The 122,184-nt window shown below is 50.9% G+C and overlaps 16 protein-coding genes across 16 annotated transcripts in view; 9 read left to right on the top strand and 7 right to left on the bottom strand.

Moving 5' to 3' along the window:
• Positions 1 to 6,628, top strand: part of TGME49_207480 (GCC2 and GCC3 domain-containing protein) — a gene marked incomplete at both ends in the record, with an annotated part of 47,531 nt that extends 40,903 nt beyond the window's left edge. The window contains 7 exons of the mRNA XM_018779393.1: positions 290 to 664; positions 1,379 to 1,831; positions 2,685 to 2,840; positions 3,434 to 3,734; positions 4,246 to 4,686; positions 5,167 to 5,398; positions 6,267 to 6,628. Coding sequence (XP_018638512.1) covers positions 290 to 664; positions 1,379 to 1,831; positions 2,685 to 2,840; positions 3,434 to 3,734; positions 4,246 to 4,686; positions 5,167 to 5,398; positions 6,267 to 6,628 — 2,320 coding nt within the window. The remainder of the gene's footprint in view (positions 1 to 289; positions 665 to 1,378; positions 1,832 to 2,684; positions 2,841 to 3,433; positions 3,735 to 4,245; positions 4,687 to 5,166; positions 5,399 to 6,266) is intronic.
• A 1,787-nt stretch (positions 6,629 to 8,415) lies between these two features.
• TGME49_207590 (protein phosphatase 2C domain-containing protein) lies at positions 8,416 to 12,357 on the top strand. Its single transcript, XM_002369522.2, has 3 exons — positions 8,416 to 9,098; positions 9,644 to 10,375; positions 10,839 to 12,357. The coding sequence occupies exons 1-3, from the start codon at positions 8,904 to 8,906 to the stop codon at positions 11,511 to 11,513; spliced, it is 1,602 nt and encodes a 533-aa protein (XP_002369563.1). The 5' UTR covers positions 8,416 to 8,903; the 3' UTR covers positions 11,514 to 12,357.
• Positions 12,358 to 12,558: 201 nt separating this feature from the next.
• Positions 12,559 to 16,732, bottom strand: TGME49_207600 (tubulin/FtsZ family, GTPase domain-containing protein). Its single transcript, XM_002369523.2, has 3 exons — positions 15,428 to 16,732; positions 14,994 to 15,156; positions 12,559 to 14,444 (listed from the first exon to the last, which is right to left on the bottom strand). The coding sequence occupies exons 1-3, from the start codon at positions 16,125 to 16,127 to the stop codon at positions 13,313 to 13,315; spliced, it is 1,995 nt and encodes a 664-aa protein (XP_002369564.1). The 5' UTR covers positions 16,128 to 16,732; the 3' UTR covers positions 12,559 to 13,312.
• Positions 16,733 to 18,484: 1,752 nt separating this feature from the next.
• ROP36 (rhoptry kinase family protein ROP36 (incomplete catalytic triad)) lies at positions 18,485 to 20,359 on the top strand (the record flags this gene model as incomplete). Its single annotated transcript, XM_002369524.1, has 1 exon — positions 18,485 to 20,359. The coding sequence occupies one exon, from the start codon at positions 18,485 to 18,487 to the stop codon at positions 20,357 to 20,359; it is 1,875 nt and encodes a 624-aa protein (XP_002369565.1).
• A 1,325-nt stretch (positions 20,360 to 21,684) lies between these two features.
• TGME49_207620 (pyridine nucleotide-disulfide oxidoreductase domain-containing protein) lies at positions 21,685 to 30,767 on the bottom strand. Its single transcript, XM_002369525.2, has 14 exons — positions 29,719 to 30,767; positions 29,335 to 29,427; positions 29,004 to 29,084; positions 28,568 to 28,774; positions 27,870 to 27,956; positions 27,494 to 27,630; positions 26,723 to 26,962; positions 26,253 to 26,365; positions 25,449 to 25,616; positions 24,880 to 24,944; positions 23,845 to 23,980; positions 23,384 to 23,480; positions 22,755 to 22,892; positions 21,685 to 22,530 (listed from the first exon to the last, which is right to left on the bottom strand). Exons 1-14 carry the CDS (start codon positions 30,110 to 30,112, stop codon positions 22,492 to 22,494), a joined length of 1,995 nt encoding a protein of 664 aa, XP_002369566.1. The 5' UTR covers positions 30,113 to 30,767; the 3' UTR covers positions 21,685 to 22,491.
• A 162-nt stretch (positions 30,768 to 30,929) lies between these two features.
• On the top strand, positions 30,930 to 37,172 carry TGME49_207630 (peptidyl-tRNA hydrolase domain-containing protein). The gene is made up of 9 exons (XM_002369526.2): positions 30,930 to 31,502; positions 32,253 to 32,700; positions 33,034 to 33,147; positions 34,049 to 34,354; positions 34,665 to 34,712; positions 35,176 to 35,262; positions 35,778 to 35,864; positions 36,085 to 36,171; positions 36,659 to 37,172. Exons 1-9 carry the CDS (start codon positions 31,447 to 31,449, stop codon positions 36,917 to 36,919), a joined length of 1,494 nt encoding a protein of 497 aa, XP_002369567.1. The 5' UTR covers positions 30,930 to 31,446; the 3' UTR covers positions 36,920 to 37,172.
• Positions 37,173 to 37,198: 26 nt separating this feature from the next.
• On the bottom strand, positions 37,199 to 53,563 carry TGME49_207640 (isoleucyl-tRNA synthetase family protein). The gene is made up of 24 exons (XM_002369527.2): positions 52,648 to 53,563; positions 51,914 to 52,095; positions 51,147 to 51,313; positions 50,574 to 50,617; positions 49,951 to 50,176; positions 49,225 to 49,362; positions 48,859 to 48,904; positions 48,102 to 48,165; positions 47,517 to 47,639; positions 47,056 to 47,122; positions 46,043 to 46,470; positions 45,289 to 45,416; positions 45,115 to 45,189; positions 44,102 to 44,231; positions 43,249 to 43,459; positions 42,597 to 42,732; positions 42,026 to 42,108; positions 41,712 to 41,820; positions 41,115 to 41,283; positions 40,680 to 40,810; positions 39,326 to 39,612; positions 38,939 to 39,005; positions 38,444 to 38,476; positions 37,199 to 38,060 (listed from the first exon to the last, which is right to left on the bottom strand). Exons 1-24 carry the CDS (start codon positions 53,096 to 53,098, stop codon positions 37,827 to 37,829), a joined length of 3,729 nt encoding a protein of 1,242 aa, XP_002369568.2. The 5' UTR covers positions 53,099 to 53,563; the 3' UTR covers positions 37,199 to 37,826.
• Positions 53,564 to 55,844: 2,281 nt separating this feature from the next.
• TGME49_207650 (OTU family cysteine protease) lies at positions 55,845 to 57,815 on the top strand. The gene has a single exon (XM_002369528.2). It carries the CDS (start codon positions 56,835 to 56,837, stop codon positions 57,492 to 57,494), a length of 660 nt encoding a protein of 219 aa, XP_002369569.1. The 5' UTR covers positions 55,845 to 56,834; the 3' UTR covers positions 57,495 to 57,815.
• A 2,723-nt stretch (positions 57,816 to 60,538) lies between these two features.
• Positions 60,539 to 72,391, top strand: TGME49_207665 (kinesin motor domain-containing protein; the record flags this gene model as incomplete). The annotated part of the gene is made up of 18 exons (XM_018779394.1): positions 60,539 to 60,729; positions 61,340 to 61,492; positions 61,998 to 62,068; positions 62,554 to 62,693; positions 62,926 to 62,970; positions 63,767 to 63,895; positions 64,408 to 64,466; positions 65,213 to 65,323; positions 66,148 to 66,301; positions 66,798 to 67,011; positions 67,492 to 67,712; positions 68,336 to 68,431; positions 68,812 to 68,950; positions 69,551 to 69,825; positions 70,352 to 70,431; positions 71,048 to 71,152; positions 71,811 to 71,909; positions 72,196 to 72,391. 18 exons carry the CDS (start codon positions 60,539 to 60,541, stop codon positions 72,389 to 72,391), a joined length of 2,478 nt encoding a protein of 825 aa, XP_018638511.1.
• A 1,786-nt stretch (positions 72,392 to 74,177) lies between these two features.
• Positions 74,178 to 77,701, bottom strand: TGME49_207680 (suppressor of kinetochore protein 1, putative). Its single transcript, XM_002369531.2, has 4 exons — positions 76,562 to 77,701; positions 75,980 to 76,119; positions 75,292 to 75,504; positions 74,178 to 74,859 (listed from the first exon to the last, which is right to left on the bottom strand). Exons 1-4 carry the CDS (start codon positions 76,683 to 76,685, stop codon positions 74,824 to 74,826), a joined length of 513 nt encoding a protein of 170 aa, XP_002369572.1. The 5' UTR covers positions 76,686 to 77,701; the 3' UTR covers positions 74,178 to 74,823.
• A 2,869-nt stretch (positions 77,702 to 80,570) lies between these two features.
• Positions 80,571 to 84,159, top strand: PDCD5 (programmed cell death 5 protein). The gene is made up of 7 exons (XM_018779395.1): positions 80,571 to 80,970; positions 81,399 to 81,556; positions 82,069 to 82,106; positions 82,597 to 82,657; positions 83,074 to 83,135; positions 83,370 to 83,477; positions 83,943 to 84,159. Exons 1-7 carry the CDS (start codon positions 80,665 to 80,667, stop codon positions 83,957 to 83,959), a joined length of 750 nt encoding a protein of 249 aa, XP_018638510.1. The 5' UTR covers positions 80,571 to 80,664; the 3' UTR covers positions 83,960 to 84,159.
• Positions 84,160 to 84,990: 831 nt separating this feature from the next.
• ROP22 (rhoptry kinase family protein ROP22 (incomplete catalytic triad)) lies at positions 84,991 to 86,826 on the bottom strand (the record flags this gene model as incomplete). The annotated part of the gene is made up of 1 exon (XM_002369533.1): positions 84,991 to 86,826. The coding sequence occupies one exon, from the start codon at positions 86,824 to 86,826 to the stop codon at positions 84,991 to 84,993; it is 1,836 nt and encodes a 611-aa protein (XP_002369574.1).
• A 3,366-nt stretch (positions 86,827 to 90,192) lies between these two features.
• TGME49_207710 (phosphatidylinositol synthase, putative) lies at positions 90,193 to 96,449 on the top strand. Its single transcript, XM_002369534.2, has 8 exons — positions 90,193 to 90,372; positions 90,737 to 91,072; positions 91,669 to 91,806; positions 92,544 to 92,642; positions 93,265 to 93,402; positions 94,160 to 94,264; positions 94,708 to 94,754; positions 95,543 to 96,449. Exons 2-8 carry the CDS (start codon positions 90,901 to 90,903, stop codon positions 95,618 to 95,620), a joined length of 777 nt encoding a protein of 258 aa, XP_002369575.1. The 5' UTR covers positions 90,193 to 90,372; positions 90,737 to 90,900; the 3' UTR covers positions 95,621 to 96,449.
• A 2,165-nt stretch (positions 96,450 to 98,614) lies between these two features.
• Positions 98,615 to 111,173, top strand: TGME49_207720 (hypothetical protein). The gene is made up of 12 exons (XM_018779396.1): positions 98,615 to 99,916; positions 100,693 to 101,363; positions 102,232 to 103,320; positions 103,908 to 104,046; positions 105,081 to 105,501; positions 106,133 to 106,286; positions 106,972 to 107,080; positions 107,433 to 107,968; positions 108,287 to 108,437; positions 109,012 to 109,128; positions 109,763 to 109,864; positions 110,323 to 111,173. Exons 1-12 carry the CDS (start codon positions 99,138 to 99,140, stop codon positions 110,939 to 110,941), a joined length of 4,887 nt encoding a protein of 1,628 aa, XP_018638509.1. The 5' UTR covers positions 98,615 to 99,137; the 3' UTR covers positions 110,942 to 111,173.
• A 273-nt stretch (positions 111,174 to 111,446) lies between these two features.
• On the bottom strand, positions 111,447 to 116,934 carry TGME49_207730 (hypothetical protein). Its single transcript, XM_018779397.1, has 2 exons — positions 116,153 to 116,934; positions 111,447 to 115,825 (listed from the first exon to the last, which is right to left on the bottom strand). The coding sequence occupies exons 1-2, from the start codon at positions 116,431 to 116,433 to the stop codon at positions 112,375 to 112,377; spliced, it is 3,732 nt and encodes a 1,243-aa protein (XP_018638508.1). The 5' UTR covers positions 116,434 to 116,934; the 3' UTR covers positions 111,447 to 112,374.
• A 1,061-nt stretch (positions 116,935 to 117,995) lies between these two features.
• On the bottom strand, positions 117,996 to 121,019 carry TGME49_207740 (hypothetical protein). Its single transcript, XM_002369537.2, has 2 exons — positions 120,825 to 121,019; positions 117,996 to 120,373 (listed from the first exon to the last, which is right to left on the bottom strand). Exons 1-2 carry the CDS (start codon positions 120,868 to 120,870, stop codon positions 118,161 to 118,163), a joined length of 2,259 nt encoding a protein of 752 aa, XP_002369578.1. The 5' UTR covers positions 120,871 to 121,019; the 3' UTR covers positions 117,996 to 118,160.
• Between the last annotated feature and the right edge of the window lie 1,165 nt (positions 121,020 to 122,184).

The following is a 122,184-nucleotide window of genomic DNA, read 5'->3' on the forward strand; positions in this document are numbered from 1 at the left end:
GTTGTGCCTCACACAAACTCTCTTGAGTGCATGAGGAGCCTCCAACAAACACAGCGTAACCGTCCTACTTTCGCACTCGCTCCTCAGTTCGCGTCTTGTCGCTGCCTGTTTTGTGCCTGATTGCCCTGCGGTTCGTGTCTTCGTGAACCATTTCTCGCCTTCTCTGTGTGCGTCCTTTCCGCCGAGCGTCTTCGAGTGACGATGCAGCACTCGACTTTCTGAGTCTCGAAGCACTGTACATCATTTTCGCATGCGTCTCGCATCCCCGTTTCTTTTCTGTGTCTCCTAGCTTCCCTGTGAGGGGAAGAAGAGCGAAGCTCGGACGTCTTGGTGCTTCTCTCGGAGTTTCAGAGAAAGAGGCTGTTCTCTGTTTTGCGTTTCAGGCTGAGTACGAGAACAACGTGAGGCAGCGCAGTCGCGCAGAGACCCGCGGGGTGTTGGCCGGTTCGTTGGCGGCTCGCGGCGCGGCGGTTGAAGCTGACGAAAACGTAAATCGACTCTTGCTCAAACTCCGAGAGAAACGCGGCGATGTCCACGCTTCGCTCTTCTTCCTCGACGACCTGGTTGGCACGATTTGCGATGCCAAGTTCTCCACGCGAGAAATGGTGCAGATCGACGCCCAATATGACCGAGCCACTCGAGAATTAGAGGAGGAATTCGAAAGGTAAAAACTCTCTGTTTTCTAAGGTTCGTAGGTGTCGCCGTTCTGAATCTATATCTCCACGATTATGTTGGCATTTATTCAAATCGCTTTGTGCATATATGAATGCGTGTATAGGGGCGTGTGCCTTTTAGCGTATCGGCACGAGACCGTATCCGGTCACATGTGTGTATTCATTTTAGGTGAACCTTTAGAGCTTCGCTCGAAGTTTCGCGGCGCTGTCCGCTTTTAGCCGCGTCGAAGTCGCCCCGAATAGATGCATCGTCTCCAAAGGCATCTGTGTCTATTTCGGCATTTCCTGAAAAAGCATCCAGCGCCTTTACTGCTTTTGCGCCGTTCCCCACCTGTGGATGCGAACCCGGTATTGTTGTGCTCGTCTGTCGTCGCTCCCCTGCGGTCGTTCTGTCTGTTATGAACACTGCGTCCTTGTTTCTTTGCTCCTTCTATTCTCCTCTTCTCTGTAGCTCCAGAGCCTTGAATGAGAACTACGCATTCTGTAGTTCTAGGTTTGAACCTCCCGCCAGCGGTGACCACTTGACCGCTCTGCGTCTTCTCGTATTTGCCTTTATTGCCGCTTTTGACAATCGCGCCACTGCAGTCCGGACGCGAATTGTTCCTCTCTTCTGTCTCCCCTTCCTGAAGGACTTGTGTCATCGCGACGCACCCGTTGTCTTATTGTTGTTATGTCTCTCCGCCGCCCTGTGCCTTCACGGTCAGAGAGCTGAGGGCGTTGCAAGAAGAGTTCGATTCCGACTCGCAGCGGCTGGAGGCAGAGCTCGCCGAGGTACGCTTGCGTCTTCGGAGGACGGAGGAGATGGAGAAGAGCCGCTTGGAAGTCGACCGTCGCTTGCGCGAAGCAACCGCTTCTTCTGAGGAAGAAATCGCGGCTGTGCGGAGAGACTTTGCTCAGAGAATCGACAGAGTCCAGAAGGAATTCGACAGCGAGAGAGAGGCTCAGGAGCAGGCTTTGCAGGCGAAGCTTGCGCAGCGCCGAGAGCTGTTCAATAAGCGGAGACAGAAGCTCGCCGGAAAGGCGCAAGCTGAAGAGGCGAGGACACAAGAGGATCTCCAGAGAAAGAAATCGGTCGCCCATTCACAAAGAAAAAAAGCTACGTTCGAGCTCCTCCTTGATGAGGCTCGTTCGCACCCAACTGACACCACGATTCGACAGTAGGCTTTCAACACTCGACAGAAGTGAAACAGAGGCTTGAGACGCACAAGGGTCAGGAAAAAACGCGACATGGCACTGCGCTTCGAGCACGAGAACCGACAGTCTTCATGCTCTCTGTGTACCACCGCGCCTGTAGATGGACTGTCCACTTGGATGCGCAGATGGACTTGATTCTTCTACAGTTTCTCCCTTCATCGCTCTTCAGTGCAACCTGAGGAATCCTTACAACGAAGTCCACAGAAGGGGGTAGAAGGGCAGAGACAAAGGCCTCTATATCACCAGCGAAGGTGACCATCCGTTGGCAGTGGTGTGTTTGTGTGTGCGATACCTGTTCGCTACTCATGCGGGCAGACGCGGGTCGCTCCACGGAGAGATGAGCACGAGATGCATGCTGGTTCCGTCGTTCCTCGTTCTTTTGTCTCTTTCGTCGCCGTCACCCACACAACGCAAACTGGCAGCGTTCCTCCTGTGAGGTTCGCCGCTCTGCGTTGCATTCACAGACAAGCTGGCCGAACAGTGAATCGCGTGTTTGAGTTCAACACCGTTCGACAGTGAGGGTACTACACAACAGTTATGGCCAACGCGTGATACATGGATTTCAGGTATCATAATCCTTATTATAATCCTTATTATCAGGGTGAGCAACATGCCATCGAGGCGCTCGTTTGCCCAGCATCCTCGTCCTGGGGGTATCGAGAAGCGTTTCGCTTTCCGCGAGGTCTCCTTTTTACACCTTCTGTGTTTTCAAAGGTTAATCCAATGAAGTAGGGTAAACAAAAGAGAAAGAACTCAAACGCGTTCTGCCGCCTCACTGCGTCGAGCTTTGCCGCTGCACACCTTCCTTTTTTCAAGGCTGCACAAGTTCATGTCGTCAGAACTCAGCGAGGTCGTCAACGCCACGGTGCTCGAGCAGCTCGCAGAAAAGTCTGCAAGGCTCACGGCCGTCTCCACCGAGATGCAGAAGAAACAGGCGGACGAACGCCGTGCAGCTGAGCACGAGTTGGACGGGTACGCAGGAACGCTAGAAACGACGGATCAGTAAAATGTTCAAAAGGATGGACGGAGGGGAAGGCTCCGGGGAACAGAGGTTCCGGTCAATGCAGTGTGTCTCACTCGCTGCAGCCTGCGTCTCTTGTTGACCACAATCGAACTGGCCGACGGGTGCCGAGTCCTCTCAGTGTCCTAAACTCGAAAGCCAGTCTGCCAACCGCCATGGTCTGCCCACATGAGACAGCACACGGACACTGTGTCCATGCGTTGTCCTCAACTACCTGCAATGGATCTCCGTTCTTTTGAAGAAAACAGAAGAACACAATCTAGGCCACACACACACAGAGATCTCCCGTTCTTGTGTAGGTCGTCTGCGTGTGTTGCAGTCTGAAATCCCGTTCACAGAGCAGCAACTCAGCGTACCCGCAGAAAAGCCACTGAAAAAACATGATGGCGTCGATCTCTAGACCCCACACAGTGCCCCCATGGAAGGGTCTCAAGTTAAAAAGAGAGACACACGAGAGTTGCTACTCCCGTTGGCCGTTGTTCACCTGCCGTCTCTCACAGGCGTTTAGCGTTTTGCTCCATTGCCTTGCTTTTCGTCTTCCCAGAAAAATCTCCGCCGCTGAGAAGAAACTTGCCTCTGCGTCCGAGGAGAATGCTGCGCAGATGATGGAGGACGTCGCAAACCTAAAACAGATGAAAGAAGCGAAGCTGCGAGAGCTGGAGGCGACGTTCAGTCTCAAACTGGAGTCGGCTTTGCAGGTGGAACGGCTGGCGATAGAGCCCGTGCAAGCTGAACGCGTGTTTCAGATTCAACAAGAAAGCCTGAAAAACATGGTTAAAGTTCTCGGCGAGTTCGTGGTCCTTAACGACCCGACTGCGATTGGTTTGACCGATCAGGTGAAACAGGTTAGCCTCCACTGGTGGTCGCGACAAAGAATCTCCACGAATAGGGAGGATCGGACATGCCGCGGGAGTTTCGTCAGTTTCTCCAGACGCGAGACGGAAGACGCAGCCACGAATGCAGGAAAGCCCAGGAATATGCGTGGTGGAAACCAAGCGGAGTCTCCACATGCAGCGACGCGTTTCGAACGAAAGAAACGGCAGGCGGGGGGGATCGAGGATTCGCTGGAAATCCTGGAAGGCGAGACACACGTCTCTATAGCAGGCACAATGCTTGTTTGCGTAGGCAGTTCCTTGCCATGTTGATCACCTAAGTACCAGCACACTATCGGCTTTGGATGGGAGCAGACGTTCGCGCCGGAGACGTTGTCTGTTTACCCTACGTTCGAGCTGTTGTTCGTCACTGCATTCCCCTATATTCTGGTGCCGTTGACATTCTCTTCTACTTTACCTCACAGCAGTCTATTTGTCTCGAATCTGAACACTGTGTTCGAGCATGTTATGAGGTGGATTCCAGGCTCAAGCGCGCATCGAGATGGAAAGGTCGCGAATGAAGGAGATCGCGGGCATGAAGGTTCTGGACCTGGACAAGATTCTGAAGGAGAAAGAAGCCGAGTTGAAGAAGCAGATGGAGGCGAGCATTGCGGCGTTGCGCGAGAAGCTGAAAGCGCAGCAAGAGCGAGAAGAGCAGCTGCAGAGAGAAAAGCACGAAGCAGAAATGAAAAAGCGAAAGGAGGAACAGCGAGCTCGACGACTCAAGCAGCTGCGACGCATGATCAACTCTGCCCAGCCAGACGACCCAGAAGCTGCAGACGACATCTTCAAAAAGTACCAAGATGATGCAGAACGCCTTGAGGCAGCACTCGCGAAAGAGCGAGCCCGGCAGCATATGCTTCTGCAGTCGCAGCTCTTCCAACGTGCCAACAGAAAAGAGCACCGTCTTCGACAAGAAGGAGAGGTCAGGCGAGGTCGCCATTTCGCCGTCTCTCCATACGCGAGTGGACGGATTTGAAGCGCTCGAATCACGCAGGGGCATACACAAGGGCATTCTATTTGTGCATGCATGAAGCCTTGTGCACTGCGTGGGTCTACAGAGACATGTAATTTTCCAGTCCAAGAGTGTCTGCGGCAACGCGGGCAGGAATGGTTCTTAGCTACGACGCAGCATTCTGTGTCCCTGGACAGAGCAGTGTCAAACGTAACTAAAACTCTCGCATTCGACGGCCTACGCAAGCCAGCGATCATTTCCGTGAAGGGGAGTACGCAGATGAGTGAACGTGTGCATACAGATGCACGTACTTTCTGTTGTGCCTATAACCATATATATATATATGTATATATATATGTGTATGCGTATAGGTACAGATAGAGATATGCCTGGTTGAAATAGCTGCATGTCGGTCAGATCACTTCTGAGGAGTTCTGTGTCGCTCTGCAGGGTGAGCTGTCAGAAGAATGGTCTCGCTTGAAGAAGACTCGGGAGTTGGCAGCCGTGCCACAGGAGACGGGCAACGGGACTAAAGATGCGGACGAACTCGACGAAGAAGAAATGTGGAAATATTTTTTCACAGTGCGGGTTGCGGAAGAAGTGGGAAAGAAAGCGAAAACGGTTCAGGAACTCCTGCGCGCCGCCCTCAAACAGCTCACGTCTGGTCCACCTAAAGACGACGGTACTTCACCACAGTCCTCAGAAGCTCACAGAATCTCATGCTCGGTTCTTCTGTTGAACACGAATGACAAATACAAGCAGCCGGCTGGTGATGTTGTATACATTTATATATATATATATATGTGCATATACCGCTCCAACTCTTTCTTGTAGAAATAGAGTCTACGAACGTAGGTTCTCCAACAACTAACGTGACCATTTATTTCGTAATATTAGTGAACTCTTGTAGTCTCACCCTAACTAGGACGCAGTGATCTGCGTAGATAAAGGGAACTCGCCAGACTTTACTGGCTGTATATTAGTCATCAAAAAGACATCACGGTTTCAGATCGGTTTACCTACGAAAGCGCTGAGGTCCAGTCTCCTCCGACATCAACGTTGGTCCACATCGGCTATGGCCTTGTTGGAATTTGTGGGTGTGGCTGAAGAAAAACACGAGTGAACAGCACGGATGAAAGCAACTCCATCCCCCAAACTTCGTCGGATTTAAGGTGATACAGGTGTGGACACAGAATTGCATGTATTCCCGTAAGTAGAGGGAAGAACTCGTATTTCCACGCTTTCCTTTGTATAGCTGCATGAGTGGTTCCTCATTCAAGTTCTACTTACACGAACCGCCTACGCCTTTGAAAAGCTCCAGCCCATATACAGACTCGGACAGAAAATAGACACACATCTGGGTGCCTGGCCGCATGTGGCGGTAACCCGTGGTGTAACTACCTCTCCTCCAAACAAAGAAGATTGCAGAATATGGATAACTCGACGTCCCCTTTCTCGAGTCTCAGTTCACGTGTAAGGTCGAATCTTCTTCCGGGTATCTTTTCCGTTTGGTGGGGTTGTGTTCCTCTTGCTCCCATTCCTTCGCTCAGTTGGAGGCGCCCTTGCAGCTGAAATGGCAGAGTTCGCCACGCCAGACAGTATCGAAAATCTCGTTGACAAGGTGAGTTGCCTCCACCCGCTGGGCTCTTTTCTCGCTCCAATCTCCCACTGTAGGTTGCTTGAATCCGATGAAGCGTGCAAAAACAGAGTGCTGTATAGAACCATATTACCGTCTGCCCAGGGAGGTGGAGTCCTAGTCCGTCTTTATGGTGTAGACGTACGCATTCAGACAGGCTCTGTCGCAATTCGGTGCTGCATCCTTCACCCTCCACGTGGATATTCGGAAGGGCAGGGACCTTCACAGAACAGTACGGACGCTGTTAGTCGTGGTTCATTTCGCTCTCCGAGCTGAGTCCTTGTCTCACAAAGTATTGTCCACTGATACACTGATTAAGTGAAGATTTCTAAGACGTACCCTGTTGGCGGAAGTGCCCTTCAGAGTGAGCTTGCACAAACGTCATCGTGGCACAGCATCGGGTGGATCTTTCTCGATGCCCAGTGGGGTTTATATGCCCACCTGGAAACTCCTTCAATGCACAAACAGAGAGGAAGCTACCTTCATGCACAGTGTCGCTGTTTCTGTAAACGTTTTTGATGTTGCCTGTACAGCTTTCGAGATTGACGGAAGCACTCGTGGTTTCAGAGGACGACGAGGACGAGGAGTGATATGTTGTGGCGTCCACTCTAAAACATAGGTGTTTCGTCACTACCCGAAATACCGCTAGTCTATGACGCTCGATTCATCAATGCATTGTTAAAAGTCCTCAGTTTCGACTAACATCCTGTTTTCGTCACAGTCAAGTTATTGACGGTACTCTGTTGCCAATAATAAGCATGGTTCTTGATACAAATGCATTTCCCCTGTCAAAATTGATCGGCATGCAGTTTGCGACCCCTGTTCAAGTAAACTGTCAATTACTCTTGGGAATCGATAAGTGGGCCGAGAGGGAAGTCAGGGCTATGATCATAGGAAAAACTTGAAATGAAGTAAGCTTATATGTGGTCAGTCAGGATAGTCTCATCACACAGTTTCTGAACAGTGTAATATTCGACTCGTAGGTATTTGTACCGTATATAATAATATTGTTATGAGATCACGCAAAAAAGTTTAGCAGCCTACACTTCTTGTAGCCGCGGCGGAAACGGCTTTTAAGTGGCCTGTCATACTGCGGACAACATCGAAACGAGCGAACTTATCATAGACCCTATCATCGGATAAGAATGTGAATCCGAAACCGGCGAAGTGCTGTATCTAAGATGAATGTTCCAGCTTTTCAACCAGCCAGCATGGTTCGCGTGTCCGGAGAAATCTCTGAAAGCCTCACAACGCTGAAGAACACCAGGATGATGCGCTGCTGAATACTTCAGTCGACTGTTAACAAGAAGTCCATACTGCTGGTGACAGATAGTTCTTCCGGGCAACGTACGCTTCGTATGTGACCGCAGTGGCCACGCGTGCCGGTGACTTAAACAAGAGACTTACTCACAAATTAGGGCATCACGGATGTCCCCTGGTTCAATGCCGCACGGAAAAAAGAATCCTCTGTCGATTCGATGGCACGTGCTCTATACTCCAGAATCCCTATGCAGTGGAGAAAAACGGATTCTTTTCTTGAGACACTCCCATACCCTGTCTCTTTGGAAGGAGTGGAACTGTGTCAATTTTGTATAAAGTGGAATTTGTCGGGTAGGGGGAGCCCACCGTCCTGAAAATTTGCCGGGAATCAAACGATGCAGGAAGCATTCTATAGCTTTGAACGCACATGCCTTGAGTGACAGAGCAAATCAAATTCCTTTCGTTGACAGAAGTGACTTTAAAGTTTTCTGCTAGCCGTAACTAGCTTCGTTTCTCATAGCATGCGGAGGGACCAGAGACAATGTCTTGAAGTCGCGAGCAAAAACAGAAGTGTCTACGAAACATCCAGCCTTTTCTCTGTCAAGAGAAATCGCATCGGAAAGCGAAATGATTTGAAAGTGCAGAGGAGTTGCTTGTGAGGAACCCTCGCGTGTCACGTTCTGCTCGCGCTCACAAGTGTCATGCAACTGTGCTTGGCCGCGGCCGGGGAGCGCGCGATAGGTAGTTCTGCGATTGCAGCGCCGGATGAGTGCTCTGTCATATCGGAGCTCTTCTTTGGTTGCGGAAGCTTCAGAAACGCGGGAAAAGTCCAGAGTCGTTCGAATGTTTTTTGTGCCAGTGCCGCGGATGCCACTTCGTGTGGTGAGAAAAGTTGCCGTCGAGTTATGTACGGTGAGATCGTCCGAGTGACTGCAGGTGACAGCTGGGCTGTCGATTCGTGGTCACAGCGAGTAGGAATGCAGTCAGAAACACACTTGGGATATAGTCGTCGATGCAGCTCTTTGTATCAGCCTTTAATCACTGAGGAAGGGACCGTGCGGAGGCAGCGCTGGAGCTGTACTGCGCAAAAGGAGTTATCACCTACGGCCGCTACCACGGCGGTGACCAAGAGCTCGTTTTTCTCCGCAGCCCTTAGGCAGGCGGGATCGGACTGCCCGTGTATGAGGTCCGGTCTAAATTTCACTGAAGTACATGGTGCTTGCGAATTGTCACTGACACGACGGATTGAAAGGTACCCTGCCAGGACTTCAACCAGTAAATCTCTTCCAGAATGCAGCGAGGCGAGAGGCTCTCTCCGTGCTGCTGCGGCTGCCCGCTTTCGAGAGAGATCGAATTTTACCACAACACGGATTCAAACACTCTTCCGCGCTTCTACTTTTACGCTTGCGGCAAGTCCAAACAGCATCCTCTCAAGGGTGGTCCACTGAAGACCACTAATGCAGACGCCTTCCTCATCGATCGTCAAGTAAGTGTCGCTTTGTTTCAACCGCAATGCTCAAAATAGGATTAACAGGAAAGCGCATTCAACACCTAGAGGCGAGATCGCGCATTTTATTCGGTCAACAGCATTCCTTAGTCCGTGCGTAGTCCTCTCCCGACTCGGCAGAGTTAAGGCGTGTTGAATACTTGGGACGTACACATACACTAAGACGTTTTCCTCAGCTGTTCAACATGGGTAGACATTTGCTTCCCCTGATCGAACACGGTCCAGTCGTTGAATTCTAGGTCGGTTTCGGGATCTGTGATTCGTTTTCACAGCGCACCCGCTGCGCATCAGGCGCATGCACATCGGACAAGCGTCACAGCCGGTTTTCAGGGTCCATTTTTGTGTCACGTCCTCCGCAGTGGAGTCATCTAACAAAAGAGGAGCGACTGTATCGGATTTAATCGGAAGACAGAGAGGCTCTTTCTCTATGATGCATTCTGGCCTTTCTCGTGCCCCGATAGTCCTTCCCTATATGACAACGTAAAGAATGTTCAACCGTCGACTGTGTTGTGCCTCTCTTTTAGGTCCTCGGTATTGCCGATGGGGTCAGCTCAGTCGAGGCCGAAGGCTTCGACCCTTCCCGCCTCCCTGTGGAACTGCTTACTGAGTGCTCCATAGAGTGTCGCGCCCGCCAGCAATGTTCCTCTGTCTACGATGCGGAATCCGAGAGTATCTGGACATCGTGGGACTTGAAAGAGTTCAGTCCTCACCAATATCCACTCCACATTCTTTCTCGAGCGCATGCGTCCTGTTCAAGCTGGGGCGCTACAACCTGTGTTCTCACGATACTGGACCAGAGCTACTTGTGGACAGTAAACATTGGTGATAGTCAGGCGCTCCTCTTGCGACGAACAAGTACCCCTCCTCGGACAGTTCCGGTGGATCAATACACTGAGCACGAAATGTGCCACAGCTCGAGAAGCAGAATAGGTGATCTGTCGCTCTGTGGAGGGTACCAAGTTGTTCACAGAGTCACACCGCAGCAGCACTTCTTTAACTGCCCTTTCCAACTGACGCGGATGCCAGATGTGGACTGCTCCTTCGGAGAAGTTCTGCGGCGGACTGCGGATTCGGCGGATGTCTCTGGACACGACGTGGAGGCCGGAGATATTATCATTGTGGGAAGTGACGGGCTCTTTGACAACCTCTTCGACGAGGATATTTTGCAAGTCGTCAACGAGCTCTGTTGGCGAACAAGTAAAGCAGGCGAACCGCCAACGACTGAGCCGCATGTCGTCGCGGAAAAGCTCCTGGAAGTAAGGCTCATGAACTGGGTGTGGGATCTTGTATGCAAATGTTGTTTGTTCAAATATACTCTGGATTCCACTGTAATTACTGCACTTAACTTGATGGTCATGAAAAGCACAATAGAACTTGGATCCGGTAAACGAAGACCTTCAAGAGTGGCGATGTTACCACCCGTGCGATATAGTGTCTGCGGCATTTCCCTATTGGGTTCGTTCCTCAAAACTGTAGAAAACGATGTGTCGTAAACCCGGCAGCGCTCACGCCCCACTTGCGCATGTAACGTCGTGAAAGAAGAATGAGTAATGTAAGAAAACTCGTGTTGTTGTGTTTCGCCTCCGAACAAGTTGCACCCCTCACTTCAGTTGAAAACTAGACAGGGCATCGATGTTCGTGTAGATAGTCGCGCGTGAAATTCCATTTTCCAGCCGGTGTTATGCCTCTTCTTGTGCGTTCCCTTGATGTGTACCACAGATGGCGATGATTGCAGCTGGTGGCTGTACGAATGCAGAAAAAGCGTATCTGACTCCGTACGCCGAAGGTGCTTTCATTGAATTGGGGAAGCGTGTGTACGGAGGAAAACCAGATGACATAACTGTCGTTGTTGGCTACATCATTGATCGAGCGGCGCCACGCAGAGGGTCTGCGGGAGATTCTAACTGTACTAGAGCTGCTGAAAGGCCAGCTCAACGGGATCAAGCTGGATCCCAGGATTCGTGTCCCTACGGGATCATGGATCCGATTGGAGAGTTGGTTGGCGAGGAAGCTACCAGCTGTATGCCAAATGGCCGTGCGCCAAATCTCTACGGGACCCCTGCTCACCAACGCGGCATAAGCGACACTGGCTCAAAATCCAGAGGAAACACCAGCGAAACCACTACCAGTAAAGCGACCATGCTGTCGTGCCAACGATTGCCTGGACAATCTTTGCTCCCGACACCCACAAAGCAAATAGACTGTCCGTCTTCAAATGAGACTCACACAACGTTGAAAAACAAAATGGGTATGCAATACGCATCCCTTGTTGCCGCTGTAGCTTTGTCAAGACGAAGCTTTCCACCCGGCGCAGGGAGGGGAGCCCTAACAGCGGCCCCTGCGTGGGTTGCTTCCGTCCATTCAGTGCCTGCTGACTTCAGCTCGAAGCCTTGACACTGCTACAAACACCGGAGCAGCATTGTCGATCCGAGCAACATGCGTCCGTTCTTCCACATCCGTCTCAATGGCTTCGCATGTCGATGGCTGTACCAGTAAGCTTTTTACGTGACAGGACACCGGATATGGCAAAATGACGTGAGGAACAATGGATCGGCCTCTTGCACATTCTCGCAGAAGTGCGAGGTGTGGAATTTGTTTTCAATTTTTTTGGGTCCCTCGAGCATTGAAATTCTGTTGAGAACTTCGCTACTGCTCAGTGCTTTCTACTAGGTCTAGCCCCTCTCATTCCGAGCTACGTACACGGGACAATAAAATTGATAATCCCACTGTCTGTAGCAAGGGGGCAAGCTTAGTTTGCCCGTCGTGTTGGGTGTCCAGAGTTTGTCAAAATCGCTTGCGGTTGAGGAAAGGTCACGCACCATCCTCCTAACGGAGTTGTTCACGAGGCGTGGCATCGCTTTACAGAATCATTGTGGTCCAGCACTGGTGTGGCGACTCACATCCGCTTGCTTATTCGCAGATGTAAAGGCAGGTTACGACACGTTGAGTTAACTACTTTCGTTAAGAAGATCATCTCATTTCTTAGAGCATGTCGTACGCCTCGATTATCTCTTCGAGCCCTCCAATGGAGTCTTGAATTTCGGACCGAGGAAGTCCGTGTCTCTCGTAGTGGTGAGTGTAGGCGTTGCACGCTATCAGCGCTCTTGCTTTCCGTAGTCCTCTGCATCACACGGGATACATAATGAAACAATTAATTTTAGTGAGGTTTGAGAATTTGATTTCGAACACTCTGGTGAGCGAGGGAAAACTACTACTCTGATGCTAGTCTGATCAGTCCCATCATATTGGATGTAGAATACAACAAAGCAAATACTGAAATAAGGTGAAGAACCTGCATTCACATGTAATAGGTTTAGCGTATTCCCGAAAATTCATTCCGACCAGCGAGTGCAATCCAAACAAGTTGTCCTAGATACAGAGAAGATTTATAAATGGTAAGCCTCCTCATTCAAGTGTAAATCTGTAACCATTCGGGCATCTCCCTTGCATAGCTTGTATGTTTTTAAGACGCTCACAGCAGTCCACTTACTCCCGCAGAGCTCCTAAAGGAGTCAGACAATTCGAAACCAGGCTCACACTTCTCTGCTTCATACCGCCATAGCCGCCAAGTTTCTCTCGGAAAACCTGCGCAGCAGGCACAGCCGTGCGACCGCCTCAGAGAATCCAGGCTGGAAATAAATCCCGGTGTTATAGCATTTCCGTATCAGTCCGTGTTCTTTCGACAAACGACGAAATAACTCAATGCTGTTCCAACTGGATGTTGGTTTTATTGCATCTGGCCATCGCACCTTGTTCCATCCATGCTACCTCGAGCCGGTAGAAAAGTCACCACGGCAGACGCCAGCTCCCATCAACTTTCCCTTTTTAGTCTGCAAGAATCCAGCTCCGGCTGGTCAAGTTGCCTTTCTGAATTCTCTCTATTTTTTCAGGGGAGATCACTTCGGAACGAGACTCCAGTGTGAGCATGACGCCAGCTACGGCTGTGCAGAAACGCGCTCGACAGAACACTTGATGTCGTCAGACAGTGGGCATGTACTGATTCACTATAGAAGCAAAGTCACGCGTTACAACATTAATTTTTCTTTCAAATACAGTCGATCTACCTCAAGGAAAACAACTGAAGCAAAACCTAGCGGGCCATCTTCAGCCAGTCGAGACGACACAGATCCTAATGCTGTGGAAGCTTCACGGTATCCAACCGCGGAGAATGATATCGCACGACTCTTCGTAACCTATAAACGCTCCTGCCTGTCACATGCTTCTGCAACTTTTTGCTCGAGAACGCCACAGGGGAACCTCCAAACAGCTGGTCTGTTCATCCTTACTCGTATCGGAACCGTATTCTCCTTGTAAATTCGCACAGCGGAATCAAGTTGTTCCTCAGGATAAAACCCCTCTTCTGCTTCCGCGGCCTCAATGTCAGTCCCTCGTATGAATGCCCACGCCCCCAGCGTCCCGCTAGTGCGCCGTTCTCCAGTCCTTCGGACTGTATCTGTAGTTGGAACGCCAGACTTCCCACAGTCACCGCACTCCGACGTCCTGGCGTGAGCAGATTGGTTAGCAAGGCGTCCACGGAATGTCCTCTTTTGCCCTCCCTCGGAGAAAGGTGTATGCTCTCCAACCGGCTCCCCAGTCGGCCCCATGGAGGACCAAAAACGTTTGCCACTGTCCACCTGCGGGGACGTACCTTTGTTGCAGTTGGAAAGCTGCTCAAAACCCCCCGGAATTCCTGCGTTTCGCTTGAGTCCGCCACTATCTGCTGGAGAGGAAGGGGTCCGGAGCGTACTTCGGGAAAACTGGCGGAGCATTTGCTTGAACAAACTACCGTAGGTGTCACAGCCAAAAGGACTATCGTGCCGACAGGAAGGGGAGGACAAGAATCCTTGTGGGCTCCCGAAGGTGTGAGGCTTTGACACCGGCGCGAAAGTGGGTATTGAGTTATGAAATACTGTTAGGAGTTTATAGGCGGGTTGGCTGCACAGCTCTCGCACGACAAAAGGTAGCGGACTCGCTCCTATAGGTAGAACAGAATTCTCGGGGGTCGGTGGGGGGCTCACTGCTTCAGGCGGGTTGGAATGACTGCATCTGGACAGGGTCTGCCTTCCGCCTGAAAAAGAAGCGACACCTGCTCCGTGATGTCGCAGCGTTTTCCGTCCGTGGTGGCTAGACTGGGTTTTCATCTGGCTTTGAAGGCGTCCGGGTGCTGTCGCAGTGACCCACCGATGGTGCGGGAACAGCGTGGCAGATGCAACTGCTGCTGAAATTGCACGGTTCATGTCACTGAACGAAGGCCCCCCGAAGCTAGTTCCAGTTCCTCCGCAAAGCTCCTCCAGACGCGTGTTTTCAGCGAGTATCATACCATCCCTGCAGACGGGAAAGCAATGACAGGCACTCCAACGTCTTACAGAATTCCACAAACAATAACAGCACGTTTCTGATTCTCTGCTCGCAGAAGTTCCTCTGAAGTGTCTAATGTCGTTGCTTCCTTCCACTCTGTCTACAAACGAGACAACTTCAGTCCATAAGACGAAACGGCATGCCCAAAGTACGTCACGAGCTATCTGGAACGCGGTGTCGCTGGTCACAATGCGACTTTATTTGCTTAGAAATGGATGCCTTGCCAAGTGGAAGGTTTTGTCTGATGAGGTCAAACTCACAATGTATCGGCTGTAAGCTGATCCGTGAGATGCAGCAGGTCAATGCCAGCTCACCGACTGATGGAGATTTAACGGTGGAGAAGCTAACAACGGGGTGAGGTAAAGATTCAACAAAGCACAGGCTGTTTTGTTTACCTCATCAAAAGACACCTATCCTACACGTCCAAGCGCATTATGAGTGTTCTTGAATCTGTCGTGTGCTGCTATATCATCGAAGGCTTTATGCCGGTTTTTTTAACCCTTCAGAACGACTGACATAAAAAAGTAGGCATGGGCTAGAGATAGTGCCGTATTGTAGCTTTGGACAGACAGCTCCCCAGACGCAAACGGCCAGACCGCGAGATTGACCGTCGCAGTAGAACCCAGAAGATCGTGGCAAACAGCGTTCATGAACGCCCCGATTCCCGACCCAGTGCCGCCTGTATGAAAAAAGAACACGTCAGTGCGGTATTCAAATTGAAGCTGCAAACGTTAAGCTTGTTCATTTCTAGCATACACAAGAAAACATCTAGCGCTACGCGGACGTTCTGAGAGTGCAGACACGAAACACCTACGCACAAGAGATGTCCCACAAACGAGAAGCAAAACATCGGGTATCTATCGCTCTGCGAGTGTGCCTCCAGTTCATGATTTCCTCCACGCTCACCCATCCTATGTTGTAGACAAGCCCAGTTGCAACATCTTACTCACCAGCAAGACTGTAGATGAGAAGAACAGAGGACAAACTATCGACTTTTTCTAGCTCGCACTGAAGAGCTCCGACAATGGCCTCTTCGCGACGCGGACCTTCACGCAGGTACCCGAGAGCCCAGTTGTTGCCGCACCCTGTGGCACGTGCCCCGTATATCGCGTTCCGTTTGCTGTACTGCCACTGGAAAGAAGTGGCGGAGTGTGACTCGTGAAGACTTCGTGAGAAAGTGAAGTCGCGGTTGGATGAGTAGATTACAGAGCTCCCCGTTTTGTCTCTCGAACCAGTTGAGGTGGAATACGGTGATCCAGACAAGCATGTGTCTAGAACACCTGGTTCGCTATCGACTAGGATAGAGCGGGCAATCGCAGGGGCATCCGCCATTGGCCACTGAGGAGAGAGGCCCTTCGGATTATCAGGAGTCCATGCCTCGCTGCTGACTGCATACGTATCCTCTCTTTTCCTGTCGAGTGCAGTGAACAGCGGCGCCACGCGTGCATCAGTCGCAACTGCGGCACACGACGAACTAGCGATCGAGCCCTTGTTGGCCTCAGAATCACGGAAATAAATGCTGGCCAGTCTCCTGGCACGCGCTTCGTCACGCACACTTTGAGCGAAGGCAATCTCTTCAGCAATGCGAGAAAACAGGGCCACCCCAAGTTGATTGCCGCATTGGCCAATCTGGACAGCTACTACTGCCATTGCTAGCGGAAACGACAGCGGGTCTACACGGCAAAAAATCGCTGAATCAAGTGCCAAGTCACTCCCTTGAACGAAGGTACGCCAGGAATACAATAGGGTGTTGCACTACGGTGAATTCATGGTCTGATCCACGGCCAATCATTCAAGAGACTCCGCCACAATTGGGAAAGGTACTGCTACACGGGAACTCCCGCTGGTGCCAAATCCCGGGGCCTTGATGAAATGATTTACGCGGAGGAGCCAAGACTGCTCTCGTCACCGAATAAACTCAAGCTCTTCAGAAGAAGAAAGGAACCACGAGACATAGATAGGAAAACGTTTGTTAGAAAAGAGCGTGGGACCCTCGCGGCGGTAGTCGAGACGTGGTCACCTCTCGGCTGATGCCTCCCGCAGGAGCGGAACGGGGCCAGGACTGGGAAGCCTGCATCGCGTCGGCTACCGACTTTAAAATTACTTTTAACGTGGAACTTCACGTGAAACAAAAAGTGATCAGCTAGGCTTCGACTCTGGGCATGCGGAATATGGCCATTTGTTCCGGAGCATTAAAGACGGCAACAGCCCAATCGCACACCATGTCCGGAGGCATACGGAGCACCATAACTGAACAGACCGTCCCATTCGTTCCTGTCTATTGACATGGTGGGGCTCAACATTTCTAGCCATTCACCATAACACGAGGAGGTGAGCGGGAAAATCGCTAGGCTTTGCTTGTCAAGCCGGACTGCTGTGGTAGGATTTGCCCGGCTTGTTTTGTGCGGCGCGCGTAGATGAGGAACGCCACGAACAAGGTGTCGGCCGTTGACGTCCACGTACTGTAGTCGTCCATCGCTTTTAAAATTCCCCGCTGACCGTTACAGCTTCTAACACAGTCTATTTCTGTCAGCATACACTATCCACAAATCTTCCTACACTGCTTTCCGGCCGAGCGGGACTTTCCCAAATCTCGAAGATGAGAAGAGAGTCCGGCCAGGGCACTGTGCACCAGTGCTCGGAGTGTCGGGCACATGTGCCACCCCTTGGTTTCGAGCAAACAGCAATACCGAATCACACAACAGTTTGACAGCTAGTAGAGGAAAAAAGACTCATTCTTGTAGTCACAACGTGGGCTGCAGACTAATTCTGAGAACGGTGGAACTCCATTCTTCTACATCCCTTTGTAATACGCCACGGCCTAGATGCTTCCGTTTCTCTAGGGAAGGAGCGGCAGCTCTCCGTGCTACCACACTAGCCGCATTTTGCTCAAGTATTTGAGTTGAAGTGTGGATGTTTGCCTTGCACATCGCGCCATGCGGCAGTTATTTTCTAGAGGATTAACGATTGTGCTGCAGCTAATCCAAGCAAACGAACTGTTTTGTTCATAAGCAATGTTGCGTCATGCAGCGTGCAGTCGGAAGTCAAACCCTCCTTGAAAGTGACCATCTCTCTTTTATACACGCGTATAGGTGATTTTTATCCTCTCTGGAGTTATTTGGTTCTGAAAAAAAGGACCTGGATGTCTTATTTGTTCCTGCGGGTGCGGATAGCGGTTCCTTCAGCATAGTCGATACTCGGACTAGGGCCAAAGACTAGGGAATTGCAAGTGACACTGATTCCACATAAGAGCCTGGCACCTTAGTGCGCACCCTTTCAAGTGGAGTGCTGTACCAGTACTGGTTCCGAAGGAATCTGATAGTGTACTCGCCAAAGATGATCGAACGGTATCCAGTGGAAATTGTGGTTCAACTGCGTGGGTGCACTTCGAACGCTTTGGTGGCAACCTCAAACGTTGGTGGAACGCCTACTCAGCTACGCCGACGGATATTCATTACGTATCGTTAAAAAGATTTTTCCCCCTTACAGCGGAATCTTTGCGAGGATACGAAGTGCGCTTTGTCCCGCAAGAGTCCAAGCGGCAAACAAGTTGCATGCAGGGCGTCCACGCATAACCGTAGCTTATTCTTGCAGGACTACTCCAGCAAATAGAAAAATCACTCCCTTATATAGAGGTGGCAGACACAAAGCAGAGAAGAAAATAGAAACAGCACGAAAGTCTAGATTCGCTGTGGCCCTTCGTGGGTAGGACTCCCGGTGCTGAAGGGCGGTTGACAGCACAGGCAACATTTGAGACAGCCCAGTCTCTCTCGATTCACCGATTCTGGATGCTCGCCTCCCCCATTTAAAACAGACAGACACATACTCGTGCTTCGGCTGAAAGGACCTTTCTCTCTCTCGGATCCTTCAGTAGGGTTCACCACTCCAGAATCTTGCTCCCACTCAACCATACAAGAACGTTTTGTTCCCTTAAAACTTTCAACGACTGGCAATGCCTCCCGCTGTGTAGTTGCACCAGTAGCTTCTCTCTTTGGAGGTTCGGCAGGATGTACCAGCTACTGAGAATAAGGTCGCTGTTCATTTTTGTGTCAATTCTCGTTCTACAGACGGTCACAGTAGCGGCGCTGGACGATGGCGCCGAGTCACTTGATCCACAGCCTACTGCAGGTGAGGGTGCAAAGGAGCTGGGAAACAGAACAACTTCCCGAAGGAAAGATGCCGTTGCTCTAAAAACCGATGGAACATTGTCGGAGGCAGAAGCGAAACGCCCTGTGGAGGAGCGGTCACCGCAGTCCACGTATGACTTTTCTTCTGCAGCGTCCGCCTTTCAGAAGTGGGCGGACGGTATGACGCCTAAAAAGAAAGAACCAGATAATCTTCTGGTTGTGAAAGGAGATCGAAAACCGAAGGCCCCCCGGATAGCGGAAGACAACGGGACCGATGATATTGCAGTGGACGAAGGCAACGAGATAGAAGAAGTCATTCTTCCTCCGCTGACCACTTTTCTAGAAAGAGAGCACTACAGTGCAGTAGCTCAGATGCTCAACGGCATGCATGAAAGATACGAGCACTACCTCTCCGCGACTGTGTTGGAGGAGACCCGGGCGTTCCTTGACAAGGTGAAAGATCTCCGGAGCAATCACATCGAGCGATTCAACAAAGTAATCGGCAACAATGAATTTGCATTCCTTCGTCCCCTACGGTACTCCAGACTGCCTCACCCGTCCAGCGATGTGTTGCGCAATCTTCATCCAGAGCACAACGCAGTGGCTGAAAAGCACTGGAAACGTGCCTGGGGAAATCACTATGCCTCGGGAGAAGTCTTGAAAATCAAGAGACTCGACATGATTAACTACGGGTACGCGAGCGCCACGTACGCGGTCAAGCGCATTTTTCCGTACACTCTCGATCCCGACGACCGCCAGTCTCGGACCCTCGATCAAGACGGAGCCCTCAAGGTGTTTGTTGTGAAGAGAAATCGAATTGAAGTGGATCTCGTCGAAGAACTGCTCCTCCACCAGACGCGCGCCTGGCGCTTTTTTCCTCCCGAACGTGCGGAGCAGCTGGCAGAAACGGAAGGTCTCCTGATCCCTGTTTCTCTGCTCAAGCTCGTGAACGACGATGACGAGGAGATCGGCCAGAAGGAAGACAGGATCAACGAACTGCTGGGTCCGAAGGGCGACATCCTCAATGCGTTCCTACTCTACCCGCGTGCCTACGCGTGCAGCCTCAAATTCTTCCTCATCTCTTGGGGACGAACGGACCTTCTAATCAAGACGGCGCCAATGAAAGCGATGATCTCCATCAGCATTCAAATGGTCTACGCGGTCGCGTCACTCAATAGTTATGGACTCGTTCACGGACACATTCGACCGAGCAGCTTCGTCATGACGACAGACGGAAAGGTGCTCTTGACGGACTTCCACACAGTTGTGGAGGAGGGCTCCAAACTCAGCTGTTCCCACAAACGCGTTCGTGCAATGGCGGACCTTAACGCCTCTCCGGAAGAGCTGGAATGCTCTCACCATGGACCAGGACAGACGTTCGAGGCGTCTTTTGCTCTCGACGCTTGGCGACTCGGAGTGAGTCTGTACAAACTCTGGTGTCGAGAGTCTTGGCGTGAACCGAAGCCAGGAGAAACCTGGACCGAGCGTCTGACCACGAGACAAGTCGCTTTCGTCAAAGCCCAGCAGCGGGGACGCACGTCGCGTTCCGGCCTCGACCTCCAACACTGCAGAGCAGACACCCCTTCCTTCATTCTTCGTCTTATTCAGCAATTCCTCGAGCCGAACCCCGAGACTCGGCTAACGCCTATCGATGCTGTCAAGGGAACTAGCCTCTTTCGCCATATGGAAAGGAGGTTGAAAGTCGTTCAAGATATTCGCGAGACCATGCTGAGAAAGCGCAGCGAGGAGCTGTAGACCAAAGCGCATCGGATTTCTAGGTAGCAACACGGGAAATGACACAGAAGCAAAAGGCACAGATACACACTGGAGCATGGCATTCAGGAAAGAAAAAAATCCTTCGGAAAGCAGTCCTAGTGATAGCGAAAAGGAAATGCTTCAAACGTGCCGGGTTGTGCTCTCGAATCTACACCTATAGTCAAGCTTTAGCGACGGATTCGACTTTCTGGACCGCATACACTGTAGTGTGAAATTAAGTTCAGGTTTCCTTTCCATCGTTCGAGGCCCTGCACGCCGCAGTTGCAACAGCGTGTTGTTTCTAGTCAACCTCACATTTACTTGCATATCTTCATCCCTTCTCAACCATATGGATTGAGAGACAAGGGTAAAAACAGTAGTGGCTTGTGAAGTGGATATATCAGATCGTTTATCGAGAAAACGGAGATTACGGTAGCCGGCAGCTGAGACGCCAAGTTGATGCTGCTGTAGCTGCTTGCTTCAGAGGGTCCCCGACGCAGCAACAAGATATACTGTGAGCGATGCCATCCTGAATGTAACGTTGAAATAATCGCATTGATTCCATCGCAAAAGATGCTGTCGCGCTTGCGAGTTTGTCCTCAAGGCGCAAGTGCCGACACAGCACTTCGCATCGTGCGCTCCACAAAAACAAAGCAACAGAACAGTCAGCAACCTCACGAAAAATCTTGCACACAACGTACAAGCCGACATTGTCCTTTACAGAGCTATCAGTGCAAACACAGTTGTGAAACACCACTGGTCCAATCGGTCTAGAGGGGCTTTTCAGACCTTGATCCGCCAAAATGGGAATTAGCTCGGAGTTTCTTTAGCCCCCGCACCAGTGCATTCGGAAGCTTGCGCCACTCTGCATTTTGATTCCCTTTGTAACAGCAGATCAAGCACAATTGGGGAAGCAGTTACGATTGTCCCCGCCGATTTTTACACTGATATTCTTCATGACCCTGTTATCGGCAGGCACGTGCTCCACATGCTCACTCGAGTCTGTGAAGCACAGACACGGAAGCACTGTCGCAATATTTTCCGACATTCTAACTCTGTGCGACTGAAGACCGTGCCATTCCAGGAGCTAAGCCATAGGATAAGGAAACGCCTGTCAGCATTTCCTGTTCAGTCGCTGCCTGATCGCCTTCACCTGACTCTGTTCTCAAACTCTATTCGTCATGACGAAACTGTGACAGAGTTGCACGCGACTTGAAATTTCTAAAGGGGCTTCAGGCAGTGTGTTGGCAAGAGGAGCTAAGGCTCGGTGCGTTTTCTGCTGCATGCGACGACGTTTTGGAATATGTAGCGAAACCAGAGCCTGTGCCAGAAACACGAAAATTCTCTTCTTTCTAAGAGAAAAAGTCCGAAGTCGAGGAACAAGTCAAGTTGCCATTCTTGTTCCCACAACAACCGAGAGTTCCATTGTAACACATGAGCGCACAACCTCACATTTTGCGTCTCGACGTTTGCGTTCCCTCACACGCGCTGTTTATCTTGGTATGACAAAAGTACACCATTGATTGTTTCCAAGCACACGACCCCAATGCATGCACGCATTTGCTGCTCTCTTTACATACTCGCATTCCCGCCAAAACTCATAGTCAGCCAACTTCAGTGCACATTTGTCTCGCCGAGGGCGACGGTGTTAGGTCGAACTGTCACACATCAGTTAAAAATAAGAATTTCTTGATTTGAATGTCTTTGGCACACGCACTCGCGTCAACACAACCGTGGCGTTGCACTCATTCACACTCTCACTCTGGATGAGAGCCTCACGACGGAGAGTGAAGACGAGAGCCAGAGACTTTGCCCACTTGCCTCGGGCATTCGGAGCTGTACAGCGGCACACGTTGTTTCAGGATCTCGTCCTTTGCCGACAAAGAACGAGACGCGATTGGAGTAGGACGTCGTAGCTACTTCGCCCCTCTTCGTCCTCAAGCGTGCTGTCACGGACACACAGTACCTTCGTCCTGTCATGCTTGCGGCAGCAGGGCTGCTTGGCTACTTGCTCGCGAATCGTTTTCGGGCACTGTTGCTTCGTACACGACCCCAAGTTTGGAGAGAATACGAAACTCCTTTTCACCGCCCAAAATGCTGAGTCGCACAACTCAGAAGCGGTTACTGAACACTCAGACCAGCCGCTTGACAGTCTTGGTTGCTGCGGTCTCCTGAAAGAGCCACAATCCGACACAGGAGAAACGAAAATCGATGAAGCGCACGAGCGCCCAGTTAGGATCGCGTTGCATGAAGAAAACCTTCGTGAGCCACTCAGTCAAAGCCCGATTGAAAGCGCGTCTGTGTCAGCACAAACCTACAGCAGCTGTCAAGAACAATGGTGCCGCGGTGTCATTCTCTAGACTCGACACACGCCAGTTTTTGGATGTTATCTTACCTTGGCAATCGCCAAAACATCTTGGGAGTTCTTCAGGCCTTGACGCAACTCGCCTGGTGAAGGCATCAAATTCTGTTCGAGCAGTTCCACCGCCGCCACAGCTACCGGGTCGCGTCCCATCGTGCAAACAGCGGTGACCTGCGAGAGAAAAGTTACAAGTCGGAGAAGAAACAATGCACTGTATGCGCCGGGATGGAGACAGAAAAGACTTCAACACACCAAAGTGTGCTTCGTTTTCCCTTCAGCAGCGACCGACTCAGTGTCAATCGTCCAGGCGGGGACGACGTCTGTTGCAACAACCACGAAGAAAAGAGCGACGCAACTCCGAGCCACACTAAGCACACAACAGGACAGCTCGGTAGGATAGCTGAGTGAGAAACATCGACGAAAAGAACAACATAACATAAGAGGGGAGTCAGGGAACTCAGTGGCGCCTTCTCACAGCTCAGCTGTCGACTTAGAGATGAAAGTGACCGCAGTTTTTCACAGCGAAGCACGAAGCGGCTGCACACCCGCGAGATAAAAAGAGACGAGAGATCAGAAGCACCGGGAAAAGGCGAACGCGCCTGGGAAGAAGCGTAGCAGCTACAAGAGGGACGAAACAGTGTGTCTGCTCCATCCTGACTTACGCGGTCATCCTTGACATAGTAGGCGACGAACTGTTGCTTGTCAATGTCCCCCTCGATAATGACCTCGTCGAAGCCACTGCCGATCCATCCTGCGAATCTGCCCAGAAGGCGAAGAGAGAGGCACTTCAAAAACCAGTAAAGCGGAACTGAAACGCACGCACGACGCCACAGGCTGTCTCGAAGGCATACCCGTTCAGTGCAGCGCTTCCAGGAAACGGTAGCCAAAAACGAAGAATACATATGGTAAGCGAAAAAGCGAAACAACTCCCCAAACGAAACGAAAAGAGTCCATACGGACGGCATCCCGGCATCCTTGTACCTCCCCCTCCAGATGCACTAAGCAGGGGAAATGAGCACACAAACACAAGGCTTCTCCCCAGTTTGTCTCTGTCAAGTGTCTCTCCCTTCACGGCTGAGCGCTTCGCTTCCTCCGCGACGGTATCTCTTCACTGTTTACTCACCGCATGCCTTTGCCGAAAATCATGGACCAGAAGAAAGGAATCTGCGTGAAGGGAACATGGTGACCGAGCATGTTGAGCGCAGCGACTCTCCCTTGCTGCATCGCCACGGCCCAGTGCTCCACGCGGATTTGCTCGCCTGCGGCAAAGCATCACAGAAAACGCGGAACGAGAAACAAGAAAGACTTACACTTCGGACTGACTGCCTGAGACGAAGCACGAACCACGGGGGAGAAAGGTCTCGAGGAGAACCTAGAAAGAAGAACGCCAGGGCCTCTGGTCCATGCGAGGTGATGCGGCGCTTTGAGTTCCAACAGAGGCGTATCGCCGGTGAACGCAGACAAGAAAGCTAAGGAGACAGGGAAAAAAGGTCCTTTCGCGCGGAAATGGCCAGTGCACAACGAATCCCTAAAGACTCAAAAAACGGAGACGAGACCGTGGTTGCATGCACGCGCCCCAGGCGTCCACTTGTGCGGTCGACCCGACGGGGGAGAACTAACGCGTCGGAAGCAGCCTGGGAAAGCATGCACTAGAAACGGAAAACAGACACAACGAACCAGCGCGTTGGATTTGCGACTGTCTCTCAATCTCTAGCTGAGAGCTTGTGAGCCAACGACATCAGTGCCTTCACAATCTGTGGAGCATACCACTGCTCCCGATTCCAAGGAGAGCTTGAAGTACCTTCGCGTCTACTCTTTTGAGTGAAAGCATAGGGGCGTTACAGAACGGCCAGTGTATGGATTGCCTGGACGGTAAGGGCATCAATGCATGGCCCATTTCGGTTACAGTTTCTCTGCTCCGTAGCGTCGCAGCTCCCCCTGGGTGACTGGCATTGAAGTTTCTGGTATCGCGGCACTATCAAACAGACGCCTCGAGAAAACCAGCCGCGGAGAGTGAAGAGAAAACGAGAAAAATAGAGAAAACGAGCCTGTGCGTGGTATGACGTAAACGAACGCAAAACCGAAAAACGACAGCGAAGCCCAGGGAGGCAAACTCGCTGTTCACCAACATCGCTTTTCTACGAAGAAAATACCTCACCTGTCTTCACGTATGGGTACGCGGCGATGTCGCCAGCCACGAATACATCTGGGTTCGCAGGCAACCTGAGAAGAGACACCGCAAAAGGATTGATGGTGTAAACACATACAGCGCATCATCACTCGGAATACGCCTTTCTGCGGTCCACATGAAAAAGCAGGAGAAGCGCATTTGATGCATGCAAATCCATATACCGATAGATAAGCAGAACGCGAGTCACCCTGCACAAACGGAAACACAGGACGAAATGACGAAACCGCTTGCCCAAGTTGTTGCATCCTCCACATTTGTATCCTGTGAAGGCGCAGCTCTGTGCCCAGGTTCACACGGCACACCCTGAGGCCTGCACCGCGTCGAGACGACCGCCCCTACCACAACAGGCTGCAGGAGTTCCCCACAACGTACAGTCCTCCACGAGCGACGACACAACTGCCAGACTTAAGCATAAAGGAGATATGCAGGTGAGTGCAGCTTCGTCGAGACGAAGCCGCAAACAGAAGCCCAGTGATGAATGTTCTTTTCAAGTCCGTGCAGGCGTCGAGAAACGCAGCGATGGGTGTTCTTTTCACCTGAGAAGCGGATCGGTGACGATGGCACCGTCGCGCGCGAGAGCGAACTCGGACTGGTCGGCGAGGAACTTCGTGGCGGGGACCGAGCCTATGCCGACGATGACGACGTCTGCCTGGATGATTTCTCCAGAGGCGAGTTCGACTCCGGTGACTCTGTCGCGACTGGATCTGAAGAGGCATCGCAGCAGCATGAGACAGAAATCTGACCAGAAGAAGACGGAGCGGTTGATCCGAGTTGATCAGACGCAGCCGGTGAAGAGCGACGAGCCCCCGAAACACTCTAGGAAACAGCGCCAGAAACACCGATACAGGTCGTCCCTTGCCTTAGACGACTGTGGCCGATATCTGCAATTTTTAGACGCTTGAAAGTTCGATTCGTTCTTTTTGTCGCGCCGAGGCGACACTCGAAAAAAACGGCATTCGTTCCCCCCTCTTGGGTGCGATTTGTGTGGAAAAGAGAGTTTCTGTGTGCCGTTGACGTCTCCTCGGACGTGGAACCAGGTTGCTGGCGTAGACTACAGAGACCAGTCTGGGTGCAAAACGCGGTATGCGCGAGACGCATGTCCTGTCGGAGTTTCGACTGGCGTCGTCTTGGTTATCTACAAGATCGCTGCGAACTCGGAAAAAGCGGCCGTCGTGTCAACTGAGGTCTTGAACTCTGCACTCTTGTTCCCTCGTTGCAAAGCCTGTGTCGCTCCACTTTGCCTGTCGTCTGCCTTTGCGCTTTCCGGTTTGCCTTTGGAAGTTGTCCGTTTTTCCCTAAATGTTTCTGTCCCCGCTTTTCTCGGCTCCCGAAGAACTTACGTGAAGCCGACAACTTTGCTCTGGGGGTAGAACCGCACGCCTTTGCTGCAGATGAGCTGCTTGATGCTTCCACCCACACGAGAGCCCAGGACTCGCTCGAACGGAACAGTTTCCTGCGAAGAGCAGCGAATGCGAAATGCGCTGAGGAAGTCGCAACGACGAGAGGTCGTTGATGGCAGAGAAATGGAGGCAAAAGAAAACGAACGTTCCTCGTCGTTCACATGCGTGTGAGCTCTCGCATTATGCCTGTACCCCCTTCTCTACTTGTCTTTCCCTCCTCGCTCTCCTCTTCTTTCTTCCTTTTCCGTTGGTCGGGTCCTTCTCTTTTTCTCCTACTCTGCCGTCTTTCCTTCTCCTCGATTCCCTCCTTCAAGTCTTTCTTTCCTTCTCGCTTTCTTCTTCGACCCCCCCCCTTGTTCTCTGCGTTTCTCTCTTCTTTCCTTCTCTCCCCGTTTTTCTTGTCGCATCACCTGCCCAATGACTGTGACGTTCTTGCATCCGCGTCTATGGAAGGCGGCCGCGAGTTCGACGCCGACGAAGGAGGAGCCTATGATGGCGACTCTGGGGTCGGAGTTGAACTTCTTGTTTTCCTCCAGAAACGCGCTGAGTTCCTGCAAATCGTTCTTGCCTCGCACCGTAAAGATGCCGCGAGCCGTTCCGTTCGGCAGCCCCGTCAGCCGCCGCGCTTCACTGCCTGTGCAGAGAAGCAGCTGCAGAAACGGACGAAGCAAACACAGAAACTCGTCGCAAGATGGAGAAAAACGGGAGCTTCGCCTCAAAATGTACAAGGTTTTTTCACACACACAAACAAGAGAGGCGCACCACACGCAAAGAGAAGGGAACAGAGATAAATGTCAACGCACGCATGCAACCATATGCACTTGCATATATATATATATATATGAATATATATATATATGTGTATATTTAGGCATACAGATGAATGTCTCTGTTTCTCTCTACCTATCTGCAGATATCTCTATACAGCGACATATCCATGAGGATGTGTGTGTGAAGACATCTAGTTGTGCATGCGCATTTGTGCATAGATGCTTGTACACATGTGTATATCGATGCCTGTATATCTTTCCCTACCTCTCTCCGCGCGCCTCTATAGCGTAATATACACGTAGCAAATGGATTCACCTCAAAGTGCATGCATGCGTCGATGTGTGAGTATATAAGATACACGCGCAAGTACATGTAAATGCAGAGAGATCCGAGTCGTGCCTTCCCCGTACTTTATCGAATTTCACATCTGGGGCGTTTCCCTCGAGGCGGACAGTTTTCGTCTTCAAGTCCACGCCGACGGCGCGAGAGTTCAAGAGAACCTGGACGCCGAGGTCCTCCTGTAGAGCCTTCAGAGGACGGAGAAGAACTGGAAAACAGAACACAAAAGACACAGGTGGATCCCACGGAGACTTCAGTCTAGAGGGAGACTCACGACGGACCCAAGGCTTCCTTCGCCTACGTTGCGAAACTGAAGTGACGACTGGGGAAGAAGAAACTCCCGAAGAACAGGTACAACGCCCCCAACGGTCAGGCGAGGTGTACGCAGAGAACTGAGAGCGAAAAGAACTCGAGAAAACGACCTGAGACGACAAAAGCTTGGCTCACTGTTGTCAAGTTTCGCGTTGAGATTCTTCGTCAGCACCGGACGGTCATAGGGCGGAACCGATTCCTCGCAGATCATTACAATCCGGCCTAAGGAGCACACACACACATGCGCATGCGCCTCAAAACCTTTTTACACATGCGAAAAAAAACATGTTCATACACATTCATCTGTATTATTCAGGCATTTATACAACTTCATGCAGCTCTACCTGTAGGCCCGCACATCCACATCCATGCATGAGTGTGCATATATATATATATATATATATATATCCATATAAATATGTATATACGGATATCTGTATTTCTGGAAGTATACCCACAGATCTGCACACAGTTCCATATTTCCTCGCACACATCCTCATGAAACATGCACAAGTAGCGTCACATATATCGGTACATCTATTCATATATATATATATATATATATATATATATATATACGTTTTACCTCGCCTCCACGTACATAAGATAGAAATAGAAATGTATTAATTAAGAGACAGATGTTGTGTTGCTGCGGGGCCAGATTTTCCTCACGCAGGATGAGACAAGTGGAGATATCTTTCTCGTTTTCTCTCTCGTTGTTTCTCAGTGTCCCGAGCAATCTGTCTATTCTCCATTCATCTGTCTATATCGATTTTTGTATCTTCGAAAAACGCCCATGCCGACTTGGCCGACGTCGGTTGTTGATGCTTTACCGTCGAATCCCTCTGCTCGTAGTGTCTCCGCAGCCGTCGCGGCCGCTGCGCCGCCCCCGACGAGAACAAACGTTTCTGTGTTTTGTCCTCTTTTTTCTTTCGCGTAAACTCCACGAGCTCGAACAGGTACTTCGTCAGGGATCTGCGCCACTACACGCCCGTCCTTGATCTCCACCGGATACGTCGGAATGGCGCTCAGAGCCGGACCTAGGAAGAACTCGCAGACGGAGACGCGCTTGTCTCGCGTTCTTGTGGAAGAGAGACAAGGAAACAAGCTCTGCCTCCACTCTGGCGGGAGCAGCAACGCGAGACGGCACTCGACTGCGCGTGCATGCGCACCGTGACGTCTCCATGAATTTCGAGAAATTTGAAGTTCGAGCGAGGACATACGTGGTGAGAAGGCCTGTAAACGAAAAACGAGTGGAAAATGACTCACCGTTGACGCATTTTCCAGTTTCAAGGTCGAACTCAGCGTCGTGGAGAGGACAGGTGACAGTTCGCTTCGCCGTGAGAACGCCTGAGGAGGAAAGGAGGAAACGAGAAGAAGGAGAAGTAAAAACGGCACAAGAAGCGAAACGCACACAAGCCATCGACGTCGAGAGAGAGACGAAAGCGAGGAAGAAAAACGCTCCGAAGGAGCGCCGATCACGCCAGAAAAGGGAAGAGAAAGACAGACAGGGAAGAAAGCAAAAGAGAAAGAGAGAAAAAGAAAAGAGCACAGAGCGAACGAAAAACAACGAACGGAAAGAAAGAGAAGCAAACAGTACCTTTGGAGAGAGACGCGCTGTAGTGACTGCAGCTGGCTCCAGTGCAGTAGAAGGTCCCGTCGGCAGTTCGTGACAGAAGAACTTTGTCTTTTCCTGAAAGAAACAGAGGGAGAGAGACGAAAAGCGAACGCGTTGGAGAGACAAGGACGCCTCTTTCGCAGTTGCACATCCGCTCGCCGAAGAAGCGTCTGTCAAAGAAAAAAGCGAATGAGGTCACCACAGTCTCCGAAAACGAGGAGACACTCTCGTAGCACTCTGCTCTCATTTGTGAAACGCACTCTCTTCCTTGCTCCCCACTGTTCTCGTCCACTCCTGCTCCCCCTCTCTCTCTTCCTTTTTCTGATGTCTTTTCGTTTTCCCCTTGTCTCTCTATCTCTCTCTCACCGCCGTTGACGGCGAGCTCGTAGAGTCCACCTCGCTGAAAATCTTCGGCAGCACCCAGGTCGGTCGCCGTTCTTTTTTCTGCGCATGCAGCGACGCGTGGGCAGCGTCCGAAGGCACGAGAGAAAACCGGAGAGCCGCCGAGTTTCCTTCCCTCTGTGCGGGAGTTGCCTTCACCTACAGCAACGGAGACAGCACCGGCGGCGAGAGCCGCAGCGCAGAGTCCTTTCGTCCAGAACATCCTCTCACTCTTCTGCTCCCGCGTCTGCGTCGGAGAGACAGAGACAGCAACCGGCAGACCTTGGAGACCAGAAGAAAGGAGGGGAGAGGAGGAGGAAAGGTGAGAGAAGGCTCTCTGGGCGACGCGTCGCCAGGCCTGGCTCCGGAGGCTTGCCATGGTGGTGTTTAGGAGGGGATTCAGGGGAACTCTGGAGAATTTGAAAACGGAGGAAAAGAGGATGATTCAAAATTCCTGCAGCGTAGACGACGCAGCTGAAACACCGGGCCGTGAGCATGCGTTGAGAGAACCGGCACCGTCGGGGACACCGCGCGGAGGTTCGGCGACGGCGCGAGAAGACGCGTTTCTCCTCTCCTGGATGAGAGAGAAAGGACTTTTGGAGAAATCAGGAAGAAAGGAACCTTTCGTCCAAGTTGAAACTCACGAAAATGCCACGGGAGCCGCGCCCGCTGAAGAAAACGACAAAGCAAGGAGGCAGGCAAATCACAGATCCTCCGGGGTGGACTCGAAAGGGAAAAGTGAGCGCGAGACAGAACTGTATGCAGTGGAGATTTCGAAACCGACTTTCTTCTCAGCCTTTTCAGAGATGCAGAGCATTTGAAGAGAAAGACAAAGAATCGAACGGCCCTCCTCCGAGTCTCTCCAGCTGCGCCGTTTTTTTCTCTCGGTGCCCGGACGCGCTGCGGTGTTCGCTGGACTTTGATCCTCTCAACAAGAGAGAGAGGGAACACACTGTAAAGGCGCGGCCCATGCCTGAGACAGGAAGAAGAGAGAAAGGAAACTGGAGATCGGGACGGAGATCGAGGCGTCTTTTTATCTGCTTTTTTTTGCGATACATCTTCAGTCCAACTTCCGCGTCGGCGAGGAAGCGGAAAAACCGGAGACTCGCCTGTCTCCTGTGTCTTGTTCTAAAAAACTGTGCATGCGCAGCGCACCCGGGAGATCGCCAGTCGCAAGACAGAAAAGACGCTTTTCTGCTCTTTCTCGCTCTTCGCGCAGAAGGCAATGTTCTCCCCAGGTTTCATCCACTTCGACGACGAGGTTGTCTCTCCTCCTCCGTAAAAGGAATCGGGAAGCCCGTTGTGTGTCTCCTGTCGCACAGCCCCGGCCTCGCCTGGAGTAGATATCTCCGTTTCCTCGCGCCGATTTCGTCTTGTTTTCTCTTCCTCTTCTTCTCTTCTTCTCTTCCTCGAAGCGCCTTACGCAGATTCTTGGTCCGAAGAACTCGCGAGCGCAATTCTCAGTATTTCCGCAGTCGCCACTACGACTGCGGCTACGAAGCCGTAGACCTCGCTCTCTCCCTCAATTCTTCCTCTCTGTGCTCTCGTCGTCTCGGTCTTTCCTTCTCTCGCGTCTGAAGAGACGACGCAGCAGAAGGAGTTCCTCTGCTCGCGCATGCGTCTCTCCAGAGAGTCGATGTCTGCTGCAGGCACCGAGGTCTTAACTTCCTCAGAGGCGTCTCCACCTCTGTGTGTCTCGGGAGATCGGCCGCCATGGGCCGTCTCTCTCTCTCGTCTTTCTGCCTCTTGCGGACCAGCTGCTTTTTCGCGTTAGTTCTCTCCTTCGCTTCCGTCGTCGATGCTGCTTCCATCTCCTCTCTACACCCTAACAGACACACGTTCGCCTTCCGCTCAGCTCCATTCTCTTCTTTTGCTCCAAGTTGTCTTTTCTCTTCTTTTCGTCGTCCTTCTCCGGACCCACCTGTCTCTTCTCCTGCGCTTCTCTCCGCCTTTCTCTCTCCTGCTCCTTCCTCTCGCTTTCCTACCTGGAGAGGAGCAGAACGGAGGTCTGGATGTGACTTTGTTTCTTGCCGCTCTCCACATCGTCTGTTTCGTCCTCGTTCCCGCTGGCGCTCTACGTCTTCGCCATCTCCTTCCCTCTCTTCCTGTCTCTCGGAGTCTCTCTCTTCCTCTCTTGGTTCGTCTGTCTCCTCTGTGTCTGCCCTCAGTTCTCCTCGGTGTTCTTCTCTCTCGCTGGATTTGCGTTTCTCTCCTTCGCCGCGTTCCCGTCACTTCGCTTCGCCTTTCTTCTCCGCTCCTCCGTCGACTGTCCCCCTGTCTCCTTTCTTCCCTTTGGCCCTCTGGTCCTGCAAGAATTCGCGGCCCTCTTCGCTCTCCTCTTTCTCCTTTGTGTCGGAGGCGAGACAGCGACGGAGACAGACGAGCAGAGCGGCCTCTCCCCCGGAGAAGACAGGTGAACACAGAGAAGAGCGACAGGAAAGGAAGGAGAGAAGAGCGAACGCGCAGAGAGAAGGACTACGTTCGACTTGGGGACGCGATGACTTTTTTCTTCTTCCCAGTCTCCGGGAGCTGAGAGCTGCGGCCTCCGCTCTGCTCGCAGCTTCTGCGGGTGTTGAAGAGGGCACTTTGGGGCAAGCCGAGAGACCGGAGACGTCTGGAGCTGCGTCGTTCTGGACTCCGCAGAGCCGCCGAGGCTCACCCACAGAACTCCCGAAAAAAGTCATTTCTCTCTGTCACCAGCTGCGCTCCTGGGAAGCAGCCAACGAGCACCTGGCGCATCTGGACGCGGAGCTCGGTGCACTTGAAGCCAGCAGAGCGAGAAGAAAGGACATCTCACGAGAAGACGCAAACGGAGGGGAAGGCGTTCGAGACGGAGAGCTGGCAGGGAGAACGGACAAAGGTGACAGAGAGAAAGAGCAGCAGGAGGAAGAAGAGTTGAGTCTTCTGCTGCAACACGAACGCGAAGCGACGCAAGAGCGACTGAGAGAGGTGGAAGCGTCCATCGAGGTAAAGATCCAGACACAGCGCGACCTTCGACTCACAGGGGGAATTGAACAACGCCCGTTTTTCCACTCTCGCCTTTCTAGCTGCGTTCCTTTCAACGAAGGCACCTCGAACGCCCTCACTCCCTGCGTTCGCCGCGTCGCTCCTTGCCTCGCGTTGTCGATGTTTGCTTTCTCCAGTGGGGACTCCTGCGGCTCGTTCCCTCGCAAAACGAGAGACGGAGAGAATCTGACAGCGAGGAGAGAGGCGCAGGATTTCGCCGATGCAGACGCGCGTTTCTTGGTGCATTTCCGTGTATTTCCAGCTGTCGGCCGTTTCCTGTGTCGTGCTGCGCAGAAAACCGCTCTGTTGCCAGAGAAAGAATCACGGAATGAAAATGTCGCCATCGTGGAGATTCGCCCAGCTGCGGGAGGCGAGGAGGCCCAACTCTGGGCCACAGATCTAGCCGAAGTGAGAAACATGGGAAGAAGAAAGAAAACTCTCTTGCACAATCAAGAAATCTTCTTCTCTTCTTTCAAACATGCATGGCGACACCCAATATCATCAACAAAATTTCGACTCCATCTCGCAACGCATGTAGCTCTCTATACTTATATCTATCTCTACGTAGATCTATCTTTACATATATCTATCTCTACATATATTTATATGCATTTATATGTATATGTATATATATATATATATATAGTGTTAAGGGGGCTACATCTATACTTCACGCATGGATACAGCAGTGTTTGTGTGACCATCCAGACAGAGCAACCTGCGTATGGATCTATATTGTAAAGGAGGACAGATGGTTGCTTTATGCATGGGTACGCAGGAATACGTGTGAGCAAGCCAGCGGAACGATATACACATGTATATATATATATATATATATTTTGTTGTGTATGTTTGAAGCTTTGCACGTGTTACGGAAAGGCGATAGAGATCGATCTTCGTGTGGATGTACTTCCCCAGCGTTGCGTGACTTTTGACGGTTCTTGCCTCCTTTGTTTTCTTGTCTTTCGTTATCGTGACGTTTCGGCGGTTTGCCATGTCCTCGCCGGCGTCAGTTGCCAGCCTTGCTCAGTCGACAGGCAGAATGTGACGCAAGCCGTTGCCCTGCCTGGTTCGACACAGTGGAGACCTGAGAGTGTATCCCCTTCCGAGGACGTCCTCCCTGAACTGTTCTTGCATTTCATCAAAGTTGCGCTGTTTCCGGAAACTCTTCTGACGAGCTACTGGTGCATGCACCGTTGCTGAAGAGTCCGACGACAGGACCGACAACGTCGTGCCGGCAGCGTACTTGAGTGGGGTGAGGAGACTGTCCCCTTTCTCCGTTGTCCTGTCTCGTTTGCTCTCTGGCCAGATGTACACGCGTTTCTTCACACTCCAGAAAGGCTGGAGGTTTTCGCAACTTCAGCTAGGCGGTCCGAACGCTGGCTCGCGGCCGCCGACGCAGCAGAGGCGAGAAGACGCGGTCTCTGGCAAGCGACGAGCGCATGCAAATTCCTCCGACTCTGCCGCGAAGGACGACGGAAGATCTGCTCTTTCCGGCGCTCTAGGAGGAGTGACTTGCATCGCCTTTCGAGTAGAGGGCCCAGGGGTGTACAGACAGCTGCTGAAGGAGAGTGGCGTCCACCGCGTTCAGCGCGTTCCGCGCACAGAGGCTCAGGTCAGGGTGAAGAAGGGAAAGGGAGCGAAGTCGGGTGGGTGCAGTTCCTCAGAAATCGAAAATACATTTCCGTACTCTCCAGCGACGCGCCGCCTTACGCCTTCAAGGCGAACGGGGGCGCCACCGCGCGGCTTCGTGAGAGAGAAAACGAGGAGAGCGACGCTGAGAGCCGAGAGGCTTAGATACCTCTTTTGGGCTGCGGAACTCGACGGTGGTCAAAGTGATCTTCGCGTCTTTCGAGTCATCGCATCTTGGTTTTGCATGCTGATTCCTCAATTTCTTTCTTCTTGCTCTCTCTCTCTTCGTTCAGGGGAGAATCCACACCTCGACCGCGACAGTCGCGATCGTCGCCGAGCATGTAAGGACCGCGTCTTTGTCACCGCAGTAAAGTTCAGACAGGAAAAAGTCCGTTTCTCTCCTATGGTCTATCCGGCCTCCCGTTCTCGAGGTCTTCATTCTGCCTGCCTGAAGCGCGTTCGCTTTATTAACGCACCTCCGCATTTGTAACTTGTTCTTATTTGTCAGTCCTTTCCCAACTGACCCTCATTTTCCATATATATATATATATATATATATGCATTATATTATATACTTGTATGTACGTATATATCTATATCTGTATATATATATATATATATATATGCATGATATTATATACTTGTATGTACGTATATATATATATATATATATGTATTCCATTCCAGATATATCTATGTATCTTCAGAGAAAGAGACAAACGAATCGCTACGTGTCTTTTCGATCTGTTTCTGCATGTGCGTCCGCTTTTGTCTCCGGTATGTCTCGCATCGTCATTTCCTCAGAATTTCCGAGGGGTGGAAATCAACGACGCAGACCTGGTTATTCGCACGGCGCGCTCCTCTGGTTGCGGCGGCCAGAACGTCAACAAGGTAATTTGCGTCACCTGTAGAAACGGATGCATTCCCCGGAGGGGAAGCCCCCCGTCTGACTCTCTTAAAATGCCTCTGTCCGGCTCCGAACGCTTCAGGGAAACTCGGAAGCGTACCATCGAAAACTGATTCTGTCTCACACTCAGTCATACGGCAGCTCTCTCGCATGCGCATGCAAAGACATCTATATCTACATATCTACATATCTGCATTTTACATATATATATATATATATATAATTACAGATATAGATATAGATAGATATAGATAGATGTATCTGCAGTTCTTTTTTGGTGTCTCGGGGAGGCGCGCGAGGCAGGGATTTGTAGCGCAGGTGAGGAGACCAGCCTTCTTGGAGACCGTCGCTTCCGGGCGTCTGTCAACGAACTGCACGCAGAGTGGGCAGGCGCGGCGCTTCGGGAGCGAGGCGCGTTTCCGTTCAAGAGTCAGGCGGAGGTCGAAGAGTCTGGAAAGCGTTCAACTGTGGGGAGCTTGCATGCGCGCATGTCTCTCAGGTCGAGACGGCAGTCGATCTGCTGCATGTTCCGACGGGCATTAGAGTCTTCTGTCAACAAGAGCGGACGCAGGCTGCTAACAAGAAGGTGAACGAGTCAGATCGGACCGGCCGGCCTTCCCGAGACAGGAAGAGAAGCACAGCGAACAGGAAGAAGATCAGACGGAAAGGATGGGGACAGCGAGGCCAACAGAAGAAGACCAGAAGGTGGAAAGAAGAGAAGGAAAGACAGGAGATGTCTGGGAAGCCGCGAGAGCGCGGGGAGTCTCAGAGGACGCTTTGTCTGAGTGTGTGCTTGGAGCGTGCAGGCTGCGAAGGCCGTTTTGCTAAAGAAGTTGGCCGCCCGCCACGAGGAGGAAGTCGTGCAACAAATGCGAGAAGAACGGCGAGACCAGGTAACAAACAGGTTTTCTTCTTCTCGAGTGCTCTTTCTTCCTCGTTTCCTTTCTTCAATTGCCCTGCCTGTTTTTTTTCTCATTCCTTCTCCTTCCTCGCGTTGCTTCCCTATGGGTTTACGTCCCCGCCTTCTTCCTCTCGGCTCTCCTTTCCCTCGCGAAGTCTCTCTTCTTCTTTTTCTTTGTCTCGGTCTCTTCCTTTCTCGATTTGGACGCCGCATGCATTTCGGAACAATGAGGAAAGGAGACGCACACGGAGGAAAGCGAGGACGGCGATACGAAAACAAGAGGAGAGACGAAACAGAGCACAGTCAAAGAAAGGGAGAGTGAGGATAAGAAGCGAGACCTCAGCGAAGGAAGACCGAGAGAAGGAAAAACAGGAACAAGCACAGAAGCAGACGCACAACAGAAACAGAACACGCAGAGAGGAAGGAACGCATAAAGCAGAGCGAAGGAGTGCATGCGTCTCTCCCTCCCTCTTCTGCAGGTTAGCTCGGGGCTCCGAAGCGAACGCGTTCGGACGTACAACTTTCGCGACGGACGTGTGAACGAGCACCGCCTGACCGGCGGGGAAGGTCTCTTCTCGTTAAAATCCGTTTTGGAGGGGCAACTGCATGCGCTGCATGCGCGCCTAGATCGACAGGAAGCCGAGCAGCGTGTGCAGCAGATGGTCACCGAAGTCTCGGCACTCTTGAAGGCGAAGCGAGAAGAAGAAAATGCCGCGGACCAGAGGGTCAGAACGCGATAAAACAGAACGCAGATAGAAACCACTGTGTCCAGGAAGAAGCCGAAGGAAGCCGGGGGGACAAGAAAGAGATGAAACGCGAACAGAATGAAGAGAGAACAGAAAAGAGGAAAGGAGAACAGCGAGAAGCAGCCAACAGAGGTCGGATGAGAGAGGAGAAGCTGCATGAGGAAAGAGGCACTGGAAGAAATGAGGAGGTAAAGAAGACGACCAGATGGAGAGGAGGTTCAGTGAGAAACGACTAGAACAAAAGGACTCGCGGTGTTGAGTCTCGCTGAGAGGAAAGGAAATTCCAGGTCTGTGAGGCAGCAGCGCGTTCAGTTGTTGTTGACAACACAAAAAACGAAAACATTCAGCTACGTCACCACCTGCAAAACGCGATCTTTCGTCGTTTGCGTAGCCCACAGGTTCCTGTCTCTCCAGTGTTGCGTCGGCATCCGATTTGAAATCCGGCTGCGGAACAGAGGATCTATAGACGCATCTTCACAAGTGCATGTGAGCAAAACGCGTTCGCGTCGTACACACACCGTTCGAGGCCGGCTGTGACGGTGCCTGGCAAGCGGCCAAAGGCTATTAACGTTTTTTCACCTTCCTGCCAAGTCCTCCCCTTCCCCCGCTTTCCTCTTCTTTCTACACACGCCATTCTTCCCCACTGCGTCTACGCCTGTCGCGGCGAGGCGAAGAGATCGTTCCTCTAGTCCTCTATACGTCTCCGCCTGTCGAAGCAGAGACGGCGTTCCTCTTCTGCTCGTCTTTGCTTCCTCCACTCGAGCTATCGAATTCTGGACTTTGCGGAGCACCTGTACAGAGACGTTTACTGGCGAAGGAAGCGAAACACCGCTTATTTCCGTCTCTTGTCCTTCTGCTCTTTAAGGAAGAGAAGAGCTTCTTCCTGCTATGTCTCGAGTTTCTACTGTCGTAGGAAGTGAATTGTCAGAGGCTTGCCTCCAACTTCCAGGACCTCGCGGCAGACTGTCTGATGGCTTTTCTCCACGCCGTTTGCCTCGCCCAGAGGATTTTCCAAGTGCAGGCCTCGGCGAAGGCAGGCGCAAATGTAGGCAGACTCTTCCTGCAGCATCGCTTGGAACTCTGAGTCTTCGCTGAATGCATGCATCTTCACATCGTCGGTTTGACTTAGGTTGTGCTGCAGAGAAGCCGTAACCACATGCACAGAAAGACGTATAATGTGGATGTCCAAGTCTAGGCAGCATCAAAAGAAACACCGCAAAACGCGAGAGGAGAAAGCAGAGACCTCAACGGCGACGCATGCGTGCGTAGGCGACGACATTAGATGCCCGAGCACAACTGGGCCATGGTCCACGGAATCATCTGAGAAATCGTTCTCTGTTCACATGTGTATATGCGTATGCACCATTCAAGTAAAAAAAGTGTAAGCATCCACAAATATAGAGAGAAACCCACATCAGGAACTTAGACAAATAAATACGGATATATACATATATATATATATATATATACATATATATATACATGTATAGTTTATTGCTTGTCTGTCGAGGCTCTCACCTGTTTTCGGAGTTTCTGGACGCGATTCGCCACCTGCAAAGAATCGAGAGAACCAGGATTTCAAAAACAGTTATTGGCCTTTCCCTGCTATGGGATAAGGGTCTGTTTAAAGCTGTTTCTCACGGCATCGAAACCCACACATCGCCGTTGTGAATGCGAGGAAAGACGAGGCAGCGCAGACGAGACGGAGACGCGCATGGCGACGGCCGAGATTCGTTTCTCACGAGGAGAGTGGAAAGGCAGAGGGCGACGACGACGAACAAAGTACGCCTTCTTCTGAGCTTCTCTCTCTTCTTCCCTATACTCGTTTTCTCTCTTCTTTTCTTCCTCCCGCGTGCAACGGCGAAACGTCAAGCCTCTTCTTCCGAATAGATTTCATGGAAAACACAAATTCGTTGCGAGACACAGCAGAGTCACGAGAAGCACTGGGCGAAGAAGAGGAGCTGGAAGGCACCATCCACGTACGCGAGACGCCCAGAGAAACTGAACGTTTACCTCGCGCGCCAAGGCCTTTCGCTGCAGAGAGTCGTCCAGCGTGAAGTCCATGAGGACGACGACAGAGCTGAGGAGAAGGGAGGAGACACAGAAGAAAGAAGAAAGAAAATGCCGACACAGTCAACGACCACTGGCGATCACACAAACGCCACAAAGGGAGCAGCCACCATGACTCGAGAGGCGCCAAACGCATCTGCAGGCGACGCGCGCGCCAGGGAGAAAAGGAGGTCTTTTGCCCGGTGAATCCCGACGGCCCCACTTTCCTTTTCCTGGCGTATTGAACGCGCTGTAGGTACCCGTTGAAGCGTCAATGAAAGCGATGAGAACGCGGTTTTGTTTTTCTGAGGCTGTCGCTTCTTTGTCTCGCCTCTCCACCCTCCTTCTCACTTGTCACCCTCGACCACGAGGTTCGGATCAGCTTTGTCGCCGGTGTTCAGCGTCCTGCGCAGCGTCAAGTCGTCGGCGCCGAGAACGTATTTGCCGCCGAGAACTTCCAACCGAGCCGTTTTCTCGAATGCCACCAACTCTGCATGCGACAAATTCTTCACTGCTTCCTGGACCGCGCGCATGTCCTTTCCGAGCCTCGCCCCCAACGTTTTGAAGTTCGGCGTTGCCGACAGCTGGATCCCGCTCATGTCGCTGCTGACGTTCAAGTCAAGCACGTTCAACTCCTCCTGAAAACCGAATCGAAAAACGCTAACGAGATAGAGAGCCTGTTTTCTCCGAACATCTCTTCCCAGAGGCAAAACGCAGAACTCAGCAGGACGCCAAGACGCCAAGCCGAAAGGAGAAACGAAGGTGTACGGCCCGTGCAGTGCCTCTACCCTGTTTGCTGTACGAGGCAGATGTTGAATCTGCAACTCGTCGCCGACGGTGACACAAAGCCGCGGACAGAACGACATGTAGGCGAGTCGCCAGCCGCGAAGCCGCAAAACGAAAAAACAGTTTGGCTCTCAACCAATTGCAGCCTCGGAAGAATTCCAAAACATCTCCACCGGTGCTTTCTCCACGCAATGCACGCGTCACGAAGGAACGCCCGAAATCCCCAACACCTTCACATCCATGTACTCATCCATTCAAATAATCAGTCGTCAGATATATACATATAAATATATATATATATATATATTTATAAATATATTCATATCAAATAGAAGAGGAATAGATGTGCATGACCATATATATATATAGATTTGTGTCGTTTGATTCCGTGGATGAGGACCTCTTCTTGTTACCGGGGCAGCATCCCACTGGGCGAATGAAGGCAGCAGAGAGGATGCACTTCAGCGACTTCCAGCATTCAAGCTGTTCCGGCATGTTTTACGCGCGAGATTTGAATTGTCCCTCCGTCGGTGTCTGTCGCTCTTCTCCCGACTTCGGTCCCGGTGTGCGAAGCTCCCCTCAGCCGGCCAAGAAACGCAGGAGCCGACGTGATCAGGACAGACTGGAGGTAGCTGTCTACATGCATGTACGCATGTGGGCGCATGCATCCACTTTCGAACTCTTAATCAAAGACATCCTGTAAAGGCACCGTTACGCTGAAATGCCAAAGCAACCGCGCAGTTGGACTCTGCGAGGCGCATCACTGTAGATAAATGCGCAGACACCACGAGTCCGCCACATACTCCAACGCGCTTTTAGAAAAAACTCCCATGCCATATATATATATATATATATATATATATATGGATATATGGATAAGAGTCGGAGACAGATCACTTTGTCTGGCTTCTTCGCCTACCTTCACATAGGCTTCGAGTTCGCGAATGTCGCTGTTGTATTCGGTGTCAGCGTGGAAGACCGTGAGGCACCGCACAGGCGTTTTGACAGGCACCCGTTGTCTCTCGCGCATGGCGCGCCCAAGGTTGATGACTGCAGGAAGAGCCGCAGATACACGAGTGCGACATTCTAGGCGCTGCGATAGCGTTGCGAGCATGCATCATGCATGCAAACGCTTCTCACGTTTTTCTGAGGGACCGCCTACGACATGCGAATCTCCTTGCGAGCCTTCCCGCAGTCCGGAGCGCAGGAACGTCGAGCCTGGACACAGCCGCGGAACTCGGCACCAGATGTCTCCTCTCAGTCTCTCTGTAGCTGGTTCACGACTGGGCGGCGGCGGACAGCAACCGTAGAGACTTGGTCGCCTGTTTCTCACACCTGGATTCCGAAGTCTCACCCGTCTGCATGCGACCCATCTGTCGCTCAATAGTGCTGTCGAGCGCGTCTTCCGCGGCCTCAGGGATCGTGAGGAAGTGGACGCTCTCGGCGAGCAGCGGGTGACTTTCAGGCAGCGCGCGCTTCAAGTTGCGATACAGCAGCTCCGACATGAACGGCGTGAGAGGCGCCTGCGGATCCAACACAGAGATGAACGTCAACACAAACCTGCATGCGGTTACGCGGGGGTGAACCACGACCAGCGAGAGACGCGCTTCGCCAGGACGCGAAACGCACGCAGGCATGAAGCCTTCCACCCATTCACAGTAGGAGGAGATACACCTGCTTCTGTTGACACTCGGTGCGTTTGCATGCAGCAACATACCTTCATATATATTTGATGCCCATGTGTGTTATATATCTGTTTATATAGCTGCATGTATACGTATAAACTTACGTATGCATATAGGCATATGTGCATATGTATGTGTGTGTCAATGCGCATATGAAAGGGTGTGGAAAGTGCATTTGTGCACGGGCATGCAGGCGAGACGTCGCAGTGACGAGAGCGTTGGCCTTTTCTCGAGGGGGGGCGTTGGTTCGCCGCTGCGCGTCTCACCATGCACAAGACAGTTGTCAAGAGAACGTCGAACAGAGTTTGCAGGGAGGTCGCTGCTTCTTCTTCGCCCATGGTGCCGCGCATGCGGTCGCGGTTCAGCCTCACGTACCTGCAAGAGGCGACAGCGAGAAAATCGGAGTCAGAAAGATACGCGGACTACACGACGCGGCGAGTCTCGTTTTGAGTGTTTCAGTCCTCCGTTTTCACAGACATCTTCACTTGTGAATTATCTTTCGAGTTGACACAAATCGTTCCGCACAGTCGTTGAACGCCTCTACACTCGTTCCTTCAGGACAAGCTTTTCCGAAACTCACCAGTTCGTCAGTTGATCCAGGAAATGGAGGAGTCGCGGGACAACCGTGTAGAGGCGATAGGCCTTCATTTCTTGGTGGAAAAACTAAAGAAACGCAATCAAACAGGACGGCGATGGAGCGAGACCCGGTTAAAAAGCGCATGCAGCCACCGCTACAGGCTGCGCAAGCGAGAAGCCGACAGGAAGTCGCAAGTGCCAGTAGGCACGACGTTCCCAGCGACACCGCATCGCCAACGCGCGAATCGATCCAATGACGAATTCGGACTTGACTTCCAAAGAAACTCCATCCCACAGTGAGCACAGATGTGCGGTGCTTCTATGAATCCTCTGGTCCGGCGTACTTCCACAACCCTCAGTTTTCTAATATACAAGTATATATATATATATATATATATGCATATGTTTTGTGTGTGTGAGTACTTTACGAATACACTTGTATATAAATATATATAAATATATAGATAGATAGATATAGATATATATAGATATAGATATGCCTGTGTACACGAAAGGACAGAATAAGACGTACGGAGTTTTGAATACAGACTCGATGAGAGACGGGTGTGTCTCACCTTGACCAGGGACTGCGTCGAGGAGATGATCCACCGATCCATGCTGTTGCCTTTGGAGATAAGCGCCGAGGCTTTGCACGGCTCGAACTTCCGGTCTCCAGCAGATTCGTAGCGAATGACTTCCTGAATGAGGAATCTGGAAAAACGAAAGAAGACAGGAGCTGCAGTAGCGTGAACACACTGGGACCAAATGAAAGAGTGGAGGGTGAGCCTGTGGCTGGAGAACCTCTTTCCCTGGCTATCCTTCGTTCCTAGAAACCCCCCTGCAGCTTAAACTGAGAAGGCAAGCAGGGACAGGCCGTAGAAAAAAGAATGACGCCCGTCTGTCTCTCTGCGCGGGCATGTCTAGACGCTCTCTTCCCGGCAGTTCGGCATTCCTTTTCCTGTCCGGCGTTTCCGCTCTCGACGTTGGGGTGCTCGAAAAGCGAAAGTCTCGCGAGAACTGTTCCATGAAAGCGGCCCTCTCCGCTGGCTTTTCCAGTGTACAAAACCACAGCTCCGAGGCGGTCTGTATGTCGCGCCTGCGCTCGAGTTCCGGTGGCCGGCGACGACGAAGGTTCAGGCCGGACGCCAGGCGGATGCGCGCAAGACACACGAAGAACGCGGCGGCATGCGACGCAAGGAAGAACTGTTTTCGTAGCGTGCTGCGTACCTGCATGCATGAAACCAGGGCAGAAAAACGTCTTTGACGACGTCCTTCACACCTTCGATTCGGAAGCGAAGCGCCTCTGCCTTCACAACGGGGGAGTTGACGAGGTAGACTCGCAAGGCGTCCGCTCCATGGGCATGGACGACTTCAGTCGGATCTGGATAGTTCTTCAGTCGTTTGCTCATCTTTCTCCCATCTGCCGCGAGCACGAGACCTGAAACGCGCCGAAGGCACAGCAGCGACAAACGGCTGAACATTCGAGGTCAACCTCTCAACGAAGAAACGTCTTCGAACCATACAGCAACATCGACGGTTGGGCTGAATGCGGTTTAAACGCGAAACGAACACGGCGAGAAGCGAAGAACGTCTTGCAGAAAAGGTCCACTGCAATATCGGCGGGAAGGTCGCATCGAACATAGACGCCAGAGTCGCCATTCAAATGCACAGATGGACACAACTGACCCTCGTACAAAGTGTACCTACACTTTCAAAGATTCAACACGCAAACAAAATAGAGAAAGGTGAGGCCTCAGACACTTCGACGCTTCCATGTGCTCACCGCGTCGCTACGACGGTAGGCAACCTTTTCTCTGTCTCGTCGCCTTTCTCTTTTACCTTCACATTCTAGATCACACATGTTCTGTCACACATGAGTCGGCCGCTTCGGGAGTTCCTTCTCTTTCTGGCGGAAGAAATTCGGGCCTTCCATGCGAGGCTCCGGTCGCCAGTCGGCCTTCCGTCGCCTCCAGTCTTGAAGCACGGCCGCAGTTTCTCAGTTTTCCAGAGTTCAAACCAACGACAAATTTACAGAATGAAAAGTCACCCGGGCCGCTGCGCTGGGTGCCCGTCTTCTCACCATTCACAATGAGATTTTGGAAGGGTGGACGGTCAAAGAGCGCCGTGCTAATCACCATGAGAGTGTAGAACCACCCTCGCGTCTGGTCGAGCCCCTCGGCGATGAAGTCTGCCGGAAAGCCTTTCTCAAACTGCAAACGTCGCAAGCAAAGCCACACCAAGACTCTCCGCAAAAGCTCGTACGAGGAGCATCTGTGTTTCACACTGTGAAGTGGAATTCGTAGGCTGTAGCGAACCGTATCTACGAAAACTGGACTCGACTCCTTTTTCCACTCGGGAAAAATGGCGCGAACCCTCTCTTTCGGAAAAGAACGTCCTACTTGTAACTCAGGTAAGGAGTCTTTAGAATTCTAAACGCTTGTGAATTCGTTCGATGTAAAGGTGGAGCCTTCTCTGGTCCTCCGATGACATCAGTGTTTCGTCACCCCACTTCCCCGCAGCTCGGACGCCTTGCTTCACCACGCGTTCCACCTTCTGGGTACACCCGTTAGTCTTGCGCATTTCGCTTTTTCTTCGAATGCCCGCTCTTTGTGAGGTGAGCAAGGCGCACTGACTCCGTGAGGGAAAGGCTACGCCGGTGAGAAACTTGAGTAGTGTCTACCTGTAGCACTGACTGTCTCAAATGTCTTCCTGTCCTTGATCTCCCGTCGCGTCCCTGTTCCTTCGTTCCTTTTGCTTCATCGAAAGGGCACTCTCGCTCGGCCTCGCTTCCTTCCTAGCTGCTTTCCCTCTCGAGTGCGGCTCTCCTGAACGTCTGTGCAGTCGTGACGGTCGTTTGTGTGTGCGATGGAGACTATCTCGAGACGTTCTCTAGATTGAAGCCTGGACTCTGAAATGTCACTTCTCCCGAACGAACAACGTGCACACAAAGCAAAGCTGCGAAGACAGCACTAAAAAGAGCGAATGGCCGAAACGCCAGACGCCAGTAAAGAAACGGCTGCTCTTTTCCTCGCGTGTCTGCGCTCCCGTGCTCTACCAGATCTGTGCTTTCTGTCCCCGCTCTTCGCCATTTACCGTTTCTGCATTCTCGAAGGGATAGTGGATCTGGCCGTAGGGCATGGACCCGCTCTCGAACCAGCAGTCGAAAACCTGAGGCGATCCAGCAGAAAGACAGGCGTGCATTCAGACGTGAAGGACAACGAAAAAGCCATGCTGCCAATTCGTCCGGCAGATCGCGCGGCACCTCACCTCGGGAACGCGCCTCAAAGGCGGGAAGCTCGGGCCTCGCGGGTCAGGAATCGTGATGTCGTCGATGAAATGGCGATGGATGTCGGTCAACCTCTTGTCTGTGTATTTGTGCAGTTCTTCGAGGCTGCCTGGAGAAATGCAGGGGGGGGGGGGAAAGGATCCGCCCCAGGATGAAGGCATGCAGAAAACACGGACCGTTAGACAGGTTAGACAGGGAAACGTCGAGGTTGATGACAGCGAACCAGATCCGGGGCTCGTTTATCGCCCCTCCAAAATGCATTAAGCGCGAGGTCCAATACGATTTTTCTAAGTCCCGCAACGTTTGAAGTTATGCCAAGAAACGGATGTGCAAAGTCTCTTCTTGAAAAAAACGAGTACACGCTCGAGCGTCTCCGAGAAACGCGTGGTGGCCTGTGCTTCGCATCCACTTGTGTTGGAGCGCCTTCTCGCGGTTTTACACCAGATCTGTCTTCCATGTCAGACATCGACTAGCGTTTCATCACTCTCTCGCGAAATTCGCGCCGCCTCACTCTATCTCTTCTTCCCTACGTCCGCAACTCCTCTGTAACAAAGCCAAACCCCTCAACTCCCCACCCGCCCTCCTCTTTACATTTTCCCGTGACTCGTCAAGCGAAAATTGTCTTCTCACCGCTGAGAGAAAGACTTCTCCTCTCCATGCAGCTCTCTGCTCCCGGTTCTCGTCAACGACCGTGTTCCCCTTCAAGTCTGGTGTCTTGTCTTTCTCGCGCCTTACCGATGCAGACGATTTGGGAGAAGTCTTCGCTGGTCCAGAGGGGAATGGGAGTTCCCCAGAACCGGTTTCGCGACACGCACCAGTCGCGGGCCTCAGCCAGCCAGTTCTTGAAGCGTTTTTCTTTGACGAAAGAAGGCACCCAGTAGGTTTGTTCGTTTGCTTCAACTAGCCGCTCGCGCATATGTTCGACGCGAACGAACCACGAAGGCACGGCGCGATAAATCAGCGGTGTGTCACTCCGCCAACAGTGCGGGTAGGCGTGGACGCAGTCAGCGTTCACCACAAGGCGGTCGGCGGCCTTCAAAAGTTTCTTCACCACTTTGTCTGCCTCTTTGATGTACAGGTTGCTCAACTCGGGACCGACCTCCGCCGTCATCACCCCGTTGTCGTCAACTGGACACGGCAGCTGTCCGCCCTGCACAATAATTCTGCATGCATCGGAAGCAAAAGAACGCTGCTTCGAGACTCAACCGCGAGCGCGCGTCGCAGGCTGTGGCAGGCAGAGCGCAGGCGAGGGCAGCGAACGGAGAGACGCAACTTGGCGCGTGAGAAAGCAGGGGGTCCAGAGGCAAAGAAAAGGGTAAGGCGGAGGGGCATGGAAAAGGCGTGATTGGGAAGCAGACGGTGCGACACGGCCAAGGAGAAACGAACAGAGGGAACCGGAAGGAACGGAAGTTGAAAATGCCAAGAACTTAGAAACCAGAGTTCACTTCTCGCGAGACAAAGCAGTCCACAGTTCCAGATGGTCGCCACTACCGGAAACACAGTTCTCCTGTTGTGTGTGGAGTGCGTGTCTGTGCTTCCCCTGGAGGCGTCTCCATTTCCCCATTGTCACTGTGACTACGACAGAATGCATGGGGAGCGCGACGCTGGCGTCGTGGAGACTGCAATCCAACACACCTCGCTGACTTCCTTCAGCCGCAGGCACAGCAGTTGTCGCGTTCGAAAACAAGAGAGCAGGTGGGGAGACGAGGCCGGAAAGCGATGCAGGCAAGGCATGCAACGCGACTTACCCCTGCTCCATGCACACTCGGAAGTCGTCCTCACCAAAGGCAGGCGCACAATGGACGATGCCAGTACCTGCAGAGACGCGCCAGAGGGAGACGCCGCCGAAGCGACACAGAGACGGTGAACGCCAAGGCACCGGACGAGACTCAGAACCTCCAGGCGGCACTCATCAAAGAAAGTCCTCCTTCCTCTGTCTGGATGCGATGAGAGAGTGCGTAAGCCGGCACCGCGCATACATCCCCTACAGCCTCCCCACTGAGAAAAGAAAGGCGATGCACTGAGGAAGCCACAAAAACCAACCTACCCGAGACACGTGAACAAAATCACAGAACGCGCCTCTCTGTGACACCGAGAGAGAGAGAGAGCGTGAGGCCGTCTTTCTCTATTCGTTTCTGTCCTCTGTTTCTTCTGTCTTCAAGGACTTTCCCGAGTCGCCTCGGCTTTGTCACTCCAGGTGGGGGCGTACCAGAGTCGTCTGAAACGTAGGCGTCCGCGACGACCCGGAAGGCCGTGCCCCTGAAGGTGACGATGTTCTCATCTTTGCGGGGTTCCTTGTTGAAAAAGTCAAAGAGAGGTTGGTACTTTTTGCCTGGAAACGCGCATTCAAACGGGGCGCGTCAGCTTTACTCTCTGGCTCACCAAAAAACACATATGCTATATAAAAAAAATATCAAAGGAAAGCACTGATGTCTGTATCTGTGCACCAAGCCACGGCGCTGTCTCCTCGCTGGACTGGTTCCTGCGCCTCGCCTTCGTTGTCAGCCAACTTTTGTCTTCCGTCCCAGCCCTCTCGAAAACGTTTGACACCTTTCTCTCTGTGCCCTTGGTTTTACTCTTTTTACTTACGTACACAGTAGGATTCCCCGTTATGCCAAGAAAGTTCCAGAATACCCCGACTACTTTCGCTGTATGAACACACGGCGTTCAGGTGACTCTACTGCTACAAGACGCATCATCTTAACTCTGGCCGCTGGATTCGCGCATGCGTTTCGCTGCTCTCTGCGCTGTCTCCAGCCTCCCCCCTCGGTGTCGCGAAGTCTCAGCCTCGCACCTTTCAGCGCCGCGCCGGGGAAACGGTCGACGACCTCAAAGTCCTTCGCGAGATCCATTTTGAGCTGCGAACGTAAAGACGAAATAACCGTGTGATGCGAAACACCATATAATGCAACGCGCCATATGATATGAAGCACCCAGTGAGATGAAAAGGCTACACTGCGCAGACACCCAGCGAAAAGCAGCGGAAAGAGGATGCTTGCAGCCGAGACAAACGAGGCCACCAGGAGGGCCGGGCTTGTCCACACACGGGAGGGGATTTGAGCAGCGCCAATCATCAATGAGCTGAAAAAAAAACAAACGGGTGGAGTGCGTACGCACGACGGTGGCTTTGGGTCGAAAATAATGCAGACCCATATGCACTGCCTCTCACACGTAACCACTGTACAGTCCACCACGAAGTCTGCGGGAGTTTACAAATGTAGACCAACTGGTTCTTCGCAACGCAGCGACACCTGGAGAGCCTTGGGAGGCTGCATGCAGCCATCGCGGGTCGAGACAGGGAGCATTAAACTAGTAAGCACTAGGTTTTACAACCTGTATCAGTCGACATAAATCGTGATGCCTTTCTGTCCGTTACATGAAACAAGGAATGCTTGAAACATCCTGGGATCGCTTAGATGGGGAACGACGGCGCCAGCAGAGGGGCTCAGCAGGGCGGAAGTTTTAGTGACGAAGAAAACGCGCGTTTAAGAGAACGCAAAAGAAAACGGTAGAAACTGAAGAAGACCGCGGACAGCAAAGACGCAACTCACTTGCTTCAAGAGCCAGTCTAGGCGCGATTCGCATAGGACCCAGTCTCTGCAGCAACAAGAATGACAGGTGCAAGACAGAGCGCGGCATGCTCTAAGGTCGGGGTAAAGATGGGCAGGAAACCTCACACGGAACAGCGAGAGGCAGTCCGGAGCCATAAGAATAATAAAAAAGCGACGAGCAAGCGGCCAAAGGCGCGACTCATGCCACTGAAAAGCAGAAACTAGAGCAAAGAGCTCGCGTTTGAACGTGGACGATCGAACGACGCAGTGCGCGCCAACGCTGGTCCGAGACCGAGGCGTCGGGACCTCCGCTGGGATCGCTTTTCCAGTGTGGATTCACCTGAAGGCCTCTCAACGTCGGCCTACTTTTTCGTCTCTTTGTTGCGAATTTGAATGTAAGTCAGTTCGGGGTTGACGCAGAGTGCAAGGTTGGATGGCAGCGTCCAGGGCGTTGTCGTCCACGCGAGGAACTCGAGGGGCACTCCGCCGTTCTCCTCGACGCACCTAGACACAAGCGATCCGAGAAAAGAACGGAAACGTGTAGACGAGTAACAAAGATTACCGCTGAGTCTCATGCAATGCCTTTCGCTGCCTAGCAGATCGCAGGAGAGACTGTTGGAGAGGCGACAGCACGCCAGAGACAACGACACAAGAGAGCAATCATAAAGAACACGGTTGTCTGTCCGTCGTAACTGGAGCCCAACTCATTGCAGGTTTACATCCTAAAGGTTTTCGTCTCAGGCCAGACGGAGACGCCTCTCGCGACTTCGATCCACCCAACATTTACGCACAGATCGGCGGCCGAGACGCAGGCATCTCCACGTGTCTTCGCTCCTACGTGGTTCGGGCGCCAGGAGTCCTTGTTTGCAACGACCATCCGCTTGCAGAATGGCTTGTTGCGGTGCAGCGGTGAAGCGCCTGCGGGTCTCGCTATCTCTTCATCATGTTTGTTTTCCGCGGTTTCTACCCTGTATTACTCATGTCAGTGAACTTGCTGTAGGTTTCACAGTTTCCCACCCCAACAGGGCCAGCCACGACGCACAGTTCACCCGGGGTAGAGCAGGTGGGCAGCTCGGTGAGAAAGAGACTCACGAGAAGGCGATGACGATGGACGGGTCCTTCACGTCTTTGTAATTCTGGTTTGCTTCGAAGTTCGACAAGGGAGTGCTGCACGCGGTGGAGAAAGGCATGATCTTGTTTGCGCGGTAAACCAAGCCTTTGTCGAAAAGCTGCTTAAACACCCACCAGACGCTCTCCATGAAACGCGTGTCCAGTGTCTTGTAGTCGTTGTCGAAATCAATCCATCGCCCCATGCGCTCTGATCCAAAACACAAGGAGAACGCCGGAACGAGACATGAAGAGTGCTGCACCGAGAACGAAAGTGGACAGAGAACTCGAACGCTAGAACAAGAGACGAAACCTGGAGAAGGACTGAACTTTTGGAGAAGGAACTGGACGTGAGAAGAACTCGGGATCGGAACATGAACTGAGCGGATGCGGGGCTTGTTCCTTCTCTCCAGACGGCCCATGAGAAAAGGTCTTTCGGCGCCTCGTGAGGGCGTTGAGGGAACCCAGGGAACCCGTGAGAAACCAACAGACACAGAAGACAGGAGAAACCCACGACAGGCAGACGGAAGGAAAGGAACGCTCAAAACAGAGAAGGGAAACGAAACCACAACACATACACGTGCCCAGATTCTTCCGCCGGAACTCACCGATGACGCTGCGCCATTCGCTCGCGTAGCGCATGACGATGGACCTGCAAGGTGAAGCACACGCACAGAGACCATCGAAAGTGAAGAGAACATTTCGCAAGCCAGTCCACGGACATGCCTTCGAAGCGCAGAGCGTCGTTGTCACACACGAGTCCGAGAGAACTGACCGATGGTTGCAGACCTCGCTCCCTCCCGCATTTCCCACCCAAAATGCGTGTTTCTACTGACTGGGATCTTCCTTTCCAGCGGAGACCAGAAACGTGAGATGAATCTAGACTATTGTTCCGCTTGTCCATTCCGCTCACTTCTTCGTCCTTGTCTTGATACGCGAATTCCGGAGTAAGTTGTTAGCACTGGAACACGGCTAGCGTGAATGCCACCTAACGCAGCTGAGTCTTGCCTGTTGCGGTGTTCGTCGAAAACCTTCCCTCTCTGTGACATTTTGTTGAGAGGTTGACGCCAAACATCCAAGCAAACCACTGGGTTTGGATGGACGCATTTTGAGCACCGCGTAAGATGTGCCAGCTTTTTCTCTCACTTCGCCGTAGGCCACACTGAGCGTGTTGCTCTCACCTGCATTTGTCGTTGTACTTGTCGATGCCCATTTCAACGATTTCATGGCGACTAGTGATGCCGAGGCTCTTGTCAATTTCAAACTCGACAGGCAACCCGTGGCAGTCCCACCCGAAGCGACGGTCCACATAGTGCCCCGTCTGGTGAGCGTAGCGAGTCACTACGTCCTAAAAAGGAGACACGCACAGGCAGTTCGAGCGCCGGGTCTTCGCACACAAAACATGGGAAAAGGAGAAGAAAAGCTTCGAGTGACACGCTTGAAACATGGAACCACGGCCTCCAAGGCTGAAAGAAAACTTCTACCAAATAAAGGCGAATTTGCCTCACAGTCAATTCAAACATGACGTTCTTGATCTGTCGGTCCGGGAGTATCCCATGTGACGAAATTGCCTTGCTGGGGGGAGGAAGAAAGCCGACAGCACTTCCATCGGTAAATAAAAACGGGCTTCTGCAGTCGGGGAAAGTAACCGAGTTGATGGTGTATGGAAGAGCACCTAGGTATACACGAAGGATGAAATGTGGGTACCCGACGCCGGTCGTGTAATCATCTACGAGCCAACGTACACAGTCTAACGTATCCGCACACGTTAGACCATGCGCCTTCGCATAAATATATATATATATATATATTGAATCTACGTATGTGTGTGTATAAAGAGACTATATGCGTGTGACGCCGCTTTGAGGGAATAGAGCATTCCTTGCGTTGAGCTCTCAGCATCGTGTTGCGACGTTTCTTTGCCTCGTGAAAGCGTCGTTTTCCTCACCTTGATGGTTCCGGCAAGAATATGGCCGTAGTGCGGAAGCCCGGTGGCGAAGGGGGGGCCGTCGTAGAACGTGAAGATTGGTTTTCCCTTGGAGAGTTCCACGGAGCGTTTGAAAGTGTTGCGATCCTTCCACTCCGCTAGAATTCGTTCTTCCTCCTTCGGGAAATCTGGGCGCTCTGGGACTGAAAATGCATCAACGGAAGAGACACAAAAGGACGCCTGCTTTGCCAGGAAGAACCATAAAAATTCGAATGAGAGAAACGTTGTGAAGGGAACTGGGCGCAAACCAGCAAGGATGAAACGAAAAAGCCTACGGGGAGTGGACAAGGCACAAAGGAGACGATGAACCCACGCAACGCATTGACATAGATGTCGCAGTATTGTGACCTGTGGGGAGGAAAGTGGTTGAGCCGAGGCAGTGTTGAAAATGAACTTGCAGGTAAACAGAGAGTCGCTGTTGCTACTTGATACAGGCGGGCAGAGACCCGTGGGAGAGTTCGATGAATAACCAGACGTAGGCGCATGTGCCCGCAGATTCGCAGAGATAACAAACTGGAATTAACCGGTGAATGGATCAACTCGCAAAGAAACTGAGTGAAGAGTGACAAATAGTGTCTAATCGAAATAGGCACATGGAGAAAATGTTCATAACTCAACCAGAAAGTTCCCAATATGTGTAGATGAAAGGTGCCTGGGTAGAATGGACTCCAAAGAACGTTCATGAAATGACGTACGAGGCTCGAAGGTTGTAGCACACGGAGACGCCATGGTTGCGTCCGATTTCGTCCTGAAATTCTCTACGGTAGGTCCGCTGTTGACAGACGATGGAAGAGGGGAAGAGGCTGAACCGTTTGGAGTACGCAGGAAAGAGAGCCCTCTTGAAACGACAGACAGTCGCGAAGAAAAGCGGGCAGATGGTCGATACTTCAGCAGCCGTGGCGCTGCACTCTTTGACGCCGAAATGACAGCTAAGGAGGCCGATGATCGCGCTGAATACCTGGGCAGAACCCACTGGGACGAAGAAACCAACCCTTGTGAAGAAGGAAAAGAAGTCCTTTGGTCTCCTGGGATTCTAAAAAACTTCAACTGGTGAGCTTGAGAGGACCGGAAGCGAAACTCAGGGATTAAACAGATGGCAGCGGTTGCCGGGTTGCGAAACGACGTTCGTGGCAGCAGCAGAACCATGAGGGGTTTTTTCCCTTAGACGATCTGTCAAAAGCAGCGAGGAATCAAGAAACAAAGGACTCGCGGCAGGAAACGAAGAAGAGTGTAAAATGAGGAAAAGTGTCGATTCGGCCAATCGGCCGTTGAGTGTGACATGCAAGACAACTAGTGCTTGCGTTTCCAGCGCATGCTGCCAGTCGACGGACATATACGGCAACGCCGGCACAGCCAGCACCGAGAAACACGAAGAAAATGGTGCGTAGAAAAAATTAGCGAAAGAACTTCTCAAATCCTGAGCAGACGATCAAACCAGAAGTGTCCAGCCCAAAAGAGAAGCGGATTCTGTGGAGGTTGGCTGGTCAACGGCCGCGTTTCGACACATCCAACTCTGAGGGTACCCTTTTCAGGTTTGGTTCTTGTGATGCGAACAACAACAAGCTCAGGAGAAAGGCTTTAGATCCGCTCATAGAAGCGATTGAATACAAAGGAAAGCTTCTTAGTCCTTCGATAAAATGACAAAGCGTGCTATGTGGGGCGGTACCTCCGTGCATGCGACAGTCTGGCGCATCCGAAAGAGACACACTACACATAAGAATCTGTCTGTTTGTATAGTCTTCTCTATGTGTGTAGGAAGTCGGCACACATTTTTTGCAGGGCTGTACCTTTTTCTGTGTGATGAAAAAAGTATGTGCCACGTGGCTTCTCGCACAAACGCTGAAACACAGGAACTCCTGTGAAGTCACACGTGAAGCGCCTACCACAATGCGGCGTGGCAAGCCGACAAATACGGACGTGAAAGGGCGAATTGTTGCAAGAAATAGTCGGCAATATTTAGTGTGGACTGATAAAGACGGGAATCCGTGCCAAACTAGCCCAAATGCAAAGGACGCAAATGACAGGTGTGTTTGCTGCCAAAAGCCTCGCAGCACAACAGCTGTAGACTTTGTGAATCAGCTCGACCCGCCCGTACAAAGGACAGTTCATGATATCGCTGAAGAACTCTGGTGGACAGAAGATCTCCAGTATTCTATAGGTCCTCAATAGTTGTTCGGCTTTTCATAGTGTTGCGAAACCGCCATACGACGTGCTTGTTGACCTCAAACGACAAAAGGGGTTGTAGAATATCGCGGTACCGCCAGAGTTCGAATGTCTTGCCTCCCACGACTACGCGTCCAGACGCCTAGTGCTAAGTGGAACGGGAACAGTTTACAGATACTGCACATATGAACCGGTAATGATAAAGTGCCCTGTAGTAAAACCAAGGGAACGGAAAGGCTGTCATTTTCTTCGGGACAAAAGCGCCTATAAAACTAGAGATGACAATCAGTCAGACGCATCTCTGATTAATGCGTCTTAGGCTGGAACTAACCGACAGAAAGAAATAACTCGGAAAAGTGCTTTGGCTCTTTGGAGTTGGTATGTCAGTGGCGGATATGATGCATTTTGTGCAGGTCATCAGTATCGTGCAAGGGTTACATGCGAGGAAACGGTGATTGTTAACTGTATCGCACGACGTCGTCCCCAGTTAACTGGTGCTCGGCTCGCAGGAGACTGCCATGACGGTGAGGGAAAAATGAGCGCTTACCAGGCAAAAACCTTCAAACGGTCCTCAGCGCTGCAGCATCATCATTTTCGCAAGCCCATAAATTTAACAAGCACGTCTTCCAAACGAAAGCACGACGGCGGCAACCATAGAGCAATGTGCACACAAGCTATCGTGGGTTGGCAACGATGTGAGACGGTTCGTTCGAATACTGGCTTCGTCTTCGCGCACATAACGTGTCTCCGAGGAGTCAAAACCGCTCCCACCGCTGACGAGGCAAGATCGACGGTTTATTGATTGGGGGGTGGTTGGTTCTTTCCTCCGTACGCCCGATAACGGATGTAATGTCAAGGATTCAAAAGCGCCAGGAGGAAACTGCTCCGGAGTTGCCTTGGCTGGCCAATCAAAAAGCGTCAGTCCCTGATTCTTGTCGATTCCGTTCGCAGAGTCCGGATGCCATGGACGCATGGCGGCCGACAATGCTCGTAGCGGATAATGGAACACGGGGTCAAGTGTCCCACGGGGTATGTACACCTCAGCATAGTGGATTGATCGACAATTTTTAACCCTTTCTAAATCAGAACTACGTCAACTACCGTCTTGAATAACCGTACGATTCATGAAGTGAATCACAGAACCCCGGATCTCAAGAACTCTTTTCACGGGCACTTCTAAAATGCCTGTTTCTGCCGCAGAGGGAACACCTCCCTCGAACATCTTTTCTGCCATACGGCAGCAGCGTGGTTAGCCCCCGGGATCCAACCATCAAGACGGTGACGTACGACGACCAGCAAAAACGCTCCCGCTGCCCTTCTCCTGGAGAAGCCCGCCATGTTTCTCTCAAGCGGCTGGCATCCTCTCGGACGGTCGTGTCCGGTGCTTCCGTCCCCCAAAGCGACTGCCTCTGACCAACAGGCACAGGTTCCCTCATTCGTCTGCCGTGTCGACGAAGGGGAACTCAATTTGGAGCCGGCGGCCGCGCCAACCGACCGCGTCGCCTGTAGAGGTACGACACGTGACGCCACGGTGTGCCGCCACGATGCGCATCAAGGGGACATTTGCTCGACGCCGACTGCGGCAAGCGAGGACATCGGCTCGGAGTGTGATTGGACTGATGACGACGCAGCAGTTGTTCCGTCGCTGTGGAGCGGTTTCGACGACGAAGCGCTTATTCTACAATCAACGAGTGCCGCCATCGCCCCCCTCTCGCGTAAAGGCACAGGCAATGAAAGCGCGACCAAATGTGTGCCCTTGCTGCTCTCCTGAGAACCGGTAGTCCTTCCCTCCTCGCTCAGTCGAATCGACGAAGAGGGGAACTCCATACGGAGACGGAGAGCCTGTGCAGGTGTGGACTACAGTGCATATGCGCACCGCGAGAAGCGACGACCCTTGAGGAGAAAACAGCTGACGCACGATGTCTTTGCTGGAAACTGGATGCGGGAAGCGAGGTGATCGACTCGGAGTTGGAGAATGCCGATTGCGAAGCAGTGGTCGTCCGCCTGCTTCCCGGGCTCTGTCGATGATGTCGCACAGGGGCCTCCTAAAGCGTCGCGTGCTGTGCGGCAAGTGTCAAAAGCGCTCTCCGAGGTCACCCTCTGATTGTCTCAGATCTGAAGTGGATAGAGTCAAGCGACGAGTTTGACTGTGAGTCCGAAATATCATCGAAGAGGCAGTGCTTGTTTCCTTGTTTTTTAGCCGAGTTGGCACAGTATTGGAGTTGGACAGGGGCGGTGACCTCGTTTATGAAAGTCAGCGGGCGAAGCAGACAATGAAGAAGACGCGTGGTCAGAAACAGGGTCCGAAGGAGACGCAAACGGACCTCCGAGGAATGGCAAGGTCTTCACTCAAGCCGACGAAGATGGCCAGAGTTTCGAAGGAGACCTTACTAGTGCGAACCGCGTCGCGTCGACGCAGGCAGTCGAAGACTTCTCTGGAGATGAATGGGAGATTCCAGAGGAGACTTCGCCAGCAGAGAGGATGTCGGCGAGGACACCAACCCCTCCCGGCGGAACACCGGGAGACTGCTGCGGAGATGGAAATGAGGAAAAAATCTTCGGTCGATTCGCAGCCCTCCACGCGAAGGAGCAAGCCGTGTGTTAACCTCTGACTCAGGTGCCCAGAGACATGCAGGCGCCTCCTTTGGAGCAGTCGGTCCAAGCGCCGAAGCTGCCGCAGCGGTCCTGAAGCCAACCTCCAGCCAAGCTACCACCGGAAATGTTGCCCTTTATCGCCCCTCATCCGCAATGGTGCCGTCGCTTCGCCTATGACTTTAAAACGCCAGCGAAGAGTCTGTCCATGGTGCCGCAACCCGAGCTGTCATTCTACGACGCGGTGGTTGTGGAGCGGCACCGGGTTGCTCCTGACGGAAATTGTCAATTCCGTTCCGTCAGCTACGCGTTGCTAGGCACAGAGGATGCCCATGCGGAAATCCGGCAAGAGGTGGCTCACTACCTGAGGGGCAACTTTAATCGGCTTGGCTGGCTGATAAACCCGGACACGCTGGAGGAAGACGAGGGGAGAATGGCTCGGCTCGACAAGAAATACAGAGTCAGAATTCCGTACAAGACGTACAAAGGCTATACCCTGGCAGAAGACGAGCTCAAACTTAATTGGGTTATCAGGCTTGGAGACGCACGATACAGGATCTGGGGTGACGAGTGCACTCTCGCTGTGATGGCGGAGATGTACAACATCCGGATCGTTGTTGAGCAACAAGAAGGCGACGGGCGTCGGGCAACCAAAATGGGTTCGCATGCAGTCCAGGTTATCATACCATACGATGTGGTTCCTGAGGCATGCATCCCGACGATTTTCCTGATCTACGACATTCAGCGTCAACACTACGACGTGGTCGAAAAGGTCAAACCCAGGTGAAAAACGTCACTCGCCCAAGCTCAACAATTTCCAGCGCAAGCATACGCCAAGACCGGATGTTCGTGTCATGTTTTTTCACGTTTATCACTTTTTGTAAATGAGCATCTTTCCCCAGGCGGGGTGTCTGTAATACCACGCCCCCTATCAGCAGTTTTCTCCATGGTTCCCAAACATGGAGTAAGTCTGACTGACTTGCGTTGATGTGTCATGTTGCTGTGTAACTGTTCTCTACGCTTTGGTGTTCTTCTCTCCGTCGACCACAATGACCACGAGACGATGTATTGCTGTGTGTGCGTTAGACTTTTCATAAATCTTTTTTTTGAGACATTTGGCTCACTGCCACTGCCTGGCGGAGAAACGCTTCTACCAACAGTCTCGGACAAAGTAGCTGTGCTACGTTGCTTCACAAACAGCCACTGCGAAAGTTGTGTTAGCGCCTGCGCTTTTCTGGCACCTCGTGAATCGTGCAAATCGGCTGAAGCGTTTAATTTGCCAGTCAGTGGCTATCTCGCCCCCGCAAGAGTAGGATGAATCTCAATGCGATGCGGGCAAGATTCCAGTAACAGTTTGCATTACGGAATGCTACAGTGGGCCTTTAGAGTACTACCTCGCCCCGCATATGGTGAACGAAAAGAAATGTGTGGATTCCAGTCCGTCAAGGAAGTGCTGAAGGCAATGTAAGTGGGGCACGTACAGGAACCGGACAGGGGAAAGAGGACGTCTTGTTTTGTTAATACTGTAGTGACGTTGCAAGAAGTGGAGTGCTGCCTGCAGCAGTTATCCAACCTAAGATTCCGTCGTTTGCACTGGACAATCACAGGACCGAATGCGCGACGTTGATGCCTGTCTGTGTCGCTCGGTAGTAATGGAGGGGCTGCAGGTTGGACACCTGGAACCCCACTAGTGCAGAGTGTCAGATGCGTCCAGCTGCTAATCCCTGTCTCGAGAGAGCTAGGCCTCTGTTCACCTTTCGCCTAGCAGTTCGTTCCTTGAGGGATGGATCGGGTGGTGCCAGCAACTAAGACCAAGCTGAAGCTCCGCGTTCAGCTGAGAGTGCGTGCACCTCAATATTTCCCACTCTGTACGGTATGTTGGCAACAACTCTACATGAGAAGCTTCGCGTGACGCCTGAGAACCACGATATAGGACTAGTTTTCTTGCACCAGCGCATCATCAAGACAGCGTTTCAATAGTTGATGAACTGCGACAGTCGATATTTGCCGCGTACATATGTCCGCATACAAATCTAGAAAGCGAAAGCGAGTATGCGACACCGGCTTAACTGTGGCGGACCAATTCTAGATCCAGGCAGCTGTGGTCGAAAGCATAGATATAGTGGTAAAACGAACAATGCAGAGCTGTTGTTTTTCGAACACACAACACGACAGCGGCAATCTCAGTAGAAGCAAACCACCGGTAGCGTTCACAGAAACATAGTTCATTTTGGCCGTGCCCCTTGGCTTGTCGTCCCCACTCCAATTGAGGTTGGAAAGGAAACACTGCAAGCTCGCAACGATGTGCAACCCCAAGACCCTACTTTCTACTGCACAACAAGAACACGTACTCATGAATGTCTTCAGAGGCTGTGCTAAGTTATGCGACGTATTCAGCTATGAGGATACTTTTGTTTCAGGGCTACTACCAGAACCTCCTCTCTCAACGGCAGAAAGTACTACAATGTTTTTGCCTGTTCGTCCGGACTTCAGGATATTCATGTCGCCGCGGTTTGTATGCTTAACGATCTTCCGTTGCCCGACTGTGTGTCCTGTCACCAAAAAAGGTGAAATTAATGGGAATCCAATTTTCCCAACATGCATTCTTGTAGCCTTGCCTTTTTTCGCATACGCATTTCGCGACGTAAGTAAGCGGTTCGTTTGGGCGGCATCTGCAGATGTTTCTGAATATCTCACGCAGCGCATTTACGTCACGACGGTGACTTTTGTATAGGGCGACCACTAAACGTTTCGACTTTCACACTGCTGTCGTTACATGCATATAAAAGTCCAAGGAAAAGGGCGAAACACAATACTTTAGGGAGACATGGTTGTTTTATTTGCCCTCCTGTGATTCTTCTCCGCCGTCATTCACGCGCATGATTGAGAAGCTGCCGTAGTTCTGTTGTGCGCCCAGAAATTTCCGGGTCTCTCTGATTTCGTGTGGACACGCCGAAATCTAGTAAAAGAGAACATTTTCCCAGACGACTGCTCAGCGAAAACAAGAACTCTTTTTCCTGCACTGCAATTCAGGAAAGATACGTCTTGCGTTTTTCGCCCTTCTGCAAGACGAATTAGCCATTTTCTAGCCTGCATAAATGAGCCACTGTTTCAACCCACCATCCACATCCCTACTTCACTCCAGATCGTCGAGTAAACCAGTGATCAAATCACGTTGCTGGCCATCTCAATGCAGAAACATGTCTTCCACAGAAGCTGAGAGTCCACAGTGGCTCGAACGTACATGCAGTTGTACCTCATCTTCTTGTGTTGCATGGTACTCGGATTCGCAACGTTTCTGCAATCTTCAAGGCATCCCGCTGTCACATGACACGTCTGGTTCAGCGCCCACAACGAATTCAGTTCTTTGAATCATATTTCTTTCTCACGATAACTTTGGAAAAGGACCATTCTTTCCGGACCGTTAGTGAGTGTTTTCTAAAAATTCCAACGGTCAACCGCACTAACTTTTCTGGTGTAGCCTGATGTTTTGGGGCGCCGCCACTCTGTTGCGTCACAGCGTCAGTCCCAACAGCGGGTGTAGTTTGACGTGTGAGGTGGTTTTAAACACTTTGCATTTCCCTGAAGAATTAGGTTGCCTTACCGTACCTCAGGTGGTTGCGCCAGTGCGCAGAGTTTCCTCAAATGTTCCATTTTCGTTGGCAAATTACTGCTGGAAGCATACAAAATGGTTCTGGGATTGTGACACATTGTTATCTGAGTTCTTATGGCCAGTCATTCCAGAGTCTTTCGAAATCTATTGGATTTCCCCGCCCCGAACCATAGTGTGAGCACCCAGCTGCACACCTCTCCAGGTTGAGCTGAGAGACAATGGGACCGCAGTTAAACTCAGCAGCGCCCTTACAAAGCCTTCCGCAGTTTAGGACAGCAGAAGCGACGGCTGGAGCTACGATGAGGGTCGCCGACTTCGTGCCCTGTGACGGGACGCCCAGCCGTCTGCAAAGTGCAAGCTACGTCGGAAATGACAGGAAGGCAGCAGAGAGAGTGCGAGTGATAATAAGGTGACAAAAATGCACGCGCAAATTTGGGTTGCAGACTGGCAATATTTGTCCACCCGATGTTTTCTGAGCCTTGTCGTCTCCTTTCTCAATCGTTGGCCACACCTCTTACGCAGGAGGCACTGTGCATTCTGCCTCTAGAAAGGGAAACTGTTATTTAGCCGTTTTAGTGCAACAACAAAAGCGCGAGTAAATGTCATACTTCATCCTACGCATCCTCTTAGATATGGCCGAACAGCTGCAGCATCCCATCCAGACTGAACCGTTTTGATTCCCTCTCGTCCCTAATATAGTCCGAAGAGGCGATCAACTGGCGTGGGAGAGCAAATCCTATAGCCTCCCCCCTCTTGAGTACTGACAGAAAGGCAATATAAATACACCTTCTGTTGGTCTCTCTCCCCGAATGCCGCCGGGGTCTGGTGTTTACCGAGCGGCAACTGATGTGCGCGACCACCCCGGCTGCGTTTTCCAGTCCGAGTGTAACAAAACCACAGCTATTCTGGAATACGCGATTGTTAACACTTCATCTTTCTAGATGCGAGGCTCTCTCTATTCGTACAGAATATAAAACACAAAAGAGCGGTGATTATCCTCCTGATGCACATGCTCTCAGATGCCGACCCCTCAACGAAAAGGAACAGGCTGAAGGCAGCGAAGTTGTGGTCCACGTCGACTCGCCTTCAGCGACCGTCACTTTATGCAGGACTGATGGCAAGTCATGTGGATCAGAAAAACGATTCACTTTCGATGCGGCCTACTCCTGGAAGTATGTCTGCACAAAAGAATATGAGTTGCCCGTTAAGCCTCGCCACCGGGACCTCACTTTTACCAAGCATGCACAAAGCGAACATACCACTGAAAGCACCATGACTATCCCACACAGCACCGCAGAAACCGGTTGTTTTGCTCGCTTTCACTTTGGTAGATTCATCGCCAACGCACGTGCTTATGTCCAGGTCGGCAGATCTTTGAGGGCTGCCTACAAGCTGAGCGCAGAGAGTTGTGGCGCTCTGGTTGACGACACTCTGAAGCAGTTTCCCGTGCTTGCTCCTCGTCGGTTCTTTGTAAGATGGAGTCTTTTTCATGGCCGACACTTTGTGATTACAGCAGTTGTCCGTCTGGCGAAAACAGAGTGGCCACTGTACACAGGTGCGCGCACGGATACGTGAACATACCTCGACATAAAGTCTCATCCCTGTTAATATCTGTGCATATAAAAACACAATGTTGTTTACCCTCTCTGGTGTTTTGGAACTGCGCAAACCCCGCAGCGCTGAACAAAAACATATCTATGATGAAACTGCTGTCGGCATTGTGGAGAGCGTCATGGAAGGGTATAATGGTAAGCTGAGAGTGACCGGGAGCGTTGTGTACCGCGCCTCTATCCGCCAAATCTTTTACAGTTCGGAACACAGTTGCCTCCCTGGCAGCCGTGCTCGTGTTCTTCTCCCAATCGGTTCTATCTCCAATCATTTTGGAAACGCGTGTCACTGTCCTTCTCCTAGAGGAGACTTGGCTCAAAGTGGCTATGTAGGGCGGACTGCTCTCATCTTCTTCCTCGTTTTTGCTGTTGCATTTGTGTGGCTGCGCTAGAACGTTTTTTCGAAGAAGCTCTGGCATTTGCCTTTGCCTCTGCAACGCTGACTAGCCCCAGTTCCACAAACCAGCGCCTACACCAATGCAATGTATGCGCTGTCTCAAAACTGGAAATGGCTTTTTACACTAGACCCGGGCCACAGTCGCACGGAGGTGTGGTGCACATTCGTGTGTCAACATTGTGTAAGCACTCGAATGTTTTTTGTGAACTTCAACTTATGCGCTAACCAGGAACTATTTTTGCGTATGGCCAGACGGGCACCGGGAAGACCCACACTATGATGGGCACTGAGTCCTGCCACGTCAACAAGGGCATCATTCCTCGGGCGTTTGAGCACATCTTCAGCAGAGTTGCATGTTCGACGAGAACGGTGAGCAGCGTCGGAAGGAGATCACGTTAAAAGGTGTTCTTCTCCCAACTTTTGCAGATGTGGCGTGGTCTACTTAAGTATACATTTTTTTATGTTGTAGAAAACTTTTGTTGGCAGTCCTGGCAAAGTCGCACATACGTACAATGTGGAAAAGGGTGCTTCCAGACAGAGGTACGAGACCCTGATACTTTCTGCAAGCTGGATATCCACTGGCACTGTGATGTGGGCGCAGCGGTATCTGGTCCAAGCGTCTTTTCTGGAAATCTACAACGAGGAGGTCAGCGCCTTCGCGGACAGTTTTTCAAGATTTTGGGATCCAAGCGAGAGGGGGGAACGCGTTGTTTATTGACGTTTTTGTGACAGAAACGTCATGATGCTGCTCGTGTTGCGTAGCGTACAAATATCCACATTTCCATGTTGAGACATATCTGTCAACACGGGACCCCTTCATGCCTGTACGCATCAGCTCGCACAGAAGGGATCAATGAGGTGTTTTACTTTGCAGTGTTCATTACACTTTCCCTCAATAGTCGTGCCTCTATGCATTCGCTAATGTGGAGTTTTTTCTGTGACTGCAAAAGCCTGTCAGTATTTTGATTCCTCAATAACAAGTACGTTTTAAACAAGCAGGATTTTGAAACGGGTATGTGGCGCTCACACAAGTGTGCGTGGATAGAAGTCTAAACGTATCTGTAGCTTCCCATATATCTCTGCACCCAGGAGTCTGCCTCTGACACTTGACGATAGAGTACATCCAGAAGATGGCCAATGCATTAGCAGCCTTGTCAGTGCCCACATCCACCCAGAGTAAAACATGCTATCCGTGATGTTCAGTTCTGCTCCTGTCTGCTGTGACCTTCTGTAACGCGGTGGAAAAGGCTTCTCCTTTCTTTCCATTCGCTACCTTGAAGATCTTTGTTCATCGGAACCAAGTCCTATTGTGTGAGCACAGCATAGTAAACTTAATAATTACTTGAGAAACAGAACCCACAGAGCACCCCGTACTAAAGTAACAAAGGAAATCAAGGCAATCTGGGGTCCCTCTTGGCATAACGTCTGCAAACGAGCTACAGATTCGAGACCTCCTCGCAAAGAACCCCACTGGCCGCCTGGAGCTAAAAGACCATCCACGAAGCGGCGTGTATGTCAAAGACCTCTCGAGTTTTGTGGTGAAGGGCGTCGAGGAACTGCAAGCAGCCATGGTGCGATGCTACGAGGCAGGGGTCTAGTCCGAAAGAAGGCTAGAGAAAACGTCACAAACTGAGACATGCAACAGGGTGAAACACAAGAAGCAGTGTGCAGTTCTCAGAAGCGAAAAACCAAACGGATAGTTCCAAGGACGGGTAAAAGATAGGAAACAAAGGGAACTTCTGGAGACAGAACCTAATCGGTGACGTCAGAAAAGATAAAAGATGTGAAGCACTGGAAAGTCCGCAAAGAAGACGTACCGGATCTATGGTGCCCGCAGAGAATAGCAATGGCGAACAGACTCTACGCAGAAACCCATCGTTCTAAGTACGGCTGTTGCTGAGTGTTGCACTTGTTCGTCTCGGTCAATACGGTACTTTACATGCAATTTTCAAATATTACAGATGGCCATAAACGCATTTATTTCTGGCGCGCCTCAGTCTATGAGGATATATGTATACGTTGATGTAAATGTAAATGCTTACCTTTATTTGTTGCTGTGCGGTGGGTTGATCTTCGGGTGCAGCTTGCAGGACAGAAAAACAGGAAGGTCGGGGCAACATTGATGAACGTCGTTTCGAGCAGGTGAGGTGAGTCGCAGCGGATGTTTGTTTGGACGCAAAGGAACTCTGTCTTGAAAAAAAATCTAGGAATCTCGTTGCATGTAACAGAGAGTCCAACTTCACTTGTTACCTGATTGGTACTGCATACCCTGAGTACGTTAGGAAACAGAAGAGTTCAGAGCTCGTTGACCACCGCAGTTGCCGCACCTGTAAATGAATGGTGATTTTAAAGTGAGTCCTCTCTGTCACTGCATAACCTACAGCTGTGCATGGAACGAAAGCCTCTAAGCATGTGAAGGCACGCGTATCCCTAAGCGTATACAAAGGGGAACGAGTTTCAGTCGTGTCGGTGTCACTTGTTATGACCACAGAAAGATATGTACACAGGTACTTTTTCGATTTCTTAGTTTCTCCAGCCATACTCGCCCCCTACTTGCTTCGTGATGCCGTAAAACTGACATGCACAGTTAAACTGCATTGAAAAGGCCCAAACTCACTGTCCTCCAGAGGTCCGTGCAAGCTCCCTCCGGGCACACCTCACTCACAGTGAAATACGCTTGAGAAATTGCAACTTCGTGCGAGGCGCAGAACCGGAAAAGCCATTAAATCTGCACGTCTGAAACAAGAAACGAAGCAAATCACTGTCACGAATGGAAAATGTGTCAGGTAGAAGCAGGAGATATGTGTGTGATGCTTAGTGTCCTCCGTTGTCTTCAAAGCGTCCGCGAGGAAAACGGCAGAAGAATATGCATGTTCTTCGCTTTTCAGATCTCACACGATCTTCACCGTGACGATTGAGTCGTGCGAAAGCGTCGATGGGGAAGACAGTCAAATTCGCGTTGGAAAGCTCAATCTCGTCGACCTAGCTGGATCCGAAAGGTGAGGAAGATGCTCCTACGTTCAAATATTCCACTGGATGCGCTTTCATTTTATATTCCTGAAGACCATGGAGCGAAGACAATATGTAAGCCCGTTCACGAAAATCGAAAGAGCTGTTCATCGATTAAACAGACAGTACGGAACCTAGGACACTGAATATGACTTCGACTATGAGATATGGACAAGAAAGCTCTTTACGACGGCTGTCCACCACCACACCACTGAACTGCTCGAGAGAGCTAAAGTGTTAGGTTTCAGTCTTCAACGACAATAAGGCTGTACCACAGTGGTTACGATCTAGGCGTATCTCGACCTGCGCATCTAAGTCGATACTCTGACGCGTACTAGAACACAGCCGAAGTGAACTAACATTAGTGTCCTAGCATCCTGAAATCGGACGTCCGAGCGGAGCTTTTACGATAGCTAAGCGCGAATGCAGCTACTCAACAATCTGCAGAGGTCTCCACTAGCTGTAACAGAAACTACCGGCAACCATGCCGTCGTGTCACCATTCTCACTCGTACATCGGAGACTGTTCTCCCGCACAACTGCCTCTCTGTCTACCTATCGTGTGTGTGTGTCTCGTGGTGCACGTGCCTTCATGTAGCCACAGACATCTTTTTGAACGGGTCGTTCCTTCTGAAGTTCTCTAGTTTTGTCCTGTGAATTCTTTCTTTCCTTAGTCAGTCACGTCCGTTCTTCTGGATTAAGGTTTTTGCACACATGTACGTGGACGCTGTGTTTGCCTCGTGAGCCTGAGTAGAGACAGCGCAAGACTGTGGTGTCAGCATCGGCGTCTATGATCCTTTTCGTTGGTTCTTCAGACACGCGAAGACGGGGGCGACTGGGGGCACCTTCAAGGAGGCGGCGAAGATAAATTTGTCTCTGAGTGCGCTGGGAAATGTGATTTCTGCTCTCGTGGAGTCCCGAACGAATTTCATTCCTTATCGGGACTCGAAACTGACGAGGCTTCTTCAGGTTGGCCGAAATGAGATTCGTACTTGGCTAGTCAGACTAGTAAAAGGACAGTGAAGATATGCGCCACCATCCATCGGCTTTGTTCTCAACTGCTTGTGTATGTCTCCACTTCTGCTGGGACAAAGGCGTCGCCTGGATCCCGCGTGTCTGCGTGATTGCACTACGGACCTGCCTGTATATGCCTGGTTACGTCGAGATGCACGCGCGTCTCTGTGTGCCTGTGTGACCACAAATTCGCGAAAAAGGTACGGAAATGTTTGCTTTTCCTCAGTACACGACATTTCTGTGCAACCACAACATGAAGGCCAGAAATATAGCGATGTGTGTGCACATTACTCAGGAGAAGATCTGTTTGTGTACGAGCGCGCTGAAGCCAATACACAATGCACTCGATCTCCACAAGCAATGAAGAGGGTGCGTTGAGGTGTGAACTTTGAGTGCATCCGAAGGTGAATAGAAACACATGCTGGAGTCTCCACTTCTGTGTTTTTTAAAGGACTCCCTAGGAGGCAACACAAAGACAGCAATGATTGCCACCATTGGCCCTGCGGACAGCAACTACGAGGAAACCTTGAGCACCCTCCGGTACGCCCATCGAGCCAAGAACATTCGAAACAAACCGCGAATCAACAGCGACCCGAAAGACGCGGTGATCCGAGCTTTCCAAGAAGAAATTGCTAAGCTGAAAGCCGAGCTGGCCTATGCTGCAAGTATGGAAAAAGTCGACTTGGGCACCTTCCGATTTGGGCACACAAGATCAGCAAGCATCGTGACACGCATACATTTACATGCACATTTCTACCGGGGATTGAGTGTCTACTTGTGGGGTGACTGTAACGTTGATACACACATGCACCTGCATCCTGGGATGCCTGTGCCCATTTGTTTGGTGGCTATAACTTAGTGTCTCTCCCTGCTACGTTCGTGCATGCGGACGTCTTTCTGGTGTATATAGTCTGTGGCGTTCTTACTGTCTCACTTATGTGTTGTGTAGCCTCCGGAAAAAGCAGGAGATTCAGGGATGTCGAAGCAGACACGCAAGCCCGTGTCGAGATCTACAGAACCAAATAAATAAAGCGTTTCTTCTTGCCTGTTTTACTTCGTATATCTGTGATTGAGGGTACGAAGGGAGATACGTGTGATCCATTGTGCATTTGCCTGTCGGTGGCTTTTGTCTTATCTTTTTGAAGCACTGCCCCGTGAAATTGAGAGAGTCGTTGAAGTCGAGAAGAAGGTCCTGGTAGAAGTGGAGAAGAAAGTTGTCGTTCCTGTCGAGAAGGAAGTTCTCGTCGAGAGGGTCGTCGAAAAAGTCGTCCCTGGCCCTCCAGCAGAGGAAGAATTGCGTCGCCTCGAACGAGCAGTTCAAGAAGAAAAACGGCTCATGTATGAAGACTTTGAGCGAGAGAAAAAGGTTCGACACAGAGCGAAAAGGCAAAAGCGCCCATGGAAATGGGCTCGTTCACCCATCTGTTCAATGACCTGTATACTTGTGTGCTGACATCGGCATTCGCAAACACAGAGAAAGTCCTGCCAGGATGACCAGCGATGGTGCAGGTTCGTCTATGCGTCCGTATACACTTGTTCATGTGAGCGAGACAGACACCTGGGCATTCACATCTGCATGAGTACACTGGCAGTTGTGTCTCTACGTGTCTAGCTCCCGGTATTCGCATGCATATGTATGTATATATATATATATATATATATGGATATACATATATCTGTTGAAGTGTTCCTCGTCTTTTGACTTTGTCGAATCCATTTGTAGAATGGACCTATATATAGGGAGACAGGAGAAATAAAAAGTCTGTGGGGGGGTGCCCAAAGCTCGTAGAAAGACACCCTTCTGTCGCTGACGAGGGGACTTTGCATCTGAACGTGCTCTGGCTCTGAGTTATCGTTTGTTTCGTTCCATCGCTGACTCTAGTCTCTCCCGCAATATCGGTGTGCCTAACAGACAGCGCATCATTCTGGAGATTCCTTGACGCGTCGTCATCAGGGACCTACGAGTGTTTGCGAGTGTTCTGTGGCTAGCAAATCGAAGAGGCGCGGCACATCGCTGAGGAAGAGAAGGCCTCCTTGATGGAAGAACTGGAGGCCCGCAAGAAGGAGCAAGAGGCTCAGAGAGAGGCACGTCTTGAGAGGGGGACCCAAACGAAAGAAACGAACACTCTGCATCCAGCGTTAGTGATTGTTATGTTCAAAACGCGTCTGTCACTACAGATTCGTATCTTTGCGGATACGGATGCAAGTCCATACTCCGGCTTACATCTACCAACAGGCTGGATGTGTGCATGGAGCAAGCCTGTATGCGTGTGTATACGCATATATGGCGTATACGTGGACCTGCCCACGAAGCCCAACGGTGCAGATCTGCTGTATACGCGTATATGTCTGTTTTTCGACATGTAGATATCCTCATGTGAAGACGGGCGACCACTTTGTCACTGACAGGCACGCAAGTGAAACACATGTCTGAACCGTCGAGGGAAATGCTGTTTTCTCCTCAGCATCAAGAGGAATTGATCGCGAGACTCAAGGCAATGGAGGGAAAGATCATTGAAGGAAGTCAAGTGAAGCAGCAGGCCGCCAAACAGGAGCAAGAGCTCCGAAGGACGCAGCTCGAGTTGGAGAAACAGAGACAGAAAGGTCGGTAACGGGGACAGCCGACGAACGAGTCTACAGAAAACCGATGGTACACGCTTATTGACGGTTTCGGAACCGAGGAACTCATCAAGCGAAAAACCGAGAAGCTCCGTTCTGTCTTCCACGAACCAATTTGGTCATTTGTTGAAAGCCGGCACAGTGTTGTCCCCACAAACAAAAACAAATGTATATTGACAAGACGCTACTGCATGTGTACTCCTACTAATACATAGTGTAAAGATGCATTAGCACCCGTACCTGTCTTCCCATTCTCACATGCCTCTATACGTTTAGGCCTATTCTCATGTATACACATCGGCATATGTGCCGAATGCATGCTGTTTTTTGCCTTTTATCCTGGCAGTAGGTGGAAACCATGGAGACGCTGGCAGTCTGTGTCCTTTCTCAAGTCTATTCGTTGTGAATACAGGATATTCTCCGTTTTTAAGTACTTGTTGTGTTGTGGTCTTGGCTGGAATTACGTTGGCCGTCTCATTTTTTCAGACACTACGTGCCAAGAAGTATCCCAGACTAACTTGACTATTCTTGTCACACTGATGCTCAACTGGGGCTTTGGGTTCGCGGTTGCGTGCATGTTCTAAGAGCTGCAGATGAAGCAGGATCTTGAGAAGCACCAGCTGGAGCGTCTCACTTTGGAGGAGAAGTTCAACTCTCGCGAAGAACAAATCGGCTGTTTGACGGAGAAGCTAGAGAAACTGTGGAGAAGTTTCAAGACGGCGATGGCAGAAATCGAGGATCTGCAGCACGAGTTCCAAGCAGAGCGAGAAGATCTGCTGGACACCATACGTCAGCTGACGAGAGAGTTGAAACGCCAGGGTGCAATAATCGATCATTTCCTTCCCAAGGACGCTGTCGCTGTACGTTCGACAGATATACAGCGGCTCAGTCCAGCAACCGGTGTATCCCTACCTCGAAAACAATCACGAGAAGGCAGACTTGCATGCCAAGATACAACTTGGTGTACATCGCTACATCTCACTTCTGCTTCACCTACCACCATACATATAAGGCTATATATATATATATATATATATATATATGTATATATGTTCACTTGTCGCCGGATACCGTGGCAATAACGCTTTATGCAGATCTATCTCTTACAAGTAGTGCGAAAGGGGGGAATCCCCCTACATATCGCACATTGTTAAACATCGCTTGTGGACGTCTTCTGAGGCCGAGCAGTCATACATGCCACAAAAAAGAACGGCAGTGTATCGGCTTCTAAACCGACATCCATCATGTGATATGCCCCAACTCCGAGCCACTTTGGATAGAGATACAACCTCTGGCTATAACCATGGATTGGTGCTTTTCTCCTGTTTAATTTCCTCGGCTTTTTCTTCTCCTGCGCTGCTGTTTTTCGCTCTTGTGGCTCTGCAGACGATCGACGAGCATTTGCACTGGGACGAGAACCTTGAGGAATGGGTCCTCGCAAAAGCCGAGCTGACAGGAAACGTTCTGTGAGCTGGGGAGGGCGAACAGAACGTTCGCACCATTCGTTGTCGCTGATACTTTGCGTGTTTTTCTCTCCTGAACTCCAAACATCCAGTATTCAACCTGTCCTCCAAGAAGCCAAGGTATCCCCTTAGCAAACTTGGTTTTGGACAACGGCGAAGAGCCCCGCCTGGCCCCTCGGGGGCTTGAACGAGCGACTAAAAATCTGGTTTGGGACATAACCGAATATCATGGTATTTGTACAGTCGTTCAGTTTGACTATGCTTCTCGCATTTTCTACTCAAAATACAGAAGTTTAGGACTCTTTGTACTCCGCAGTTAGTGTGGGCGTATGGGAACAGCAGCGACGACTGTCGTAGCTGAGACTTGCGCGCGTGTATGAGTTGCTTGGACTGACAGTCATCATGTGACGTAACCAGAGTGGGGACTCTTTCCAAGCAGATGAACTGAGGTGAACGAAGCTGAGTTGCGGTGGCGTCGTCGACAAATGCAGTCGGGACGTTTCCAAGACAGGTTTATTTGTAAGCTGCTCTGGACAGACTTGCTTCGGCAAACCAGTGTTTCAACTCGAAGGACAAACGTTTGCCATTCTGTCTGGTTTGGCTCGACTTTTCTCTTCAGTTACGCAACAGAAGCTCTGCGAGAGGCTCACATCTGTTCCAGCTGCGCCGAGGAAATGTCGACGCCTAGACAGAGGTTCTCTACCGGATCAGCAAAGATTGCGAGGTCCGCTTCTTCGTTTCTTGGCATCGCCAGGGGATTAATGATGACTTTACATCCGCACGAAAATGAGCACGAAGGTCAAGCGTAAACGTACACTTATCCGAACCTGCGATAGAGGAATTGACATGCGAAGTCAGAACCGCCAAACGGCATGAATCTGCCAAGGGCGTTTCGCAGGGATGTGTGGCACTCCGGAAAGCGAAGGCGTTGAGTCATGTTTGTGGTTGAAAGAACCAGAACAATGCAGGACACGAAGAAAGCGATTTCCTTGCTCAGCCCCCAATTGCCAGCTTTTCTTTCCGCTTCCGACAAAAGTTAAAACTGTGCACTTTCCCCTAACTCATGTAAACAGATGATGTCTCGCTGCCCTAGGTTGAAGTTTCACATCACCGACGGCCTTGACAGACCGCTGAATCGTCATTAATGGCCGAACTCGTTCATGTATATATATATATATATATGCATGTCGGACTCTCTCCATGTGATTACATGTAAATAAACAGATGTTTATACAAGAACACGTTGTTGGGCGGGGGTTGTGTGGTTGTGTGCCTCGCAACTTCTCGCTGGTGTACGGTCTCTGAGCCTTTTTCTCGTTTTTTCGCGGGCCACCGTCCGTGAAGCAACACCAATGGCTCTGTTTGTTGCTGGGATGCTGTAGGACTCGAAGAACGCCTTCGTTTGCGACATCTCTCGACATACCTCAGACTTATCTGCTGTCTTCGGTTGACAGAGACTTTGATGCTGTAGACTCTGAACGGTAAGTGCATTCATAGAAACGTCGCACTCCAACAGAGATGTTAAGTGGACAAATAGACTGTACAGAGTCTGAGAAAAGTGAGTGTTTGACTGGTATTTGTCCATTCGTAGACTTGCTGATAAAGTGTGTGTCTCCAAAATACATGTGTGTATATATGTGCATGGAGATTCCTAGGGATGTGAACTAGGGACAAAGAAGCAGCTGTGAGTGAAGAAGGTTTGTTGACATGCTTGCGTTTAAACGCATTTCTTCCAGTGATGGTCAAGGTTCTCTCTTCTTTCTCCAGAATAAAGTCCGCCATTTGTACAGTGCTGGGGGCCGACAGCAGCACAGATCAAGCCCAAGCTGCAAGGAGAGAGAACATCCACCTCGAGTATCCCTCCGAAGCAAACGCGTTCCACGGACATTCTGTAAGTTCCTGCGGGCGGAAGATTTGTACACAGACAACTTGTGCTTTTAGAAGATACCTGGAATTATTTTGAGTATAACAAAGGTCGGAAGGAGCAGTTAGATGTTATGCAGTGTCACCGCCGACATGAACAGATAGAGTTTGAGATATTACACGTCTACTTTTTCCGACGTAGTCGCGAATCAGAAACCATACGCCACAGTCCGATATGTAGACCGAAAGACACGCATACATGGGCATTGTTTGGATGCAGTTTTAGAATAAAATATACATATATATATATATATAGTACGAATGTACGGGAGTCCCTGTATATGCTGAGACGTTGTGTTTGTTTCTTTGCATTACACTCTCAAATCTGAGCCGAGTTATGGGGAGTCCCTGCATTGAAAACTACGGGCAGGTTCGCTTCTACAGGTGTCACTACACACACATGAAAAAAGGAGCAAATTACAATGCATAAAAGGGACTGTATCCTTCTTGCCTGCTTTCTGAAAATGGGCACAGGCCAGCGAGTCCCGCACATGTGTCAAGCGACCAGAAACAGCGCGAAGAAAAGCTACAGCGCGGCACAAAAGCTCCCGCGGCCGCCTTAGTAAGAAGCCCTCCTATACAGTCAAATGCGGTACCTGCTCATACGTAGCACTTGCATGTACGGACATATATTCGTAGATGCCCCTATATAAATATATAGCATATAAGTAGCAACAGAGCTGAATACGACATTAGGGAAGTTCCGAACCCACTTAGTCTTCATAAATGTTTAGGCCGTGCCCTTCAACGTGCATCGCACGGTCAGCTCCTTCTTTCTCAGCGGTAGACACCCCACTTTCTTGGCGCTTTACAGATATATCGACGATTACACGTGACACCAGTATCTTAGAGTTTTTGCAGATACAAAAGGACTATGTCCCTGCTAATGCAGTGCCGAAAACTGTTCAGATGTCCCTCTAAAACGGTTGGGGAGTTTCTCTGACACTTTAAACGAGAAAAAAGGTATTTTTGGGTGCAAGTCAACTAAATGTGAGCGATAGTGAAACAGGAGCTGCGTTAAAATGAAGCAGTCCCCTTAACAAAAGCGAGGCCCTAGCGTAAGTTCTGTGCGCGGCGTGTTGCAGATTCGCCTCGTGGTGCCACTGACAGCAACGCGGAAGAGGAAGAGACTTTTCCAGAAGCTCGCGGGCTCGTTAAGTCGTAGAGCTGAGAGAGTAATTTCTCACGACAATCCCGCAAAAATGCCTTGACACGGCCGCGTCCTGTTTTCTCTAGAATCGTGAATAACTCGGATCGGACTCGCGTTATAGCAACGGAGAGTTTGACACCAAAGGGGAACGTCTGTCCGCGAGCACAGAGCCGTAGAGGCGACTGCAACCACCACAAGTTTTCTCTTCATACAGTTGTTCCAGAGAGTCAAGAAGCGGATGTTTCGAACTGCCAGTCACCTACTGTTCTCGCACCGATTCTAGCACGATAAAACTTGGATCTGGTGATCAGATACCTTCAAGATCTAAACCAGGAGTCGAACTAAAGTGAAGGCGGAGAGTAAAGCTGTCCACACACCCAACGAGAGGCAGTGTTCTCGCTCCGTAAACTATGCATTATCTCAGCGGCGGACAAATCACCGAAACCGCTCTTCGTATTTCCCAGCCTCAGTTTCGCGTCTTTCAATGCGAATTGTATAGACAGCTTCTGCCAGTAAACCTAGAGTGGCAGTGAGTAACATAATCTCTGCGTCTGTTCTGCGGTAGCCCCGCGACGGTGGACGGAGAGCCGCGTTTCCTTTTTCTATAACTGTCAGGAAGGCTGACTGGAACCCGCGTACGAACAACGGATACCTCCATTTGAAAACGACAGGGGGTGTGGTTTTCTGATGACAGAGGAAGCTGGAAGACCGCGTTTCTGCGGGGGACGCTTTGCAGCGCCCGCGGTTCCCCATTCTCAGTTCTTCACAGTTTACACATTGGAGCATCTTAACTCATTTCTCTAACGCATTTCTCCAACAAATGGCCACAGTCACTCATGCCAGCCGGCGAACGGAAAAGGGGCTCTGCAATCGCATGAGAAAAACCGCTGGCCGTTGCAAATCGCTCGCAACTTCTTCGTTTACTCAATCAACGCAATGGGCTTCCTGTCTCCTTCTTCACCTGCGGTGCAATTCCAGGCCTTTCTGTTAACTAAACGCCACATCAGTGCCTAAGAAAGACCCGATTTACAACTCAGTGCTCCAGCCGGGCTGCATCCCCCCGTAGCTGAACGCGACAGCCAAACGCGAGGACGCGCTCGGACAAAAATCGTTCCACAGATTAACGATCACATGTTCGTTTGTTTCCTTTCCCGCTCAAACAATCTTCTGTCCCCGTATGCGAAAATGCCTCCCCGCATGCAAATCCGTTGTTCAGACGTCTTTCGTGTATTCAAAGAACCACGAATCCTTTCCTCTGCGCAGGTGATTTCCGAATCCGGAGTCGGAAAGGCTTGCATGCAAAAGGAACAATGCATATGCTCTCATGCGTCTTCGCACCACTTGTTCTCCTCGCGCACCTGAAGAGGGAAAGCAGAAAGCTCCTTGCAGAGCATATGCAAACTATTTTCTATTTATCGACATTCGGCTACACATGTGCGTTCTCATCGAAGTTTACACTCGGTCACACACGGTAGACTTTAACTTCGCGGTTAAGCACTGCCTTATCGAACCAGTCCGGAATGCAGCACAAGTAGTAGCTCCTTCCACCGGTCTCTGCGTTGACCACCGAAACTCAGAGCGCCATATAAAGCGCTTCGCCTCAGCGGGTGTTGCGTTCCACACAGTTGTACAAAAAAGGTACACCAGTGGCTACCTAGAGAGCTCGCTGCCAGAAGGGTCGGATGCGTCGTTCGGCGAGGTCCTGCCAGGGATGCTGATCGTTCCTTCCTCTGCTTCCGCTTTTTCGGCTCGCCTCGCGGCCTGCGTTTCCCCCTTCCAGCGGCGCTCACCTGAGCTTCTTCCTCAGGAGTGAAGTCATTGACGATGTTGAAAATGCGTCGGATTTCTTCCGGCGTCTTGGCTTTGATCATTGTCGCCACTTTCGCGACGCTCAGATCCAGCAGCGGCTTGATGTTGAGGTAGTTAGCCGCCAAAATCAAAGCAAACAAAATCTTCTGGTCGCTGTTTTCGTTGATGAATTGGTAGTCCCACTCGCTGACCACCTGGTCGCACGCAAAAAGAGCAAGAACTCTGGTCGCCGTCGCTTGCACTCCCGGTCCCCGCTTCGCCCCCAAACTGACGACTGCACTGCTCTACGCAGATCAACTCACCGATACTTCACAAACTCGCAGACACACTTGCATGCATGCAAGCACTTATATCTGTGTATATCTATATATATACATATACATATATATATATATACAAAGACATATGGACAGATATATCTGTAGGGGGACGCTTGAGAACAGAGAGAAGTGCAGGGGTACCAACGACACACGTAAGACCTCCCTTCTGACAGGAGCCTCGAGGCTGAGGATTCTTTATTTGACACAGTATGCAGACAGCGCAACAGCGAAAAGGATATCCTCGCCTATATATATATATATATGTATAATAGTATGCGTAGATGGATATTTTCCATTCAGAAGCTTCCTTAAGTGCACATGCGCATGTAGATAAATATGAAAACCTCACTTCAGCAAGGTTGGACGACTTTAGAGGCTTGGGGATTTCTTCGGGTGGGTTGTTGTGGTGATGTTCACAATACTCGATGATTTTCTTCAGAATGCATGTATCCACGTTGGGAAGAGGAATGCTCTCTTGGCAGTCGCTGTCTGGAAAAAACACAGAAAAAAGCACAGAGTTGCGAACAAACAGCTGTCCGTACACCAGAGGTCGAATTCCCCCTCTTTCGAGCGGCCTCTTTTCTCCCGTCCGTTTGTCGTCTCTCTTGTCGTGCTCTGCGGCAAAAAAAACTCTGCCTTTTCACGACAGCGAACGGTTTCCTGCTGTCTCCCCTCCCGTCCCTAAGAAAACAACATTTTCCTCCGTAGTTCTTGACTGCGTCCAGGGCATGCAAGCGCCTCGGTGTCCAGACAAGTGAAAGCAAAGACACGCAAACTTTGGCAGCCGATGCACAGATACCGGAGATACGCAGGAACGAGATACAGAAGCAGACTGGGGTTAACGGGATCGGAGCCTAAACACAAAAGAAATGCGTTTTGTCTCCTGTGCTGACGAGACACAAATGCGCATGCATCGTTGCCCTCCTCTCACCTTCTTCCACCATTGTCTTTATCAACGCACTCATGGAGGCGACCTCGATGTCAACATCAAACTCGTCTCCCTCTTGCGAGACGAGAGTGACCTTCCGGGCATCTCCCATTCTTTCTTTTGACATCTTCGGAGAATTCTTTTAGCAAACAGCGCCAGGTCTCCCGACGACGAAGACAGAAATGGCAAAGACGATTCAGAGTTCCGTTTTTGAATGGGGTATGCGTTTACTGCTTCTGTCAGGTCTACGCGGTGTATCTGGGCCCCCCAGGTAAGCCACAGACCTATTTCGCCGTCTTCCGGGGGTAAAACGAGAAACCAGGTTTTCCCCTGAAAAGGTCGAAAATGGCTTTTCGCCCGACAAACACAAACAGAAAATTCCAGCGAAGACAGTCTCAAACAGAACAGCGTCCCGACAGCCAGAAGTTAAACACCTATCCTTTTGTCGGGGAAAGAAGTTCGAACCTTTCTCGGGAGGAATGCAGACAACGGAACTTGGAAAAAGATGCTCAACAGGAGGGAGTGGGCGTGCCGTGGAGTGTCGCCTTAGTACACCAAACAAAGAAAGGGCATATCTGCGTGCATCCGGTGACGGCAGAGGTGTACGGGAACCAGAAAAAAGATTCGCCACTAGGAAGGGAAGAGAGTTCTGTTACCTTTCTTGGGCGGCTTCGCGAGAAAAAGCTAGAGGGGCACAGAGACAGGAAACGTGATAAAAGATGGTTTGTGACAAAGGGGGACGAAATGCGCGCTTTGTAGAAACTCGGGGAAGAGTAAAGAAGAGAAACGGGAAGAAAGAAATCAGACTTGTTGGCGTCGACAGGTCTTCGCCGCCACACTGAAGTGAAGGGGGCCACGGGGGTTTTTTGTAAAGCAACAGGGAGCGGGAAAGGACAACGAAAACGGTGAAGTTCTTCACAGCGTGTGATGGCAAACACGTCTCTCTCTGAAAGAGAACTGCTGAAATTCAAAAAATGAAATGGCGTTTAAGGTGGAACGAGGTTACTTCTATTCAGTATTTTGCAGCACTTATCGCTTCCTGGCAAAGACGCGAACGCAGTGCAGGTGCCCCTTGGATAACGAGACGCAATTCCTAAAAGAAAAAGCGACAACATTCGTCACTCACTTTTCCCTGGCTTCTCCTCGGACGCAAAGAAGTCTGCACACAGGAACCACAGGACGACGTCCGACGGACGCTGTCGCTTTTTGTATGCCCTTCGCTGCATGCGCTTCAAAGTGGGGATAGGGTGCGAGACCTGGGATTAATTTTGATGTTTGTCCCACAACACATTTAAAGCAGCGGTTCTTCACTTCATTAATTTGTTGTTTTTCATCTGAAAACTTGCTTTAGTCGACCTGTGGGTGACAACGATGCAAAGAAGAAACTACAACCGGCCGCAAGACCACGACCCCCTCGCGCTCCGGCGTAACGGTCCGGTGTTTGACTGCTCAGTGTGTCTTGTACCTGTTTCCGTCTTTTCCTTGTTTTGGTGGACAGAAGTTGATGAATGCATGGTTAGCGGAAGGGATAGACTGAAACGAACAGAAGGGAGCTTCAGTTGACGCGGGAAAAGACGCCGTTCCTCCCATGGTCTTTTTTTAATCTTGAAAACTGACCGCGGTAGCATACAGACGCAGCATTCTCCAGCTCCGCGTCCAGCCTGCTAACAGAGTCCATGATTATATCCCTTGAGTCACAAAAAGGATCAAACGGTTCTTGACGTGTCGACAGGCACTATGTCTGCACATGTGTGATCATGAAGCGTACAGAATTTGATAGGCAAAGGCGCTTCTCCGCATGAATATTTACTGAGAATAAATGTCAAGTGCATCGAAGCGCTGCAACATACACCCTGGCCCAGCACGTTGAAGTATCTAGATCTGCATGAAGTGGAAGGAGTGCGATACAGTTATGGGGATAGAAACACAAGGTCACGTAGGTGCATATCTGTTTGTCCTTAAAGAGACGTATCGACAGACTTGTACAGGAAGTTATGTAATTGACACTTGCGAATGTTTCCTCTGTTTTGGGGAAGGGGGAATTGAGACACTTTGAGGTGGGCGGAACGGACGAAAACAACGATACGGGGGCTTGTGGATCCACAATGTTGCGGGGTAGAGCGCCAAACGACGACAATTCCTGGTGTTATGACTAAAGGATGATGAACGAAGGGGGTACACTTCTTGAAGAAGGCAAGCATGATTTGACCACCAGAAAGCGTTATCGAACGCATACAACAACGCCCGACCCAATCGCACCGCAAGAAATGGACTTGCTGCTCGGATTCGGGAAAACTAGACTAGTCCTCTAAGCGAAATCACCGTTGCACCTGGGTCTTCGACTCTGAATCCTGGACTGTGAGTTGGAGAGTGAAAACCACAGCGAACGCTTGCTCAAATGTCGGAGCAAACACCGCGTCTAAGTCCACACTCTGACAGAGACGTATGCGGCGGCGCTGCAACCGCTTCTCGCCTGTCGTGTAAAGCGAACTCACCAGCACCTGTCAGTCTCTAATTGAACCTTTCTGAAGTCGAAGCCACTGAGGGATGAAAGCCGCGTTCAACTAGAGCCACTCCCGCGAACGGTGTCTACGAATCATCTACAGGAATTCGAAGGGGAAATGAGTGCTAATCTCTCTTGGCTCTGTATGTTGAGATATGTATCAAGCAGAGGCGAGGGGGCTGGTAGCTTTTTGGGTCCATCATCGGAATGTTTTACGGGGAGGCTGCGCACCTCGATGGCGGCTGGTTACCTCCTGAGGTTGTAAGACTCAAGGGAATAGCGTCTTGTACACCATATCGTTTATAAGATACTCTCAATCGTTTTTCCGAAGCATTGCATCCTGCGGGCAGCCACGACGGGGTGCGGAACGTGGAAGACAGCCAGACAGACCTCATCCAGAGACAACTTGCTCTCCTACAGACTATCGCTCACACGAACAAGGAGTCAGTGCGCCTACGCAGACAACTGTGCCACGAATCCGGAGAAAAGGCGTCCATCCGTAGAACACTAAAGGAACAGCAGTGCAAGCGACGTGAGGCTCGGAACACAGAGGCGCTTTTTACACGAAACAAGTGGCCAAAGGCCCTTGGTGCATGTCTGTAACTACGATTCACATATTCAGAGCCTCAGATCTACCTGGTGGAACAAATATTCAACTCTCGCACAGGCTCGACATCCCTCAGACTCCAGCATTCGAGTAAACGGCCAGAGTAAAGTGTGAGCCTGGGAACGGAGATGCTGTGTCGTTCTTAACTTCTAATTGTCTCAGAATTGAGATACGAAGACGAGTCACCGAGCTTCGATCTCACAGAACTCCGAGCTGGACTACCGATGTAGATCTTGAGGATCTTTGCTTTCCAGATCCAAGGTCTACTGTGTTTGCATTGGTTTTGAGGACATTCAGTCATTCAATATATCTATGAGCCTATTCCGGGTACACCCTGTCCTGTATCAGAGTGCTTTACATATCCATTCGTCTCAGTTTTGGTTCTTAGTTGCAATAACCTTTGCACTACTTTAAACTACAAGCGTCACTCGGAGAGCCTTTGAGTATGATCCACGTGAATACAGATTCTCCAGCTGCTTTAAGCGTTCGGGTTGATGTATTCTGGGGCAGTATTATGTTAATCTTCTTTGGTAGCACGCAAATCCATCTGTTCCCTGCTGGTAAACCAGGTAGGGGCTGGTGTCGGGCGTAGTTAAGGGTGGTTCCTCGACCGAGACTAATCTCCGGGGAATTGTCAGTTTAGCTCTGACTTACGGTTTCTAGAAGAATGCGCATTGTGAGCTACTGTTATTTTGACATCGTTCAGGGAAAAAAGTCAAAGGTGTGAGTCGCCTCCTCCTTTTGTTTTCTTTTCCTGCAGTTGCAGACGCCCGGAGCCTCCGAAGGCTGCGCATGTGCATGCAATGCAGAGATCATGCTTCCTTCTGCATCCATTGCCGGGTCGCACACGCCCGGGAAGATAGAATTCACGCGAAAAACAGGTTGAAGGATCTTTAGGCTTCTTTTTTTCTATTCCGGTAGGAAACGTTGGGCTATGAAGTTGCCTCAACTTCACGTGGTTCTCTGTTTCTTCCCTCTCCGGTTCTGCCCCATCGTATGGTGACCTCGCCTGTGAAAGGAGGACGTCTTTCCTTTTCACGGCCACGGACTCAACTAACTTTCCCTGTCTTGAGAATCTCTCACCAGTTTCTTCGTTCACAACTTCTATTTGTCACTCGCGACGCGTGCTACTCCTTTTCCGTTCCGACACTCAAAGAAAGGGTGCCACGCTCTCGTCTGTCGGCGTGTAAAAAAGGTTTCTTCCTGCGCGGCTTTTTGTTTCTGTTTTCAAAGGCCTATGTCTCTGTCATCGGGTTCACTGTGAGCACTTTGGAAGCTCTGTTGGCGTCGGAGCTGCTGGAGGTACACAACCTTCCCGCAAGCGAAGTAAATAAAACACCCGAGTGTCTTTTGTCAGTGCAGATTTCGGCTATAGTGGTTTTCTCATTGGTTTGGGATAGTTCGTTTCTGTGTCTTTCGACGCGGATGGAAGTGGCTGCTCCAAGCGTTCGATGACACAGGAGAAGCGCAGTGGAGTTCCCACAAAGAAGGAGGGCGTTCTTGTGAACGGCTGAATCGAGAGGTAAACGCACTCGCGTCTGGTTTTTACAGACAGTCTTCTGATCTCAACAGAGAAGTTTTCCGTTATATATGGCCGTGGGTTTCGGCCGGTGGAGCCCCGTCTTGAGACTAGCGGTCGTTCTTGAACGTGTACACCTCATTTTTCGAACGGCGAGAGACGCTTCTTTCCACCGAGAAATAACGGTCTTTCCTGCGATGCTTCTTCACAGCAAGTTCCTCCCTTTTCTGTGTTCGCCTGGCTACGCTTGACAGCCACACCCGCATCGGAGAATTCGTGTGTAAAACGAAGAAGCACAAAACACTCGCAAACATGCAGCCTGAAGAATTCGCCGCTGCGGCCCGTGGAGGATTTGGAGGAGATGCGGAAGTGAGTGTGGAGACAAGTGCAGAAACAGCGGAAAAACCGCAACGAGCACACTACCAAAAAGAGCTTTCTTTTGATTAGTTACACTACGAATGGGTCGCTCCTAGGCTAGGTTTAGAAGGACTCTGTCGAGTGGATCTGAGTTCTACTTCTCGTGACCATCACGTTGAGTGCATTACGTGTAGAGGGAAATAGTCTCTGAGACCGAATTGTTTGAACGCTCTTGTTGGGAAGTATATGCAGTACCAGTAGTTGGACTGCTGGTTTATATGGTAAAGGTCTCCTGAGCATCGCCGTTCCGCTGTAGATATTTCCACAGTTCTAAATGGTAGAACGGGAACCAACAGCCGCAGATGTTTTTAACCCCTATGCACCTCAAGAAAGAGACCCAAGAACGGAAAGAACGCAACCAGGAATCCGTTTTCAACGCCTGTTTTCATGGAGTCATTTCGCCGTACACCAGGGTGTGTTTTTGGAGCACTTTTTGTATTTCCGTAGTGCTTGTTTTTCTTCAGAAGGCGAAGGCAGCTGAAGCTCAGGAAGCGATGCGCCAGTAAGACGTAAAACGAGGCACGACTTGGAGGTCCACTGCACTCGTTCTGATGAAAAATGTCTCTCTGTTAGCCGTCGTGAGGGGCTGCGATCAACAACGGATGTCAAACGTCTCCCTGGATTCTGGACTTGGTCAACGTTTACGTCCCTGTCTTTGGTCAGAGCATGTTGGTGGCAGTGGGGGACTGTACGATCGCATGCCGTCTCAAAACACGGACTACAAAAGACATTCACTGTCAGCGTCTCTGTGTACTTGAGTCGCGTGCAGTCACAAGCTTGACGAGACATGGAAGAAAGGCGCTGCTTTTTGAGAAATGGGTTGCTCTTGCGCTCCTGGGAACTGGAAGCTGAAATAACTGAACGTGATGACACACGAGTAGGGACATTTCCGTCTCCACGAAGGAGGCGTCTGAGGCTGTTGGAACAGCACAACCCCTCGCCATTTTTACGAAGATCCCTCTCGAATGCTGCCTCTGCCTGTGTGCAGACAGATGGAGGAGCAACGGCGGATTATGCTTCGCGCTGTCTTGACACCCGCGGCGCAAGAGCGATGTAGGAGAACGGTGCCTTTATACCAAAGGAATCGGCTTCTTTTTCCCACAACATGCATAGTTCGCATGTGTTCCTGGTAGTTTTTTCTTCAGTCCATTTTTGGATTCCACGCGCGGCTCTGGCGTACAATCTGTATTTCTCCAAATATTCGCTGGATAGCGCTGTGTACGAATTGCATTTTGTTGCGTGCCCGTCATGAAAAGCAGATTTGAGAGATTAGATTTCACGCCTACACTCTGCGTAACGTATAGATAGACTTGTGAAATGGACTGCTGTCATATTGAAAGGTACCTGCGTGGAATACACATGGGTCTTGAGGGATAGAGGTGGTTTTTCTCTGGTGGACGATCTCATTGCTGTGTCGCTGCTGAAATTCGAATGGAATGTGGACCTCTGTACTGTCTCTGTGTCTGCAGTACACCGAATTCAACTTGTCAAAGCCGACAAGGCACGAGAGGTGGAAGCGCTCATTCTGCAAGTGAGCTGAACCGCTCTTGCCGTACAAACCCTCACTTCCATCCTGCTGCTCTTTTGCAACCAGATGCCGAACGCTAGCAAATGCAGACTGCGTTTGAAGCATGTTCTATCGTTAGAGTGGAGCCTGCAAGTCTTTGGATGCAGACTCTTTTGTTTTCAGCATCTATAGGTTGTTTGAACCGTTAGGTCAGAACCGACGAAACTCTCGAGAGTGCTCTGTGCGGTGTACGTACAGAATGCTCAGAGGGGCCGGCTTGCCGACAAGGTGGACGAGGCAACTCTAATCGAACTTCTTCAGCAGACCAGCGCGGCGTCTGCGGCGAAGAATACGCCGAAAGTCACTGTACGTCGTGATTTCTAACATTCTTTGCGGGCCGCGACGCCCAAACTTTTTTTACCTAGGCATCCGTTCAACCATAGAAGATAAACAGACAGGCGGATAGGCAGATTGATCTAGGGGTCTGGGTTAATAGACGGATATGCAACTCAGCTGGATTGCCGTGAGTAAAACGACAGGCAAGTAAAATGTCCCCTGCTGATGGAGAAAGACTGATTTGAAGTACGGGGACAGACAGAAACACCAGTACGGATGAAGTGTAAATGGGGCATGTTGCTGGATATAGGAAGAACTGTGGAGGGTTAATCAACTCTGCATGCGTATACAGACAGCCAGGAAGCAGTAGGAACAGAGTGGTGGACACGTTGGCACTGCCGGTAGTTAGGATCACAGATCACCAGACACGCAGTTTTTCATACGGAGTCTTTGCTCCTGTCCCGACTATGCAATTCAACACGGCTGTACGCGCAGATGAGACGGCGTTTTAGTGACGACGACGATGACTTCTGATTGGTCAAAACAATGAACTGAATCTGTGGAGAAGAGAGGGCTTCAGCGAGAGCAGCGAAACGAATGCATGAAGCAAAAAGGCTCCATCGCTTCTATTGGAGGCGAAGACGTCTCGGCGCGTCGAATCTGTGGTGGGCTTGTCACTTCCTAGGGGGTTCGTAACTACAGGAGTTTCCAGGACAAGGTTCCTTGTAATGTGAAGCCTCCGATGTGTTTTCTGTCTCTGTGCGTCGCGGGTTGTGTCGCACACTGGGGTGCTCCTATGCTTTTTGTGGTGGTTCCCGGTTCCAGCACTCTCATGTTAGTGGCTACTCTCAAGTGTGTGACTCCAAGCATTAAGTTCCTTTTCTTCGCCTGTGTCCAAGTTCATGTAAGTTTTTTCTAAAACCTATGCGTTGCTTGCGCTGAACTACCTCGGATATAGGGATGCGTCTCTCGCTGGCGAGGTGACACCAGAGAGGAAGGTGACCGCCAATGCCGCGGCGGAAGTCGCCGCGACATGGTCCTCAGAACGTTATCTGGTATATGCAAGAGTTCTGTGCATTCAGTGGATCCGGTGAAGACACGGGAGAGGTGATGCACTATGGTGTTTGGTAGTCAGCTAGTTGGACGTAGGAAAGTCCATGCCGTAGATACGCCAACGATGCAGACCAATGCAACGTCTGGGGCAGTCCCTGCTGCCGCAGTTAAACAACAGCAACGTCCAGTGTTATACGTACGTGCCAGGCGCCCTTGCTGATTCCCCGACGGGGCTGAAAGTGTGAGGCGTAGCTGGTTCGGCGATGGGGAACGAGACTTACCGCAGACAGCCACCAGAGACGTTCCAGGCACGCTTTGCAAAACATTTTTTGCATAAAGAGGATCTTCACCTCAACAAATTGTGCATTACACTCGAGGACGGCGCAGGGAACATAGATAGGGCAGTTCCGGAACCGGAGAAGAGTGAACGACTTCATGTTTTTTTCCGTGGGAACGATCAAGACAGACACGGAAACTGGATATGTCCTGTCTAGCCGTCTGCCGGTTGGGATTTCTGGATGAGCCGCTCCTGCTTTTTTCGCAGCACTGCTCTCTTTTTGTCGTGAAAGAAGGAACTATTCTTCACGGCTTCAGCCGAAGTGATCCGGTTCGCAGGGTCGGGCTCGAACATCTGGCGGAGGAGACGTTGCAGGGAAGAGGGCATGTCTTTCCGACAGGCAGACATGGGGAAGGGATTTTGTCTGAGGAAGGTGATGTTGGACTCCGAGTCTGGAACGCGTTGGAGGTCTTGTCGAGCAACGAACTGGTGGTACGAAGACCGTTCGTACATGCTTTCCAAGCACCAAAGTTTGTAGAGAATCACCGCTAGTCGCCACGCATCCACAGTTGGGTGTGCCTCCAGAGGTCCGACAAGCTCTTCTTTTTTTTTCGCGTCTCTGCCCTTGTAGCCGTGCTCGTGAACGCACACGCGTTCCTCTGGGGAAGCCGTCAAGTCATTCAGCGAGGCTTCACGGTCTGCTACGCAGTCCATGAACTCTCCTTGTCGCACGACGCGGTTTAGATCCGACAGAAGAACGATCCCTTCTGGAGTGAAGACGAAACTGGATGAACGCAAATGCGTATGGACTAGGCCGTAACTATTCAGATTTGCCACAGCGAGAATCATCTGGACGGTTATCGACTCCATAACGTCCCGAGGCGTGGAGCTGAACCACGGCTCCGTAATTTGGTCTGAGTGCATCATAGACGATTCTAGGGTGTCGCGGTACCCCGCCGGGTACCATATGAACACGTTGAACACTTTTTCGGACAAAAGGTCGTTCCACTTTCCCTCCAACTCCCTCGAAAAGCGGGCAGCGTCCTTCCGTCGCGAAGAAGGCGACCCCCGGCCGCTGTGGCTCAGCAGAGCTCCCGGAATCAGAATGTGTTCCTCTGCGGCTAACTGTTCTGCACGAGAAGACGGAAGGTGGCGCCATATCCTCAGTTCCCACGCGAGACGAGCTTCCACTTCTTCTTCGTAGACTTTGTCTACTTCAGCCACAAAGCCGTCGAGCATCTGGTACCATGGGCGGCGCTGTGTGCTGCGTGTCTGAAGCGAGCTTGACAGCGGGTTCTTAGTCGAAGACCCGTCTGCCTCCTGTCTGACTACTGCAGAAACTTTCGTCACAAACAGTCCCCGAGCTGCACCGGTTAACTCTATTCCTTTTAGCTTCACTGTTTCCCCCGATCCACGGGTGACGAGGTTTGCGGGCGGGACCAACTGCCGCGATACTGCCTGCGGGTCCGCGCTGCGACGGCCAGGAAACGCGAACTTCTCAGTGCGGTCTGGAGCCAGGAAACGGAATGTGTTCGCCTTTGGACCTGAGCTGGACGTGCGGAGACCAGCGCTGAAGATCGCGAACCGCTTTTCCTTGAAGGCATCTGCATTCGCTACGACCTTTGGCCTTTCTGTTGCCGCGAGGATGCGTGCAACATCTGTCAGCTCCGTTGGGTCCACCGCAGACAAACTGTCGCCGCCCCCGACGATTTCTTGCGCCACGTGAACGATTTTGTCTTCTACCTCGACATCACCATCCTCGACTATTCGACCTTTCCAGTACGCGACAGATTTGTCTGAGACAGCCTCCGCTCGCTGGGCGAACGAGTGGTCTGCGCTTCCACGACTGGAGTTGAATGTTGACGCAATGTGCCGTGTGTCTGTGTCCCAGGAGCTGGCGCCTGTGTCATGTAGGTTCCTTGTGGCAAGTCCGCATTCCGCAAAAAACAGAGGGAAAGCAGCATGTCCCCAGGAAAGGATCGCACATAGCGATACTGTAAAGATCCTGGGGAGCCGGAGGGACGGTTCGTTGAGCAAGAGCAAGTTCATCCTGACAAGAAACCTCAGAGGAACCTCTGGCACACAGGGAACCTGCTGCCTTATCCGGTAACTCGGAGTTGAGTGAAAAAAGGCTTGATAGTACTACCGTATGTACATAATATACAGTCCCAACAGAGGATTCTAGCTTCAGTTGTTATCTGATAGGTATTGCAAGGCGCGCGTGTTTGCGCCTCTCGTTTTCAGCCGGTGGTACGTAGAAATCCACTGGAAGACGGGGAATTCCAAATCTGTAAACGCTCCGCCTCGACAGCGGAAGCGCACAAGAATAACAGAGTGAAGAGACAACCTTTTCTGAGGCAGTTGACTCATGGATTTGCAAATAAAGGGAAAACATAATCGATTACCACGGGAATGTCATCATCGGCAGTATTAGTGTATTGGTGCTGGACACTCCGTGCAGACTTGCACAAACACACAACTCACGCAGCAGCTCACCACTGGACATTTGAACTTGGGGAAGAAGGACTGGGGTATAGTTGAGCAGTCTCGTACGCTCCGCGAACTAATCATCGCAGAGGGAATATGTGTTGAAAAAATAATTGAGGTCGCCGTCGAGCTGGCTACGCAAAAGCGGGACATGAAAGGGGGCAGAAATAATAAAACCTTAGATTAATCAATCAAGAACAAAGCCAACACAACTGTATATTTTGCCTCTGTAACGAAACTGCAGCAATAGGTTGCCGGAGACTTCATGGTGGTGATGGGTAAAACAGGTCCGTTTAATGGTCGCCGTCCCCACAATATGAAGCCTGTCCATACAGTTTCCCTTGTTTGACGTTGTTACAGTGTTGTCATACGACTACGGAAAGCTTGCTTATGAGCATGTATGACTTCAGAGATATAACGAACTGTCAATTCTGCTTGCCAATGTTCTCATGCGACCGAAGTGGTCCAACAGCTTCCCATCGAGCTTTCTTCAGCGATAGCGTACAGAATCTGTTACTGACTCGTCTGGAATTGTCAAAACTGACGCCTCTCTACAAAATGCATACATGGAATTAGCAGAAGAATCATTCAAATTCCCCGCAACCCTGAAACTCTGTTGACGCACCTCCAAGAGTGAGTAAAAAATTCAAGCGGAAAAATTCGTCTATACGGTCGCTGGCATTACATCATATTTTTGGTATGCATTAGAGGTTAGAATACACGAATATCTGGTGAAGTAACTCAATTCCAAGCTTTTTACCCGCAAGATATGCACATCTTCCTCCCGACAGGTGAAAGGTAACCATGGATCTTGCTGGTCTGCAGTCTCTACGGCGCATGCCCACTGTGGGTGCAGAGTAGTACGTAAACGACATGCGCCCAGTTATTTTTATGGGACCTTTTTTAAAAATTCACGAACGAATAATAATTTACCATATCTAAAGTGATGCAACTCGAATGTCGGCTCACATTTCTGTCCTTTGAAAAGGTTTCCATGTACAGCTTTTTTTAAGTTGGCATTAAGAGCATGAAGATCATAGCTTTGCTGCTCTATACCTTATCGAGGCGGTAACACCATGCCGATGAATTGATACGTAATCTACTAAGCCACTTTCTGCACCAAGTGAATTCATTTATTCTGTTTTGCGATGACCCTTACTGGCCGTTACGTAACAGTCAGAGCCAGAGAACTCTGTCACACCCAGTATACCATGGGCACGAGAAGGGAACTGCTGGTTTTAGAGACTGAAACAGAGCTCGACAATCAGCGAAGCCGCCTTCAACGGTTTCGTTTTGACAGCTGCTCAGCAAATCACCCACGCATGCCGTCCAGCAAGAGATTACGCTTCAGGATCGACCAATTAGTGTCTGTTGTCATTCAGGTAGCACCTGGTGATCCACGGAACGTTGTTGAACGATGTTCTGCCTCACTGTTCGTAATTCTTTTTCAGATGTGCTGTGATCGCCTGTACACCTGTAGTACGTGTAAATAACGCTAGTGTTTCTGCCGAGTTTGAATATCGCACTATTTGCTAATGGAGTTCGATGTCAGGCCCGTTGCTCTGTAGTCAGGGCATTAACCGTTCCAACGTACGCAGCAACTGCCGAGTTTGTTAATATGCAGATGAAGCTGCTGGTAACTTACTTCCACGGTAATACCGATTTAGCTTCCTCCGTAGGTCAAGTTCACTGCACTCCAGGTCAGAAGCGCATCAATGCAAACACTGCACGATGTATAACACCTACGTCAAATCAGAATATAGCAGACAGTCCGTTGTGGGGCTTCGCGTGTGTTTGCTTCTCACACACCGGGTAACAACGTGCAGGAGAACACCTTCTCTTTCGAGTTGAAGAACTCTAGATACAATACGCACAGTGTAACCTTTATTTGTGATTGAGCGCCAGTTGTTCTTGTTGCTGAAGGCAGCAACCCGTTTTCCTTCCGGACACGCACTGAAGTTAAGGCCGTCCACGGCAGGATCTGATTCGGGTTAATGACTGCGATGTGGTGCTGTGACAGGGTGCGAACGGCGGCAGTAATATGCCAGTGGGATTAAAACGCCTTCAAGCCTGACAGCCTCAAAAGCAGGATGCATGTTACGGCTTGTTCGCGGGCGATGCAGTAGTCTCTAGGTTTGGGACTATCTTGAACTTCAGGTGTGCGGTGGGCACGGCCGCTTCATTTAAATATACATTTCAGAGTAGTGGGAGAAACTGTTTGCGTCCATGTCGTTTAGGCACAACTCGATCGGTCCGCGAGTGTGTGTCATTCTACGATACTCTTTCGTCTGCTTGGTAGAACCTAGCGCCACACACAGAACCGGCAACCAATGGAACAAAAAATGCCGTAAGAGTGGGAATCCCACACATTGCAAGGATGTAAAAATGACAAAGTGCTTTGTTTGCTTACTCGATATGGGGAACCCAAACTTTTTAATTACCCCATTTTTCTCCTGTTCCCCGGGGGTCACTCGTGCAAAGCCGACCGAGGTGCTCCTGCATAGTAGTTGTCTCTGAGGCTCTCTTTTTAAATTGCTGGGAAGTCACCTTTCTGCATGGCGTCGATCCACAACCTCATGGGTTTCTAAAAGTTTCGACACGTATACGCAAACCTGAGGGCTGGGAGATCGTCTGACATGGCCAACAGCTCAGCTCAGCCCAGCAGTAGGCTAGTCTGGTATATGCAGACAAAAGCACTCCTGCAGGCACATTCCATGCAATCACGCGAAGTCTTACTCGTCCAGAAAACCCCCTGAAATGCTTTGGTTAATCGGTGAAGTGGATGTGCTATCTTATTGTCTGAGTGAAGCCCGCTTTTCACGGAAGGGTTCGTCTATTCAATCGCGATTTGTCTTCGCTGTGCAGGCCTTTGACACACGACTCAGTCCTGCATGCAAGCCAATGCGAGGAACAACTGGTCACGTGTTCGGAAATCGGTGTTTTCCTTTCATCGAGGTGCCTTTGTTAATTGAACTGGATACATTTTAACCTTTATGTTTTGGATTATCGCGTGCCTCGGATTCGCCAGCTTCGCTCTGGAGGTTTCACTGGCTCGCGTGCCAGCCAGCTGAGTTTTCCCTGCCAAACATTACCCTAACTGCTTTCGAGGTACGCCAGTGGTGTGCAGAGCGTCGTGGCGTTCAGTTTTTAATGAGACTGCAGGGGGAAACTCGAAGGCACGTAAATTATTCTGAAAGGCTCTTTTGCGACAGCTTTTTCTGTTTGGCAGTACCCAACCGGTTCTGCGACTGTTACGCCCAGCACTGCACACATGTGAACGTCGCAAACCGTTTTCAATCCACGAGATCTACAACCGCCTTCACTTTTCGGAATCCACTTATTTCACAAAGTGCTTCACTTTCTTTTCAACGAATCGACGGCCAACTAGCTTGAGCATTTTCGCATTTTTTACACCTCGCTTGTTCGCCGCTGCATGCTTCGTCCGTTCTTTGTGCCTTGTGTCTGCGTGCAGTGTGCGTCGTTCTAACAGCGGCGACCCGACTCGAGTCCAGAAACTTCCAAAGTCTAGTTTTTCCTCCTGTCAGCTTCTTGGCGTAGTGACAGGAGCGTCGGCAATTTCGACCTCCAAGATACGGAACCTGGAAGGCTTATCAAGGGCAAAAAGAAAAGCGGCTCATGGCGGGGACTTCTGCAAGCCGCGAGGACAGCCAGTCTCCCGCTGTTCGACAGAGAGTGGGCAGCGCTTCTGGAGGCAAAAGTGTCCAAGCGGCGTCAGATTCTGACCTTTCTCATGAACAAAAATGGGCGCGGGAGTTGAAAGTTTTCCTCTACGTGCCAAACATCATTGGTAAGAAGGGTCCGTCCCACCAGACTTGGAGTTCCCCAGAAACAGTGGGGGTTGGGGATGGTAGTCGCGGCTCTTGTATGGGGTTTAGGGGACAATAGCTGCGGATCTTCTGCAATTGAACCGTTACTGCTGTACGCATCTTATCTCGCCTTTTATGCGGTGTACTACAATAGTTCTACACTTCTTCTACTGACATTTAACTGGTCCTACTAACCCTGCAGGTGACTCTGTTCGTAGCCTTGGGGACCCCGAGGGTCGCTAGGTTGTATTTGCTTCTTCCAATCCGTTACACCTCTCAGACAGGGATGAAAAACGAATGCCTGTGCTCTTCGTTTCTTTTCCGCGGTGTAACGCCCGTGCAAGCTGCATGCGGGCAGGCGCAAAGCGAAACTCGGGTCCACACCGCGTGTACGATCCTTCTTCATTGTCTTTAAGCTTCACTCTTGCGCGCGTACCACTCAAACGAAATCCTTAAAGCTCAGCTGCTCAGTCCTGACTTTGATCTGTTGGAAGCCTTTCCTCGCAGTGCTCCAGCGAACTGAAAACCTACTGAAGGTGCTCAGTCTGCGAGATCTGCCGACTTATCGTGTTCTCAGGATACGTTCGCATCGCGCTGCTGTTGGCCGCTGCATTCGCATGGCGAGAAGCGTACACTTCTCTTTTCTTTGTTTCTTATGTTACATCGCAATGCCTGGACGCAGTCGATGGCGCTGCCGCACGCCGTCTGGGCCAAGGTGAGTTTCACAGGAGTCTTCAGACAATCTGGACTTTCAATTTACACTGAGACCCCCGCCAACACCGCTCGCGCGCTTCAGATCCGTCGGAACGGCAGACCGAATCCACATCGACTGCAGGATACATTAGTCTAACACCAATAAACTGAAAAACATCCAATGTCGCACGAATGAACTGTTGCATATCAAACTCAACATGAAAGAACCCCGCAGGGTAGCGAACCTGAGACAACAAAGGAAGGAAACTGAAGAGTACGGGGCCGAGATGAAGAAGTAGAAGATTTGTGCTGGAGACCAGGAGTGACGTGCGCGTACTGCTCCCACGATCCTTCTACAGCTTACACGGGAACCAGTGACTTGCATGCAGTGCGAAACATGATAATAGCGAATAGCGAAGCAGAAAAGGGCACTCTTGTCAGTGTCGAGTTTCCTGGTTCTCGTTCATTCTTGTCAATAGTCGAGACGAATCGACGACAATTGCTGTAGTGCTCCGCGATTCGAGTTCCGTTCACTCATCTGCCTGCACAGTGCAACACCGCGCTGAGCAACCGAGAGACGGACCGAGGGCTCTGAATGTGACTCCAGGTATGCGATAGAGAGAGAATCAAGAGCTTTATCATAGCTGTACACCACAACGCCCGCAAAATGCTGGGCGAGTCAGACCAAGATCGTGACGAAGGTGTCGATACATCAGAAACGATAAAGCGCTGCTTCCCATTTTCTGTCGTGTTTCTCAGTTTCCATTGTCGGCGCCTGTCTCGACCAAGTTGTCGACCGGCTTTCAACATGTCTACTGTATGTTCTGAACGCCTCGGTCTACCCTGACTTTGCTTTCGGTGAGATTCAGTGAATCGCAGCTTTCTGCAGAAGTGGATAAACATGCGAGGTCTTTTGTCAAAGGGCTCTCCTTTACATGCCTGTGTATGCCGCCCGCTGGCCTTTGGTTTCCCTCCGAGAATTGGGAGTTTCTGTAACCGTGGGCAGTTTCGCAATATACGTTTGAATACGAACTCGTGTATTTTCACAAAAAACATTCATAGATATTTGTGTGTATTTATATTTCTGCATTATTTATTTATATATATATATGTATATGTACACTCTCGCAAGTAGTGGTTTATTCTCCGTATGTGTATAGATATATCTGCGCGTATGTGCGGATCTCAGTGCGGTGTGTTCATATGAATGCGTTCGGTATGTATAAGCATGCGCGCAGAACTACAGACGAGCATGAAAATATGTTTGATTACCTACATACAAGCATGTTTCGTTACCGGTTTCTGCCGAGCGGTTCATCCAGACGCTGCAGCAAGAAAACCTTCGACAAATCTGGAGTATCCCTCTCAGGATTCCTGAAGTTTCTGGCTTCTGTGTCTTTCTGCGCTGTTGAGTAGCTGCCTTTGCTCCGTGGTGGCGTATGTACAGTGGCCCTTTGTCTCTGTTTCCTCTCGCTTTCAGCGTTTTTCATCGCGCTTTTTCTGGACATGGGTGGCCACTGGGTCCACTTCTTCGCCGCGGCTGTCGTTGGCGCAAAGTCTCACAAAACGATGGATCCGGAAGTGAATGCCATTCTCTCCGTCTACTACCGTTCTCGCCGTAGGTCGCTATTCTGCTTAAAAGGACCAGCTGCTCTTGGCCCTTCCAAATCTTGTTTTCTCTCCACATGGAACCGTGTGCCCATTCTGGTTTCCTGATGAAAAGAATAATTAGTTTCTACTTTCCTCGAACTTCTGCTCTGCTGGAAAGCTCTTCCTGATATCTATGTGAATTTGTCTCTCGTCCGATGCATGTATATGAATCTCACTTTACGTATGTACAAACATGCAATATATATCTATATATATATATATATTTATATATATTATATTGCCTTACCGTGTGCAGCCTACTCACTTCACCCGTTTTCAACTAGTTGTCTTCCTTCCGTTTGAACAAGCGCCTTTCAATAATGACTTTGGAGCTGTCCCTTGTCGCTGTGGGTGTGTCTAAGGAATAAAAGTGTATTTGTCTGTGCGTTATCGAGCTTCTGTGGACTCGGTCGAAATTCACAAGGGCCGATGTACGTGCGGGTGGCAAAGAACGGGGGCACTTTGACGGGGAGTTTATCCCCGCTCTTAAAGTCGGCTGCAAGCATGTTGTTTTTCCTCCATTCTCCGTTGTAGACGTAGCAGCTCCGCCAGCGTTTTTCTCTCCCCGCGTTTTATCCCTCAACACTCTGTGAAAAGACAAATGCGCACTGATATGCCTGTGCGTGCATGTGTGCACTTTGGGTTGTGTGTCTGTTGTCGGGTGCTGATGCTTTCCTTCTGGGCCTACTGTTTTGCGCGGAGTTTTGTGTTTTGTGTTTCCGCAGCGGTCATGTTTTCGGCGATCGTGGGCTTCGAGGGGTTCTTCATGTGCCTTCTTCTTTTGGCATCGCCGGTCTTCCAGGCTTCAGCTGCCTCGCTGTCCTCAGCCCGTAGGTGAATCTGCTGTTGCTAACCGTGAAACACAGAAGGCAGTTCAGTCTTCTTTGCTGCGTCTTCTTTGCTTCCCTTTCTACGTAGCTTCTCTTCCGTACTCGATTGGTAGTCTGGTCAACGCTAACCCCAGCGCGTCAGATGACGACGCAAGAACGGCAGGAACTGTTCTCACGTATCCCTAGAGCGAAGTCATGCGCGCTGCAGTCCTCTTCACACCGCGGCAATGTACTGGTCGGTGCATGCGCTTTTCACGGTTCTGCAAATGGCTGTGTTCTGGGGGCCAGACAGCACGGGGTCATGCTGCAGATCTGCGCATGCAGACGGAGAGAGAGGTATGGACTCATCGAGCAGCTTTCTTCCGACATGTCTTGTCCTTGGAAGAGGATAGAAGCGTGCGTGGTAAACACCGCTCCTGCCTATTTACTTTGCATGCATTCAGTCCTCGTCATTGTCTACGTCACTTCTCCCCTGATGATCTTCAAGACGGTGAGACGGGAGTTTCTGGGGTCCTACGGTCGTGCCGACCTTTTGCTTCCATTACGCCGTTGATACCTTGGCGATGTGGAGGATCCGTCACCTCTGATGTAGCAGTCGAACGCGGTTTTGGAGGCTGCTTCATTTGTTTACTGGGGTTCCGCGCCTGCAAAGGCCAAATGGAGGGGAGCGCAGCTCAAGGTGCTACAAAGGAGAGGACAGACCTCGATGGAAAATGCAACACCGCAGGAATTTCATAGGAAGTAAACAGGCAGTCACATGCATTTTAGTGCCGGGAGGGCCGCAGCAGAGGGACGATGGAGTTGAGGTTGAATCCTTCTCTCTTCTGTGGAAAAACATGGGTGTGTCTGTCCCCTCAAAAGCCAGAAAGGGGTCTGAGAATGTGCAGAAACCTCTCCACAAGTAAACAACCGAAACGGGGCTCGTGCAGGCGAAGGAGGTTCAGTGCCAAGAGATAAAGAAACAAATCAACGCTGCAGACGCACAGTGCGTGCTGTGTCAGTGCTTTTTCACCGGTCTGCTTCAGATCTCTTGTTGTTCAAGCTCACACGAAATGGAAGCTGGTGAGGGGGAGGCACCAGGATGGCAAACGACGTGTACGAAATGGCTAGTGTGTCTCTTTGTTTCCTCATTCGGTGCCTTTCTTTCTGTGTCTCTGTTTTCACTGTCTCTTTTTTCCTCCATTTTCTGCCTCTCGATCGTTCCCCGGCCGCCGCGGTGCTTCTCCCGCCGTCACCTTCCGACTCTTGGGATCCCCGGTCTGCCTTTGCTCGCAACAGCTGACGAATCTCCTCCAAGGACTGTACGGAGCCAGGCGCTTGGTTGCGTGCGACATTTTTGGTGCGCCCTCGTCGTAAGGTCGCTTTCCTCGTGAAGAGAAGAAGCCTTTGAGGCAAGACTGTTTTTCACGGGCCTCTGGGGAGACCTACCCTGAGAGCAGCCACAAGTTCTCAGGTTTTAGGATTCTCCTGATGCTCCCGAGTCTCTCTGGACGAGTGCGGCTACAGAAAACTGCATGCGCGGCGTTCTAGAGGGTCTTTTATCCGAGCTGTCGCTGTCCTGACACGCCCCCATTTTGCTTGGCAGAGAGCATGGCCCCCCTGCTTTGGTTGTGCACATTCGGTGATCTTATGAGTTCGAATGGGTACAACGCAAATTGAATAAACAGAGACATTATAGCACTTAGGATACGAAAGGAGACTCCAGGGGATCCAACGATTCGAGATCGAGAAAGGAACGAACAGACGAATAGAACGGAATCGCAAACTCCACGTTGCTGCGGATGTCGCGATGATGCTCAGAAGCGTTGGGGTGTCAGCTACGGTGGTGCGTGCTTGTGTGACGGCATGAGGAGTTTTCCAAGCAGTCTGACATGTCTTTCCTGAAGTAAAATACTGTTGCCATGTCTGCGACAACATGGTTCCATGCTTTTTTTCGTTGCCAGGATGAGAGACGCACCATGTGCGCCCCGCGTGCATGCACAAACTGTGTGCGGATGGAAGGGCTCTCAGTGGCTCAACAAGTGCCATATGGGGTCACAAAGAGCTGAGTGGTGTGAGAGCTGGAACGCGGAAAGGATACACGTCTCTTTGCCTATGCCGTTTTTTAGTGTGAATCAATGTCCGTTCCTAACGACTTGCAAAAGTGTCATTCTTCTTTAAACATGCGTAGCTAATCACTCCACCGAATCTGAGGCGGTGACAGTCGTCGGACAGAACCGTGAATACGGTGTCTGTAAGTTCTCCCGCGCATGCCGAACTTCGTGCAGATTCAAGCAAGTCGTTGCTGCGTTCATCGCTGTGGGTAGCACATTTTCACTGCCATGATTTAAGCAAGTCATACGTCTAGTTCGCACAAAACGTCCCCGCTAGGGACCAGTGATTGCAAGAGACAACACCTGCAGTTCTCTGTTTTTTCAGGGGTGACCTGCTGGGCTAGAACCACAGCAAGTGAAATGTTTACCAGGGAACGTCTCTGCGTGGAATTCGGGTCCACTCAATGTCCTGAACACTGGACGTAGCCACAATGAGACAACAGTTATGAAGGAGTCATACTTCTCAGCGAAAGTGATAGAAAGAAAAGGAAAAGACAGGGACAGTATGCAGCAGAGAAGCGCCTCAGATCACACTGATAGATTTCTCGTGGTAAAAAGATCACGAAATTACTGTTTTGGTCTCGTGAGAGTCTCTCAGTAACTACCTCAGTGCCAGTGCAAAAACTATATCAACGCGTTACCACGGTAACTGCTAAGTAGTAACTGCAGGTCTGATAGTGTCGCGAAGTTCACGGAGTCCAGCAATCCATTCTCCTGGGGATCACGTGCAGTGGACTCGAGCTTTGAGACCCCCGATAAGAAACATGTGTTTGCATGTAGTAACCTGTCACAACAGACCGTGGTTGCTATATATTACTCAATTTATGCGACATGGACCGCCATCTTCCTTATGATCGCTGTATACAACCACTCTTAGCTGTCGTAAACAGTCAACTGGAGTGGTGGTGTACAGCAGTCACACAGAACTTATTTGTCTCTATGTACTACTCTCCAGGTAGCCAAGGCAACAAAAACGGTATATATATATATATATATATAGATATATATATATATATATATATGCTGAGGTTGATTTCCGAACCTGGCTCTTCGATTTGTAACAGCGAAGTCATCTTCGCCTGCTGCTGCAGCTGTAAAGAGGAGTTATCTTTATTTCCGTCTGGAAACAGAGGGGTCCGATTCTTCCTCCGGTTCAGTTTCTGTCAATTTGATCCTTTGACTCCTCACTAGCCCCAACTGAAAAGCACTTTCTCACGAGGGCACCGGTAGAGTGTCGCCTTTTTCCCGGTGTCATGCACAATGCTACAATTAATCTACGCCAACCAACGGAAGTGTCTGTACCGTTGTCTGGGAAAAGGGAAAACGCCAAGACATAGAGGTAGATTAACTCAAAATTTCGCGACCATAGGTCGTGTAAGTCGGCGCTCCAGCCCCCCATGAACTGCGGAGTCACACCGTTGGACACTCCAGAACAATTGCAAATGTTTACATCCATATATCCTACAATTTCAATGTCATTCCCCGTCTGTATTTATGTGTTGCGCGTCGTTTTGTCGATCATTGCATGCGTTGAAGGAAGCCGCTCGTACGCAACTGAACGACCACCGGCATCTGCACATGAAGTCGGGGATTATTCCAGGAATGAGAATCGCACCTCGGTGCTTAAAGTGACCCCATCCAACATCGGTGGTTCTTTTGGTGTGTACATCGCCTTTTTTTCTTCTAGGATTGCTTTCTGAGATTCGAGCTTTGCTACCCAACTGTTAATTCGTCAACAATTCATGAAAAGTAGTAGTTGATGAGTGATTATTTAGGTGTAACTGGCAAACAACTCACTAGCCGAGGAACGAGATGAGGGAAGAATTAGTGTCGCGCTGAGCATCGATCTTTTTACTGTAGGATAAAAATACGCGTGCATCGGCAGCACTGTTTTCTTGCCTTGACAGCAATGAAGACCGCGTGTGGGACGGACGAGACAGAGAGTCAAAGTGCTTTGTCGGCGTCTCTCAAATGTGAATTTGAATCCTCCAGATCCAGGTCTGCCACACGTATCCTGAAGTTCTCACATTCTACCTTCTTCCGCAACAATGTCTTTCACAAAGTCAGAAGGATCGAGTGTGTCGACGTCCACGCTCGGAGAGTCGCAAAACGGCAATTGAAAAGGATGGCTTTTCGCGGTTCGCGGGAGGGCGAAAAAAGCGCAGGACGCATGCGCCACGCTCATTTCGTTCTCGAGTAATCGTTACCAATCTCAATTGTTTCCCTCTATTCCGCGTTTTTCCTTATTCTCGACGCAGAGGGGCCTCTCTGTTTCTCTTTCGTTCTCTTCTTCGCTGATAAAGCAGCCAGTTTCCCTTATTCTTCGGACGGGAAGCCTGCGCTGCAGCCCCGTCGGCCCCACTGCTGCGGTAAACGTAACCTTCTGCAGTCGCGGCTCGCTTCAGTTCTCCTTTTCGATTGTGCCGTCTATTTTCCCCAGGTTTCTTCTTGATTCGCTCAATCGCCAGTGAATGGCACACCAGCTAGTTGGCTCGCTGACTTTTCTCGTGTTCTTGGCCAACATTTACTGAGTTTCCTAGCGTTTATTGGAGAAGAACCACTTGGCGCTCGCTAGCCGTCAGCCGGAACGCCAGTTTGCGAGGTGTCCATACGCCGCAGATCTGTAAAGAGCGTTTCTGGGTGCTTGTGTACTCCTCATCACAAACTGAAGAGTACGCCTCCACACGTTTTTTGACTGTGGCTCGCCGCTGCCGTCCGTTCCCCGCATCGGCGTTTAAACACCAGTTCCTTTGTCTTTCCCAGCATTTCGTTATTCCGCCATGGGGGGACGGCCAGGTGAGGGGAATCGAGGCTCCGGGGCTTCATGTGGACCGTCAGTTCAGGGCTCGCTTCCCGGGAGAACGCTTCCGGCGGCGCGGCACGTGGAAAAAAAACGCAAGCATTTGATGGAAGAGCGGGAGGCGGAGCAGTTTTTCGGCGGTGTGTCTTCGCTGCAAGATGCGGGCAAGCATCCATCCCTTTCTCTGCAGAAGGCGCGGCTTGTCCGGTCTTCTCTGTTTCGCATGCAACTCGACAAACTCGCGAAAGCCGCTCGAGGGAACGTGCCTGCCAGGCTTTTTGTGGCCGGAGCCGACCGAGGCGGCTCGCGCATGACTGGTGACGCGAAGACCGATGAAGAGTGCAGCGACGCGGATCCGACAGAGCTGCGACAGAAGCAGCGAAAGAAGCAACGTCAAGCCTCCATGGGCGCGCGCGGCAGGGGAGAAGACTCTGAGGAAACAGAGGCGATTGCAGCCTTCCTCGTGTACCTCCGACAGATGCTGAGAGAGGCGCCGACGGACGAAGTCTCCTTCGAAAAGGAACCAGGCCGGAACATTCAAAGCCGGCCCCTCACGCCGCTCCTTGCGTCTGTCTCCTCGACTTCCGCCTTCGCGTCTGTCTCTGCGGATCTTGCTGGATTCCGATTCGATGCCCCCACAGGCGTCAAAGTCGTAGGAAGTTTCCCCCTCGGACTCATGAGCAGCTTCGACAAAAATGTTGACGTCGCCGTCGAAATGCCCGCCCACATGTTCCAAAACAAAGATTACTTGAACTACAGGTGAGGAGAGAAACTCCAAACGACAATGCCACAGACGCTCCTCAGCTCGGCCCCCGCCTCCCATGTCTTCTAACGTTTTCGCGACGCTAGCAAGGCTCGCACCTAGAAACGCGGAGTTCGCGATTCGCAACGCCCTCCATGGCTTGTTGTTTTTCCAGTCTCCTTCGTGTCACCTCTCTGGGCCGCTTGTTCTGAGCCTTTTTCTCCAGTTTTTGGTTCTGAATCGTTCACGCCATGCAACAGAAAGAGATACGTCATGGACGGCGAAGCGTGTGTTTTGTTTTCTTCGCTGTTCAGCCTTTGCGGTCAACCTGTTGTTTTTCGTTCTCGTCCTCTTTACGTTCTCGGCTGTTTCAGCGCCAGAACCGCTTCGGCTGTCTCCTTTCTCTCATGGCACCTGCGTTCCCTCCTGTGGATTTCAAACCGCGTTTCGCTTCTGTTGTTTTCTCTCCTACCTTTTTTCTCTCGTGTCTCCTTTTCTCTCCTGTGCCGTTTTCACGCATGTATCTCGTGAGTCGTTCCAGTTCTCCTTCGCCTTCGCGTGAGTCCGCTCCTCGGCGCTGCGACAAACAGTAGAACCTGGTCCGGTAAACCACGACCTGGGAGATGGCGTTAGGTCGTGGAAAACCAACTTCGAAACCACAGATACAGATTTGTACAAAGATGCTACCGCGTTCTCCGTACGAACCTGGCATTAAGAACATGAACATCGTAGCTTTTCCGCGCGGCTCTCTGGTACCACCAAAACCGCCTTTCGCTCTTTGGTTTCTCCTCAGGTACCTTGCGAAGCGAAGCGCGTACGTCGAGCGTCTGTATCGCCATGTCCGGGCGTCTCTCTCAGCGCATTTCCCCTCGTCTCTCTCTCACAAGTCGACGGCGGCCTGTCCTGAGACCGCGCGTCGTGTCGGCCTCCTCGCGCCGTTCTCTGTGCCGCGTGTGGCGCTTCAGCTGTGGCAGGGAGAGGCGGCGAAGCCCATTCTGGTCATTGGCTTCGCCTCTCGAGGCTCTCCTTCCACAGAAGACGCCAGTGCTCCTCAGACACCAAAACGCATGCAGCTGTCGCCCCCCGATCTGAGCGCGTGGACAGTGCGTCTGTTGTTCACGCCTGCGTCGCCGCTTTTCAAAGAGCACCTGCTCGCCCCGACGCGGAACTGCGTCCGAGCGCCCACCTTCTGTCTCCGCGACGAAGGCGTCTCCGCAGAGCAGGAGCAAAGCGAGGGCCTCCCGCCCACGCCGTACTACAACGGCCTGGTGTTGGAGGATCTGCGCATGCAGGTGCGACAAAAACGCATGCACCAGTGCTGCCAGGAGTTCGGCGAGGCCTTCCGAGACGCCGTGCAAATCCTCAAAGTCTGGGCTAGCCGCGGCGGCCGGAGTCTGTTCGCGCTGCCGCCTTCTCGGAAAGGGGTCGCGGAAAGCGGCGAAAGAAGAGCCGTCCCTGCAACGGGTGAGACAGCAATAACTGGGTGCAGATCATGCGCGACAGAGGGAAAAAGAGCAGCGCACAAAGCGCGCAAAAATTGCGGGAGCTCTACGATTTCAGACGACAGACGACGATGGCGTTTGGAACGAGTCGCGACTGAGGGGAACGGGCGACGACATGCGCATGCATGAAAAGCAGATACAAGGGGCAGGTCTTAGGGTAAAAACTGCAGAAATGTGTGAAAAATACAGGAGTTTGCGTAGGTGTGCACGTACAATGGAAAGCTCCATTTTGCATGAGTAAAAAACGAGCTCGAAGAACTTTGTCGATTCTTAACCCATGGCTTCTTTGCTTCTCGACAACATGAGCTGACTCCGCATGGGTTCCCTGCCGTCGTTTCTGGGTCTTGGATGTCTTTTGTACATCTGTGCTCTTGTGGTCGTGGCTGCTCTGAACATGTGCCATTCTCCTGAAGACTCAGACGAGGCTGGCGCGTCTCTCGTCTCTATAATGCTCACGTGGACTCTTCGTAATCTCTCTAACCGTTCAAAGGCTGGAAACGCGCCTGCTCACATTCCCGTCACTTCTAGTTTTTTGCTGTTTGGGTTTTTGTCTCCGTCTGTTATGCTCCTCTCACATCGCTCTCTCTTCACCGCCCCACTTGTCTCTTCTTCCCTTCTACCTCTTTCATCTAAACCAGTAGTCCAACTCGTAGGATATCCTACGAGTTGGACTACTGGTTTAGATCTGGAAGGTCTTTGTTTACCGGATCCAAGTTTTATTGTGCTTTTCATGACCATCATGTTAACCGCATTAAGTATAGTGGTATCCAACATACATTTAGAAAACCAACATTTATATACAAGCTCTCTGTGTGGCGTTTCCTCCGCAGGTGTGGACGGCGCGACGTTGGCGATGCTTTGCGGGCATGTCTGTGCGTCCCATCGCGACGTAGCGTCGTCTGCGTCTGCTCACGACATTTTCGTTTTGACTCTTTCCTTCCTCTCGACTGCGGATTTCCTTAGTTCCTACTACGTCTTTGGCCACTCTCAGACCTTCCCTCGCGCCCGTCTCCAGGTTGCTCCTCGCTCCGATGGCCCAGCCGTTTTGTCTCCCTCTGTCTCCTCCTCTGTCTCCTCCTCTGTCTCCTCAAGCAAGGACGAAGGGACCTTGGGGCGCCTGAGCCTCGCGTCGGGCGTGGTGGCCGAGGCTCTGCTGTTTGACGGTGACGACTGCATCCACAACTTGCTCTGGCGCATGCAGCTGCATATGGCTGAGCTGCAGCAGCTCGCGAGGAGCAGCTTGCGGGCTGTGGAGTCCCTGAAGGATCCCTTCGACGCGTTGTTTGCCCCCGTGAGTGCCGCATGTGCAGCCGAGAGAGAGCGACGGAGTGAAGGACAAGAAGCCCATGCAGAGCAGAAAGAAAGAGGAACGGCGGCGCCTACGGGGAAGGCCGACGCCGAGACGGTGCAGCTGGGCCTTCTGCTAGATAACGACTTTCATGTGAACCTCCCGCATATCCCGACGCCTGCCGACATTCGCGCCGCGCTTCACCCGGAGGCCTCAGTGCCTCTCCACGATTACTTCTCATACCGCGAGCGCCCTGAGCAGACTGTTGGGGGCGTGCCAGGCGACAAGGCGTCGTCCTCAGGGGTCTACGGCTTACCTGGCGAGGCCGCGGCCAAGGAAGTGAAACGCGACGCTGGAGTTTCGGAGAGAGACATTCTCCGGGCTCTTGACGAGGGCGCCAAGTGGGAATCGCCATCGCTTCGACTCCTCGCTGCGTCGCTGCTTCGCGTGCTGGTACGCGCGCTAGGCGACCGAGTCCAGAGCATTCAAATGCGGTTCACCTACCCGACGTTTACTGCGCTCCGTGAGGCCTCGACGAGGAAAGAAGGCTCGAAGAAGAACGGTGGTGTAGACACACTTGAGGCAACGGTCTTCGGAAATATGCCCTTCACCTGGCAAGACGGATTCGAAGGTAAAAAAACAGTTGCGTCACGTTTTCGCGATGCATGCCATACCTGCGATGCAGGCGAAGCCTTCTCGAGGGGGCCAGTCGTCGCCGGTAGCTTTTTCTGAACGTCCTACTGAAAGAGTCTTACTTGTGGCTTGTGCCCATTTTATTTCCGCCTGCGTTTTATTTGGGGCTGTCACGCAAGTGCATGCGCTGCGAAAGTTCGCGGGTCCTGAAGAATCACTCAGGATTCAAATACAAATCGATGTGTCTCGTGTGTATGCGGTTTGCCGGACGAACGGGTCCAGACGAGGATCCGTACGCATATGAATACACATTCAATGATATCTGCTGGTATTTTCCTGTGACTCCAATATTCCACTGAGCATGTCCACACATAGACATGTAGAAAGATACGAACATCCGTGAATGCATGCCTACATGCACATACGCATACATACATGTATACATACCAACACGCATACACATGGGCATCGTCATACATACATATATATATATATATATATATACATATATATTCATGTATTTCTCAGTTTAGAAGAGTGTGTGCGCATGCAAAAACGTGGGTTGTTTTTCACTTTTGCTTTCAGATGCATTGCTGGACAACAAAGTGACGCCTGGACTGCTTCTTTCCTTGAGGCTGAACGGCGCCTCTGCGACGAGGACGCTGGACCGCGGCCCGCCGGCTGCCGTCGCAGGAGGCGTGGACGAGGCTGTCGAGAGTTTCAAGTGAGTCGAACGTTGCAAAAGTTTTGATTTGTGTACCGGGTCGGCGTCTTGCTGAAACGAAAAGCGAAGGCCCTCCACTGTTATACTTTCGTGTCTCTTTAACATACATTTTGGCCAGGAACTCCATTCTCCGATGTTCAGCTTTCGTCTCTGTTTCGCAGACTTCTTTGCAAAGACTTTTTCATTTTTCTGCGTTTGTCCCTCGTTAGCCAATTCGACTGTTTTGTTGTTGTCTCTCTGTTTACCAGAGTCGCGGAACGATGTGGAGGCTGTGTGCACCCGGGCGTCTGAGTTGCAGATTTTCCATACGTGTACGCCGACAGTGACTGTTCTAAACATGCGTTTTAAACACCCGGGTGCTGCAGACCGTAGCTGTCGCGTTGTCTCGTAAAGGCTGAACAATTCGTTGACTCGGTTCCGCTGACTTCGTCCATTTAAACTCCAGTTCTTCACCTGAGGAGTCACGTAGGGGCAAACCGCAGGAAAAAAGCATGTCCGTTCTCAACAAGGCCGCCACGCGCGTGCATGCAACGAGAGTCATCTGAGAGATGGCGACGATGCGACGGACTCTGAAAAAGTTTTGGGTGTTTGAGTCCAGTTTTCCTTCTTCCAGTGTAATGTGTACTTGTGGCTAGAGGTGGACAGAAGCGGTTGGAGGAGCGTGAGAGACATTCTCTCTACTGACCTCGGTGGAAGGTGGAACTACGCAGATGTCGAGCAGCTGCCGGCGTTCTGTGGCCATCCTCTCTAGAGACTCAGTCGCCAAGCCAGGGTCCAGGGTGGACTCACTGTGCTGGATCGTGTCCGGAGGCGCGGGGCGTTCGTCGTCATTTCCTGATCCCGATTGTCTGCGAGGGCGTCTGATGAAATTTTTTTTCGGAGTTCCGCTTTTACGCCTGCGGGCTGTTGGGTTAGTCTTGCAGCGAGCAACTCTCGGTTTACTCCAACTCGTAGTAGCTTCTCCCCAGAAAAAGTTTGTGAGCAGTCCTTTTCCGTACAGGTGGTTGCCTCCAGTGTGATGGTTGCGTTTTCAGAGCCTTCTGGGGTGCAGGGAAAGTCGAGCTCCGGCGTTTCCAAGATGCTCAGATTCTGAACACGGTCTTATGGCGAGGCGCGGTCGTGTCTCCGGCGAGTCCCAGTCATTTTTTCTCGCGAACTGCTTGCGCTACGACTGAGGGTGGACTCTCGCCGCCTCACGTGGAGATCATCAGCTACGCTCTCCGTCGGCACTTTCCAACTTTGTTTCTGCTTCGCGGCGAGGGCGCAGGGCCTGGTGAAGCGGAGACGCAGAACTCCGAAGCGCACGAGAAGCACGAGAGGCATGCGAAGAAGGACGGAGGACATTCAGAAACGGTTCCTCGACCTCCAGTTCTTTGCTGGCTGCAGGGTTCGCCTCTCACCATTTCCGGAGGGGCGCCCGTGAAGGACCGCGAAGTTCACAAGGCTCTACTCCAGGTAAAACACGGTGGACACAACGCAGGAAAGGTCAACGGTTTCCGAAGAAACTCAGCACTGGGATGTCCCTGTGAACGACAGTTCAACGAAAACGGAGTCGATTCGGGACGAACCGCGGAGTCGTTGCCTCCATATGTGCATTCGTGGCAACTCGCGAATCCGGGTGTTTGCATTCTGTGCTCACCCGGTCGAGAAGGTCCCTTTTGGGAGCGACACAGAGACAGGAAGAAAACACGGACAAACGAAGGTGACGGAGACGCGGAGAGACAAGAGTCGAGAGAGTCGAACAGAGAGCAGGGATGAACAGATGAAGAGGTTAGAACGATCGAGGCAGGGCAGACGGTGTGCCGAGAGACAGAGAGAATCACTGAGAGGTGGAGCTCGCAAACACGAGGACGGGAGAAAGAAAGACCCGCACCGCCATGAGTTAGAGCCTTGTGCACGCGGTCTTTTGAGGAAACGCATGGGAGAGGAAGCCGATACTCGAGAGGCATTTGCAGAGTGCAATACGCGTCAAGGGATGAGAAAGCGACGACATGCCACGACAGGAAAGGGAACGGTACGGTGAAGTGTGTCTCTGGGAGAAGTCTTTTGTATGGTCCGCTTTCGATTCTGGATCTTTCACCTTCAGGCCTTCTCCGAGCTGAAAAACACAATCTGCTCTCTCAGTGGAGTCCCGTTAACAGTGAAGCAAGCGAGATCTACGAGTCCTGCTCTTCGTTACTTCGATTTGCCAGTGAACATCTCGCCTGTGCCTGCTTCAGCGGAGGCAGGGGCCGAGCACGGTGAGACAACGCGACAGTGTGTCGGAGCCACACTCTTTCTGAAATTCGATATCAACGTCAAGTATAGACCCAAGGAGCGGATGGGTGCTTTCAACCTCTCAGACACTTTCCTTGCTAAGCGTTTATTAACTGCTCTCCAATTCCAGTGACTCGAATCGGATTCGAATCCAGAGAAGACCACGTGTATTCACTTTAACTTCCTGTTTGGTGGAACTGCACATCCAAGTCACTCAGGGTCAGTCACCCGTTCGCAACGACATTTCTTAATTTACTGGCATGGAATTTTCTTCATGTCGTGCGGGTGAAAAAGTAACTCCATGCGTTCCACAACTCTGCTTCGCAGATAGTTTGTCAGACACAATCTACGCGGGCAAGTGGCGATTGCAGTCGGTGATCTGAGATGGGAGGAGATCTTGCGCGCTTTTCAGTCTTCCCCTTCAGATCTGCGACGGGGACGCGTAGCCTTTGGAATCTTGAAAGCGCGCTGCGGTCGGCGTCTCCCTCACCTCTGGACTCGTTGTGGATGGAGCTACTTTTATCACCGCGTAGATCGCTAGAAAATCCAAAACGGGTCGCGTGCGGCTCTGCATGTCGAGATGTGTGTTTCTCTCGAATTACATCTCACTCGTGCCACAGTGGTTTCCTCATCGCTGTTTAAGTTGACCCGTCCTGACTTCTTTCTCAGGCATGCGCACCGTTCACCCAGTAGTTCTCGAATTCGAGAGTTCCTCAGGCTGGCCAGAAGACCCTCTCGCCATCCGAAAAATCAAAACTGCGTTTCTCCTTGCAATGCAGTAAGGCCACCCTTCAGAGAATCACCCACAGACACGCTCGACCGTCTGCCTCCTCACAGTGTCATCTATAGGTGTGTTCACAGCCCACCTTAACATAAATTCGTATATACGCGTATATTCGTGTATGTATATATATATATATATATATATGTACGCGCACAAATGTGTACACACTTATATATTTGTATATATCTATATATATGTATACATATGTGTATATACGTCTCTGTACAGATTGTGTCGTTATCGACAAAGGTATGGTTGGAGACGTGTAGTTTGGTGTCCAGATGTTGAGCGTTGCAGCTTGCACGTTGTGGTTGCTGTGCAAGTGTGGCTTTTGTCTGTGTTTCAGATCCGAGCTTCTGTCTGACTATGGCATCAGCGGCACGGTCACGGAGGACTTCCTCGACGTCGAAGTGACGTCGTTTATCTTTCGGCTTTCGATTTTCCATCCTGCAGACGTTCTCGCAGCGGGTGCTGTGTATGCGGAGCCGACCAGTGAGCCGCTCGCGAGGCACCTGAAAGGACTGCCTGAGCGTCTGGTGGGCCTTGGCTCTCACGCGGGTGATTCTCTGAGAGCCGCGAACGGTTCTGCGCGGGGTTTGTGCAACGCAGATTCGCTCTCTGGAGAGCAAGAGGCGAGCGACAAGGACAACAAGGTCGCCGAAATCGTCTCACTTCTCACGGCGGACGACGAAGACGGCAGCGCCGCGAGGAAGAACGGTCTTGACTTTCTAGGTCTGGCCCTTCTTTCGGGGGTAGAGAGTGACGCTAAGAGACTCATGAAGCAAGAAATGCAGAGCCTTCAACAGCTGCGACACCTCTGGTGGGAGCCGCAAATCGCGGGCGTTTTGCAAGCATGCGCGATGCGCTTTCCGGCGTTCGGAGGTACGAGGACTCGTCACGCACTCGACTGTAGAATAGATGCCTTCACCAAGTGCAGAAGGACCATCCACGCCGATGAAGAATGGCAGCGCTAATTGTCTCGCAGGCAATGAGATATAGGCGTGACTATCTCGTGGCATTGTTATTTCGGTGAAGGGGCAGGACGTCTTTTGTCAGGTGGCACAGACTTCGTATGCATATGTGAAGTTCAGCAGTCGTGTTCCTGTCAATCAGGGCGACCATGGCGATGAACGAAGGTCTGCACAACGCAGTGAAAACAGCTTTTCTCTTTCGGTGCCGTCTTACCGTTTGTATGAACAGGCTCTGTGTGGCTGGTCTGGCGGTGGCTCGGCGAAATGCAACTCCCGGGTCTCTTCCGAGTTGCAGAGCACCTGACGGCGACAGTCTTCGTAGACCATCGGCGTCACGGCTTTGCTGCGCCCCCGCAATCCCCCCAGGTCGCCTTTTTGAGGTGCGTTTTTTGACAATCCGCTGACCCTTTGGATTGCCACCTTTAACGCGTCCTTATCTCGAAGATGCAGATTGTTCTGCTGAGTCCTGAAAATCAGTCTCTGGACCTTTGTAATTGCAACCGTATAGACCTCCTTTATCCCAAATTTACGGAGTGTTTTGCCGGTTTTCAAGAACACTCGTTTGACTTCCTTGACCGCAGCTCATACGTACCGTTGTCCCGAAGTTGCTACCTGTTTCGCAAAGCATCTACCAACCGACCAAAACTCCCGATGTGTTTCTGGTGCTCATGCAAAAGTCTAGTAACGCTTCTCAAGTGTCAGCAGTAGAGCTTAAACTGTAGAAGAGTCGAGGCTCACCGTACGCACCTGGCGCAAAAAGCGTGCATCCACTCACCGGCGGCAGAGCTCAGCATCGCGAAAGAGATATCATGGCGCGATATTTGTGATTGGTATTTTTGATGCATATGTGACGGCTGCAGAGAGGGTGGTCCGTGCTGACAAGTGACTGTGTCTTGGAGAGTTGTCTTCAGAGTCCGAGCACGCATTGTGCCTCTGTGCGAATCTGCGTGTCAGGTTCCTGCACCTCGTCGCCAATTTTGAGTGGCGTTCTCGACCTCTTCGTGTGTGCTTTGATGTTGACACCCCGTTGAACGCGGAGCAAGAAAGGCTCTCTGATGCCTCGTTTGATCGGTGGGTCTCTCGCTTTTTTTCGACCATGACGTTGGCGGTGTTTTCCCGGATTTCTGGTCTCAGTTACTTCCACTGCGTCCGTAGCACTTTACTTTTAGAGGCGGAACAACAGGCAACTTGCAGCGGCTGTTCCTTCTCACAGAGTTCCACCTGTTCTACCATGCTTCTTAGACGTTCATAAACGTCTGTCCTCTTCTCCAGAATACGTCGGCAAAGAAGCTGCGAACGCGTCTGTGTGACTCTTTTTAATTTATTAAAAAACGTTGTAGCTAAGAAGGGATTGTGTATAAAAAGATGTTTACCAACGCGTTTGTGCCCCGTGCGTGGGTCGGCCGCTTCGTGGGGGTGTCGCGGTTGACGCCTACAACTGCGTTTTTTTTATCGCAAACGTGCGGGATCTTCTGTGAACATACATGGGTGGATGATCAAGCTGGCAAGGTAGTGTGCTTACGCCTGTAGTTTATCGGGACTAAAGTCGCCGTAATCTAATGAAAGGTTTGTGCTGCCTTGTTTCGACATCGTACAGGCTTCCTGCAGCGCATGTGTTACGCTCATACAACGGCGTTATTCCCAAACAGCTGGTTTTGGTTAGGTGAACGAGTCGCTTTGTACTCAGCTTTGCGAATGTCTGCAGTTTTCGGCTATACCCGACAATCCACACCGTGTTCGATCCTCACGGGTTCCTCATCCCGACGCCAGAGCCCGCCACATTTGACCGATTCGTTCAGAATGCGCGGTGAGCGTTTGCTCGAGCTTCCAGTGTTATGTCTTCATTTGAGCAGTGTGATGAGGTCGTATTCCTTCTCCGTGCGAATATGGCGTCGTTAAGATTATAAGTGTTCCAGATTTAGAACCAAAGAGACACCCTGTGGATCATAGGTGATTTGCAGCGTGTGTGCGTCTCTAACGCTGGGTGTTCTACGTGGCCCATAAGTCTGTTGTTCTCTCTTGCTCGTATAGATGTTTGCAATGTGTACAGTCCACTGTGCATAGGTAGATGGTTGCGTGCGTATCCCGTTTATCAGTGGGCAAATGACTCCGGATGCAATTTGGAAAGCCCCGCGGGTGTTGCCGATCTTTGTTTTTCGTTGATGGACAGCAGGGTGGCATTTCCCCCGCATCATCGGCTAACGCCGCCCGAGTCCTGCGTTGAATCCTCCCATTTTTGCTCGGACTGTCTGTGACTGTCTTCAGATCGGCGCTGCTGAAACTCAGTGGCACACTCAGTCGGCCGTCAACAACCGCCGATGTATGGAGAGAAGTTTTTACACCAGACTTGCGGTCATTCGACATTGTTCTTTCGCTTGTCGATCCTCTGAGGGCGCACGCAGGTGCGGCGAGCAAAAAGGTATCTCACAAGCGTTATGCAAATGTGGAGTCTATCCACACAACGGACAACGCGATGTCGCTATGCGGCCTCGAGATGCCCGCATGCAGACGGCGGTATCTTTTTCTCCGACTTATCAGCCAGCTTCGGGAAGCGTACTCTGATGCTCTTATTCTGGCTTACAATCCCGTGGCGGCGTCTTTAATGGCGGGGGGCATGCCGGCTTTTCTTGCTCTAAAAATCCGCCCGGGTCCTCTGATCATGCGCCGCGCGGATCCCGCAGTTCTGTTGCCTCTCTGTGGCATTCAGACGAATGATGGTGGCTCCGATAGCGAGGAAGAGCATACCGACGCCGAAGAGTGTGTGAAACGAAAGAATCCCAAGCAGAGCTGCTCTTTTGAACTGACTGTAAATCCAGTTCTACTGGTCAGCTCTCTGATGTCCATGGCTCACGGTCTAGTTGAGTCTGTGCACGTCCTGACTTGATCAGGTGTTTCGTACCGAGCACAATGGGGGCAGAACATGCAGTGGAGTCTATTTTCCCAACTAAGCTAATATCGAAAAAATTGGGCATCTGGTCTTGTTTATTCTGTCTGCTTGCCCCCTCCCTCTGATTTGATGGTGGATGTCTTCCACGTTCAGTCTCAATGCTGAATTAGGTTTTCAGCGGTTTCTATGTGGCAAAAACCTGCTCTGATCCCTGTAATTCTTCGGCTCGAAAATGTCTTTTGCCAAACTTGGCAGTGAATAATACAAGGGACGAAAGTCTAAAAGGCGCCCATCACTCGGGCCTTATTCCCCAACACTCGATAGCAACTATCTCGGGTTAGATGGTTATAAGTATATAAACAAGGCAATTCGGATGCGCGTACGTGGAAGCTCAAGACTACGTTTCGACAGACACGGTATGGGTGGGCTAGGTAGAATTCAGTGAATGAGCTTTCTGGTGTCTTACAGGGAGAGAAGGTGAACTTCGTCTGGGGTGTCACAAGGTGAAAACAAGTATTCCGTACACACCTCGTGTTTTTCCAATGTTACGCTAGTTTCACAGTTTGCTTTGACATGGAAAGGGGAGGAAGAGGTGACAATATTCACTGACGAAAACGAATTCCTGGTGCAAATGGTGCAAAGGGCTCCGTGGAGCCTGCATATCGCATTCATTCCTCGTTTTTCGGACACAGTACCTGTACGGAACAACAATGCTGAACAACAGCCTCTGGGGAGCCTATGTCTACATCACGAGGTTTCTGAGGGCGCCTCACTAAACGAAGGAGCATGCTGTGTTCCTCGTAATACGAACGAGGAAAGGTGAAAAAAAACGTCCGCTAAGTAGGCAACGGAAAGTAAAGCTTCTCCAGGTCGCAGGACCCGGGAGCGAATATCAACAGTAATGATGTACCGTGATTATTGTTTTGTGAACACACACAAGCATTGGACCCTTCTTTGTTTCTGGTAGTGAGGTCCTTGCAGCAAAACCACGACTGCAAAGAAATCGATGCATTCAACCGTTGGAAGCAACAGGGAGAAACGAGAAATAGGTGTTTCAGTGTCGGTTACCTCCCTGTGGCAACCGAGTTGTCAAGCACACAAATCTGGTTTCCTAACGACAACAACGCGTCTCAACATACCAATTCATGCCAAGTATGAAAAACGTGGAAACAAAACTATGGCCCATGACCCGCGAGAAAAGAAATGTGTTACAAAAAAAAGGGTTGTTCAGCCGGGAGTAGTTTACGCTCTCGGAGAAAAAAAATAAGACAGTTTCCAGGACGCGGGAAATCCCTGACTTCCTTTATCTGGTTATTCAGCTTCTGACATGCGTACGCATACGTATGCATAGAAGCATTCGTACTATCCGATTCGTCTGTACGGCGTAGAGGCGGAGGATCAATTCCCTGTGTTTTGTGAATTGATCTGTATCAGGAGCTGATCCGTTGGCTCAAACGGCGCAGCGACTGGACAAGGTTGTCGAAAGCTAGTTCAGGCGAGTTGTAATTGTGAAGAACATAATAAGGGTGAGGATCTAAAAACTCCAACAACACTGAGTTAAGAGAAGACATCTCTTCTCGACACCGCCTTCCGAAAAGGTCGACGGACGGAAGGAAGTCCTGGGGACTCAGAGCGGGAAGAGCCTCGACTTTCTCCCAGACTGACATGTTTGAAACCTCTTCAGCTGTGAAGAAGAGTCGCTTCAGCTCCTCTGCCGCCGGTGACTTCCTTGACGACATTGTCGAGTTCCTCACCAGTGTACGGTTCCCTTTTAATACCTTGTCATTCTCCTGCGCCCCAATTGCAGCTTGCCGTCCACAGCTCCCCGCTACCACTGACTCCTCGCTTGACACCGACGGTGGCGGTTCCGAGTTTTGGTGAGCATTTTGAACTCTCTGGAATCCTGCAGTGACCGCGAAGGAATCAGGCATCAAGCCCTCTCGGAAGTTCAAGTCTCTTCTTGGAGTCTCAGCCTTTTTACACTGTCCGGGTGGAGTCTGGTAGGACGCCACAGTGTGCTCTTTTCTGAAGAAAGCAAAAGCAGTCCTATTGGCTGGGAAAACTTGCCGCGAAATGTCGTTTTCCGTCTTGTTTACAGCAAGAGGATACACACCCGCCATGCGAAGGAATCGTCGAGTCCTAGGTCGACCAACATCGGGAGAGAAACAGGTGACGCTGTTGGCGGTGCGTGCCGAATGAGGAAAAGGATGAGATAAAGCTGGAATAGTATCCTCCGCGAGGGGCTTTCGAACTTGGTTCGTACACCGTGGCGGCGCTCGATGGCTTGGTTGCCTCGAAAGATTGTCGTTCAATTGCCCTCGCAAAGGGTCAGCTTTCTCCTTGCGGAAATCACCGGGATGGATGCCACTTCTCTCAGTGGTAGTAGCGCTTTTCATCTTCGTGAGGGCAGAAAAACACAAACAGCTGATAATCTGGTCCTGTTCGGAGAACATACGGCAAATATCAGTCGGCAACTCGAGTAGGCGAAGTTCTGGAGTAAACTTCTGGAGGACCACGACGTGCAAGCTTTTGAAATCCAGCAGTTCGCAGAGAATGAAAGCGAGCAATTGCATGTTCACGTGATGGCCAACAAGTCTCACGCCATATTTCCTGTATTCCTTCTGCGATACATCACGTGGCAGGCGCTCTCGTGGGTATAGAAAACATGGAAGGTAGAGTTCTGAAACAAATGGTTCATCCTTGTGGCGCTGAAGCAATCGTTCTTCCACATGGTGGCGTCGTGCCTCTCCACCGACTACTCGTGTACTATCCTCCTGACGATCCGATGTGGAGGGAAGAGTGGCGGCAGCTCCTTGTCCCCTGCTCGTGTACTTTTCTGACGGTGATCTATTAGCAACCCCGGGCCTTTGAATACTATTTGTGACATTTTTTTCGGACCACATGTAGTGAAGGAAGTTGCACTTATCGTCGATACGTTGACATATGGCGTTGTGCGCCACAGTCTCTTTCAATCCACTTCTTGCAAACTGTCCTTCGCCTTTGTTCTTCGCTAGGACCGCCAAGATATATGCAGCCGTGATGGATGACACGTGAGGACATGAGTACACCACCCTACGCCCACAGCTCCAGTCGAGCAACAAGTTATCTTCGTTCGCAGAGGAGAATGGGGCGCGTAGCGAGCAGTCAAGGTCAATTGCGACGACTCGAAATTTGGCAACAGGATCACAGAGAACCGTTCGTGTTATTTCCGCTGCAGACAATACCGGGGATTGCCCTGTGGCACCCAGCCTGTCACTTATACATGCCGGCAACTCCACATTCACAAGAATATTTTTCGGATTGAAATCAAAAGAAACCATACCAGCCTTGCAGGCAATAATCTTGTGCGCCGTTGCAACATGTATGCTTAAGTCGACCAGACGCTTGGCAGCCAGAGTACCCTGGGGATACGCACTCGCCCTGAGAAGTTGACTTAGATCTGAGGTTCGATGAAAATTCCAGATAAAGGCTGTCAGTTGGCATGCATTCGGAATATACTCCATTATGTAAGCACATATGGGAGTCACTCGAGGGGTTTGGGAAGCGCTCGAGTTGCCTGTCGTTGTATCTTCAGAAATCTGCACATCTTGACCTGTGTCGCTTCCACCTCGGAAACGAATCCAGTCTCCTTCCAAAAACGCCAGAGGCTTGCAAAAATATCTTGGTGCTTTAGTCGCCTTCTTACTCTCTATCTGTTGTTGTACGGATGAGGTATGAGTCGAAGTTCCATCGCCGCCAAACGGACATGAGCGTGTCGGATCTGAACTCTCTGCCTCCACCTCCCCTTCGGTTGATTTCTTCTGTTCAACAGAGAGTTCTTGCGCCTCGCCGGTGGACACAACCGCCTCAAGCTCCTCTGTAAGATACATGGATTCTAGGCGGGTAAGGTTTCTCCATCCGTGGCGGAGATACATACATGCAGCCGGGTCGCTTTGGACCGCCAGCTTTAAAGCATACTGCTGGTCGTCTATCTCCACTAAGTAGACGTGACCCATGGCTCCACTCCCAATCAGCCCTTTCAATGGTAGAATTCTTGTGTCGTCCCAGCGCTGCGACTCAAAGTGGTACCCTCTCGACAATGTGACTTGCCTGGTCTCTGCGCAACTGCCTTTGTGTTCACCGGTGTTGCCGGGTTTGTGGGGAGCCTGAAATTGGAAGGGTACAAAGGAACGAACCTTTAAGTGAGAAAAATTCATGCCTGATGGCGTTCGACTTCCGTTTACGTCCGATCCCGGTACCACATCCTGTAGATGTCCCAAAATAAGGGCTGGACTCCCGTGTCGCCTCTGATTCCCTGTGTTCGTGCTCGTGGGAAATGCCCTTGCTTCGCTATTGTGAAGAAGTTCCACTCGCCGCTTATTGTCGTCCGCCTGGGACACTCTTCTCTTCCTGTTTACATCCAATCCATTTTCTTCAGCTAGTAGGATTTCGCCTCGGGTGACGGCCCCTGTCCGAGCTTCGCCTTGTTTGGAATGAGACCAGAACGAAGTACTTCCCGGTTTCTCTGTAGGTTGTTGTCGCCCGACTAGAGTTTTTCGCTCTCTTGAATTGGTCCCGATCCGCAGGCAGCGCAGGGTGGGATTAGACACCGGCGGTTTCGCAGACTGTTGTGTATGCGGGTCACGAACCCCCGCCTGCGGTGATAGTTCACAGGCGCGGAATTGAGGAGTTTGAGCGTCTGGCGTGCACGCTGTCTCGAGAGAACTAATGTCCCTTGGGATGCCAGTCTGTATCGAATACTCTGTGGCATCTTTAGGGGAGAACATTGCCGGACCGACAGAGTTTTCCGCAGCAGGAAACGCCGCCTGCATAGCCGTATTCATTTTAGTTAGTGTAAGCTCAGCGGCGGAAAACGGAGCTTCAGGCGACTGGGTTGACATCCTGCAAGCACGTTCGGTGACAGAACACAAGTGAGAGGCATATCGTATTCTCGCATCACTTTGCAGTGGGAAGCTGGTCAGACCTCTCCGACAAACGAAGAAGACCACAACTAACACGGTAACTGTGTGTTAGGTGGAATCCCTGGTTCTGCATAAAACCCTTGACGCATTAGCTGAACACCTAAGGCAACCAAGCTGGAACAAGAGAGCGTTATTCCGGGTGTTCGAAACAAGTGCATCATCTTAAACAAAAACGGCGTCAGAGTTGAATTATCTGCAGTGGGATTCCCCTAGAATTGCGAAGTCAGATGTCCGGTGGTAAACTCACAAATGGTTTGTCTTCTGGTTAGTTGGAAGGAGCAATGTAGTGAACGGTGAGCCGCGGGGAGCCTGTGTTCCAAATCCGGCGTATGAATTGCTATTTCGCAAGTCGGTTATGCATGGTGGACTACAACTGCCACGTGGGCACGGTGCATCAGAATACAGCTCGCTTGAAACATTTGTTGATTCCGACTCTTCGAGGTGGTGTTCAGACTCCAGCGGGCCTTTCCGTTGGTCGACGTGGCAAACACCTTGCCCACTGGCGTTGTGATCGAAGCCGACTCTCATCCTGTGATACAAAGCCAATTGTGTTCAATTTTCCTTTACGGAGACGCTACGTTTTTGTATCCTCCTCCTGACAGGATGTTCCACATGCCTGAAACAGCAAGAATTCACTCAGTTCTCGACGGAATTAGCATGGGCTACTTCAACAGTGTTATGTTCGTTACATATCGCCAGCATTCACCGAACGAAATATGCAAAACCTTCATGCAAAAAAACGGAAAAAGACGATTGATGTAAAAAGACATCTCTTTCTCGATTGACACTTTTGTGCCGGCAAGAAGCACCGAGACGAAAAACGGACAATCTCTCTTCCCGAAGGGAAAACGCGCCTTATGTGGTAGTCAGTGATATTGAGGAAAAACGGTTCACAATTTAGGTACTTGACACAAGACATGTACCACCACAGCTATGTCGGCATTTTGGAGGAAAAAGTCTCTAAAAATTCGGAAGAGTCTGTGTAACCACACAATCTCTCAGTACGGAATAGGACGCGGTTGTGTGTTAAACATGTTTTAGACTAAAGAAGCACCTTGCCACTTAGGAAATCCAGTTGCAGCTTGATCACTGACACATCAGTACATTATCATTCGGATGTCCCCGTATTTTTGAAAAGCAGACAAGAAACCATCGACACACCAATATCGAGAAGCGCTTGTAGCCTACCATGTGCCAGTATTGCCGCGTGCTCGAGGTGGACCGACTCCACGCCTCTCGGACGCTTTTTCGTACATGGTGACAGTTCTCAAATATAACCCATCCGTGGCATTCAAACATTTCTGAGGAATCTGGACGCCTGGTGATTTTTCAGGGTGAGCTGAAAAGCCTGGCTATTTAGCATGGAGACAAGGAGATCAAAAGCGATTAAGTTTACGTTCTTTGTAGACAGGCGTTTTTTCACCCTCCGACAGTGGAAGCTCGGACCTAAGGTAGCTTCTGTCACCGCTACGCTTTCGTTATCTCAACCTTCTCTGCATATTGATCCCGTGCCGCGCGTAGATCGTCTCCGAGTTAACATCCTGAGTGTCTTGCATCCTGTTTTTTATTCACAGAGAGCTCACACCCGCCTCCCCAAGCAAATAGAGTCCTGCAAGAATCTACTGTCGCTAGAAAGTGTAGCATTGAATGTCTCCTTGAGTATTTCGTCACCGTGCCACTGCTGCGGTGAGACAGTAGTCAGAGGCGCATTCAGTGTACACGTCTTCCGCTGGCAAACCTTCTGTATGAGCAAAGCAGAAGAAGTGGGTTAATTTCAGTTCTGTATTCGTGGAACCGCAGTGGCATTCGGCTGGGCATAGTCAGCCAGCGCTGACTTTAGAGGATAACATTGTCTGTTCGGCAGCATTCTGCGTTTATCCAAATACTTCTTCCTCGGATCAGTTCCGTGAGGTCGTGAATGACAACGCTGAAGGCAGCGATGCTACAAGAGTGGAAAGAAGGGATAATTGTTTGTAATCATTATAACACCACATAGAAGAGACGAGAAAAAGTTTGTTCGGAGAAAGGTCTCTAGGGGTCATTGTCTGAATCAAATACACAATGTTTTCGCTTCCTGAAAATAACAGCAGCGGCAATTTCACATCGGGTATAAATTCGTTCACATGGAAAAGAAATTCGAGAGCTCGTCCCCGCCGAGAAACAGAAAAAAATGCAGGGATTTACCGCGATCGAATGAAACTTCTAATCATTCTGGCAAACGGTTTTGCCAGTTTTGCGAAGGTCAGGAAGGTGCTTTAGTTTGATTCCACTGTCTTGATGCCCAAGACACTAACCCGAAGTCCAAGGGAAGCTGTCATTCTACCAGCTTGTGTTTCGTTGCATATTGGCTCAGTTTGGTTCTCGACGCATCCGTTCACTTCTTCCCACAATGTTTGGAGGAGCCGAGCACTTTCCAAGCTTCCGTCGCGCTCGATCGAATAGCTTATCTCAGTGTTCCTTCCGTTTGGTACGGCGGAGACAACAGCAACTCGTGGCACACCTCGGGCCTGTCGAATCCCCGTGGACACGTCTTGAGCCTCGTTTGCTTTGTTACTCATGTCTGGCTTTTGGGGGCGTCTTCTCCCATACTCGAGCAGCTCTGAAACCCCCTGAGCAAAATCGCGTTTGCAGTTGACGATATTGTTCTTGCAAACTGTTTGTAGCACCCGAAGGGCTGGAATATTGTAAGATAATGTTGATATAGACTGTGCGTTGGGAGCCGTAGGCACCGGTAGCTGAGGCGACACAGACTGAAACGCAATCCTGGTGGATGGTCCAGATCCAGTTGAGTCCACACTTGAAGCTGACGAATCATTGTTTTTTGTTACTTGTGGATCAAATGGAGAAAAAAGCCGCGGGGATGAAGTGAGGTCGGACACAAGCATGCTGTGGTCTGAACGTTTGCTCTCAGAGAGCAGAAGAGACGGTGGGGCGTAAGCGTCAGAGACTTCCTTCTCAGTGGGCACGATGTCTGGCGCTATCCTGTCCATTACCACGGGCCTCTCAGCTGCGTCTCCTGCTCGGTGACCTTGTTGTCTTTCCTGGTTGGTGGATTGGCGCGGCTGCACTGCTTCAGTGGATGATAGCCCCATAGCCCCTGCTGTCATCCGTGACGTTTTATCATCCGGCATCGAGCTCCTCATAGCATCGGAGACGGCGTCAGGAAACGACTCCTTATTGGGTGCCACGGATGCATAAGGTGAAAACACTGGAGTCTCTTCCTCTCGGTGGGCTCGCGACTCTGTGATAAGGTTATCAGAGGTTACCGAGCCTTCAAATGTATTCTTATCATACTGGTTTGGTGGTGTGAGTACTCCCACCTGTAACACAGGTCCGTCATTGGCAATTCCCGTCGGTTCCGGTGATTGGAGCTCAACAGCCACTGCAGCAGCTTGAGGAAGCGACGAGGCTGCCGACATCTGAGATTTGTGCACAATTGCATGAGCCAGAGGTACTAGGGCGTCAGCCCCCATATCCTTTGAAAGGAAAGGACCAAAAGGGGAAGAGGCACCGGGAGTTGACGGAAAAGGGAGTGTCGACAAAGAGGATGGAAAGGCGTTGTGAAGTGCAGTAGGTGAGTGGTCAGGTAGTGCACGAGAGAGTTCTTTTGCTGGAGGCGAAGCTAACTCGGAGGCGCGTGGATCATTTAGAACATAATTCACGTTTCGTTCACTTAAGAACACTGTTGACCCACTGGTATCGACAGGCTCCTTTTCGGCTGCGGTAGGGTGTGCCTGATGCACGACACCTTTGACAAAAGTATCTGTAGTTTCCCGGGGTGCCAGAGTTTGGCCCTTGTTAAGTGCGTTTCTGAGATAGTGAAGAGACTCAGGAACGTCTGGTGCACCATAGTCGCGGCTCGGGCTGTCGCCCGTTATTCCCGAATCTTGTAGGCATATTTGCTCGAGAAATTGAGTCCTTCGCCAAGAAACCGGTGACCGCTTCTCAGCCGCCCGAATATCATCTGCATATACGTTGTCCAAATAGTTCACAAAAACCTCCAACACTGTTTCGATGTAGAAAGAGTCATCGAGGTCCTTCTGTGTTATCGGTGGGCGACGTCTATGGCACACAAGAAGAGAGTGCGTTGCCCTCTTAAGTGACGCTGGAATATAATCGGTGGCGTCGTCTGCTGTCGAGTCTCGTTCAAACGCATCCAACTCTGAACTCATTCCTCCCAGCAATTGCAAAAATATTTCATGTTTCTTCTTTATGCCATAGCTCGTGAGAAGATCCAGGACGATGCCGGGAAGAGCCCAACCCGGTAGAGGAGCAAGACCGGCTTCCTCCGTTGAGGAACTACTTCCCGATAGTCGAGAAGGATAGGCAAGCAGACGATTTTGCGTTTTTCGGCGGAGGTTCCTGAGGACAAGTTGTTGAACGGAATTTCCGTAATCCGTCGTTGAGGGGTCATGCGCAACATCCGCCGCGTCCGCAGCCGGGCCGACAGTCAAGAGCGAGGTCGCGTCTGAACACAAGCATAGCGGGGAATAAAATAGCAAATTCGCTACGTCAACGAGACTGCATGTGCCCTGTCGTTGTTGCGCACGTTTTCGAGAAAGATTACGTAAGTTCTCAGTGGTTCTATACAGGACGTACCACAGAGGAACATGAATAAGCGGGGACTTGTGCACACTATTATTTTATTGTAGAAGTCACACGAGTTAGTTCGTAGATAGATTCACGTCTAAACTCCATTACCTCCTGCTGACTCTATGGCAAAGCGCGTAATAACACGTCCACATGCTCTCGGAAGCATCCTCTGCCGCGCACGGCTTTTAAACTGCAGCTCAGCTAATCGATACCGTGGTCCATCTGCCACAAGGTGTTAAGAGTTCGGTTTTCCACTGGATTGTGCAGGGTGGTCAAGGAATATGATGGGAAGCTTTCTTTGGGAGATGGTTTTCACGATTCCTTACCCCAGAGAAGAAGACCGCAGAGGGTTGCAGACAAACACGTGTACATTGTTCAGGGTCAGCGTTACGGGACGAACGTTCTATGTCTTTTGTCAAGCCTTGTGATTAAGTATGAGCAGAAGTCAAAATCAATCACAGGCGAAGGGACGTTAGCAGTGTCAGGCCAATCATATACAGATGCGATGTTCAGTTTGTACTGGCTGATGTTAATGCGCAGGCGGGCGTGAAGCACACCTGCTCGAGCTAGCCGCATTCATTCGCTCGTAGAGCGTTTGACCTCTGCAGTTTAAAATCATTCGAACGACCGTGCGAACGCCATGTACAGCCCCAACGCGAAGTGGTTACATGGGATGTTGGTGTCCACGATAAAAGGGTTGGACTCTCGCAGACGAAATGAGAAGGAAAAGCTCAAGCATGGTCTCCATCACTGCAAGGGAAAAGTGCGATGAACAGCTGTCCAGAGGCATACTGTAGCCTATAGTCGGATGCTGACGTTTACTTCCTGTCTCTTTTCTACAGTAGGATGTAGCAACATGAAAAAACTGAAGGCTAATTCGGTGGACGTGTTGCATGTCGTCTCTTCTTGTCGGTTCTCCGATTCCGTCAATGTTTCTCGCATCGCCTAGTTCCGCCTCACACACGATCAGTTCCCAATTTGATGAGTGGTCCTAGTAACTGCGTTGCAGGTCTCGTTGTGTTTCAGAAATGGAAACGAAGCTCAGCGTTGCACTGTTGCTGTTAACGTGGAGCTTAAATGGCATTTCGAGACAGCAGCAAAAAGAAAATCGACAACTGCGCTCGCATTTCTGATTCGCATTTGGTGGTCCGCTGTTCTGTCTCATTTCTCTAACATTCTCGGGTTCGCTTGTTTTCCGAAGCAAGTCGTGTTCCCAGAAGCGGTCTGCATGTAGCCATCGATAGTCGCATTTTAGAAGCCCGCGCAATAAAACTGCGTCAACATTGTGATTATCGCTTTTCTACGAATTAAAACAAGTGCCGATCGTTCTTGGTACACGTCAACTATGAGTGAGGAATATCAGCCTCATGTTCAAGTCCCTGAGAAACAGACTCTCTGGAAGCTTACCCAGGTGCTAAGGAGTGGAGTGTCCAGCAAGTTATCTTGCTGGAACCCGGCTGAGAACCAGACAGGAGTGCAGCATGGAACAGAGGGGAATTCTTCAACAAGGAAACGCTCAAGAGGTCGCTATGCGGGCGAAAGTGTTTCACTTTTCAGATGCGGTGTCGCAACCAGCGGCTGGAACTGTGGGATGTGGCAGTGTCACGAAAACTACGTTTACTCGGCGGTCGTTATTGTTTGAAACTAAGTGGTGAGCGCACACTCTAACCATCTGCCTGAATCCAT

This window comes from Toxoplasma gondii, chromosome Ib (genome assembly GCF_000006565.2).
Source record: "Toxoplasma gondii ME49 chromosome Ib, whole genome shotgun sequence".
NCBI classification, from domain to species: domain Eukaryota; phylum Apicomplexa; class Conoidasida; order Eucoccidiorida; family Sarcocystidae; genus Toxoplasma; species Toxoplasma gondii.

Excerpts from the sequence above, each read along its gene's own strand:
- TGME49_207730 (XM_018779397.1), bottom strand. The coding sequence starts at position 116,433 with ATGAGAGTCGGCTTCGATCACAACGCCAGTGGGCAAGGTGTTTGCCAC. Across the intron at positions 115,826-116,152 it reads AACCAGAAGACAAACCATTT|GATGTCAACCCAGTCGCCTG; the intron begins GTGAGTTTACCA and ends ACGTGCTTGCAG.
- TGME49_207640 (XM_002369527.2), bottom strand. The coding sequence starts at position 53,098 with ATGGTTCTGCTGCTGCCACGAACGTCGTTTCGCAACCCGGCAACCGCT. Across the intron at positions 49,363-49,950 it reads TCCATCGTCATCGCCTTCTC|GTGCGTCGAGGAGAACGGCG; the intron begins GTGAGTCTCTTT and ends GCTTGTGTCTAG. Across the intron at positions 42,733-43,248 it reads CCCTGGTTTCATGCATGCAG|ATTCCTCATTCAGGAAGTCA; the intron begins GTACGCAGCACG and ends TCGTTTTTCCAG.
- TGME49_207630 (XM_002369526.2), top strand. The coding sequence starts at position 31,447 with ATGGGCCGTCTCTCTCTCTCGTCTTTCTGCCTCTTGCGGACCAGCTGC. Across the intron at positions 31,503-32,252 it reads CGGACCAGCTGCTTTTTCGC|TCTCCGGGAGCTGAGAGCTG; the intron begins GTTAGTTCTCTC and ends TCTTCTTCCCAG. Across the intron at positions 35,865-36,084 it reads CGCAGGCTGCTAACAAGAAG|GCTGCGAAGGCCGTTTTGCT; the intron begins GTGAACGAGTCA and ends TGGAGCGTGCAG.
- PDCD5 (XM_018779395.1), top strand. The coding sequence starts at position 80,665 with ATGGTGACCTCGCCTGTGAAAGGAGGACGTCTTTCCTTTTCACGGCCA. Across the intron at positions 80,971-81,398 it reads TGGCGTCGGAGCTGCTGGAG|CAAGTTCCTCCCTTTTCTGT; the intron begins GTACACAACCTT and ends GCTTCTTCACAG. Across the intron at positions 81,557-82,068 it reads GATTTGGAGGAGATGCGGAA|AAGGCGAAGGCAGCTGAAGC; the intron begins GTGAGTGTGGAG and ends GTTTTTCTTCAG.
- TGME49_207650 (XM_002369528.2), top strand. The coding sequence starts at position 56,835 with ATGTTGCCCTTTATCGCCCCTCATCCGCAATGGTGCCGTCGCTTCGCC.
- TGME49_207740 (XM_002369537.2), bottom strand. The coding sequence starts at position 120,870 with ATGTACACGTGTTTGTCTGCAACCCTCTGCGGTCTTCTTCTCTGGG. Across the intron at positions 120,374-120,824 it reads CTGCGGTCTTCTTCTCTGGG|ACGCGACCTCGCTCTTGACT; the intron begins GTAAGGAATCGT and ends GCTTGTGTTCAG.
- TGME49_207680 (XM_002369531.2), bottom strand. The coding sequence starts at position 76,685 with ATGTCAAAAGAAAGAATGGGAGATGCCCGGAAGGTCACTCTCGTCTCG. Across the intron at positions 76,120-76,561 it reads AAAGACAATGGTGGAAGAAG|ACAGCGACTGCCAAGAGAGC; the intron begins GTGAGAGGAGGG and ends TGTTTTTTCCAG. Across the intron at positions 74,860-75,291 it reads CTCCTGAGGAAGAAGCTCAG|GTGCGCGAGGAGAACAAGTG; the intron begins GTGAGCGCCGCT and ends TTCCCTCTTCAG.
- TGME49_207720 (XM_018779396.1), top strand. The coding sequence starts at position 99,138 with ATGGGGGGACGGCCAGGTGAGGGGAATCGAGGCTCCGGGGCTTCATGT. Across the intron at positions 99,917-100,692 it reads AAAGATTACTTGAACTACAG|GTACCTTGCGAAGCGAAGCG; the intron begins GTGAGGAGAGAA and ends GTTTCTCCTCAG. Across the intron at positions 104,047-105,080 it reads GAGGCTGTCGAGAGTTTCAA|AGCCTTCTGGGGTGCAGGGA; the intron begins GTGAGTCGAACG and ends TTGCGTTTTCAG.
- TGME49_207600 (XM_002369523.2), bottom strand. The coding sequence starts at position 16,127 with ATGGCAGTAGTAGCTGTCCAGATTGGCCAATGCGGCAATCAACTTGGG. Across the intron at positions 15,157-15,427 it reads TCTCATCTACAGTCTTGCTG|GCGGCACTGGGTCGGGAATC; the intron begins GTGAGTAAGATG and ends TTTTTCATACAG. Across the intron at positions 14,445-14,993 it reads GCCCATGCCTACTTTTTTAT|GGATGGTATGATACTCGCTG; the intron begins GTCAGTCGTTCT and ends TCCCGTCTGCAG.
- TGME49_207710 (XM_002369534.2), top strand. The coding sequence starts at position 90,901 with ATGGCGGGGACTTCTGCAAGCCGCGAGGACAGCCAGTCTCCCGCTGTT. Across the intron at positions 92,643-93,264 it reads CTACCCTGACTTTGCTTTCG|CGTTTTTCATCGCGCTTTTT; the intron begins GTGAGATTCAGT and ends TCTCGCTTTCAG. Across the intron at positions 93,403-94,159 it reads CGTCTACTACCGTTCTCGCC|CGGTCATGTTTTCGGCGATC; the intron begins GTAGGTCGCTAT and ends GTGTTTCCGCAG.
- TGME49_207620 (XM_002369525.2), bottom strand. The coding sequence starts at position 30,112 with ATGGCAAGCCTCCGGAGCCAGGCCTGGCGACGCGTCGCCCAGAGAGCC. Across the intron at positions 26,366-26,722 it reads ACGTCACAGTCATTGGGCAG|GAAACTGTTCCGTTCGAGCG; the intron begins GTGATGCGACAA and ends TGCTCTTCGCAG. Across the intron at positions 23,981-24,879 it reads GTACCCATACGTGAAGACAG|GCGAGCAAATCCGCGTGGAG; the intron begins GTGAGGTATTTT and ends GCTTTGCCGCAG.
- TGME49_207590 (XM_002369522.2), top strand. The coding sequence starts at position 8,904 with ATGCAGCGAGGCGAGAGGCTCTCTCCGTGCTGCTGCGGCTGCCCGCTT. Across the intron at positions 9,099-9,643 it reads CCTTCCTCATCGATCGTCAA|GTCCTCGGTATTGCCGATGG; the intron begins GTAAGTGTCGCT and ends CCTCTCTTTTAG. Across the intron at positions 10,376-10,838 it reads TCGCGGAAAAGCTCCTGGAA|ATGGCGATGATTGCAGCTGG; the intron begins GTAAGGCTCATG and ends TGTGTACCACAG.